At 39.9% G+C, this 144179-nt stretch overlaps 5 protein-coding genes across 6 annotated transcripts; 3 read left to right on the top strand and 2 right to left on the bottom strand.

Moving 5' to 3' along the window:
- Positions 1–26562: 26562 nt before the first annotated feature.
- adamts15b (ADAM metallopeptidase with thrombospondin type 1 motif, 15b) lies at positions 26563–42410 on the bottom strand. Its single transcript, XM_072692224.1, has 9 exons — positions 42345–42410; positions 38694–39992; positions 36998–37130; positions 35674–35841; positions 34668–34951; positions 34017–34194; positions 31983–32158; positions 31327–31502; positions 26563–29962 (listed from the first exon to the last, which is right to left on the bottom strand). Exons 2-9 carry the CDS (start codon positions 39633–39635, stop codon positions 29191–29193), a joined length of 2829 nt encoding a protein of 942 aa, XP_072548325.1. The 5' UTR covers positions 39636–39992; positions 42345–42410; the 3' UTR covers positions 26563–29190.
- LOC140565954 (A disintegrin and metalloproteinase with thrombospondin motifs 8) lies at positions 42381–55067 on the top strand. The gene is made up of 9 exons (XM_072692222.1): positions 42381–43568; positions 44712–44951; positions 45747–45879; positions 46814–46981; positions 47568–47860; positions 48504–48690; positions 49584–49756; positions 49893–50068; positions 51496–55067. Exons 1-9 carry the CDS (start codon positions 42576–42578, stop codon positions 52262–52264), a joined length of 3132 nt encoding a protein of 1043 aa, XP_072548323.1. The 5' UTR covers positions 42381–42575; the 3' UTR covers positions 52265–55067.
- Positions 55068–67402: 12335 nt separating this feature from the next.
- pou2af2 (POU class 2 homeobox associating factor 2) lies at positions 67403–80564 on the top strand. 2 transcript variants are annotated; one of them, XM_072691233.1, is made up of 5 exons: positions 67403–67524; positions 69726–69826; positions 78432–78471; positions 79179–79375; positions 80141–80564. In XM_072691233.1, the coding sequence occupies exons 1-5, from the start codon at positions 67515–67517 to the stop codon at positions 80540–80542; spliced, it is 750 nt and encodes a 249-aa protein (XP_072547334.1). In that variant the 5' UTR covers positions 67403–67514; the 3' UTR covers positions 80543–80564. The 2 variants fall into 2 exon arrangements, with proteins under 2 accessions (XP_072547334.1, XP_072547333.1); XM_072691232.1 differs by having other exon boundaries at positions 79074–79375.
- Positions 80565–85591: 5027 nt separating this feature from the next.
- Positions 85592–88464, top strand: linc.pou2af1 (lnc RNA pou2af1; the record flags this gene model as incomplete). The annotated part of the gene is made up of 5 exons (XM_072691799.1): positions 85592–85691; positions 85853–85944; positions 86226–86274; positions 86898–87124; positions 87920–88464. Coding segments are annotated over 5 exons (792 nt in total), but the record flags the coding sequence as incomplete, so codon positions are not given.
- A 13777-nt stretch (positions 88465–102241) lies between these two features.
- LOC140565351 (POU domain class 2-associating factor 1) lies at positions 102242–117295 on the bottom strand. The gene is made up of 5 exons (XM_072691231.1): positions 117207–117295; positions 108607–108722; positions 105564–105606; positions 103249–103532; positions 102242–103154 (listed from the first exon to the last, which is right to left on the bottom strand). The coding sequence occupies exons 1-5, from the start codon at positions 117220–117222 to the stop codon at positions 102819–102821; spliced, it is 795 nt and encodes a 264-aa protein (XP_072547332.1). The 5' UTR covers positions 117223–117295; the 3' UTR covers positions 102242–102818.
- Positions 117296–144179: the final 26884 nt, after the last annotated feature.

Genomic DNA, 144179 nt, shown 5'->3' with positions numbered 1-144179 from the left:
CAATCATTTAACAAAATAATGACGATTTTGCAGTGAAAACAAATGCATATCTACGAAGATGGGATGAACTGACGCAATTCACACTGGTAACATGTTGGTAACAATAATTTTAATGTGCCTGTAGAGGTCAAAAGGAAGATTGATGGCATCATATGTGACTCACTTACTTTCATAGCAATGTTATGTAATGGATGTTCCATTGACTCATTGGATTGGCAGTAGAGTATATTGGTGATTTCTGCAGTGAAAGGATTTTAGCTTGGAGGACATAGATGTTTTCCTCACCGGCCTATGCTGAGGAATTCCTTACGACACAATTAGCATGGTTAATTCATTCCATATTTGAAACTGAACAGTTCATCCTTAATCTGTCTTAGTTACAGGGTGGAAATGAAATATTTATACTGTGTTATGATGTACTTCGGTACTATACCTCACTATTTATTAGGAAATTGTGTACTGTTCCATGACTATTAATAAAATCGAATGTTTTTTTTTTATTGTAACATTATTTTCAAGAGAAAAAAACATCTATTTATTACTATTATTTATTAATTTTGTGTTTCTATTAAAACATTTTTAAAACATTGACTAAAGAAAAACAACACTAGGTAATGACAAGAAACATTGTGAGAGTCGGTGAGATCACCAACATAGCAGAAATCACCATCCACCATTGAAAAAAAAAGACTTTCCACAGAAGCAAAAATCTGATGGCCATATTGGAATTTTCTCCAATGTTTTATAAACCGACGAGCCAAAAATTAACCTCTACCAAAGTGGTGGAAAAGCCAATGTGTGGAAAAAGAAAGGATCTGCTCATGAGCCAAAACATCCAAGCTTATCTGTCAAGCAAGGTGGAGGTAGTGTCATGGTTTGGGCTTGCATGGCTGCTTTTGGAACTGGCTCATTACTGGAATATTCTGTCTGCCCGTAGACAGAAAACTGCATCCAATCTAATTGGGAGGAACTTCGTCCTTTAATCTGTAACCCACAAAACACCGACAACACACAGAAAGGCCATAATCAAGGGAAAAACAGGGATTTGAACATGTTTTATAATGTTACTGTGGAACAGTCTGGTAAAAGCACCACTAAAGAAGAAGGAAGCAGTTTGGTGATGTCAGTTGCTGGTGGCTGGTGTTGGTTTGATTTAAAAGAAACCTGTGTTGAACACCGCATCACGCTTAAACACAGCTGAGAACTTCAGGCATGTCAGTGTGTATCACATTGCTTTGCATGGATACTGAAGCGATGCAGGGTTAGCCAGCAGAGAGGAAGCAAAAAAGAACAGCCGTAGAAAATGGCCATGAGAACCATGAGGTGCCTGAGTCTCATCTGTGTGCCAATGTCTGTCAGACTGTGAGATCAGAGAGAAGCTTCAGATTATGACTTTGACTACCAGAGCAGAGGGTGATTCTTTACAAAGAAAGGGTTTCATGCATCACAAAGGACAGGATGTTGAATATCGGTTTGGGATATGAAGAAATCCAGATGTTAAAGCAACAGAGGAAAGCGTAGGCATCGTTTCAGCCGCAATCTGCTTACTTCCAAAAACCTGTCCTACCCTCTGTCCCATCCTCTCTCCCGGACTTCTGCTTCACCACTCCAGTGCTGTTTTTCATAATAGAAATGAAACCCCTGGCATATGTTTTGGCCGTACCCGTCTGCTCAGCGCACACATACTGTTTAGTCTTCAAAACACATGTTGGAACAACAGTAATGCAAAGTAATGTAAAATAGCTGAAGCCAACCATTTCCTGTAAAGCTTCATCCTTAAAAGTCCTGAAACTGATGTTGTCAATTAAATGACATAAACTGTCACAAAAAAAAAACATGATGATATGATAAGATACAGCTAATTCACAGCTAATTCAACACAGCTAGCTATGGTAAGTCAACACCAATGCACAATGTTGTTAATACGTTGCAACATTGTACTGATATGTTGTGATATCATATGATATTATGCATATCATATATTATCATATCATGTTCATATGGCATGGCTACAGAGTAAGCCCACACAGTATATGTGCTATGATATTCAGTTTAGATGAATGCAGTTTTGACTTCATACCTCTGCTAAAACAAATCAGCTTTTGCTGGACTATGATGGTCAAGGTATTTAAAAAGCTGGTCATTCAAGGAAAAACATACTCTATGCTTGTAAGCTAACTGGTTAACTAGCTCTTGGCCAGCATAGTGAGTGTAGCATTTGCTTAAGGACCCTGACTAGCTTGATCTGGCCCTGCTGTTTTTCTCTGAAGGGGCTAGACCAGTTTAGTTGACCACACATTTTTTGTGTATTTGTGTATTATTTGTGTATCAGCCCCTTTTTTGGGGGCTGCTATGTTTCTGTCTGAGCAACTAAAGTAAAAAGTTAAAATAAAAACATGATTATTACATGATTATCAAAAGTTAAAGAAGTGTCTAAGTGTCTATGTGTGGGCTGTTTTTTCACCTTTAACGTTATGCCTTTGGTGTTATTTTCTTTAGCACTTTATATCAGGGTGATAATAATAATGTTTAGGCCCTGATCTATATACTGTATATATATATTATTCATTGTTACACCTCTCAGTCCATTAGGGCATACAGCCCTAGTTTCTGAACTATTTCTAGCTACTATATCTAGCTGATGTTTTTAGTTAGCGCTCCGGCCTAAGCTATTTGAAGCGAATTTGAAGCAGAATGCTAACTGCATTTCCGTTACATCAGCTACTGCACTTGTCCGCATACTGACTAGCATCGCATTGATAAATGGGGAGGGAGAGGGAACTTTCTTTGAGGAATTAGCCAGCAATGTGTTTTTTAGCTTAGAGCTAGCCATGATGCTAAGGCTAGGCTATGTCTTTATGGATTTAGGGTGTGTCAATATGTCTTTTCTATCGTAACGACAGGAAAAGTATGCCTTGTGGCGGTTTTGGGTGTAACCTGCAATAAACCAATCAGCGTGTCACTTCTTTAAGAGGCAGGCATTCCCTTTAAGAGGCTGGTGCGGTCTGATTTTGGCATATTGCTTTTTCAATGGCGCATCACGCTTGGTCTGGGAAGGCTTGCTGAAGCTGTGGAGCGTCTTGTCTCTAGAATAGTGTTGTTTAGTTTCTGTTTATTGTTGATATGAAAGTTTGCATACCTGCCAACTGGTGGGGTCTATGCGCGTTGGGCACGCGCCTGTGTTGACAATTCACTGCAATTAGCAATGGATGTCTGACTGCTGATGTCTGCCTAGGTTGTTTTCAGTCAGTGGAGCTCCTGTGTTTTTGTTGCCAAGAATGCAATATGCCAGAAATTTACCTGAACACACCTCATTTCGAGACCACCATGCCTATCAGCGTAGATATATTCGCAAGCACCATTTCTATTTAAATGACACAGGTAGAAGGCCTGAAAATAGACTGTTGGTGGGGTGCAGGATAGCAACGAACATTGTGACTTGAAGGTCCCTTTAGGTTTTGATTAACCTCTTCATCCAGTGTTGTCTCTTCTCCACCCTGCATCTCATATATTGCACTCGACTCAACAATAAATCTTACATTTATTCCTTGGGACATTTGGAAGTCATTGTTTGTAGTCTCTAGCTCTGACTATAGCTTCCATGTATTCCTTTGTGTATTTCCATAGAAACTGTCCAAAAGCACAGCATACTCCTAAAGCATTCACAGAGGGAGTCCTTCTGTAAGTAAATATTGTTTGAGACTTTAGGGATTATGGACCTGACAGATACTTCAGGGATGTGTCAGCTGTGGAAACAGTCTATCCCTCAGTCCCCAGTGGACAAATCCGAACAGTCAGGTTGATTGGGCTCATTTGGTTGGTGCTTCTGCTGTATGCTCACTCTTTTGTTCTCACTCGGACTGTTTGAAATCAAAGCCTGTTTTTTTTCCTGCCTCCCAGCCTGCTGGGTCTCGTTCCTCTGCACTTCAGGGACCTTTCTGTTTACCGAGTGCAGAGGAATGTTCAAGGTAGCCGTTGGACTCAATCTCTCATCCTGGGTGTCAGCTTCTTTTGACTTGTAAGGATTACCTGTGCCCCAGGGAATGCTTGCCTTCCTCTTGCTCACCTAGCCCACGACAGTAAAAATGTACTCACCTTGACAAACGACTTTAGTTCAAATCTGAATCAATGCCATGAGCTTCAGCGTGAAACTTGGGAGGTTGAATGTTGGTGTTTCTGCGTCTCAGCTGTTTGCAATAAAACCTGATAGTGGTGTTCTCCCATGCTGCTCGTGATCTGAATCGTTATTTAACTGCTGTTTGGTGGTGAGGTAGCCACATTCGAATTTACACTGACTCGTTTAGCTGAGACTTTTGCCTTTTTCATTAACCAGGTGCAAGGACAGTCCCCCTGGAGCAACCTGGGGTTCGGTTAAGTGCCTCGCTCAAGTGCTCACTGGTATTAGTCATTAGACGTGATCAAACCACTGAGCCTCAGTCAATGTCTATCACCACTCATGATTCCTCTTGAGTTCTGCAAGGATGTCTGTATTGTTATGGGTGGCCATTTGAATTGGACTGGAATTGGACTGGACATATTGTCATGGAATGTTATGGAGGATATGGCAACCTTGCGGCACTCTTAAAGATAGTGTTTCCCAGATGGTTGCTAGCTTGAAGGTATAGTTCTTTAAATAAACTTCGGTTGATTTCGATTCCTTAAACTTTAAAAAGCTTCATCTTATTTACAGAAGAACCGTTGAATCAGGCAAATGGGTCTTCAAGCGACCACAAGTGATTCTTCTATGGCACTGTTTCCCAGCCCTGGCCCTGGGGTACCTCCAGCCTTGCACATTTGACCATTTTCCCTGCTTCCAACACACCCGGTCCAACTATTCAACTAATTCACAATGCTATCCTAACAATTTCTTCCTTCTAAAGTGGGTGTGTTAGAGCTTTTTAAAGAACTAATGAAAATGGTGCAATGAAAATGGTACTGCAGGAATAAGATTGCAAGGAACTTGTGTTTGGTGGCCATGGTTGCCAATCCTTCAGTTCAGGATGGGTGAGTTAATTCATTTATGGACGTATGGTCATTGCATACTAAACAAACCAACTACCTCACTGAAGCCGTATTAGGCTAAGTTGCTGTTCAACATGTTGACGGTGGTCAAGCAGCTTCAAAGAACGAGAACATCACAAGAACAGCAATGACTATCCAAGCAGTTGTGGTCTGAACGAGCATTTACAAGCGTTTGATAGATTTAGAAAAGCGCCACAGCATACACTTAAGCGAAACCACAAACCACAAATGTGGATCTTGGGACAATATCGAACTCTGCAGCTGCAGTGCTAAATCCTGCTTCTGGTGATCTACCACTCTGAAGAGTTAAGGTCCAACACACCTGGCTCTAATGTTCAAATCCTTCTGTAGGCCTTCATTACCTGATGTTTAGTAGATTAGGGGTTTGAGCTGAAATCTGCAGGGTGGTAGATTACCAGAACCAGGATTGGGCATCCCTGCTCCAAAATGTGCAGGGCAGGACCACGATTGAGAAGAACTGGTTTTCTGGCAGGGATGTCCACTCTTACCGCAATACCACATTTCAAACAACCAGGAGAACACGTATACTAGTACTCTATTAGGTCCCAGCCTTTAAATGATTGATTAGTTGAGCTCCTGCTTTGCAAGAAGAACAACCTACAACTATACTAGTCCCTTTGTGGATAAGATCAGCACCCCTAATCTATGCCCCTGCTCCAATGAACACTTTTGGAACCTTTTTGTAAGAGCCCAGTGTACCGCCCAGCACTTACTCTTTAAGATGAGCCTTACTGATTACTTTTCTAGTGCTTACCTGGAAAGGATCAGTCAGATTTGATTAGCCTGGCAGTTTGGAGACACTGTTGGGTTATGCTCTTACCCACTCATTTAAATTAAGGAGGTAAAAAACATTCCCTCATCTTTAATCATTAGGCTTTGATCTGGATATTGTAGTAATGTTTTTGGGCCATTTCTACTGGCCCATTCATCCTAAAATCTTGATACAGCATAAGGCTTGGCAGTGGTTTTAAAAAGAATGCGTCAAAAATTCAAACCAGAAAGGAATGGAGTTATGAGGTGCTCTTATGACAGCGATGTTACAAAGTACATCATTGCATCTATTCTTGCTCTGGCTGGTGCTATTATCTTTGCACCCTTGTATACATACTTGGTTAGTTAGACGCTCTGCAAGATGTTGGATGAAGTGCACCTGCTGCCACAAGGAGAAACAGTGTTATTTTTTTTTACGATGGTGTGCCTTGTAAGTTCCATTCCCTGTAGGAGTGTCCCTTTCCACAGTCAGGTTAAAAACAGCAAATACTCTGATCTGGTTTCAGAACATGAGTGGAATTCACCAAAAGACTGCTGGCAGACATGGAGCACAGCGAGCGTGGTTGTTGTTGTAGTTGCTGTAGTTGTAGTGCTTTGGATATAATCTGTACGTGCAGAAGTTGTGCCGTGACACCTGCACAAATATGACCTTAATGTTAGCCAAAGGCCACCTGCCTTAAAACTAACATGCATTAAAAACAATCTGTGTAGCACTGTGTTACATCATTTTACACACAGCTCTTAATGAACACTGCTGAGAGCGGTTTGGCCAAATGTAAAGGATTTTAGACGATGCGTGTTTGGTTTAAGGAGTCAATAGGTCTGTATAGAGGCTGTACAGAGCAGAGAGAGAGAGAGAGAGAGAGAGAGAGATCCTTTTTACTTTCATGGGTGCCATTTTTTTTTTTTTGTGAAAACAGACACAAGGGTACCGACAGTTGTGGATTTGGAGTAACAGGCTGTGCCATACCATATGGCAGACAATCCAGTTTTCTATACAGTATTACTGTATTGCTCTCTACAGCTGGCCTGGACCGACACTCGTCATGTGGTAGCGGCTCCTGATCAGCCTAAAATCTCCCTCTGAAACTCCTGAGTCCTGAAACTTACCGTCACACACTGAAGCCGAACCTTAGACCCGAAAGGGTGCGAAGCTCAGGATTGGTGTGTGTGTGTGTGTTTGTGTTTGTGTGTGTGGGAGAGAGCACCATGGTTACAGATAAACTAAAAGAGACCTGTTATGATGTCCAGGTGTGTTTCCTTTAACCATCAGTATAAATGATACCTCAGAAGACTTATTACAGGGGAGATGTACTAAAAGCTTCAACACTGGACGGTAAACAGTGTCATTGCTACCTGAAGATACCGGGTTGTAAAGTAGCTCAAGATGAATGGTCTCGGTGATATTACGTAAACACTTGCTAAACACCTGAAGTTGTCATTGTTTTTTATAAAGAGAACAAGTGCTTACCTTCTTTTTCTGTGTGTTTGATATGGAAAAACAGAAAAAAACACCTTTATGTGCCTTAAAATTACCCTGGACTTGGACCCTTAGACTAGAGCTATTAGAGTAATGAAGGATACTGTGTTGTATTGTATTTGTAAGTCAAAATCAGTATCTGAATCAGATTTACTGGCCAAGGAATTTGTTCTGGCTGTTAGTGTCTCTCTAGTGTTAACAATATACAGCTACTCTACATATCATTTACAGACTATACACAATATTCAGAGAACAATAGTGTACACAGTATATACACAGTATGGGCGAATAGCAGAGTATTATGGTCTCCTTATTGACTTGTGTTTAGTAATGTCTAAAGCTTAGAGGTATCTTTGAACTATTAGTCTATTCTCACTAGCTGAGGTTTTTCTTGGATAAATAGCAAAGCACTTGTGTAAGTCACTCTGGATAAGAGTGTCTGCTAAATGCCTTAAATGTAAATGTAAATATATATAGACTATACAAGGTGTGCTTTACAGTGATATTCATAGAATAGCAGTATGCAACAGTATACAGTATATAGATGTAAATATGTGTAAAATGGCTTTTCCAAGAATGGGTTTGATTCAAGTCCAAGAAACCAGGTTTCTACCTCAGTTGTAAGATCACTGGGCCTTATTCACCAATATCTTCCCTAAAAATGTTTAGGAAGATGTTTTGTTCTTGAATAAAAAAGTCCCAGCTAAAACTCAGCAAATAGATTTGTGATGTGTTTCTAAACCGCAGAAATGTTCACAGCTTTGCTCTTATAATAATAGATCCCATTGTCCTCATAAATAGAACAAATCCCATGTAAGAAAACGCTGGTAAATGCCAGAATCTTTGTAAAAATAGCAAAGAAATGTCTTGTTGAATAAAGCCCAATGTTGCTGTCATTGTAAAACCACCTGTCTTCTTCTTCTTTAAACACTGTTTCATGATGAATTATCCAGGAGAAAAAGACCTAAATTCATTCATTCGTCTTCTTCTTGGTCAGGGTTGCAGTGAGAAACAAGGCAAGAATACCCCCTTGACAAGTCACCAGTCCATTTCCTAGATAGCATTCACACCTAGGGGGCAATTTAGCAGAGGCAATTCACCTACCATGTGGTTTTGGAAGGTAGGAGGAAACCAGAGCACTCAGTTAAAAACCCACACAGTGAGAACACAGTGAAATCCTCACAGACCGACTGAGGATTGAACCCACAACCCCAGGTTCCTAGAACTGTACATTTGTGCCTTTAGACCAAGATGACTTGTAATGAAATATCCTGCCATGCTCAGGCGTTTACCTTCTCATATAAAGTTGCCTTTTGAGTTTTTCTTATGATGAAAGCACTATAGAGACAGAAGTATTGGGACACATCTCTTCATCATTGAACTCCTGTGTTGCTTCCTTCAGTCCCATTGCCACAGGTGTATACAATCAAGCACCTAGCTATGCAGTCTGCCTTTAGACACATTCGTGAAAGAATGGGTGGCTCTCAAGAGCTCACTGAATTCCAGTTGCAACAAGTCAGCCGGTGAAATTTCTTCCCTCCTAGATATTCCACCATCAACAAGTGGAAGCATTTAGGAACCACAGCAACTCGTAAAAACACATAAAGTCACAAAATTGAGAGGATTAACTCCCTATTAATGCGTATAGGTTTAGAATGGGATGTCAAAAAAGCTCATGTAAGCGTAATGTGTAAGTGTCCCAATACTTTTTTACTTATGTACGGTAGATCTGGGCATTCTGGAATTTGTCAGATTCATCCCAAATCACTGGGCCATCTGTGCTGTGTGTAATGATCACTGATCACACCAAATCTACAGACAACCAAGTCAGTTTTCTTAAAATGCTCTATAATTTACCACACCTTCTTTACTGCTGCCTACAGAGCTATAGTTGTTGAGGTTTTCTCCTCCACGCATTTCCCAGCACAGTCCCACAAGACGTCAATGCTGTTTAAACCTGGTGATTGTGTTGCCATGACATCACTTTCAAACACACCCAAAACTTTGCAAATTCAGAATCGCTAGTCTCTTACTTCTGCATTCTGACAGATTACATTACAGAATGGTTTTAATCCAGACATGGGTTCTGACCACTTTCAAAGATTTTATCCATCAGTGTATATCTGACGCCATACAGATTTATGACCGTATCCACCCATATTGTGTAATGGGGGCAGATTTGGACTCTCTCTGGAGATGCTGAGTCATAAATGTTCTTCTGGTGCTTCAGTCCGAACAGCTGCTGATGGAGTGGTGTGTAAGGCTCTTATCTTTGTCCTGAGAAGGAAGCTGCACTACATATGTTGTATGTTCACTTCTGACTCTTGACCCTTTGAAAACTAAAGAAACTTTAGCTCCTGTTCTGGGATTTGGCTGGAATCTAGTTGCGCAAATGCGAAATGTAGTCCTTGTTTTTTTTGGGTTTGAGCTCTCTCAAAACAACAGCTTTCGTAATGATTCTTGACTTGAATGTACAGTTTTATGAAAATAGCTGACAAGACAATTGTTTACCATTTTAGAAGAGGAGGTCAGCAGTTCCAGATCAAATGTTCTCAAATGAACTGTCCGAATAATGTCCTTCAGAAAGCGTGTGGAGTCCAGCTGAACCTGGAGTGATGTTGAACTCTAGGAAAGTTAGAGTTTTAATAGAAGCTTTCAGTACAACTCTCAAGGTCATCATTACTCCAGGTTCATCATAGCCCTCTTAAAAGATGTGAGGCCTTGAAAAGTCGTTTTACGCTCAATTAATGTCCATTGAAAATTTCCGTAGGGGTCCTAAAGTGCTTTCAGACGTTTGTTATTGGAACCTGTTATTTTTTTTAAATCTATGGACACATATTAGTGCCTAGAAATCATATAGTTCACTTCCTAAAAATGTTGGCCTCGCAGACCTGTTTTTTCATTCTAATGAATGAAGAATGTCATTAAGTTTTAGGAAGCTTCTCTGTTTAATGGCTTGTGTCGAGCTGCTAAATGGATGAACTGACTGGAACAAGTCTTTATACTTCTGCTTGTTTTCAGCTTAAGTTTAAATGGTTCTCAACTAATTGGTTTTTGGCTGTTAGGGATCTGTTATAGATTGTTGATGTCTTTCCCAATGACTGCATCTGGGCTTCTGAGAAGGGATGTCAGGGGAGTGTATTGCAGGAAGTTGGAGAGTCATATTGCTAGTCTCTCTGCATCTGAGCAAGTGTAAGTGATGGATCTGATAGTTCAGATGTTTTAAGGCTTATTTTTATCTTTTTCTGAAGGATGTAGCTGGAGTTGGTGGATATATACATTTTGTAAATGTAAAGATATATTGTTAAGGGGGAAAAACCTTTTTATATTTTATGTACCCTTTACATGATATGTAACTATACCCTTTCTATAAAGGGTCATTACCCTCACTTCTTATTTAGCAAGGACTTGTTCTTTAATTAACCATCAATTGAAAAAAGTTGGTTTCCTGGTGATCCACCAACCTGGAGAGTTCGAATCCAACACACCTGTATTTAACATTTTGATGCTCCTGAAGGCCTTTCTTACCTGGATCAGACTTGTTGGATTAGGGCAGGAAATAAACTCTGCAGGTTGGGAGATCACTGGGCTCTGAGACTGGACACTCCATTCTAAGGCAATAATAATAATAATAATAATAATAATAATAATAAATTAAGAGACTAGATGTTGGTTAACCCCTTAAAAAGCCTTTGGCCCATCGAGGAGCTGCTCCACTGTAGCTCTATGGTGAACAGCATTCTTTAGTTTTGAACCAGATCCTTTAGAACTCAATATTCTTCTTCTTGCAGTTGAAGTATATTCTACTGTACTTAAACCCTTAAACCCATTTTGCTTCATCTGATTGCACCGTCATGTACGGTTACATGCAATACATGCAATAAAAAACAGCAAAGGCCAACACAGAACAACGGAAATCAAGCTTTAATTAAGGCCCTGTCCACACGTATTGAAAACATAGGTTTTTCTCTCCAATCCACACAAGAATGCAAAAATAGCCCTAAATGCTTTTGTGATAGAGCCAGCCCAGCAAGGGCCACTAACACTTGACAAAGTTTAATGTCAAATTCCTAAAGAAGCAAGTGTAACGGCCAAACCAGACCAAAATACACAGCAAAGCTAAAGCACATTTTCTAGATCTTTTAGGTATTCTAACCTAAAAATGTGTTGTGGAAACAGCAGGACTCCATAACTAAGAGTTATGAGTTACAAGAGTTACACACACACCTGATCAGGCAGAGAAGTGGAGTTTCTGCAGCTTTTTAGCCAAATGTAAGCACAGGACATGAAAGCTCAGCGAACGTTTTTGCTAGAAGAATGTAATGCTACGTCACCATTACCATTACGTCACCAGCTTCTAACCCTAGTCTTTAAAAGACCTTTACTTATATGCCTATTACACTTCTTTCAGATGCTGACATTTAAATTTTTCCCTTTGTCCTCTCTGCCGCCACCAGATTGGCTCTGCTTGGTTGCCCAGGAGGTTCGCACAAATTGCAGGATCTGCAAGGATCCAGATGTTACAAGACCTGGGCCGACAAGAGGTCCAACATCACAGACATTATTTTACAAAAATTGTTGCCATCAAATTGTTAATACTTTTATACCCTTGCCTCTGGAGTCTTGGGTAGAAATTTGGGCATGGTAACATCGTGATTTTCAGACTTCCAGAGTTCTTATGCTACACAGTTAGCAAACTAGCACGATAAAGATTTAACTCAAACGCAGTTGATATTATGGCTCCAATAGCAAGTGGTTGTTCAGAGGGAATTGGAAGGACACTCTTGCAACGTCAATTCAGGCTAGTTAGATCATTCTCAATAATGCTGCAGCCACTGAATTATAGTATTCGCCGTGCTTAATATCAGGGCTATCATATTTGCTTTTAGGGCTCAGTAGATTACAAAGGCACGACTGAACTTATTCATCTATACTGATGGAGACTGCAACAGATACTACAAAGCAGCAGCAATTTAAAAATAGTCTGTGAGAAATGTTTGATCTGATGAGAGATATAGATCATATAGATATGGACCTATAACTCGAAGCGGGCCCATACCTCGACAGCTGCGTGAATGTGAAGACAGTGGTTTTCCTCTGTTTCTCCGCCAATACAAACACGGGTAGAATATTAAAGTCTGAACAGCTGGACCTAGATCAACATGACTGCCATTTCAAACTGTGCAATGAAGGTCAGGTTGCCTCGTAACGCTCATTAAACATACATAGACTAATACCTAAATCTCTACTGCAATAGGAAGACTTTGGGGTTTATTCTTCAAGCTGTATTATGATTTGTCCATGAGTATGGAACCAGGCCCTCTGTAGTGATCAATCAATGATCTGTGTCTGAAATATAAGACAAGACTACCATATTTACCATTAGTGTTGGACACCAATGGAATTGGACACTTCCACCTACTCATCCCGGCAGTGAACACCAGTGAAGCACACATGGTGACTGTGAGCACACATGCCCGGAGTAGTGGGCAGCCATTGCTGAGGTTCCCGGGGAGCAGAGAGGATGAAGAGCCTTGCTCAAGAGCCCAACAGTGGCAGTTTGCCAAGCCAATCTCCAACTAGGCAATGAACGATTTTGGACACCTCTGACAGCTCACTGCTTTATGTCAGCGATGAATTATGGGTATTCCATGTCTGCTGGTTTACATCTTAAAATTCTGCATTACATTTTTGGACACCACAAAAAATTGTCAAAACCCCAAAGTGGTGCACTGAATTTACCCACATTTTTAGCATGAAAATCACAGAGGAACTTAAATGATTCATAATTACTAAAAAGTATTTTTGATTACCAGAGTGCTGCTAGGTAGCATAGATTAGCTGTTATCAAATGTTAGCTATGGGGGGATCATTTGAGCAAGGCACAGGTCAGATAGCAGCTGTTAGCTAGATAGCATTTCACTGGACAATTAGTATTTCCACAGTACTTCTACTGTAGAGCTAATTGATTACAGTGCACAATATAATTGAAGTAAAAGCTGAAGTCAAACACACAAGACCACGAGCACAAAGCTAGGTTTGGAGAAAATAAATAAATATAAAAAATATAAAGCAAAGCACAACAACAACAAAATCTTAACCCAGCTTTGAAGCATGATGGCGGGAGCATCACAAGTCTGGAGCTGCCTGGATCCTACTGAGGTTCTTTTCTTACAATTTGTGTCTCTGAATTTACTTTTTTTGTCCATTTTGTCACCTATAGCTCTAGCCAAATGTATAGAGTATCTGGTATTTTTAATTGTAGAGTAAAAAAGTGAGTGAAAATGTACTTGCAAGATTTTAAAATGAACCCCCTTAATGCAGAAAAGCTTATTAAACACGAAGGTGTATTGTTTAGTAAATACAGGGACTTCTGTACAAACTGGAACAACACTTTGGGCCACCGGCGGCCCATGTGCTGTTTTAGGGGTTAAGATCAAGATAAAAAAACAAAACAAAAAACTCTCAACCATGTTGAAATATACAGTGTAAGGAAACAGCATTGACCTGTTGATGACCTGTGTTTACAGATCCACACAGTACCTGGACAAGCACAGATTTCCTATAATGCAGTTATACAGGACAGTACAGCATTGCACTACAATACTAACTACAGTACCATCAGAACACAACAGTGCACAAACTTGAGCCCAACAATGAGCCCAATGAATTTCTTCACAGTATTCCTTCAGTCAGTAAGAGCGCTTCTCACTGGCACGGATAGAGCTGCTGTTTCAACATGTTGGACTGATGATTTGAGACAGCTGAGCTTCCTTGTCACTGATTCGCTCTGCAGTATTTGTATAAAAAGCAGGGGATTCCAGGCAATAAAATAAGCGGAAGATAAGAATATATCATCTAGACAACAAGTAGTCGAATGGGTTTCCGAGGGATAAGTGGAGCTTGGTTCTGTCTGGTGGTGCTGACAGCCACTTCAGGCAACAACTAAACAACTGAAAAAGCCAACTCACACTACAAAAACTGGACATTCATGCTTTTTTATTTAGCTTTAGCTTTATTGTTTTTATAAAAAACACATGAATACAGATATTTTAGGCATTTTCTCTCTCTCCAGTGCTGTACACACCACTGAAATAACACTCAGTTCACAGTTCAGTTCAGTCGTAGGTTTACTTGCAGTAAAAAATAACCTGCGGTTTTTGTGTAATGATCACTGATACATATCACAATAACAGACAACTAAGTGTATGATTTTATAAAGTTAGGCTATCCTTTGGTCTCTGTGTCCCATATTTCCTTTGCTTTCTGTTCATAGACCTCCTTTGATGGATTGACTCGTTCTGCTCCACACATTTCCCAACACAGTCTCACATGTTTTCAAAGGTATGTAGTTAAATCTGGTGACTGTGAACTTGGCCTGAACATCACTTCATGATGAGCGTTAAGGCAAGTATCACTTACAGGTTCTCCACCCAAAAAAATGATAGCTCCTTCAAACTTGTAGCACCACCTTGCAAAAACAGTGGCTAGCAGAAGTAGGAACCCCGGCCACGTAAACCTTCCTGGTATGAAGCTAAAATAGATTTCTTCATTTTTCACATAATGTTCTAAAACATGCTTGGTCACACAGGCAAGTTCTGAGTGTGCAGAAACACACATACACACAAAATTGAGTATTTTTTTATGGTTTAAAATAAGGCTCAGCCAATTAGAATAAAAAGAGAGATTTAGATTGAGGAGAGGTCATTGTGCTGCTGTCAGGATTTAAAGGAATTATCAACTCAAGTAAATGTTAGTTTGAGCAAAGTGCTGGGACTCACTTTAATACCTGAAAGCTTTTTCTTTCTTTACTACAAGCTTTACAGTGAATTTAAACTATTCCAGTAACTATTTGTTACTGCTTGTTCACTAAATATTTGATATATTTGATTTTATATTTATATAAATTTTTTATTATATTTTCCTATTTGTTGTATTTTTGTATTGTATTTCATTTAAGGTTCTTTCCCCACAATTCCCCCCTCTTATTTTAACAATTGTGGTACATTAGAGGTGTTGTACATTGGTCACTAATATGCTTGATCTCATTTCTAATATGCTTGATCTCCTCAAGCTGATCGGTGTGCAGTTGATGGTTTCCCAGACGATTATTGCTAAAATAGGGCCAAATGTTTCTTCTTTTAGTTTATTTATCTTGGGGAATGCACTTAGTTTATTTATTTATATATTTTTACATTTCCCCCCACAATTTCGGACTGCAAATTACTCATCCCGTACGTCATTTCCGCCACACCAGTGAGCGTGGACTTGCACACGCCCCCTCCGACACGTCATCACCGTGTCATGCAGCTCCGATGCAACATCACCGGGCAACTAACGCTCCTGGAGGGAAACGCCGCAAACCCTTCAACGCACCAGTCTGCAAATGCCAGTGACACCAGTGGCAGCCTTGGCTGCTGATGGCTAGCAGCAGGACCGGGATTCGAACCAGCGATCCTCTGATCATAGTACATGGCCATACTAAGTTTGCTCAGCTGCAATGAAAATGCGGGTTACCCTCAGTGTATTACAGGGTACAAATATAGGCTGCTTGATTGATTGACAATATTGTCTTCCATTTGACTCACTTTTGGGAAAACATCTGTTTGTAGATTGTATTTAATGTAAGCTTTTATTCATGTGGAAATAATAATAAGTAATAATAAGTCTTTTTGTTTTAGTTTGTTATGTTTATACATTAATTTCCATCACAGTACAGGACATCAGGTCTTGCATGATCGTTCATTGTAAATTTTATGTTCTCAGCATGGCTTGCTAAAACACCCCCTCAGACATATGAGCTCAGTGTCGGAACAATAAATTCAAACCATTTCTGGGTTGTGTCTGAAATATGGCTCTAAATGGAGTTTGAATGAGCTCAGTGATGCACGGTAAAAGTACATTGGTGTGATTGAGCTCTTGCCACAGCACTGCACACACTTTCATAAATGCGTGCCACACAGGTTCCTTTTGTATGGGCTCTGCGAGCCCCTCAGTTTTTATTGCTCTGCTGGGCCAGAATATTACACTCACAGCCCTCCCCATAGGACCTGGTGCAGAAGCAGTACATAAAACACTATGGGGCTAACGTGCCACCATATCAGTTGAACTGTTGTGCTTGCGATAGAAGAAAGTGAGCCCATAAGTCCTGGAGGCCATTACCTCATACTCTTCTGACAGAGCGATGACACGATTCAGAAAGTGAACACAAGGAAGACCGTTTTTCCAGGAGACACCTGACACAGGTGGCAATGATGTTTTCCCTTTTCCCTTTTCGTTTCTCGTTACCTGTTGAATTATGATAGGTGTCTGGCATTTGTGGACTGGTTTGGTTTGGGCATGCAAAACCAGTCAAAATACCTGACTTTTTTACCTGCTAATGAACCTGCGTTTGAGTTTGTCTAGTTGTTCTACGCTCTTAGAAACAAAGGTGCCGAATGAAGTTATTTGGAGTGATGCTGGGCACAACTTGGTTCCATAAAGAACATTTCAATGGCTGATTCTGTAATTAAGATTTTCATGGTATGGTGACAGTGAAGTACCACAGCACTTTTTATACAGACGTACGTCCAAGCTAACCAGTCTGCTGACTTCAGTTTTCTGTTCCTCTGGTATAAAATCATCTGCAGGTCTCATGAATAGTTTAAAGGAATGCTAACCAACCCTCCTCCTGGAGATCTAGGGCTTAAATGTCCACAAATTTAGCCTAGCTGGCTTTCATCAGGGTCAGAACCAGCATCATGTAATCCCCATAGGTCTATATAAAGCCATGCTGTTGAAGATCAGTCACGTAGTCTACCAATGAAGAGACCATTGATCTACACCAATCTATAGAATGGATAATAAATAATAATTGATTAGAAACATTAGAAATAGGAGAGAAATGGAGTGTTTCTTTAGCCCAGCAGAAGTCAAAGCACTTAGGGGCTGTTTAATGGACAAGAATGAAGCCCAATCCTGGACTACACAGCTTTCTGAATGGAGATTTGTAGTAGATGCTGAATGTATCTATCCAGATGAACTCCAGCTTGGAGAATTGGAGCCAAGGTCTGATGAAAGGTATATTTCCAGGAGCAGGGTTGGTAACTGCAGGTATAGAAGTATATGGTTTTAACATGTACCCAAACACTGTGTTCAGTCATCTTCAGTTCAGGTCACTCCTCAAGAAGTTCTCAAACTTGTACCTATGGTTATTTTAGCAATCAGCCACTGAAAGGTTCTCGTGCAACCATGCAAAATTAGTCCTTTTGCATTGCCCCGAATAACACCTGCATGCATGACTGTATTTGCTTAATGTGTTACTAATTGTCCACTGTCAAAAACCCTTAAGAGGTTCTTTGATGCTTATCACAGGGAAGGACTGTTACTGAGCCATGGCCAAGTCCAGTGCGGTGTGTATCCCACAGACCCCTTAATTGGACTCTTGTGGACAGCATTGTTGAGATGACTTGAAGGGTGAAAACCACTGAAAATTTCATTACTTTCATCCAGCCACGGTAGAGTAAGTGTCCAGCAAATTGCTTAGGCTCTGCCAACTTTCCTTTTTTTTTGATAAAGAATCTTCCTGAGCCAGGGACTGTATGGCAAGTGGGGAGAGAAGGGCAATCAGTCTACTGCGAACCTGCCATGCAGACAGATTCACAGCAAATGAAGATTAAGCCCATGCTGTCTCCCCTCACAGACCCTGCTTCAGAGTAACAGGAAGGAATCAGGAACCCTGACAATAGCTGCGATCCAGCTATGGAGCAGCTGTCACTTGTATTTGGGACTACCCTGCAAATGCATCACAATGTGTCGTATAGTTATTATGCGCTGTGTGTGTAATTAACTTCATGTTGTACGTCACATAATTATGTCCTTGTTGCTTTCAAGTGTAGAAGGACCAGAGCAAGCATCAGTGAAGAGTGTCTGAAGCATCAAAGCATTGGCATTGCCTGTGGATTCCTGGCATCCATTCCTCCATCACATAAGATAACAGAAGGCAGGATTGTTGTGTAAGGGCAAGCAAGCGTTGAAATTGTGTGAAGGCGAGTAGGCTGCAGAAGCGGTAATTGTTCTTGCTGATCTTTAGCTTGCAGACTGGGCTGTCGATGATATTGCTCCTCTGACTGATAACTCCTTTGTACAAAAGAATTTAGGTCAACAGTTCATTCAGTCCTGGAAAAAGAAAAAAAACTATTCCATTTAGTCCCTTTTAAGGGATACACCTCTAGTTTTTGCATCACATTCAGCTGTGATTTTCTAGTCCTAGATATATCACTGTATCACTATACAAGCAGTAGCCGAGCCAGCATTCAGTAAATCGATAAAAATGGAAACCAGTGGCAGCAGCTCAGTGCCAGGACTCTTTATTGAAGAAGTCACTTTTACTGTCAACTGCTATACACACAAGATAAAACACGTCAATGTCTGTTACAAGCTTTAAAATGGCCGGGTTTAATCCAGAACGGCTCCAGAAGTAACATTATCTTGTTATTTTGACATTTTGGCCTAAAGGCCTTGGTATAAAGCCCTGAACACACTGAATGTGACGATCCACGATCCAGATTCATAATGAATTCACATCACTGTGGACCTGTCTCTCCATTATCCTTTCACCACTAACCTGCACTGTTTCCTCTTTCAGAAACCAGGCAGCTGTTGAAGCTATTGGTGGCATCATATATAGGCTTGGGCGGTATAATGGTAATACGGTATACTGTGGTATCAGAGATGAGATGATGTGAGATGTTTCTGATGTGAATTGCTGTTCTGTGTCTATCTAGTACATGGCCAAACATGCTTTAATTACCCCGGTGCATTTAAAAGAGACACAGGTTGGGGGAGCTGTGAGAGCTCATTGATGCCATGCTTAGTTTAGTGATGCTAGGTAGGACAAGCAAACCTGGATGAGCCAGGCTACTCAATCTGAGTACCTGAAAAAAGTGGAAAAGACTCCTGAGACCATTGACTTGACTTTGTGCTCCCAGATATGAGGCTTTATCCTCTAAACAGTTGAGATCTGAGCATTGGTTAGCTGGAACACGGCCTGTGCTGTGGTGTTTAGCCTGATAGCTAACTTATCCAAGCCTCAATTTTGACGGTTTAACATATATTGAATGATTTAAAACTGTGCAGGTTGGGTGGAAGTCACATAAAGGTAAGACCACCCATGGTAAGACAGCATACCACAGCAATACCATTATTAAAAAAGGGGATAACACCCACCCCTAATCACATTACACATTATTTAAAATAAGTTCTGATATGACAAACAGCCAATACATAGACAGGCAGCCAAATGACCATTGCAGTCCATTCCGAAGGCCGGTTATTGATGCCTGGAAGGCATGCAGCTATAAATGGTCTTATAGGTGCTTCCACTAAAAGAGACTCACTCCTCCGACCTGTACTGTCCGAATGTGAAGTGCAGATGCACGGACTACACCCTAGTTAAGATCTATTACACTGCACCAAGCTATCCTTGGCGCTTCTTTAAAGGCACTGAGGCTTGTAGCTTCTCTGGCTTACTGCCACTGCCAAGTATGCCAAGCAGTCTAAGGAGTCAACCTCTGGTACCTAGACAACTGTTAACATGCCATGCTGTTCCCTTTTAGCCTAAGCTGTAGATTTAATCAAAAGCAGTCAGCATGTGTGTGTGTGTGTGAGGTAGTTACAGGGTTACATTTGGAGTCATCCCTTTACCTAAAATGGGACAATTCAATCAATGCCATAAGGCCACATTTGTTGTTAAGTGCCAGAAAGAAGCCCAGTACAGCTGCTAAGGCTACCACTCCTTATAACACTCTGTGTATAAGGAAAGCTAATCCCACTGAGAGCCTTTTCAGATGGGCACTGTCAGCTGTCTGGGATCAGCAATCAGGGCGTAGCTAGCATCAAAGAAGGACACTGTTCTATCAGGACCTTGACCTGAAGCATATGAGACGTCACCACCCAGAACAGACAGTGAGCCTGAGTGTGTTCACGCTGAAGTGTCCTGAGCAGCTACCTTACCCCTTCTCTTCCCTTCGTCCAGGAAATGCCAGACCATAATTCCCACTGCTGATGCCCCTCGTTAAGGAACTACGGCAGCTCAGACTCACAAGGGACTGCCTAAATTATTGTGAATGTTGAAACCATCCAGATGTTGTTGTGATTGCTGGCTCAGAAACAAACGGTGGACTGTAAATTAGCTTGTGAGTCTGTTCGACATTCAAGAATCAATGTAAGCTCCGCATACCTGCTCATGGGAATTGCTCTGATTGGTGTGCAGGTAATTAGTGGAGTCCAGTGCAGTGCTCAGTCATTGATTAGGGCTTCTAAACGGTGTGCTAGATAAAGTGCACATACAGGTTGTACAGAATGTGTACCTAGGTGCGTTACATTTGGGTGCCCACTTTTTTGTTCATGTGCGGATACAAGCATATCTTACCAAGTGGATTTCACTGTAGGTGGTCTCCTGCTGGTCTCTTAGGTGCTTCCACTCTGGTGACCTCAGTAGAGACCACAGTGGTTGTGGAAGATTCCTGGAACTTATGTCCTCATTACATACATTAGTAGGACACTCAGGACACTACTATTGAGCCCCTTTCCTTGTGACTCTGTTGGCATTTGTACTTTGTGCTGCTTCTGGCAGGTATATGGTAGTCATGTAACCACAATTAGATTGGTAACTCGATTGGATTGTATCAAGTTTGAAGGAAAGAATAAATTCAAAACAGGAACGAATGAAAAATATGACTTGTGCTTAGCATAATTCGATTTTACACTTCACTTACGCTTGATTTCTGGGAATGTTGCTTTCAGTGACAACAAACCAATGACAAATTCCTTGTTATTTCTGGAATAAAGCATGCCTGTGTCACTGTTTCCCAAGAATCAGTGATTTGAAGGGATCAGAAAGGGAGCCTGAGGAAAACATGATTCACAAAGACCTCCTAACTAGCCTAGAACTAGCATGTGGCTGTTTATGCACAGTGTGGCTTTACTCATTTGTGGGTATGTTTGGATCGGCAGTATATCTAGAGGTAGAAAGAATGAAGCATATGCTGAAAAGAACGTCCTGCCTACAATGAAGCATAGCGGTGGCTCAGTGAAGCTGTGGGGCTGGAAACCTGCAGCATGTGAAGACAAAGATGATTTTAATCAAGTATCAGGAAATCCACAGAGTGGATGAAGCTTGGGCGTCATTGGACCGTGCAACAGGACAATTATCCCAAACATACCTCGAAGTCCACCAAGGCTTCAGAAGAAGGCCTGGAAGATTTTTTGAGTGGCCGTCACAGTCGCCTGACTTAAACCCCATAGAAAATCTAGGAGAAAAAGGAGGCTGTAGCAGCAAACCTAAGAATATTAGTGCACTGGAGGCCACTGGCCATGAGGAAAGGGCTAAGATTCCTCAGGAACGCTGCCAGAAGCTGGTGTCACGTTTTGCATAACAGCAACAGGATTGTCCTGAAGGGGTTGAATCATTCTGAGACTGCAGTCGTCATTAAAAGTGGAATTTTGTGTTGAATTTGGAGAAAACACTTCTATCAGTTGTGGTGGGTTATTTAAATTGTTCTTGTTTGATTGGCTGAAATGGGAGGTTGAATAATTTTGATTGCAACCATATTACCCTTTTATAAAAAAACACAATCCTGAAAATTATGCTAAATAAATGGCTATAGACTCTTTTATATAATATGATCACAATAATTACCCATAAACAGGCCATGTTTTTTGAAAAACTGTCACTGATGCTTCTACAAGATTTGTTCAACGTGGCAATATGCTTCGTCTTCAGAGTCAGTCAAGATGTTACCAGATAAGTTGCCTTTATTTATTTCCCTTATTCACTCTAGGGATTTGTGGGAAAACCTTCGGGTCCCTATTATGCACAAATAAATAAATCACTGACTGCAGACCACAGAGGTTGACCAGGCTTCTTAGATATTTACTCAGATGTAATGGCCATGAGGTCCTTACCTGCTGGGCTTCTGTTCTAAACATGTCTTTGAGACGTCTGCCTGCGCCAACTCAAACCCTTCTTCTTGGGGAGTCCATAGGCCTTCATTATTATGTGAGACCCTTCGACCAGAGTTGACCCTTCTTACTGAGCTCACTGTCTGTTACTCTAAGCCCGACCCCTTGAACGACCCTTCAGAAAGCTCTACCTCACGTGGTGCCACCACACACACTAAAGAGGATCGTCTTTCTTCTCTGCCATCTCTAAAACTATGGAAAGCTGCCTTCACGCTTGGCTTTTGAATTCCGCGGTGGTCCAATACAAAGAATTACTGGATAACAAAGAGTTGAAAACTGACAATGGGGCAACATCACCCGCCCGCTGTCTCGGAGGGAACCGAAGACAAGGCCGTGTGATAGGCTTTGATTTCAGTAAAGCACTGATGCAATATGTGATAGTTAGTTAATGTCTAATAGTAGAGGAAACCGTCCCAGACAAATGCATGGTAAATGTAGCATTAACGTTTTATGTAGTTGAAGGGTTTTAAGTGGAACATGCTTTGGGCCGTCTCCTTGTGTTCTCATAGCAACCTCTGCAAATTCACAGCAGTCAGACAGATATTTCTAAAGATTTGCCATGATCATGGACGCTGCCAGACATTTTGGGCATTCAGTCATAGGCAGTAGTTTTTTGTACCATGAAAGTTGTTTGACTACTGAGTGGTGCATAAAATTACGGAATTCATTAAATTACAGAATTCATTAATTCCTACATTATCCTAATCATATGCCGATTGCTTGGCCAATCACTTTGAGGCCTATAAATTACTCACTGTGAGCCATTCTTTGTTCACAAATTGCATAAAAAGAAGCAGTTTAACTCTAAATATTCTAAAATTATAATCAAATATTAAAATTCTTACACAATACATCTGTTACAGATGTATTGTCCAACTACACAGTTGCCAGATGGTTGGGGCCTTTAACTCTACAACTTATCTAAATTTTGGCCAGCTATTGAAGCCCACTTGTATGCCCTTCTGGTAGCATTACCCTCCGCAACGCTGATCATATAGATTTTCATGGGTATTTGCAGGGCTGAACAGTGGGATAGGTCAGTTCAAGGGTACAATAGATCCAAAGCCCCGAAAAATATTTCGACAGCAGGGTTAAAAAGGCCCAGTGACTGCTGTTTGAAAAGGAGAGCAGCCATTTCCTTTACAAAGGGTGAAATGTGGGGAAGCACCTCTTCTAGGTCTTTGTGAAGCTGGTATGGGAATGAGAGACCTCCTGGTTATAAGTGGATAATCTCCATCTAAACTTTACCTCAAGAGTTTTGTTCCACAGCTTTAACAGTTAAGCTCTTTAAATAGTCTAATACTGATGAGACTTCGTTGGGCAGACTCACTACATTTGTGGACACATTAGTGTCTGTCCTGCAGATGATAAGTAATAGACTCTTGTTCCCCATCTTGAAGCCATAAGCTCATCCTGCAAGTGGTATTTACTAGTAGCAGGCATGATCTAATGGAAACCTTTCTTCTAAAGCGGAATGATAGAATATTATAAGTGGAAAAGTGTTCTGGCTTTGGCCGTACCCTTGAATGACACTGCATTCTTATAATTTTCAGGATTCCTCGAGCATACCGTGCACTTCTACACAGATGGTCTGTGTTTTAAGCATGCATCTTGTATTCTTATCAAAAGCTGAATATTCTGAATACTCCTGGAGTATTCGTCATTTGGTTGCAGGCAAATGTATGAAATTATGCTAATATGCTAGTGTGTGTTCACAGATTTCAAATAATTAATAGAAAGCTGAGAATTTACAGCCTTTTCACACTCAAAGCATTACTAGGATAGACCGGTCTACCTCAATCACAGCAACTCCATCATGCTGTGCTAATCACTCTCCTTTTAGAAAATGAGTGTGAGCATGTATTTCAAAGACTCTGCAGCTTGGTTGAGAGCTGGGAGGATTGCTTGTTAGCTAGCTCGTTAATAAGTACCAGCTGGTTGCAGATAATCTAAGCTGTTTTTGGATGGTCAGGGTGGTCACCAGGCAAAAGCAGGTGTGTAAACTGGTTTTCATGTTTTCGTTTGTTTTGATAGATCAGCTAGTCAACCAGTCAAACCCCAGTCATACTGCTGGTCAAGCTGATCATACTGCTGGACCTTTGAGTCCATGCTGGTGAACCAGCTTGGTCATACTGGTTATGTTGGTCGACCACCTTGGTCATGTTGGTCAGCAAACGTGATCATACTGGCTGACTGGTTTGGTCAGGTTGGTCGTGTTATGGGAGACCAGATGAACCATTCAAATCAAATGAAAACCAGTACCAGTTTGACCAACTTGAACTGACCAGGCTTTTGAATTAGCAGGGATGTTACCTGCATGATAATGCATTAACATTAAACTAGTCCATTGATCAGTCAACTGGAACTGGCCAATCCTGGTTGAACCTGCTGCCTCGAACGTAACTGTAGACTATAACACTGTGTGTATAAGAGAGAGAGAGAGAGAAAAGTGGTATCCATATTTGGCAAAAAGTTAGTTCTACATAACAATGTCTTAAAATGGTCCTAATTAAATTTAAGACCAGACTGGCCCAAACCTGGACATCTTAAGTCAGTTAATGCTCACTAGGCAAGTTATTATTAAATATCTAACAATAAAAAGTATAAATATGACCAGTTATACAAAACTTTGAAGTTGAAATATACGTCCACATTTTAATGCACTTGAACATGCATGATTTGAAGGCATTTCACTTCAGCCATCATTAGCTTCGAGTTGGCTGGACAAGTGGTCCAACAGGCTTAGACTCTTGACCTCTCACAGCGGAGCTCTCACAGCCAATTCATAATCGGTGAACTACCCTCCATATAATCCCTGTCAGAGGGAGACTCTATTTGTTATGAAAGCATTGAGCTGGGAATGGTTTGCCCACCACCTGGCATTTTAATAGAAAGATGATGTGGAGAGCTTCCAAAGATAGCTATTTATTACCATGGCTCATTATTGTAGCACTTTTATCAGTAGCCAGAGCCAGTATACCTTAAGTAATGTAGTGAGTAATTTATTGAGTTGCAATGACTGGTGTCCAAATTGTGCTTCTGAAGTTTAGCATCGGCGCTACCTGGAAAACATTGTTAGCAAACACTAGGGACCCTAGTGGGATGGAAAAAAGTACGTCTTGTGCATCTCAAAGTCTTTTAAACCAATCAGCGTGTCACTCGCCATTCCCTTTAAGAGCCAGGCGCAGTCTGACATTGGCGGACTGCTATTTCAATGGTGCAAAGCGGGGGTGTACGCACACTGGGCACACGCCTGTGTTGACAAGTCACTGCCAAGATTGCAATGAATGTCTGACTGTTGACGTCTGCCTAGGTTTTTACAGTCAGTGGCTCACATGTGTTCTCCGTTGCCAGGACAGCAATATGACAGAAATTCACCTGAACACACCTCATTCGCTCAGCTTCTCTGAGGAAGACTGATTATTCAGACTGTTTATGCGACGCACTTTGCTGTTGCACAGTAATGATCTAACACACATAACGAGGTGTCCGAAATTACTCACTGCCTTCTGGAACTCCTGTGGTCATTAATAATAGTGCCCTATATATGATCTGGATTTTTGCATGTAGGGGACAGTGAATAGGGCACAGTCTTGGACACAGCTTAACACAGGCTTATTACACACTAAGGTGTATTACTCAGTAACTACAGGTACTTCTGTACAAATCGGTGGGGATATTCTCTGGTAATAGAAGCTTGTAAAAACACTTTCAGCCTGCTGGAATGGCTGAAATGACATAGGCTTAACAACATAAGGATTAAAAGACAGTATTCAGTGTGTCAGTGTATATATATATATATATATATGTAGAAGCATGCATTCAGTCACAGTGCTCATTCATATGCCTTCGAGCTCACACGAACAGCTCATAGTGCAGAGTGCGGAGGCCCAAGTGGAGGCAAATGTGCAGTGAGACAGATGAAATTGCAGGAGAGGGCCTAGCTCTCCCAGACAATAGAGGAGGATTATAAGGCACGAGGTAGTGGGGCTGTGGCTGTTTTTCTAGGAGAGGCAAAACGGTTGCATCAGCAGAATTCCAGTGCGACTAAATGCAGTGGAAGCACTGGTAACGCTCTGCACTGTGTGTCGCAGAGCTCAGTGAACATGGCATTATCTGTGATGCTTGGAGATGAATGCAGGAACACAGCGAGACATATTAAAGGGTTGCAATCTAAATGGACAATGGTCGTTTTGGTTGGAAAGTTGGTTGGAAAGCAAAAACCTTGGGTTTTAGACAGTGTCACTTTCACTCATTCATTATACGTCAGTGTTTACTTGTGTTTATTTATGCACAGTTAGATGAATGTATACACAGTATACAAAAAATAAACAGTAATAAAATAAGTGCCTTCTGCTGCATTAAGATCAAAAAATGAACAAACAAATCCTTAAATCGAGTCAGCTTTCAGGACAGATACTCCAACAGCAATAACAGATGTATAAGTGTTGTCTACACTAGACACAATACATCTTCTCATGTACAGCAGGGAATAGATCTAGTACACACACACACACACAAGGACACTGTTTAATCGCCTTGTATGGGGGAACATGGTGATTCAGCATGGTGGCAGTCATCGCATTTGCAGCTACTGCGAGCTTCTGCGTCATATGGGGTCATACCATCTAATTAGCTAACTAAATGAAAATACAGCATTTAGCATATTTGATGATAACTGGTCTTATTATTGGAGCACATGGCAAGCAAATGGGTTCCATATTCCAAAAAATAAGCAAAAAATGGGCCTGGATCACTTTAAAAATATGTGTAAAGAATCAAAAGCTACAAACACCAACTTTTAGGCCAGTTTTACTACACTGGAAACAACAAACCACTGTCGCTGGTTTTCACACACACGTATCCGTGTGAATATTAATATTATAGTCCTCAGGGGGTAAATACTTTTGTGGCCGTCTGTTTGGTTAATCGTAATTACGTAACATATTTGTCTCCAGCACTAGCCTAATGGGCGCCACAGAGGATTAAAGCTATTATCTCAGTTTCCTCCAAGAGGCGAGCATAATATCTCTGCTGTGAATCTACAGTCCACAGGCATACTGTTAATCGACTAAGCTGGTGCTGTTTGTCTTCACACACAGCAATTATTCAAAAACAATGGTTTTGAAATGCTCTATAGCACCAGGATGTGTTGTGATGTTCCAGTAAACTTAAATGCGATCCCAATACGTCCTGCTATATTTACAAGGATTGGAAAATGCTTAGAAAAAATGTCAAAAAAAAAACAAATAATAATAATATGCAGTTACACGTAAACAGGTATAACTAAATATCACCATGTATACCTAAAGGTACCTTAAGTTCCTTTAAAAAGTACCTCGAGTACCTTTCTTCTGTAGTGCAAGAGCCATGCAGCCCTATATTTTGCATACCCCTTTCTTCACATTTAATTCCTGGTGTTAGTGTGGATTCAAATGATATATATATATATTTTGTAAATCAGATGCCTTCATTTATTCACCCAACAAAGACACTGTGTAGTGTGTAATAAGAATGCCTTTTCTGTCTCTTATTCACTCAGATTTGTGATCTTGTACTGTAGTTCAGTGTTTTTTTGGGGGGGGGGGTTGAGGTAGGCTGTTTGTGACTTCAACTCATCACATACTGCATGTACTACAGTGCAGATGTCAGAGAGCAGCCTTCATTGAAGCCATTTCCAGTCAAAACAGATGTTAAGTTTGAGTCACTTTTCAGGAGATATTAAAGATATTAAATGAAATATAATCCACTCGCATAAGGAAGGGAAAATCAAAGGGAAATAAGAAAAAATAATGTTCCTAAAAAACGGCTAATATATACCAAGAAAATAGGACCCCTTAACAACCGTGCAAGAGCTGGTAGACCACCAAAACTGCCCTTATCACATAAACTAGCAATGCTCCCCACACTAGGAGAGTGAAAATACATGTAAAGCCAGCCATCTCCTCATCTTTTCAAACTGCTGCCGATGCAGCATCGTCAGACAGCCGACACACTCGGAGAGAAGTAGCTCCACCGCACCAGCTAACAGATGCCTTTGCGTCTGGCCACCGTCGCTTTAAGAGTGATAAGGAGAGAATCCTCATTCTCTCTAGGACTCTAGGCAATGATGGCAAAGCGGCATGGCTCAGGATTCGAACTTGTGACCCCTGGACCATGGTGGTAGCGCAACAGACCGCTGAGCCACAGAGACCGCATTGAGCAATTCTACATATTAACAGTGCCCCCTTATGGAGAATTTTCTGACTGCTAAACATGAGGGAATTCATGAGTGAGTGTGTGTCTGCCTGCCTGCATATGTGTGTATGAATCTCTCCATGATGAGAGAAAAAAAGAACAATTGATCAAATCAAAAACTGCAGAAGCTGCTACTGTTCTCAGAACAATGGACTGACTGTCCAACAGTGGGACCACCCGACTCCTGTCCAGACCTCAACATCATTGGACCTCATTATTTGAACATTGAAAGAAAGTATGCTTACTGTCTAGAACTGAACTTTGGAGATGTGAGGTGGTAAAAGGTGGACACACTGAATACTGAAATATCTGATCCTGCATTTAGTTGTTTTCTGCTTTTTTCGTGATAATTAAAAATGATTCAATTGTATCCAATGGTCATTTTGACTGGAAATGAAAGAAAGAAGGGAGGTCTCTGACCTTTGCACAGCACTGTATGATACCAAACCTTGTACCTCTGCCTTTCTAATCACATCTATCTGCAGTCTCAGTTGTCACTTTGCTCCTGTCACAAAGGTGAGGCACCATGAGACACATAAGAAACAACAAAGGAAAGGAAATTAAGAACAAGATTCTTTCAACTGGAAACAAAAATGGTCCCATAGAATGACTGCTAGTCAGCATCTGAAGAAGTCCTAACAAGTCCTATCAAGTCTCTAGCAGGTTTGAACAGTGCAGAAATCTAGCTCCTGGGGCTTCTGCTTGCCAGAGCAATGATCTCTGGGAAGGTGCAATCCTGACTGGGTGATGCAGCGCAGAGGCCGTCTCTTGAAGCCTTTCCCACAGCTTTTCGAGCAAGCTGACCACTCGCCCATGCTCCACATGGGGCAAGGGTCGCCACACACCTTGATGGTGCTGGGCCTTTGGGAGCTGTCACAGTAAGTGACGGCTTTTCCATTAGAATCCAGACATTGGACAAGTCTTTTCTGGAAGCCGCTCCCACAGCTCACAGAGCACTTCTCCCAGTCACTGGTCACCCACTTATAGGAGGGCTTCTGATAGGATGGCTTCTTTAGCTCCACCTTATTGGAGTCTTCAAGGATGCTGTTCTGGGCATGGTTCCTTTCCTCCTTCCTCAGGATCTTCTCCTCCTTCTTGTCTTTGGTCAGGTAGTAGGAGTAACGCACGCGAGGAGGTGTCATTTTGCCCACAGACAGCACCTCCACTGTAAGGGGCTCCTGCAGAGGTCTTGTGGCCTGCAATGTCTCCACGGATGAAGAGGTTCCACTGTAGCGCAGCAGGCTGCCTTTCACAATGATGTCTTTCTCCACAGCAGATACCACATAGTTCCCATTGAGGAGATATTTGCCATGGATGTTCTTGACGGCTAAATAGTTGTCGTCATTGACCAAACCCCGGTAACCGCGTTGCCTGATGTCCATGTTAGAGGCTCCTACTGGTATGGTGACCACGAAGTTATACCCATGTCTGAAAAACAACAGCACAGACGTCATATTAAACCCAGTTCATTTTAAGGCCACATGGTCAGTGTGAACTAGTTTTACAAACTAGTCCAGTTTTAGACCCCAATTTATCCAATCAACAGGCACCACATGCATGTTTTTGTCCACCAATCAGTGGAATTCTTCATTTGGCACTAAGTAAACTAAAAAAACTTTATATTTGGGGGTTGTATAAACTGTGTTTCCTCAATTTCTATTTTAGCAATACACATCTTAAAAAATACTGCTTAATCCTCAAAGACTGAAGCATATACTTTGTTGACTGAGTACATTTTTTCCTTTTTAAATTGTTGCAAAGAAGCTTTTGATCATTCAAAGCATAACATTTCATGTTTTTAATGGTGCAATATTGCACAGAGGGTTTTTAAAAAATGTCAAAGTGTTTTTTAAACAAATGCAATTTTATGTGGTATTTGATCCATAACACAGAAACATGTGTATAGATACTACACTACTCTATAACTAAGCAGTACATTAATTTAATACTTTAGTATTTATTTGTAAGATTATTAATATCAGAAGACATTTTAAAAAGCCTACACAAAACTATTTCCTGAATTCCCTGCACCAAAAAAATCAGCTCATGAACACATAATGGATACCAACATATATTTGATAATTGATAATGACCTCATATGCTGAATTAGGCATTTAGGGGTGAAAATAGTCTACAAGATTGGGTCCAAGTTGGGTCCTTTGGTTATAATGGAGAAAATGGGGCCAATATTGTCAATATTGCTAATTAAAGGTGAACATTAAGGATTGTTAGGGATTATAAAATTTGCTTGAAAACACAGGGTGTCAGTTGGAGACCCTGGTTTGTTAAATTTAGAGTATGATTTTGCTTTTGCTATGATACAGTTTAGTAGGTGGGCTGTTTTTGGGACATGTAGTCAATAGTAGACATAAACAGAGTGCCTTAACCTCTTAAACTGGAAACCACTGCTTTCTTCCTCTGTTGGTATAAGTATAATAACAACTCAGCGAGTTTTCATTGCTTTGAATATACTTACCGATTAATAATAATAATAAAAAAGTCACAAAGCATTATGGGTTTAACAACTGCCACAACTCTCTGAGGGTTAAGTACAGTGATAAAGTACAGTTACTCAAGTATTTACACTCCTGCTAAACACCCTGGCCCAATAAATGACTGTGAAACCTGCGTGTGTCTTGTGAAACCATTATCCCAATTCTTTAAAACTGCTTCCTACAGCTTTCTCCACCTCAACTGTCTCGTTTTGCCTTGCCTTGTTGGTGACTGTGAGTTGTTATTTAGATGGACCCTGACCCTCAATGTCCTCAATGACACCTCAGAGTGGAACTTACATGGGTTTAGTGAAGACTCCCGAGACCTTTCTGCAGTGCTGGTTGTCTCCTCCACACACTCCGCACTTGTCAAACTTTTGGCTGGAGCTCAGCCTGCCATCACACCCAGCCTTGATACACTTCCCTTGAACACAGACCGCCGAGGTGTCAGGGGAACAGAGTGTTCCATCCACAACCTGTTTACACAGACAGAACACTTTTGTCACTGCGCTCTGCGTCTCAGCTCTAACGGCTAATGGATTTACCCCTAACAAAGACCACTCCCGGCGAAATGATTACACAGCAAAGGTGTTAAATTATACAAAACTTTCTCAACATGCCATACCAACTACTGAACCACGGGGCAAGGTAAAGGCTATATCAAAGCAGCAGAGAGTGAGAGCGTCAGCCTGTAATTGGTTGATTCTGAGCCGGCTGTGTAAACACTTAAGATTGATACGCTACAGCTGTATATGATCGCGACTGCTCTCTCTTCTCCTCTCCCCTTCCACTTCAGCTTTGACATGACCAGCAATCCTGCTCCCTCTCACTCTACACATCCATATCTGACAGAGATAGGCCCCAGCCATTACTCATCAGACTCACTCATGCTTTCTGAAACAGAGCATATATTATTCTGGACGTGGAGAACATGTGGAGATTGTGGGTTTCCGCACCTTCGGAGCCAGTACGTAAAAGTATCCCGTGCCGTTGGCCCTGCAGATGAGCTTGCATCTGTCCTTTGGGGAAACTCCAGAGTATTTAGGGACCCAAACCACAGAAGAGCCGAGCCTGTTGGTGTTCAGGGTGAAGCCGTTGAAGGCCTCGCACTGCTCCTCGCGGAAGGTTTTTCCTGCAACGGCAGTACAGCATTAGCACACTGTGTACAGCCACTCAAGACCATGTCACATCACATACATATCACTGCTGTCCGGTGAAAAGCCCGTATCTCCGTTTTTGTCTGTTTTTAGTTTTCTCCATGGTTTGAACCCTGTAGCTGCTCTGTACACTGTGTCGATAATTCTGGGTGAATGGACCAATAGAAATGCTCAAAATTAAAAAAAATAATCTCTTATTTTACATTGACTTCCATTCAAGTTCAGAACATTTTTGCCTTCTCCTGTAAAGTTCAGGAAATAGGAAATACAGGTTTGTCCTGGACAGCGAAGATGTACAGTCATGACCCCTGCAGAACATTGTTGCAATTACAAATGCTTTGGCATCCACATGTTTATTTCTTTTGTTCACATTGAAGAAAGAAGATCAAATCTGATCTGATTCCACTCAGATCTCTAGAAAAGCTCTGGACATGTGCTGGCACCCTCAACTCAATATTTGGTAGCACACCCACTGAAATCGGTCTCTTCCTCTAACCATGAATGAGTTTCTTACACCTTTCTACTGGAACTTTAGACCACTCTTCCTTTGCCAATTGCTCCAGATGTCTCAGATTTGAACAGTGCTTTCTCCCATCTGCTGCTTGGTGATCTTTCCACAGGAGTTGACAGTGGACACGGCAGCGTTAAGATCTCTGGAAATGGACTTGTAGCCTTGGGATTGTCCATACGGTTCTTTACTCTATGCTCAGTCAACCTTCTTCCATTTAAACTGGTGAATCCTGTGATTTCTATATTACCAACTCCTGTTTATCTCCGCAAATACATACAAATGAGCCACCAAATGATTGAAATTTAAGTAATTTCTTACAATTTTAAAAAATTTACCATAACTGTGTCCAGCCAATTTGCGGAGTTGATGTCAGATTTCACTTTTTCATTCTTATTTGTATGTTTTTATATATATATATAATTTATAGCAGCAGCAGGTATACAATCCTGAAGTCATGGAGGCCTGCAGCCCCCCCCAGGAAGCTCAGATTCCATATCCCTGTTAAAATGCTATTAAGTAACAGAATGAGCTACAGAATATGTGATGGCAAATTATTTTATTTATTTTATTTTATTTTATTTTATTATTAAATTTATTACAGATGGGCAGTGCTGCACTTTAACCCTTTAAACAGACTAGGGCCCACCAGCAGGCCAAAAGTGTTACTGCACATTTCTATTACCAGAGAATAGCCCCACTAGTTTTTACAGAAGTCCCTGTAGTTACTGAATAATACACATTAGTGTGTAAGAAGCCTTTCTGCCTTAGGGGTTAAAATTCTAAATTCAACCTATGCTGCTGAACAGGACATTTGCCAGCATTTTAAAAAATAGCACTTGCTATGAACATACGTTTGTAGTTAAAAGACAGATAGGTCCGTTCCTGTCGTGCATGGTTTTAGTCCAGTGCAGTTTGTTCTACCTGCTCAAGCACACCAACTAAACCTGGTTACTAACTGAACCACATGCTTAAAATAAGGATGCTACGAAGGGTTATTTGAGTGATGCCATAGATGAACCATTTTTGGTTCCATAAAGATCTAATTTTGCCAAAGGATGAAAAAATATGAAAACGTATAAATTGCTTAAAAAAACCTTTATATTCACTTACTAAAAAGTTCTTCTATGGCATTGTTCAGAGAACCCTTAGTAGCACCTTTATTTTTAACAGTACATATGATTTTAAGCAGGACGATCAAACCATAGCCACACCAAACTACTGGTACTAGACTAAGGCACTCCGGTACCAGAACTGTACACACCTGATGTGCAAATTACTGTGCCTTCAAAAATGTTATATATATTAAAATGGAGAAAGCTTACCTGAACGTTTACATGGCTCCAGATTGCAGGACTGATACTTAACACGCAGGCCTTGGCAGTATTTGCCTCCATTTTCTGGAACAGGGTTGTTGCAGTCTCTCTTGGCCAGCTGAACTCCTCCCCCACATGTTCGAGAGCACAATCCATAAGCCCCCCATTTACCCCACTGGCCATCTACCTGTGAAAAAAACTATGTTCAGAGCCAAGATCCAATGTTTTTTACATATTCATTAGTTCATCTTCTTATTCGCTTCTTTTCCTGGTCAGGGTGATGGTGGGTGCCCGGCATATTTGGGTGCAATGCCATTGGTACAGGATGCCAGTCCATCACAGGTAAGCACAGATATCCATTCACTCAGACACTCAAACATAGGGGCAATCAATCTGCTCTATGCAAGCAGATAGCCTGTCATAGGATACCAGGATCCTATGAAACAGAAGAATTCATGCCTGTCTAAAATCCGCTCTGTAGTCCATGAAAGATTGCTCTTGGATCTGAAGTGTTTCTCATAAATTGTATGTATTTGATGTAGCATGAAAAATGACAAGCATTTATTTGAAAGTCGAAAGCCAAGAGGACACATTGAGTGCGCATTTGAATGCCATGGTATCATCAATCAAGCCATAATAGCACATTCTGTGTGATCTCACCTTGGCTTTAGTAGTGTTTCTCCTATCTGTGCATGCCCCTCTGTAGCATATCTTGTTGTTGCCACAGCTGGTGCCGTCCGCCCAGGGGAAATGACGAGTCTGGCACACCAGCTGCCCCCTGGCTTGTCCTGTGCACCACAGCTTGGAACAGGCCTGCATGTAAGGGCAGGGCTTAGATCCGGTGCCAAAGGCCAGCTCACACTGGCGGCTAAGGCTGTAAGTAAATCCTGGAGGGTCCTCAGGTAAGGCAAGCAGCTTCTGTGGCTGGTCCAGTAGACAGTCGCCTAATGGAGAAAGACCAGTACTGTGTTAATACTCAGCATTAAGGTAATTCCTTGTATATGTATGGGTCACCAATTATTTTTAGCAGACTTTTTCTTTTATTTTATGGAATATTTTAGAATAACAATTTGAATGAGCTCCCTGATCATTTGGCTTCCATTTTTGATATGTATGTGGTGGTACACACTCTTTATTGTTTCAAAAGAGTGTGAATTAGCTGCTCCTTCCTGGCATTAAAAAGAAAGAAAGGTGTGCAGAACTAATAATTTCCTCATGTGGTTTGTTTATAACCAGCAGGGATTCAATAGCACCTGCTCTGAGGTGGTCCTGCAAAGTGTGCCTATATGGTAAGTGGAGCTGTAGAAAAAAGGAGGTGGTGCTAATGTTATGGAAGATGATCGATGTATATGTTTTTATTGAATTGACAATACATCATAACTCTCTACACCCCTCTTCAGCACTACCCTTCTACCACTGTACACCTCTGTGTGGTGCGCTACATTAAGGTGGTCTTTCTATAAAGCCTTCTTTGTTAGCTTTGTTGTGAATACAGTTGTCACCATGTAAGCCTCAGGCCATTCATGATGCCCTCTGCTCTGAGCAACCATGCTGATGATGCCAGACTGCACTGTGTGGTCCCTCTTCTTTTAGTGAGAGAGTGGGAGGTGTGTTATGACAGCTGGCGTGTTATCAAAGGGCCGCGATACTGTACGGCAGGACCAACCGTGGCCGCTGTCCAGGAAGTCAGTGACGATGGCGGCACTGCAGGCAGACCAGGGACTGCTGCGGTCAATCTGGATGAGGGTAGGTGACATCATGTGGTTGTCCTTCAGTTTCCCAAACACCTCCTCACAGGCCTTCACGTTGTCATGAGGCATATTGAGGACGTGGCCTGGACAAAATACGGGAAACACGACATCATCATTTAACTGCAGATTGTATGGCACTTCCACAGCATGGAGTTTGCATTCATAGGGAGCATATAGATGTTAACATGTGGCAGTTCATTCCCATCTGCTTCCCTTTAGATTTCTGCTTCCACAGCAACTGAGAAATGGTTCAAAGCGCTTGATAGCTTGATAGCAGCTGTCACTGTTTTCAGCATTAATAACAAGTTCTTGACAGCGCGTGCTTCGAGTCTTCAAATGAGACTCGGTTTGAGCGACAGTGATCGTATGGGATCAAAGCAGTGGAAGAAAGAGTTCAAGAATGGAGACCACCAACCTGATAGACTGTAATTGAACTGCACCACACGCAAGAGCTCTGAAAACTCAGGGGTTCAGTTCAGAGGATTCAGGGAGATCAAGTCTGCAGCTAATATTGGAGCCACAGTTATTTTACGAGTGCATGACATACAGTATACTCCTGTAAAGCTTGTAAAATATTAGGGGAGATATTATTTGCTCATATTTTGGGTGACCAACCTATTGAATGAGGCCATTGCTGAGGCTAATTATGTTGTTTTTGCTTTGTGTATATATATATATATATATATATATATATATATATATATATATATATTCTTACATAGCAAAAACAAAATTTCCACCTTGGTAATAGCTTGGTAATATATACATATGTATATGTCACAAAGTAGCTTTACAGAAACAGTAATCAGTAAGGGGACAGCTGATCAACAAAACCCCCCCGTGAGCGAGCCAGAGGCGACAGTGGCATGGAAGAACTCCCTTTGAGCTGGAGGAAGAAACCTTGGGAGGAACCAAGGCTTACAAGGGGGGACCCATCCTCCTCTGGTCAGAACTATTTATAAATTATTAATAAGTCACTGTACCACCACATAAGACTGTTCTACTGCTCGGGTGTGCTAATATAATCCTAATATAAAATAATTCATACAGTCATAGTAGAGATAATAACAATGATGAAAAGAATAACAGGTAATGGTGGTAAACAGACAATTTGAGTCCATGTAAATGTTAACATAGTCATTAGCATAGGCAGATAGCAGTGGCACTAGAACGTTCCATCCTCGTCCATCCTAACGCCCAAAAAGGGTCTCCCACAAGGTAGTATAGGAATATGTTTACCTAGCTCATGTGCTGTAGTGAAGGCAGAAGGTAGGCCATCATCCTCAATGACTGAACAGCTTCTCTTAGGGTCGCACATGGTCCCCACATCAGCCATGCCCAGAGTGTCACAGGTGGTAGCTCCACACAAGTCCTAGCGGAATCAACAAATAAAAAGCATGGTTTGTAAGCAGTGGTCTAATGCAGGGGAGGCAATACCAAGCAATTGAGTAATCCACTGATTTCCCCCCAATTTCTTTCAATTACAGTACACGCCCACTATCTAGGACTCCCCCATCACATTATGCAGGAAGGGCGGAGGCTAGTATGTGATCTCTCCGCTATTACAACATCATTGGGCGGCTGAGCTCTCTTGGAGGAAAACACACTCACTGCCGGTTCTGTTACAGATGCTAACAGACACCCACACTGACTGGCAGCACACCGAGGGATTGGGGTTTCATGAAGTATGGCCACCTTTTCAACCCAGAGAAAGTGAGGCCAGTTCTGCTCTCTTGGACTCCATGGATGGCTGTGGCATTGCTGGGTACTGCACCCTTAGACAGCTGGGCCACTCAGGAAAGCTAGTGATTATTTTGACTCCTTGAGGGTAAATTAAAAATTATACAAAAGATATATATATAAAATTGTATAAAAATATGAAAATACAATGTAACAAGACATGCATTTAAATATTCATCAGGCTCTAGGCTCTTCCTACTGGAAGAGTTACGTAATGAAGACTGTACGTAAGCAGTAACATGACATGCATATAATATTGATCAACACACTTTCAGTCAGTGGGAATTTTATTGTCTGGACAAATAATGAGAAGTGCAGGACTGCAGTGACCAGCAAGGGTGGCCAAGAATGTCTATAAAGAGCTGTAGTTAAAACACAGATGGAAACATAGACCACCTGTTGCCCCAATGAATAAAGCACTGGTACTATGGATGTGTTTAAGGACTCTCCTTCAGAAGAAATGATGATGAAATGATGCCAGTTGGGTGGTGCAGAGATGATGGCGGAAATGTTCACTTAGAGCTTTCTTGTACTTGAAGGACATAAGAAAGGATGAAGGCTACAGTTCTGATCTTGAGCTTCAGCATAATAATTAACATGGCAGTCCATCAAGCAGTCTGTTGCGTTGTATTTGCATAATGCAGATTATTTTGATTATAAATGAACATCACATCATGGTTTAATGAAGCAGACAAGTCAGCAGGGTTTTCCATTTGTTTGAAAACAATGTCAGACGTTTCAGTGTCTTCAGAGAGACTCTTCAGACGTCTGGAGCTCATCACCAGAACTGGGAACAATTTGGACTCTGTCAGTTTCTCTAGAACTTCACGCTTCACACCAAATCACTCTCAGTGACTCTCATTACATCCTAACCATTAAGCTGTGCAGGAATGTTGGTGGAATTTTCCTCCAACTAAATGAAGGGACAGACCCTCACAAATGCCTGGGCTTACATGCCTTTCCTGAAGGTGTGACTCCCATAAAGTGGACTTGAACCCTTGACCTCTTGATTTATAGGCCCAGCCACCTTGCTAGCACCTTTTAAAGAGCCCTGTCCCATCAGTGTCAGTTATTTTTTATTTTTTTGCTCAATAATTGTTTCTTTTTATTTTTCACTGTTATTAATACTTCCTCCAGATGTTACTTTCTCCAGTTAACAGCTGTGAAGAGCCACTCGTCCGCTACCCCTCCTTACCTGCTTGGTAAATAATATAGCAGTGTCCCAGTACTCGGGGTGTTTGTCGTTAACCTTGTTGAGCTTCTTCTGCCAGGTGCAGAAGTTCCTCAGCGTCAGAGCTGCATTGCCAGAGATCTTGGGACCCTTCTCTGGCTCAGTGATCACCATGAACTTGACCACCACGATGTTGATAAAGTTTAGGGTGCTGGGGTGCTTGTACAGCTTGGCAGCCACCGACATCAGCGTCAGAAGGTACTGTTTCAGGCCGTCGCCGTGGAACTTGGCCATGGAGTCATCTGCGACCACCAGGACCTCAACATACCTGGGGAGAGATGCAAACCTTTTAGACCTGGTCATGCCTCTAAGCATGGTTTCGGTCAGGTTCTTCGCCGCCAGGTGCGTGTACTTCTCCAGGGACTCTGCCATACTGTGCTCAGGGGCTGATGCCACCCCACACCAGCTGGAGGTCGATTTGTGGGGACTGTCGGTGCCATGTATTTGCTGTATGACGTGAGTCATTTCTGGGCTTGAGGGGGACCCTTGAGCCGTATGGTTGCCTCGGGGCTGGAACAGGTACTGCATCCCCTTGTAGAAGAAAGCCCCCCGCGCCCCTCCGCACAGACTGAGAGCTGCATAGGAGGAAGAGTCCGAGTTCACGTCTCCAGAGTAGAAGCACCGTGTCAGCTCAGAGACGGAGGAAGCTGTGAGCGACGGATGACTTTCATAGGTGGCATCAGGTCTCACAAAACTGGAGTCCGGGAAGACGTTCAGGTAGAAATCCTGTTTGAAGGCGCTTATTTTCACCACAACGCCGCGTGGTTGCGCCTCCCCGCTCGCACTGGAGTCGCGTCCGTGGTCAAGTTGCACAGGTTGACAGAAATCGATTTCCATACAGAAGTATGAATGAGAACAGAGCAGGACGTTAAAAAGAAAGCATACAGACTGGGGGAACATGGACATTGTTGATGCTGCAAAGAGATATCCGATAGAAAAATTAAAATCAAAATAATAATTAAAAAAATAAATAATAAAAAGTGGATCCTTCAGAAAAGATGTGCTGCCCTTAATTAAAGTAGTCGTTTATTTTCCGGTGAAAGTCCACTCATACTCCATGCTGTCCGCGCTGGGAGACTCGCCTCGCCTCTCCTCGCCTCTGCTCGGTCACTCTTACTCTTTTGCGTCACATGTAAACATTGCGGCTCCGAAGCGGAGCGGCTGGGAGGCGCAGGAGAGCGCTGATTGGACGTTCTCACGTTTTCGCCGCAGCCAATTAACGCCCGCAGGTCTGCCCTAACATATGACCGAGATGTAGCTCATCTGTCAGAGAGAGAGAGAGAGAGAGAGAGAGAGAGAGAGAGAGAGAGAGAGACTAGATTGCGACTAGCTCATAATGGACACGAAAAAAAACGAAATAAATTATATCTACGTTTTTTTTGTTCAACAAAAATCATAAAAGCCAAACAAGTGAAAAAGCAAAAGTGTGTAAATATTACAAATTTAATAAATATTTAATACATTAAAGAAAATACAAAAATATAGAGAGAGAATATTACAAATAAAATATGTAAAGAATTATAAACGCAAAACGCGCGCGCGTAGGGTCCAGATGTCCTCAGGATGAAACGGTCTTGACGATCCCTCGTCGTGGGATGCTGTGTGTGTGTGTGTGTGTGTGTGTACTGAGACAGCAATACACGTACTGAATTTAGTATAAAGTGAACCGAACTCAAGAAAACACAGTAATTCAGAGTTGCCCACCCTGCCATCTTCAAAGCTCTAATGCAAGTTTCTTACGGTTTTCACACAAAAACAAAAATATATATAACTAAAAAAAAATAAATAAATAAATAAATTAATACATATATATATATTTCATGATATATGGATCAATAAAAATGCTCCAGAAAATGTTTACATTTGCCTTAAATAAACTTGGAGGTTCCTCAATTTGAAACTGCAAAGTTTTATGAAACTCTTAAGGTGCTTTAAATATCCTTCAAGATTTTTTTTTTTTTTTTTAGAAGAAAACGGTCCTTTGAATGTTCATCAAAGCACCTTAAGAGGTTCCTCACCAGTTTCAAACTGAAGAACCTCCAAATGTTCCTCAATGAGCTTATGCTTTTAACAGTGCACTATAACGCAACAATGCAGCTCATTAGAGGCAACTCGTGTTTTGTTTTCATTTTGGAGATACAAGGTTTTTGCATGGCAGCAACGGTACATGCTTCATTCGTTACGAATCGACTGGCTGAGGGCATCATTAAAGGTCCTGAATTGGGGCGGCTTCGTCTGTTTCTGTATTTTTTCGCCCCCTCGTGTTCGACTTAACATATCTAAACTGAGTTTAAGAATTGCTTAAATATGCTTAATATCAAAATTAGACAGTAAAAATGAAACATTAAACCGTGACATGAACCATTTTACTAGTTAAATAATGAATGAATTATAAATTCAAAATAATGAAATAAGGGAGCCATAAATTGACTATGTCTGCGGCCAAATATTACATTACGTCTACAAATATTAGACAGACTGCAATACCTATTAGAAGGGCATTAATTAGAAAATATGGCGTTGTTTTGGACTCTTTACGGTCTAAAACAAAATACAACAGTCGCCCGAAGTGTTTCACTGAACCCGGTATCAAACACCATAACGCCACCTTGTGGAGATGACGGCGCATTGCATATTTCGCTTGTTCTGCCAGTTAAAATCTCCAAAGCGTAAATACAAATTTCCTACAAGTCGCCCTACACTACAAGTGATTCCTACAAGTCACTTAAGGGTAATGGTTTAGCTAATGGCTTTATATATCGCAATGACTGTTTTTATTTGTTTTTATATGTTTTTACTTATTCTATTGCACCATTCATCATGCAATTTGCACACAGTGTACTAAGCTACACTGTCTAAGACACAAGTCTAAGACCTTTGAGGAACTTTTGGAGGTTCTTCAGGTTGAAACTGTTGAGGAACCTTGAAGGAACCGTTTTTCTTTCGTTTCAAAATGAAAAATCTTTCTTGAAGGTTCCTCAAAGCATCTTAAGAGGTTCCTCCACAGGTTTAGTGGTGCTCCTGTTGGGTCTGCTGAGGGTGGGCTTCTCTCAGCAAAGGTTTGAAGCTGAATGGAGGAGGACGGGTGTCCAAGCGGTGTGAGGAACACCCACTATTCATTTACCCACAGTTTAAACCCGGGCAGTAGCTTCATATCTCTAAACATGAAGCTTTATCGTATCAAATCGGGGGACTTTTCAGCCTCAGGCGCATCTGAGCCTTTTCTTGGATGATGAAGTGTTCCTCCACATTTTTAAATTAAAAAATATTTTATTTCAGCCCCAAAAAGAGCCCCAATACACCCCAGTTTCATCCTCCAAGCTGTGGACGGTGCCTCTGCTCTCATTTTCTTCTAAAGAACTTCTGCTAACCAACAATGGACTCGAGCAGGACTCTACCACCTCTGGAGAGGAGCAACTTCTTGACAGACTAATAAAAGAGCCCTCTCCATGTGAAACCGCGGCCTGCAATAGGGAAATACCCCCGGCTTCTATTGGACAAGCCTGATCTGGGCGTTTTTTCGTGAAATGCGAGTGGGAGGAGAGAACCTCGCAGCGCTGCATCTCAAAAATAGCTCCTCAGCAGCGTCTGAGAGGAGGCTGAAAGTATAAATACCCGCGCCTTCGGTCCACAGGCAGAAGAAGTGCGGACAGCCTGAGCGGGCGTCCTCTGTAGCTTTAGCTAAGCCTGTGTGTGGACGAAGCTGTAGCCTGAAGCTTTATGATGAAGGCAGGTGCTGGATAATCAGTGTCTTTATATATATATATATAACTGCTGTCACACAGCTGTGTAGTTCAGGAGCAGCCAGCAACACTTCTCTCATTTAACATCTCACTGTCGGCTGAAATGCGACCGTGCCTGGGTTGCGTGGTGCTCCTGCTGGGTCTGCTGATGGTGGGCTTCTCCCAGCAGCGGCTCGATGCTGAGGACTTCGCGGAAGGGGTTGAGGAGGTTGTACCTGTTCGGCTGAATGGAGGTGGACGGGTGTCCAAGCGCAGTGAGGAGCACCCACGGTTCAGCCTCACGGCTTTCGGCAGGACGTTTACCCTCAGTCTGAACCCGGACAGTAGCTTCATATCTCCAGACATGAAGCTTTATCGAATCAAGGCCGTGGACCTTTCAGCCTCGGGCGCCTCTGAGGGGCGAGAGAGGGTGAGGAGGCAGGTGGCCGGCGGGATCTTCACACGCCCTCACAGAGCCGTGAACACAAGCAGGGAGAGCGGAGAGGAGCTCAGAGGCTGCTTCTTCACTGGCACGGTGGACTCCAGCCCGGACTCCGTGGTGGCCGTCAGCCTCTGTCACGGCATGCTGGGGTCCTTCGTTTCAGGGGGAGAGGAGTTTCAGATTGAACCCGAGCGCTTCGGCTCAGGGAGCTCCACTGAGCAGCTGCACATCATCAGGAGGAGAAACTTCACCAAAACGCTTCTGGGCGCGAAGAGTTCCTCCGGACAAGCAGAGGATGGGCACTACACAGCACCCTGTCCAGTTAAAGAGGAAAGAGAGGCCACAGGGGGTGCGGAGGAGAGCCAGGGTAGATTAAGCGGTGTAGGTGGTGTAGAGGGTACACTCACAGACAGAATGGGGGGTAGAGAGGGTACATTTAGAGAGAGTACAGAGACTAGCCATGGGGCATTGAGAGAGAATATGGGGGGTAGACAGGTCACGAGGGGTGTAGAGGGCACACTTACAGAGGATAGCCTAGACATTGGTACAGGTATAGAGAGAAAGGTCAGTGATGGGACCACCAGGCGCAGGCGCTTTGTATCCGCGCCAAGATTTATTGAAACTCTGGTGGTCGCAGATGCCTCCATGTCCAGATTCTATGGAGACGGGATAAAGGCAAGTGGTGTTTTTTTTGGGAACGAAAAGACACACATACACAGCTGTATTATTGAATAATAAATAATACAATAATAGTAATGTGTTCAATGTGCTCATATGACGGCTAGATTACCCTATAATTTACTGTTTATCTGACGTCACAAAACTTATTTACATATCTTGTTTTTTTTTTTTTTTTTGTTGCTTAGCCCATCTCATTCATATTTCTCAGGAGTGTTGTAGCCTGTTTTTAAAATCAGGCACAGAAAAGAGCTGGTATATTTTATATTCAATTTAAATGTGTAAAAATTAGCTTTACCTTTAGCCAAAAAAACAAACAAACAAACAAACAAAAAAACAACAGACAAAATGGAGGAAATTGAGCCTTTTAGAAAAGCTTTACTTCTGGTTTGTTCATTCTAGTCATGAGGTTCCCCTGTGCTTGCCCAGTGTTCAGTAAAATTCACACCCAGAAGTCTTTGTTTTATGTGAATTTTTAATAGGAAAGGAAAGCCTTCAGTTATTTTCTGATTGGCTCCATGTGTCAGTCTTTGTTGTCGAAGTTCATAGTAAGACATTGACAAGTCATTCCATTGTCTAAGCAAACGTGCTACAACAACATCACGTGTTTTTGCCTGATACATTAGGGGTGTTTATGGTCTAGGGGTGTGGGTTTCAAGGCATTTCTTGCAAGAATAAATTTTGCGCTGGGTTTTGCAGGGTATTGGCAGAAACCTAAATACATGCTTCATCTGGACAGAGCAAAATAGCAACGCCATTTTTGTGTGGTTACGCTCTCCACATTGTGCATTTCCAGCATTTTCAGATTTGAAACTGTTAAAGAAGCATTAAAAAGACCCGATACGCACAGGGTTGTCCACAGGACAGTTGTCCCCAGCTTCAGTCCAATGGTCGATGCCTGTTGCATGTTTAGAAGAGACTGCATTCATAGTGTAATAAATGCAGCTGATCACTGTGTCTACAGGCGGCTTAGTCTGAGAACTCTGTACTTTGTCCTGAAATAGCCATCATGGTCTCATCATGATGTCAGTGAAGCAGCTAATACCCTGCAGTACAATGGCTCCGTAGCACATGTTTTTTATTAGGTTTTTAAGCTCAGCTGTCAAAGAGTCATGTGTATGGTTTGTCTCCCTCCAACAGCACTACATCTTGACCTTGGTGTCAGTGGCCGCTCAGCTTTACAAACATCCCAGCATCAAGAACTCTGTGAACATCGTGATCGTGAAGGTGCTGATTGTGGAAGATGAAGAAGTTGGGCCGGCGCTTTCCAGCAATGGGGGCTTGGCACTGCGCAATTTCTGCTCCTGGCAACAGCTGTTCAATCCATCCAGCCAGAGGCATCCTGAGCATTTTGACACTGCTGTGCTATTCACTAGAGAGGTAAGAGGCCAGACTCTTTCGGGTCCAGGGCTCTTTAAAGGGATGGTTCAGCCCAAAATGTAAATGCGTACCCTTGATAGACAAACATATTTACAAAATTCAGGCTTCAGGATGTCTGGAACTGCTGTTTATGGCTGCTGCCTCTTGTTGGAGTTGGGTTCTACAGTGTCCATTTGTGATTACCGAACAATTTGACATGTGTTGAGGCAGGATGCTAACCGGTGACTGTAGGCTTCTGTTACTTGTGAGCTACATTAGCCTCATAACAAGTGCAAAACATAAAGAAGCAAAGATCAGACACTACACATGTCTCAGCTGATCGACTGTGGCACAATTAACCTCAGTTTCATAGGCCCTGAAATTGAACCCTGTGGGACACCAGAAGGTTTCCTTAACCAAACAGTTCTAAATATACATAACCGACAATAATTCCTGCACTAGGAAAGCCATAGGCTTTAAGGAGCTCTCTATGGAGACCCGCCACTGTGTAGGTCCTGTATAGCTTAATTCAGAAACTGTACCCACCTCAGATATGATTTGAATCATGTGTGGCTTTATCTGCGCGGCGTCTGAGGGGCTGGGCGAGGGGTGGAAAAGATTTGGGGTATGTTGTTAGGACTCATTTCAGATACCGCACTGTTAAACGTTGTCACTTGAGATGTCTGCTGCCTGCCAGAAGTATTTATTTGCCTCGCTTTATTGTGGAAACACTGACAAAAATGTTGCTCTCTCTTCATTATGAGGAGAACGGAAAGTGCTTAAGAGATTCTCTTTTGCGTTCCTTTCTTACACCAGGATATCTGCGGCCATCAGAGCTGTGACACGCTGGGCGTTGCAGATGTGGGGACTATGTGTGACCCTAAAAGGAGCTGCTCTGTCATTGAAGACTCTGGACTGCAGGCAGCCTTCACAATAGCCCACGAACTAGGTGTGCATATCTACAGTGCATATTGATGTTTTTACCTTCATGGCTAATGCAGGCATCTAGCATGTTGGGGAAAAATGTACGTACTTAGCATATCGATAATACATGTTACAGCACTTGAGCACAATTAATTAGGCCGGAAATTAAATTCGAATAAGTTTATTAGTAGTAATTTGCAATTGACTTACTCACAAGTAACTCCATTGAATCTGCAGACATGCATTCCTACTGCTTGCAGGCCTACTGTTTAAGAGCAACTTTTGCTTCTACTGCTGATGCAGAAATATAAAGATGGGATGGTTGGTTGAGATGAAAAATGCTCAGATGCGGTTTTACAAGCCTATTTACAACCTGGTTATTCTGCTGTTGGGCTTGTGAAAAAGAGCTCTGCTTTTACGGGCTGGCTTATGTCACTGTGGTAGCTCACAGGAGCCTGTAGCATTGCTTTGTTGTTAGCACTGTAACAGGAACAGTTATTTTTTGCTATTAATCCTGAGTCTATAGGATCAATGTCCTCTCAGTGTCCTCTCAACGCAGCGTGCAGTTAGCTAGCTTAAAAGCCTAACACAGTACCTATCCACTTCCCTGTGTTTGGCTTTCTCGCATGGTTCCCCTTCTTATGTCCGGTTTGTGTCAGAGGGAGGAGATGTTGGAGGGTCGGCTACATTTGGCGTTCAGAGTAGCCCAGTACTCATTTGATTCCATGACTTTAGCTTCCTAGCTCGCCAAGTTTGAGCTGCCATTTCTGCGAACACTGGCATTGGAAGAACTGTGGTCACGAGGCCTGCTTCACGTAGCAACCTAATCGAACACTGGGTGTATATCAATTATAGGTTGAAAATGATTGACACCTGACAGATCAATAAATTTGAATCATATTTAAACTGATATTTGATGATGTGTTTACAGTCGTGGTGATATCTTTGTTATTATGCAGGCCATGTGCTGAGCATGCCTCATGATGACTCCAAGAACTGCGAGAGGCACTTCGAACGGATGTCTCAGAACCACGTTATGGCTCCTATATTCAACGGCTTCAATAAAACATCTCCCTGGTCTCCGTGCAGTGCTTTCTACATCACTGAATTCTTTGACAATGGTCATGGTAAGTACCTGGCACAACTGTGCACTATAGTAGTACTAGTGAACTTTCTCTGCAGGCTTGTTAAGTAGTTTGAATTCCTAGTCCATATTCCATGGCAGTTGCTGTTGCTTTCTATTTACTGTATAAGAGGGGGTTTTCTGGGAATGACATTACATTCCCAGCAATGTAATGTACAGGGGATACCCTCCCTTCCTTTCCGAGGAATATATTACTGTATCTGTGACACAGTAGGGAAAACAAAACCAGCTATTGTAGATCTGTCAATTGGTGATTCATAGAGTTCCCTTCCTTTGAGTCACTCAGAACCTATTCCCCTTCTCCCACGCAAAAGCATACGCCTCTGTAGTAACCATTGCTGTAAAGTATTTCCCACTTTTAACTACTGTAGCATTTGTGGTGGGCTGTGGCCCATCTCCCCCACGTGGCACTGGCGCTCATTTGGAGTTCTCCTCTCCGCTCACTCGCCCAGATGTGCATTCCTGCAGGTTTCCCTAAATGTCAGCCAGGGGAGCCAAACGTTCCTACTGTTACACAACACTCGGCCATCTAGATTTACCGCTCTTTCTGTCTCTGGGCTTAATAACAGGAGACTGCCTACTGGATGCTCCTGAGAAGACGCTGCCCTTGCCCACTGAGTTGCCTGGCCTGAGTTACAGCCTGGACCGCCAGTGCCAGCAGGTCTTTGGCGAGGGGTTCTCATACTGCCACAACAGCTCAGTTGCCGAAGCGTGCAGCCAGCTGTGGTGCCAACAGGATGGCCAGTCTGTTTGTACCACCAGAAATGGAAGCCTACCCTGGGTCGATGGCACAAACTGTGGCCCTGACAGGACCTGCCTGGACGGTGTGTGCACTGCTACGGAGGAGGTCATGAAACCAAAGGTAAAATGTATTTCATGTACTTTCAGTGTCTGTATCAATACAATAAATTAATATAGAAAACATATTTAAAGACATTTGGCTGATGTAGATGATCACAAGGATGCGGGGAAAATATAAGTTAACCAGTCATATTACAGCATGCTTTCCCTTCCCCTCCCAACAAGCCCACCTATAATCAAGTGGAAACATTAGTGATTACCTCCTCACAGGCTCAAATGTGAGTGCGGTGTAGCATATTCGGTAACAAACCTGCCTTCCCCGACCTCGCCATCCAATGAAATCTCAATAGATATGATCATACCCTGCCCACATGTAACTTTTTTAATGGCTATACTATAGTAAATAGTACTATAGTACTATAGATACAACTACAGAGGCCCATATTCTACAGTTTTTCTCCTGAGGTCCATTCATACACTCCAAATAAATGGATATCTGTCAATGTTTTTGTAATTCTTCCATGATGAGCCCTTTAGGTTTTCCACTATGGGCCCTTCCTTTGTTTTATGTTATGTTTTTGAAAAGACCCCAAACTAAAGTGACCACACCTTAGTTGGACCCTGCAGAAGGCTTCAGTGTATCATTTTTGTATATCACACAGGCTTGTATGTGGGAGCATAACTCTTGTTCTGTGTGGTTGCAGGTGTCAGTGGATGGAGGCTGGGGCAAATGGGGGCCATGGCAGCAGTGCTCCAGATCATGTGGAGGAGGAGTAATGTTCTCCTTGAGAGAGTGTGATCAACCGGCTCCTCAGAATGGGGGGAGCTACTGCGAGGGGCAGAGAGTTCAGTATCAGTCCTGCAATACACAGGCCTGTGAAAGCAACCATGGTATGTTACAGTCTACATTTTACAGAACAATGTGTTTTTAAATCGTGGGCCTTAAGTTGCACTGTAGCACTTCTGAACAGATCTGTAAGAACATGTTGCACTTGATGCAATCAAAAATGCAATAAAACCCAAGTGTAAAAAGGTGTTACAAATAGAGTATATGGGGAGCTACTGCGAATAGTTTTGTTTATGTATATATATATATATATATATATATATATATATATGCATTTCCATTTAAGGCCTTTAGTAGACACTCTTATTCAGAGCGACTTACTAAAGCTTCACTGTTTACTCAGAAAATACCTTTAGTTTGTATAGACTAGGATTTAAAAGATACCTCTAAGCTTAGACACTACTAAACACTGAGTATGGAAACCATAATACTCAGCACTGCACTTTGCCCAAGTACTCTTGGAAGAGGTGGGTCTTCAGTCTGGATTTGAAGACAGCGAGCGTTGGACTCTGCTGTTCGGACACCCAGGGGAAGCTTGTTCCACCACTTCAGTGCCAGGACAGAAAAAAGCCTGGATGCTTGTCTTCAGTGGATCTTAAAGGATGGCGGGTCAAGCGGAGTTGTACTTAAAGCTCGAAAGGGCTGGACCACTCTTGGCTATGTAGGCCGGCATCCAGGAGGAGACCAGGAGTGTGAAGTAACACCTTATTACACTATTAAGTTTAATTCCATTTTTGACCAAATGCGCAGTGGAGTTATTACATTATTGGTTAATTACACAGTATTAAGAGCTACATAATTTTGTGAAAGATTACAAAATCTATATGTTGCACTTGTAATAGTACAGCAGTTGATTTCATGCAGCCCAAACTGCTTCTAACTTTCCTGGCCCAGATCACCAGCAAATAATAAAAAGAAAACTCTTCATTGATTACAGGGAAAAGCTTCCGAGAAGAACAGTGTGAAAAGTACAACAACCCCAATCACTTTGATATTCATGGAAACATCAAACAGTGGATACCGAAATATGCTGGAGTATCTCCCCGGGACAGGTGTAAGCTCTTTTGCAGAGCGAAAGGCAGCAGTGAGTTCAGAGTGTTTGAAGCCAAGGTAAATCCAGAACACATAAGCATCAATTAAATGTTCCTGGTAATTGGAGTTCATAGCTGTTTATAGATTAGCTAAATAACCTTCTGACGATTGGAAAGCAGGCATAATGTTGAAACGAAGTATCATGTAACCTTAGGTAATTGATGGAACAACATGCGGCCCAGATACCACATCGATCTGCGTCCAAGGCCAGTGCGTCAAAGCTGGCTGTGATCTAGAGATTGGCTCTAACAAGAAGTTCGACAAGTGTGGCGTGTGTGGTGGGGATGGACTTAGCTGCAGGAAGATATCGGGATCATTCAACAAAGTCATGTAAGCCTGTTTACAATTAACCTCAATAACATTATAGTTATTATTCATCTTATTCATCAAAGCTCAGACTTGTATCATGTCTGAGTGCAAATTTAAGCCTAATATTTGAACAACCTGAAAAATGATTAATGGTGAATGATTGAGGAATTAAAATCAGGGTCATATCATCATCACTGATATTACTAACAAGTTGGGATGGTGAGCCAATGCCGATATACAGTAGTTTTAATATACATACGGTGGCATGCAATAGTTTGGGCACCCCTAGTCAAAATTACTGTTACTGTAAATACTTAAGTGAGCAGAAGATTAACTGATCTCCAAAAAACAAAAAGTTAGAGATGAAACATTAACATTAACAATAAGTTTATTATTTTTGTTTGGTACATTTAAAGCTAAAAAAGGAAAGGAGCACCATGCACAAGTTTGGGTGCCAAGAGACTTAAGCTTTCAGATAACTTTTACCAAGCTCTTAACTAGCAGACCAAGTGTTTTCAGGTAGCTGATCCTTCGGTTCTTAATGTAACTAAGAAATGGCGGTTAGCAATATAGGTGTAGGTTACATTCAGGTCTGGAAAACCAGGAAGATTCCTTAGACTCTGCAGTGGTGGTGCACTGCTCTACTGTGCAGCAACACCTGCACAAATATGACCTTTATGGAAAAAAAGCACCAGAGGAAAACCTTTCCTGTATCCTCACCACAAAATTAGAAGTATCAGCATCAGACATATATAATGATCTAACTGTATATATCTAAACAAGCCTGATGCAATTTTGAAAAACCTTCCAGCTGAACAACTCGGAGAAAAGGGTGCATAATATCATGGAGAGAATTCCTCTCCAACTGTTGCATGAGGCACATTTCACTGGTAGAGGGATGAATAGATTACATTAAGTGGCAGCAAATTCTGGAAGCAAACATCTCAATAAAGCAAATGAAGAGAGAACAGCTTCTATAGCAGGATAATGATCGTAAACACACCTCAAAACCACAATGGACAACCTCAAAAGGCGTGAGCTGAAGGTTTTGCCATGGCTCTCACAGTCCCACAAATGAAACATTATTAAGAAAAATGAATATACCTCATAAGAACAGTGCATGCAGGATAACCCAAGAATCTCACATCACTAGAAGCCTTCTGTGAGAAAGAATGGGCGGAAATCCCCAGATAAGACCTGAAATACTTAGTTATTCACAGTAACAGATATTTTGACCAGGTAGCACAAACATTTGCAGTATGTACACATTGGGGCCCGTCTGTGATAAATGAGATCCATAAGGAACTTTTTTCCACACTACTGACTCTGATATAGATATGATCAGAAATTGCCATGTTGTGTTCCATCCTCTGGACACTGAAATATGTGCTCAAATCCAGGACCTACATGTTCAGCTGCTTCATAATTGAACCTCTTTCTGTTTTCAGCCAAGGATATAGTGATATCGTAACCATCCCAATAGGAGCCACCAATATTGACATCAAGCAACGTAGCAACGGAGGTGTGAAACATGACGGCAGCTACCTTGCTGTGAAGCGAGCAGACGGCGAGTATATACTCAACGGCAACTACTCAGTGTCCACCGTAGAGCAGGACATTCCAGCTCGCGGAGCCGTGCTCAAGTACAGCGGCTCGGCCACCACCATGGAGAGGATCCAGAGCTTCCGTCAACTTCAGGAAGCTGTCGTCATACAGCTGCTCGCCACCGCTGGAGAGGCCAACCCACCGAAGGTGAAATACACATTCTTCATCCCTAAAGGGGTCTCTTTCAACAAACCCAAAGAGAGGAGCACTTCTGTCCACTTGATTCATCCTTTCGGCGTTCCACAGTGGGTGTTAGGCGAGTGGGCCGAGTGCTCCAAAAGCTGCGGCTCCGGGTGGTCTCGGAGAACCGTGGAGTGCAAGGATAATGCCGGCTTCTACTCAAACCACTGCGACAAAGACCTCAAGCCCACAGATATCAGGCCTTGCGCAGACCTGCCGTGCCCAATATGGCAAATAGGACCTTGGTCTTCATGTTCCCGAACGTGTGGTCATGGAGAGCGCCGGCGCAGCGTGCTCTGCATTGATTACACTGGGAATACCATCGCAAAAGAAAAGTGTGATCCTTCTAAACAACCCATGTCAGTATCTGAAGAGTGTATATATCAGGATTGTGTGGAACTTCCAAACAATGGGCATGCTATGGCCAAATAGGTGGCAAAATGGTTAGGCAGTTGTACAACAACCTACGGGCCACCCTGAAGTAAAGCAGGAGAAGATTAGTCTTAGGATGAAGACATAAACTGGTTCCTGTATGAAAGAAATCTCATATTTCTGAGTGCTGTTTCCAACACCTATTTATAACCACTACTTTTTTTCAGTAGTGATCTACCTCAACAGGGATAGCATATTCTATCAGCATCCGTCCAACTGTTTTGGATTCCCATGGAGTGAAGCTCTTGGACTTAAGCTGCCAAACAATCCACTCCTCCTAATCCCTTTTCCACACATTTGATTTCTTGCAGTTCCAGGTGCTACTGTACTTGGGACGAAGATTAGGTAACTCCATGCCATCGTCTCTAAGCTTGTTTTAATGAAGATCGTTACGTAATTCTCAGTATTTATAGATAAACTTATTGCTATATAAATCTTTTATTAAGATTTATTTATAATGTTTGAAACAGTACTGCGCAAAAGTCAAAAGCCACCTTGCAATTATTTCAGCTCTGGTCAAAACAGCCATTAAGCCATTAAATATGTTTTAAAAATTAGCATAATTAAACACAGACGTCTCAACCACTGAACGTAATATCAGATATTTTAGTGTTAAGTGTACACCCTTGGTGTGTCACATTTTTTTCCACACCTCCAAAGGTTCCGGCTTAGAAGTTGGACCATTTTCTGCTTATTGCCATTTAAGTCTTCCCAACACATTCAATGACACATTCAAGTTTTGACTCTAGGATGGTCAGTCCATTATTTTCTAGAAACACTTTTCATTGTTCTCACCACATTTTTTCAGACCCACAGTACAGAGTCGTCTTCTCACAGTGGAAGGATGGACTCAAACATCTGGTGTATGCTTTTTTCAGATTGCAAGCGAGAGCAGAGCTAGATGAAAGCTTTAAGTGTTGTTCATGTGATGGAGGGCGGTTCTGGTGGTCTACAAGGCCTTGCACAGTTGCTAAAGGTCCCAACTTCTCTGTTTCCAGTTTTGGAAACTCCTCTTTTTTCTGCTTCTTTTCTTTGACTATTTTTTTTTCTTTTGGGGAAAAAAGAAATATATATATATATATATATATATATATATATATATATATATATATATATATATATATTAGCAATATGTTTATTAGTTTTTCCAACACATTACATCAAAATTACATAAAACATGCATGGATTTGTACAAATCAAACCCCCCCCCCCAAAAAAAATATATATATATACAAACGCTCACAGAGCAAGTCCAGAATAGAGAAAGGAAAACAACACAGCAATAAATTGAATTACAAATAAATAAATAAAAATAATAAATTAATAAATAAATACATAAATCAAATAAAAAATATTACTTATGTAGTTCTGGATTCTGGATTGAGACAAGAAAATCTCCCCAGTATTTCACAAACAGCTTGTTTTTTTTCTGTACAGTAAATAATATTTTCTCGGGGGCTTAGCTTGGAAGGTAGGGCTGGGCGATATGGTAAAAATACTATATCACGGTTTTTAAAGACATAACTACTACTCAGATCCTCTCCTGTACTAAATACAAATATTAATACTCAACAACTGCTGCACTTCATCTCATTAAACCAGTCTAATTACACTGTCTGTAATGAAACCTGCAGCTGATCAGTGTTTATTAAGCACTAACAGTCTCCTCCATATGCTTAGAGAAGCACATTGTGAATCAAAATTACAAACTTTAGCACAATATGATAAAATATCATCATATTGCCCAGCTCTACAGGAAGGAGTGCTATAATAATAAATAAATCTAAGGTTATGGTAACACAGACTCTCCACGTTGGTGACCTCTGCAATAGCATCCAAAACTGCCTACCAACATCCCTCCAGATCAGGGCAGGACCACAGCATATGTAATAGATGAGTTCCAACCCCAACTTTACATCTGGGATAGTATCTTGAACAGTCATTAATCATGTAATATAACCTTCCAGGAGTTACGAGATGATTCTCGTATATTTTATGTCTCAAATGACATTTTATCTGAAAAGGTGGTCTCTGATTTTTGCACAGTACTTCTTGATTATAGGGAAAATGTTCTGTTATTGAGTCAAGGTGCTAATCATTTCTTTTACTAGTTAATGGACGAGAATTGTGTTGTGTTATTACATGTAATATGAAGCAAACTGATCAACAGATCCTTTGAGTTTTGAACAGTGTGCTTTTATTTACTGTAGTTTCTGTTTTTGTTTGCGCCAATGCAGAAAACTTCAGTGTTAAATGTCATATTACAGCTAGCAATATGATTACTGTGTACAGCTACTCCAGTTTCTGCAGCTATTGGGTATATGCATTTCTGACTACCTAGAAGGTCTAGCATTAAGAGATATATCCCAAAGGAAAGATTTGTAGCCCATTAGATGATTGAGACTTGCTCTACAAATAGAGAAAGGCAGATGGACAGCAGAGTCGGTAGGGCTTTCCTACTTTTCCTCTGTTTCGTAGTTGTTAATGTTAAGCTGTAGTACTTTAGTGTATATGAGATATGGTGCACCTGCATCATTACCAATAGAGCAGATACGACTGACTCTTTAAAAAGCGTGCCTTTAATCAATGACGTAATATGACTTAAAGCTTGTCTGATTGTTCCAGGTGTGTATATGACATGTATTGAATGTACATTACAGCAAATAAGGCGAAGTGCATTATCCCTTCAGTGAAGGACTATGCTGGTTATGTTATTGTACAAGAGCTTCTTCATAGAGCTATTTATTTTTTTAAGGTTTCTATTTTTTAGAACACAAAATAAAAAAAACACTAAAAAGTTTCAGATGCTGCTGTCGTAAGGATCGTTTCTCTTCACCAGTGAACCTTTGTGAAGCTTTTCATTTATCCTGAAACTTGTGCGAAAGCTTGTGTGTGATGGAAAATCTCTTGCCTCTGAGGAGACACATAGCTGAGAAGCAGCTGTGCTTCATCCTGTACTGGGCTAAGCGCTTGGCTCTCGGCAAAATGCATCTGCAACAACTGTTATATAAGCTGTCATGTTATTTTATATCTCGCTCTCTTCTTATCTTAAAACGTCTCTTTTTCAAACAATCCCAGCTCTCAGCGCACAGTGAAGCAATGCTTGGGAGATGGAACACTCTTTAAAACACAGGACACCACTCCGTGATTGTTTTCCAGTCGAGGGGAAAGCGTTTCTGGCAGCCAAGGTTGGCCTGACTTCGGCAACTTCTTCTAGTTCTAAGACATATCAGTGTGTGTGTGTGTGTGTCCAGACCCTGCTTTAGGTAAATGTATGACATGCAGATGTGTGTTTAAATGTATGTATATCATTTGGATTGTTGTCATCTCTGCTCATTCTGGCAGTCAGTCTTCTGGCATTCTGTCTTAAAGATAATAAACCAATCCTCTGCATTAACTAAGGCATTAGCAGTAGCTCTTCCTGCTATATTATGCAGCAAATGTTGCACGATTGGACAAGCTGTAGCTTTAGTTAGTAATAAAATCATCTGAACTTGATAAAATGTAGCCAATAGCTTAGACTGTGCTTAATAAACCCCACCCCTACAATGCAAAACTGTATTTACCTTGGCATAGTCGAATAATCTGTGGATCATCCGTTCCGATAGCATTTACCATCTATTCTCTCGATTATCTTCTTCCTTGAAAACAAGCTAAACTACCTGGAGCTAAAACATTTCCTAAGGAAAAGTACACCGGCTTATCTTTTTACCCAGTAACCAAATTTCTTAACCAGTAACCAAATTCTGAGAAGCAAGGCAAGGCTAAAAGCTAACTCATTACCATTTAATCTCTCTATCATCTTCCTCTTTGAAAACAAGCTAAACTTCCGCCGCTGAACTGGAGCTAAAAACACTTCCGAAGGCGAAGTGTTGCACCAGTTTATTTTTTAACCAGTAACTAAATTTAGAGAAGCGAGTAGGGGCAAGGCTTAAGGCTAACCAGTTTAGCTTTTACCATCCATCATCTGTTTCCTTGAAACCAGGCTGAACTACCACAGCTGAACTAGAGGAGCTAAAAACACTTCAGAAGGGAAAGTGTAGCTTATTTTTTAACTAGTAATTAAATTCCTAGAAGCAAGTGGGGGCAAGGCTAAAAGCTAACCCATTGGCTTTTACCATATATTCTCTCGATCATCTTCTTCCTCGAAAACAAGCTAAACAACCTCAGCTAAACTGGAGCTAAAAACATTTCCGAAGGAAAAGTACACCATCTTATTTTTTATTTTTTACTAACCAATAACCAAATTTCTTAACCGGTAACCAAATTCTGAGAAGCGAGCTGGGGGCAAAGCTAAAAGCTAACCTGTTACCATTTACTCTCTCTATCATCTTCCACTTTAATTCCATTTTAATCCCATAGAAGCAATCAGAACATGCTGTTTATATGATCAAGACAACCATATTCACCATTAGTGTCGGACTCAGATGGAATGTGGCCTCCGCCTTTAACCCATCCATGTGGTGAAGACACACACATACACACTAGTTGTCAAACACACACAGTGACAGTGAGCACGCATGCCCGGGGAGGTGTGCAGTAAGGTGCCTTGCTCAAGGGCCCAACAGTGGCAGCTTGCCGAGCCCAGGTATTGAACCCACAACCCTGTCATCAATAGACGTAAAACATTTCAGCTTGAATTATCAGCAGGAATGACTGAAACAAAAGATTAGGAGAAATGAGCAATTGGGGCTAGACTTTAGCAATGACTACAGATCTCTCACCTGTTTAGTCTCGACTGCTGTGTCCATCCTCCGCTGACGTCACGCCAAAGATGCTTGTTTTGCCTGGTGCCATGTGAACAGTGTGGTAATGAAAAACATGCCATGTTAAAACAGCAGGGCTGCTCTTACTTAACAGCTGGAATGGAAGCCTCCAGAATTGTGCTGTACTCTAAAGCTTAGGCCTGACCTTTATAAAATTCTGTTTTACACATCACAGTGTTTCATTAATTTCCGTCTTTGCCTTCTGGAGTTCCCTTGGTGAAAACCGAGCAGTGTGTTCAGCAGATTGCTGCGGTGGCTGTAATTCAGTGAGCGTGAGTGAACAGGAGAGCCACTGGCGCATACTAGCTAATCAGCTATGCTACATGGCTTTGTTATTATCTAGTCATTATTCTAGAGAGGTTCCAGACCAGTTTGGCATGAGGAACAATGTAGGCCTATTTTGGCCTTTTGTCTTTACCGAAAGATTCAGTGCTCTCATTCGGGAGGGGTCATCCCACAGACAATTATTTGGACACTGTCTCCACTATTTTAGAAAAGGACAAAAACTGTTGACCCAAAACACACTTGTTATAACAGTTGGGGATTAACTATTTACTCACTAACATGCACTTTTTTGAATGATTTGAATTTTCAAATGATAATACAACATTTGGACTGCTTTGTGATTGGTCACTTAAGGTTTAAAAACTCACACATAAGCAGTGACCACACACACCCAGAACAGTTGGCAACCAGCTTAGTGCCTAGGCTGCAGGTAAGGATTACATGCCTTACTTCAAGGACACCTCAGTTGTAACTGTTGTGCTGGTCCATCCGTGCCCTCCACTTCCTGCCAGTTGAGGGTATTGAACCAGCGACCACTTCTCTAACCTTTAGGCCATGGCTGCCCACTTCTCTAACCTTTAGGCCATGGCTGCCCACTTCTCTAACCTTCAGCACGATTTATAATGGAAGCCAAAGGTCGGAGTGGTTTGGTTCAGTGGATGTTCTGTTCATTTATGAAGTGTTCCTGTGGTACAAAAACATCCTTTGAAAGATTCATTAGGGGAACTTTACTGGAGCGATCACTCCAAAGACCCCTCGGATGTCCTTACATCTTAACCCTTAGAGCCCCCCATGAGGTTGCCTTGTTGTGCAGGTTTTAGTTAATTGGTTGATTGAGAGATTTGGCCAAATGTATTGGACTTCTGAGTGCTGAAGGGTTTCTCTACAACTTGTAGCTGCCAAATGACGCATCCAGAAGGGAACAGCAGTATGTAAAATGCCCAGTCCTGCTGAATTTCCTGCAATTTTTAGGACCTATCTAGTATCTGCAGGTGAGTATATATATATATATATATATATACACCTATATCTTCCTGGCATTTTTGTTACATTTGTTCTCAGACTTATGTTGTATTTTTAAAGCACAAAATTGTTCACAGCTATAATGATGGATCCCATTGTCCTTGAAAATCCAACAAATCCTAAATATGAAAACATTGCTGAATGCCAGGACCTTCATGAAAACCAGTGTATAATGTTGGTAAATTAGCCCATTTGTCTTGAAAGCTGCATGTATGGGCTCAGAGTTTTCCCCAGACCTTGAGGGGGAACCTGAGCTTATACAATGGGTGTACCATCATTACATGTGTGAACATATTATTATTTTTTCCCTCATTTCCATCATTACAAAGTGTGTTATGCAAGATGTATGTAAATGTGCCCAGTGTCTAGTTCAGATTCTGCAGATTATGTAGACATGCAACACTTACAAATGTGTGTGTGTGTGTTCACTGTGAGCCTAAATATGAAGGTAGCAAAATGCACCCAAGCATGGTTTGGATCTCTAAATGTTAAATCATGTCCATAAAGCTCCTGAATTTCTAGTGAAACAGAGAATAGTAGAGCATTTCACATTTTCTGTGCAACAAGTTTAGTCAAGGTTAGTTACTCACAAGTGTTGCCTAAAGAAGCCTCCATGGTAAGAAACGTAACCACTGCCGGCAAGAGGGATGGCAGTGTGGAATCTGCATCTGAGCTGTTCTTGGGTTTCAGTACAAAAAAAGGCTGTGACTTAAACATCCAATCCCAACCTGGAGTATTTTCCATTCTTCCACAGCAGACACTTTCCATGGCATCACTGGCAATCATGGAAAATTCAACCCGATACAACTGACATTAAAAATCTCAACACCTGTGAGATTTTCCAGTTCTGCTCTGCTCAAGAATACGCAACAAATGGTTTTAGCAATTTTGCTATGCCTCTGCTTATGGCTATTGTACAAATGACCAGGTTTACTAGATGTGTGACTGACAAACACAGCACTGTTTCATTTCACTTGCATCAACATATTCTCTAGTAGTAAAATGTGTGGAATGAAAAGAGGCACTGTACTCCAGTGTGAGTTGAGTTAATCGTTCAAATAAAACTGGAATGGATGGTTGGGTGTGTCTGAAAGTCCAGACCTGGCCAACTCCACAGCATGGCTGTGGTCTCCTGCAAGCGCTGATGATTATTTTGGTTCCAGAACGCTCACTTGAGGTGTTTAAGGGATGATTTAAGAGCATGGGCAAACTATTTACAAGGGTGTTTTTATATACAAAATTACCTAAATGCAGAATGGAGCTTACTATTGGAAACTGTAAAAGTATTTGCATCTTCCTGCTTTCCTCAGTAAAACAAGCAATTCTGTTTTCCTGAAGAATTCATTTGCCTGCTGAATTCTTGACTGCTATCTCTATTATATAGGTAACTTATTGTTTACTATATGTAAGTATTATATAGAAAATTATATAAGAATTATTATTATTATTATTATTTTGGATTATATAAGTATTATATAGGAATCTTATGAACAATACATACGTTTCCTGTATATACACGTATCATTTAGAAAATTATTTAGAATCCTAGTTTCCTATATATTCATATTATGTAGGAGATTTTATAGGAATTATATATGATTAATACATAGGTATATGTATGATATATATATATATATATATATGATAAATGATATAGGGAGCAATATATAAGTTTCCATATATACATATTATATAAGAAATATATACAAATGATATACAAATTCCAGCTTCCATTTTTTCCCAAAAAAATGTGCTGTTGGGCCGTTAAAGCTTTTCTGAAAATAAAGATCCAGTGAAAAATGAAATGTGTCAATCATGAGAGATTTCGAAGGCATCTGCAAACTGTAGGGTTCAACCGTTTGTAGGCACCTGCTCATTCAACTTCTTCTGGAATCAAGAGTATCATTGTATGTGTCATTGTCATTGTATTTTGTCTTGTCTTATCCTCTACTGTTCTGAGAAGCCTTTAAACTACATGTTAAAGTATTGCGGTGAGGATTTGATTGCATTCCACCACAAAAGTACAAATTAGAAACTGATTTTGGATTATTAGTCTCGGATGGAGCTCAATCCAAGAGCTCCATTCTTAAAAAGAATGAATGCACTGGCTATCTCAGTAGTCAACAATAAAGAGATGTCTTAATGAAGTTAAATACAGAGGGGTTACATCAAGATGCAAACCACTGTTAACACTCAGGCACAAATTCTGCCCAGTTCTGGAGCAAGATTCTTTGGACAGATGAAACTACAAATGAACTTGACTATGGAAACGGGTTTGTGATCTGAAACATATAACATCATCTGTCAAAGGTAGTGGAGGTACTATTATGGCTGCCAAAGGAACTGGATCATTGGTGTGAACTGATGATATGACAGCTGACAGACGTAACAGGATGAATTCTGAAATATATATAGAGCTATACTTTCTAACATCTAAATGTTATAAAACCTTTTTTAAGCATTTGCTAGTACAGATATCTCGAGGATTAACTAAGAGCTTAGAGGTTTGTTACCTCAATGTGAGATTTTCGTAAAAGTAAAGTTATGGCTGCTATTTAGCATATCTTTTGATTATCTCCCACACTTAGTGTGCTAGGAATGAATGCTATTTAATGTGGTAAACACATCTTTTGATTATGTCTTACACTTTGGGTATAACTTTTAAATCTTATCCTAACCTTGATCAAGGTTTAAAAATGATGCTAGCATGGATATCCCAAGGACTGATTAAAAGCTTAGAGGTTTGTTGCTCTTTCTCACTTAGGGTGCTAGAAATGACTCTAGGGCATGTTATCCTAAGCTTTATCAACTCCTGGATGTTTTAAAAGTAAGCTTTAATTGTGCTCAGTTATGGCTGCTATCTGATGTGAAAGCGGTAACTATTATTAATATTAATTCTTATACTTTTAAAGAGCTTTTTAAGGCTTTCATCTTTCTTTATGCCTGTGTATGTTTTTCTGTTTATGTAAAACACTTTAAATTGCTACTGTAAATGAAAGGTGCTATACAAATAAAATTGCCTTGCCCAAACCTTGTAGGATTGTAGAATGGATAATGACCCTGCAAACGACCTGTTTCAAAGGCAGCTTGAACAGACTGTACTGTAGATGTTGGTGTTTAGGTGCTTGAGGTCTGAGATAGTTACTGTAATAAAGCTGTCTAGAAGTCTGCTCAAGCAAGCTGGTATTTATCTGTTCACACCACTTGTGAGAGGCAAGGCTAGAATCTGAGAGTCAGCTGATCCTGGATCTGTGTAAGACTCAAAGGTTGAGCTAAAGCAGGAACGCAGAAACTGCACTGGCTGCAAATATGGAAGTTTCCTCACGTCCACTGCTTACGTAACAGCAGAATGGTTCAGAGGAGGCAGCCCAGGCCTGGATCTCGTTCAGCTTTTGGTATCTCCCCTTTCCATCCTCCATTCCCTCGAGAGAATAATTTGCAATGATGTCATAATGGACATGATGAGTGGACTTTCCAAACATAAGCAAAAGGACAGGGGGCAGGGGCATACATTTCTGAGACAGAGCACTGTGTGAAGGTATTCAACCTCCCTGAAGGTTACTGATGATACACACATTTCATACTGTAAGCTCATATGCCTTAAGTCCATTTCATATCCTGTAGATGACTGTACAGAGTCCAAAAGTCTGAGGCCACAAGTGAAAATGCTTCTTTTTTTGCATTATTTCATTAAATACATTTTGGTTTAATTACCAGTGATTTCAGAAAACACATTTAATTAAAAGGTAGAATCTTAACCATTTATTTTTATTACAGCAAGCTTCTGAAAATAGGCTTCAATGGAAAAGATAACCATAAAAACGCATCCACATTTTTAGTGCAGTGCTATTAACGTGGCCATCCTGCTAAAAAATCCAGCTCAAGACCAAGTTTCAGATGCTTTCAGATTGTGGGTCAAAGCTGGTCTTTAATGGTCAGGTTAAAAAGTTGGTCATCCAGGTGAAAACATAGCCTATGCTGGTAATGCTGGTTAACCAGTTCAGCTCTTGACAAGCATGGCCCTTGTTTTTCAATTGAGCTTGACGTGCTAGATTGTCTATCAAGCGTGACCATCTTTACCAAGGCTTGTCAGGCTGGTCATGTTCGTCAATCAGAGTGGTAATGCTGGTCAACCAAGTTTGGTCATGCTGGTCGAACAGCTTGGACACACTGGTTGACTAGCTTGGTGAGGTCTGTCATGCTGGTGAAACCAGCTAAACTGTCAGGCGAAAACATACCCTTTGTGCGTGTCAAGAGCTAATCCAGTCAACCAGCTTAACCAGATTGGACTGGAATATTTACCTAAAAGTAATAATAATGCAGATCATTGAATATTTCTTATATTTCTTATATAAGATAATCTCTCTATAAATCTAAAGGCTTGGGAGAAACTTCTTCACATCTTTCCACTGGAGTGGTTGAACAGCAAAAAGATCTAAAGTCTACAGCTGTCCAGATCTCGAGCCAATCACAAAGCAGCACTATTAGGAACTTGTGATCCACAAGCATCATACAAACAGCTTGAACAGCGTGGAGTAAATCTGCCAGGAACAGTGAGAAAAGCTGATGAAAACATACCTAGTTTTTGAACTAGTCTTAAGGGGTTAAATGTATTATGCAAGAACATTTTTTTTAAAGATCTGACGACAAATAATGACATAATGACATACTGGTTTGCAATAAAAATACTAACTGGAACAATAAATGTCACTTGTAATCCAGACAAATCTGCTGTGAGAGCCCAAGGCCATCGGCAGGGCTCCTTCCCTAACAAGGGACACCTGCACTGAATTAGGAGGAGCACACTTGGAAAACTAAGGCTCTCGTGCCAGTTAAGACAGTATGTGGTCTGAAAAGAGAACCTTTGCTAGTAGGCTTATCAGACCAAGCCAAAATAGTGGGACTCGTGAGAATAGGCTGTTTTTTTAGATTGGTTCATTTTGCTTTCATTAAGGCATTTTCATGTATATGCATTTTTATTTTTTACATTGTACAATACCTCAGAGTTTTAAATAAATAATTCAACTTTAATTTCAGGGGTTTAACCAAAATAGTGCACCAACCATTTAGCAATTACAGCCATGTTTACATAGTTTCACAGGCTCTAACATGTGTATAATTGTACAGTTGTTGTACAATTACACTTACAATTAGAAATATAGGTTTTATTTTTAATACTTGGATGCAACGCCAAGGACATCAACCTGAGTTTCATTTGTCCCTTGAGATGCTTTGTCAAGCCTTTACTGCAGCAGCCTTTAGATGCTAATTGTTTTTGGGATTTTCCCTACTGGGAAGGTGACTTTCACTGTATGCTTAGGGTCATCCTTTCAGTTTTGCAGGATCGGACTGAATCTGGACTAAACATATGACTCTATACACTTCAGAATTCATTCTGCTTCTTCTATCAGCAGTCACATTTTCAATAAACACCAGTGACCCAGCTCCATTGGCAGCCAGACATGCCTATGCCATAACAGTGCCTCCACCCTGTTTGACAGATGAAGTAATATGCTTCAGATCTAAATGCTTCCTTTCCTTCTGCATACTGAAGTTCATCTTGAAGTTCAACCGGGCAGGCTTTTTAGTTTCACTGTTTATTCTGACCCTTCAGGTCCAGTGGTTAACAGTGATTTTTTCATCTTGAAGTAAACTGTCTGTATTTACATGCATGAAGGTTGTAGACTTTTGTAACCCATCTCATTAACTTGACTAGACGTTGAGAGGGCTTTTCTTCCCCAAGGAAAGAATTCTGCAATCATACGCTTATACAATATCATTTTAATCACGTAATGAGGGAACAGGCCACACATGGCCGTTGAACTGCTTGGTAGGCCTTGATTGTCCTATTAGTTTTGTACCCGGAAGTCCACACTTCAGTTGTGCCTTGATTACTTCATTCTACAGGAGGTCTACAGAGGCAAACTTTCAAAAATTATGTTACCATCCAAATACTTATAACAAGGTTTCTGTGCATCGTAAGCATGAAGCAACAGAAAGCAGCTGCCATTAAGCTAGAGAGCAGAAATGATCAGGAGTTGTTGGATAGATGGAAAATGTTCAATATTGTTCAAGAGTGGATTACATCCCTTGAATATGAAAAAATTAAAAACAAACAGATGCGAAATCTAAATTGATTTACAGCAGTTCACTAACATAACAACGTGCTGACCACCTAGGTTCCCACCCCTCGTCCCTCCCAGTCAGCAGATCATTGCACAACACAGATAAAGACACACTATTAAAAAATGCAACCAAAAGTACTTTGCTAGAGCAGTGTTTTTCAACCCTGGTAAAAGTGGCACACTGCCCTGCATATTGTAGTGTTTACCATGCTCCCAACACACCTGACCTGATCAACCTGATCAGGTGTGGGTTACATCAGGCACAGTACTAAAATGTCCAGGGTAGTGTGCTTCCAGGACCACGGTTGGGAAACACTGTGCTAGAGGAATATCACTCCTCTGAACGGAGGAGTGGAATGTGCACAGGCCGTACCCTGTTGATAAGGAGATGAGTGCGGAGACTCAAACAGTGAGACAGGGGGAGGAGATCACACTGTAGTTCACCATTCAGCACATCCCAGAGTCAAATTTCCAAGAAAAGCCTGTTGTTTATTTTTTCCATGTTGTCATGGCATCTCTGTAAAGTCTCTGAAATCCTCCCTCCTCTGCTGATTTTGAACAAATAACAGTAGCATTCATTTTCTTATGACCTTTTTCAGAATATTGGCAACCCAATCCACCCGCTATCACTGAGCTATCAACCCTATCCTGTCCTAGTAGTTTCACAGAGCTGAAAATGATGGGGGGAAAAGTGGCAAGAAGCCAATCTGCTGGTGTCATCCTGGAGTCCTCCACTAGAGGACAGTATTGGCATTGATAAAAAACTTCTGAACTGTAGGTCACTGGCCGTGGCCTGGAACACACAAGACTATGCACTACACTAACGATCGCACTGCTAATGGTGGTGTAGTAGCATTTTGAACACTGTAAATCATGGCTTTACTTTCCATATGGATCTTGATCCATCTATTTTTTTGTTATTCTGGGTTTATTTAGGAGGGAAACAGCCATTAGTGTCATGTAATATGAACGTAATTGGGACATTTTTAATAATTGAATAATATTTAGTAATAAGAATAAGAATAATAATTTCAGTGAGTTTCAGTGCAAAACTAAATGTTTTAGGTTGAAGGTATTAGGTGATCAGAGAAAATCATATAAAGCTTTTTATTATTAGGCAGCAAGTGAACAGTCAGTTCTTAATGTTGTTGTATATTGAAGCAGGAAAGGTCGGTGTAAGGATCTGAGCCGCTCTGACGAGGACCAGATTGTGGCGTTTAGACGACTGGATGAGAGCATCTCCAAAACAGCAGGTCTTGTGGGGTGTCCCTGGTATGCAGTGGTCAGCAGTAGGTCCAAAAGTGCATCAAGGAAGGATGCAATCTATGGACTTCACTCACTTCACCACTTACTAAAAGGATGTGCTGCTAACGTCTTGGTTCCAGATAGCACAGAACACTTTCAAAGGTCTTGTGGAGTCCATGTCTTGTTGGGTCAGAGCTGTTCTTGCTGTGGCACAAGGTGGACCTACATGATTTTATGGCTAAGTGGTGTGTATGCATACATAGCGTAACTATTTCCAAAGCTCTTTCAATTAAGTTAAATGAAATCAGGTGGGCTCCCACAACATCCTTACCTCAGCAAGTGGCTGAATATGTACAAAGAGATATTCTTTGGTTAATTCTTGGGCACATGATTTATTTCTTATACAAATTAAAAACAAACTGTATGTACAGCAATTTTTCTGATCAGTATTTATTTACTGAAAACACTAGGACATTAGAATAACATTAGAATAAAAACAAACCGTCACTGTCCAATGAAACTCATGTATCTCCAGAATGAGAAGACAAAACTGTTCTGAACTCTGAATGGAAGTTAATGTAAAATAAGAAAGTACTCAAAGAAATTTAGAGCATTTCTATTGGTCCATTCATCCAGAATCATTTACACAATTTACAGAATCAGCTACAGGGTTAAACCATGGAGAAAACTGAAAACGGACAGAAACGGAGATACATTGGACAGCAACAAATGATACAAATACACTATACATTGGGATTTGATGCATGTGCATCATCATAACCATTTCCAAAGCTCTGTTGGAGGAAGGCCAGTATTCACAGTTCCCATTCAATACATAGTTTATCTAATCAATCCTTCATTGAAGGAAATCAGGTGAGCTGCTCCATACAGTGGCTGGAATTCTGTTTTCAACCCAACCTGTGTTTTTCTAACATGTTCTAAACTTCTTATCCGTAATTTTATTGACTGCTCACTACTGTATATTTGTGGTATTCTAGTGTTGTTTGGTGTTTTGACTGGTATAAACATACTTTCTGCCTTGGGCCAGTTTGTACAGAAGTCTTAGTGTGTAATAAGCCTTTACCTTTACTACAGATTTGCCCTTGGGAGGAAATGTATATTTATGTGTTGTGCATCTTTTATCACTGGCATGAAAAGGCGTTTTTAAATTGATTAGTTTGCACTTTTTCAGGCAGATAGCTTAACCACAATGTTGGCTTCAGTAAGTCACACTCAATTACTGAAAAGCTAGCCAAGAGGATTGCATTAACAGTGTGACTGAGTAGGCCTTCAATATATATCCAGCCTATGAAACGTAAGACCTTAAGCACAAACTGGAAGCTACAGTTTACTAAGCTGCCATCCTCCAATTAAAAGAAGCTTAAATGCCACTCCTGTTCATGTTCCCCTATGATTCTGTCTTCTGCAGAAGACACTTATGGGAACTTACCTGTTGATCTTTCTGAAAGCCACCCCTCTTAAAGGCAATAGGATAAACAACAGGAGGATTTAGCGGAGATGCTGCCATGGCGTTCGTGATCTCTCGTCTCTAATCTAGAACGTAGATGCAAATATCGGAAAAACGTCCTGACAGTAATTTGCATTTAAACAAATGCATGATGGTCACTTCAAAAGCCACCTACCCATTCAGCGCTGGTGGAAAAGTTTCTTCTAGGCTTGGCAGCATATCATGTCTTTGGTATAATGATCAAATTCAGTTGGAGTTTTGGAGTAGGCACTGCCTTTTTGCTGGAATAGAGGACTGGCCTTCAAACTTTCCCAAAGCAACCTGAAACACCTGAAGCAATGGAGGCTGGTAAGATCAGGCTTATAATAACCTACAAAAACCCTTGCTATGGATGAGCTATGGCAATACTGTGGTTATACTAATAGGTAGGACTGATATATATTAGATACTGAATAGCCGAGTCAGTATTGGTCTTGCAGTTTTGAGATGTGTTGTTTTATCAATGTATTGCACTGCAGCTTTCTGAAGTGAAGGGCCTCTATGTGGGCCCACATTTAATTCCTCAATTTTATAGCTACATACTTTACATATTAGTGTGATAATAGTTATGCACATAAAAAAAATGAATAATTGCTATTTGTGATGATTCCATAGAAGAACCACTGTTGGTTCCCTGAAGATTCTTTCAGTGGAGGGTTCTTTAAAGCTGTGTGTCTCCAAGTGGTCCTCAAGCGTGGTCCAGCAAAAATGTGGACTATGTAGCGGCTCCTCGCGACAGCTTTGAAGAACCATTTTTGTTCTTCAATGGTTTTAAGTGTGAAGAACCTTTCAAAACATCCACATAATGTTTCTGTTCTGGCAAGAACCCTTAAATTGAAATAGGACCTTCACAATGACATGAAAGTAGAAAGTTGAAAGTTCTTTCAGCTTTTGAAAGTTTCTTCAGACTCACATATCTCTTTTACAAACCTCATTCTTTAGGGAACCAAACGTGGTTCTTCAGTGGCATTGCTTAAAGAACACTGCATTGAAGAACACAGTCTGTAAATTGAATCAGGTGGAATTTAAAACATCATCAAGGTTTTGGTGTTTTTCATGACTGGCTACACTAAAAACATAGATTCCTGCCTTAGTGTCGTGGTGCCCCTCATCTTTCTCCTGCAGCTCATTCATAAATCTGGGGTCTTTTACATAATGCTACTATGGCTTTTGCATGCAATTTCCTATCTCAGAAAACTTTAAATTGCAAATATGCCACTTCATTTACAAGGACAGGCGCTACCCAGGAATGTTATATGTAGTGATTCATTAAGCAGATTCCACATAATTGCAAAAGATTATACAGAAGAATACAAAACATTCAGCATATGTCATATTTTGTTCTTGCCATTGCACTGATCCTCTTCACCTTCATTTAAAATGCACTCTAATGACTCAAGCTTTGAGGCCATTATTATCTGTAATATTATGGGCAGGTACTGAGTTATGGGTCTTAAATGGTTGGGTTTGCTTTGAATCGAATCAGGCGCGATTTCCTGACTGTGACCAATTCACCCCTTATGACTGGAGGCATTATAAAATGTGGCTGCCTAAAAATATGATATTAAATGCCAATCATGTTAAATCATGTCAACTGAGAATCGTTACCAAAAAGCATAGTATCACATTAGTACACTTTATGTTTAATTAGTAACCCAGACAGCAGTGTTCATTATTAGGTCATTAATATTAGAGAAATAAATTAAAGGATTAATTATAGTTCAGTGACGTTTCTGACCTGTCTAAAATGTAATCTACTGTTCAGATATTCTTGCCGTCTTAAGTTCACTTCTTTAGTTTTGCACTGATCACTGTCTAACAAATCTCTTTTACCCAGACAGATGTCCATTCATTTTTACCCATATTAGCCTTGCAGCTCCATTAAAAAAGGCACATTTTAAATAAACACAAATAGGCCAATAGGCTAAAGACTGTATGGGTGGCACAGAGATTTGTTACATTGTCCATATAGCTCCAGTTGGTTTATTTAATTATTGGTGGTCCAAAGTTTCATTATTTTCTGGTCACTACATACATACTGAAGCCATTCAGTGTTCCTTCAATCTAATAAGCCTGCTTATTATTCAGTTAGCAATTATAATATCTTATTAGTTATTACTACTACTATTCTAATGGATAATGAATTGTTCAGTAAGTTCTATGAAATGACCTGTATGAAATGTCAAACCAAAACCTTGTATCTATGAATGGTAACTTTTGATGTTAATATAATGTAAAGTTGATGTAAAGAATTCTTAAAGTCAAGTTTTGTCAAGTTATTTTAGACCCTTTTTGTGACCCCCTTCTATCATGAAATGTACCCGCAAAGGTTGACAGGAATGACAGTGATGATATGTCACTTATGATATGATATGATATGATGATATGTGACTTATGATATGGAGGAGATTGGGGTGATTGAAGAGCTGTTTAGACTGTTGTGTTAAGGCAGTAAGTAGTACAATATTACATATTCCAGTATTCCAGTGTCTTTACTTTACTTTCCCCAGAGTATTCCAAACGAGTGTATCAGGGGGTCAGGGTCAAGCACACCGTCAAGGACCTGCTGGCAGAAAAAAGGTTGAGACAGACAAATGGGCCTCGCTTCACTGTAAGTCTGTAACACCTCATCTAACCATTTTACATTACATTTACATTTATGGCATTTAGCAGATGCCCTTATCCAGAGCAACCTACAGAGGTGGGACAGTGTAGTGTTAGGAGTCTTGCCCAAGCACTCTTATTGGTGTAGCGCAGCACAGTCACCCAGACCGGGAATCGAACCCCAGTCTCCCACATGGTGTTTTAGCTCAGTGGTGTTATCTGTTGCACCACACCAACCAACCACTAACCCTGTCCATTAGGCTCAACCGAAATTCAGCCCCGGCCCCAAATCATTGTTCCCAATGTGCTAGCTTCAGCCCCATTCACTCTGTCACTCTGCTCTCCTTTCATGCATGCAAACAGACTGTTGAAAACAGTCAGTATAGCTATCTGGTAACACTGCGCATGGCTTTGCACTTTATTTACCCATCAGCTTATCGTTTTATTCCAACAATTCTTCAGTCTTTGGTCTCTGATGGAAGCCTTTTACTTTACTGTTCTTTTCTGTTTTCCGTGTGGTCACATAAAGCCTGTCGGCAAATACCTGCACATTAGCAGCGAGCAGCTGAAAGGATCCCAGCAAATGAACATGGATTCACAATGAACACACAGCAACAATAACCACAATGCCCGTGGCATAGAGCACCAACCGCAGGAGGCTGCAGCGAGTAAAGCTGCCGTTTTGGTGTGTAGTCTGCCTATGCAAAGTTACTGTCTCGCACACCTGCCCAATAGCATTGCTCTTCCTGCTGACCACAGACAAGTCGTCCATTGTTGTCGCAGACGAGCCAAAATAAGGCTTTTAGCCTTCTTGCTCTGCTCGCAGCAAGAGCCTTTAATGGCTAAGTCCTCTGCATGGTTTCTCACGAGATTGCCTTTTGTTTTTGTTGCCATCTTGGGCAATAAAATTCATGAAGTGTGAGGAGAAGAAGACCAACATACATGCTCAAAAAGTAGACTACAGTGTGTAGGGCTCTGCAAGGTAAATGTGTTGCATGAGCTTGAATGCATGTTTGTTCACTGGCTTTGTATTCTATAGTAAATAAGTGGAAAGAGATGGCAAGAGTTTTAAAAAATGCATTTAATTATTTGACTTAAGTGGAATTCCAAGGATTTTTACATAATTCAGTGGCTGGAATGTGCAACGTCTTTCAGAGTGGTTTTGTGTATAGCCAGATTTCTGTTACAGTGGTGTATTTTTTAAGGTTTATGATGGTAAAATCATAAAAAAACATATCCATGTGGGGCCTGTGCAGGTAGCCCAACTGAGAACCAGAAGGTTCCACATTGACCCCACCTATAGATTCCCTTTCAGGGTCAGTAATGGGACCAGGAGAGGTTAAACATGGGCCTCATCTGGGTTGAACACTGCATACAGGGCCTAGATGGGACCCATATGAGATTAAGGTGGGCTGTAACGACTGAGCCCATCTGGAAAGCCCAACTGGGTCCAGGTAAAAACGCATGTAAAAACCCAGTCAGAGCCCATGACCGTGACATGAGTGTGTTGGCTGGGATAGTGAAATTAAATATTTTTAAAAATACTGAACCTTATCTCAAATACAAACACTTATCTAAATACCACAGTAAAACCATTATTAGACAATGCTGACAAAAACTGATAAGAAGTTTAGAACAGTTGGAAAATCACAGGTTGGTTTGAAAACTCCAAAGTCACTGAAAATTCCAGCCACTGTACGGAGCAGCTCACCTGATTTACTTTAATGAAGGATTGATTAGATAAACTAGGTATTGAATGGGAACTGTAAATACTGGCCTTCCTCCAGCAGAGCTTTGGGAATGGTTAGGATTGCACATGCATTAAATCCCAAGTGCTGTTTCATGTAATAGCTTGTGTGAGTAAGCTTGTTAAGATGTCTGCTTCTCATCAACACCACTGTAAACAATTCTGCATGAAGAGAATATTTCACACCAAAGCACTCCTAATGACTTCCATTTCATCTTAGACATTTTATTGTGCAGAAATGTAGAAAAACATGTTTTTAACTGGAAGCAGCGTTGTGCAAGAACTGATGTTTGCTGCTCCTGGGCTCCCCCTAGAGGTAAGGAGCATAACTCACTTTTACTGTAATACATTTGGCACACATTTAGTACTTGTTACACAATGCAAACTAGAAGCAGAGCTAATAGGATTCCAAATTAGCTTTTGCCTGAACATATTGTTTGCTCCATGTGTTCACAATATATAGTTTTCAAAATTGACCAGTGTGTCCTTGTTGAGTAAAACTCAGCATCATTGGTTCCTAATATTGTATATTTGCATACTCTTTTTGGCTAACCACCCAGCCTTTGTGTTGTTGGCTGTATAACTGAGTCTCCATGTGCATGGCTCCAGTTTTCCAAATAGTTGCACATAAACTATACTATACTGTTTTTTTATTGGCAACACTCGCTACATGTATCTCACATAAAAATAAAAGCAATTAAAAAAACATTTTAAATAAAATTCAGCGTTTCATTTTGGGTGTAAGTGGTAGTCCCCCACCCCCTATGTCCATGTTTTTCAACTTCAGTTAGGTTAGACTGCTGAAATTCTACCTGAATATTGCATATTGCATTATCTAAAAGACCTGTGTTGTACCATTTTTTTTTCTTTGAAAGCCACTGTGTGATTTTTGCTCTAGATCTATTTTCTAACTTCTCTTTATGCCTTGGAATTAAACTGCCTGTGTTTGTGGCTCTGCCTTTAGGATGGAGATATGTAAATAGAATCTCTTCTATTTGGCTGTCCTATTGTGTTTTGTTCAAAAAGCAGCTAAAACATTCCTTGTACATTCAGTCTGAAAAGGCAGGGCTAACGTACTGTAGGCAGAACAGGTGAAATATATATCCCTGCTGTCCAATGAAAACCATGTTTCTCCATTTTTGGCTGTTTTTAGTTTTCTCCCTGGTTTGAACCCTGTAGCTGCTTCTGTACACTGTGTCAATAGGTCTGGATGAATGGACCAGTAGAAATGTTCTAAATGACTTGGAATAAACTATTATTTTACATTAATGTTAGTTTGCCATGATTTACAATTGTTCACTGTTTGATTACAATTTGATTGAAATTGAAATTAAAATGATCTCAAAAGGGGCAATTGAAACCAGTCCTGAAGGGTTGGATTACATACTACATAGTTTTTGTACTCAAATACATTTAAATACATTTGATTTTACTGCTCAAGCACACATGATAAATCACTCACTGGTTAATTACTAGGTTTAGAGGATATGTCAGAGCAGGATAATCAGCAAACTGTACTGGACTCTGACCCTCACTACCCACCCTTGATCTAAAAAGACTTCAATTTAATATTTTTACTCTGACTTCCATTGAACATTAAGAAGTTTTACAGCTCACAACAAAGCTTGAATGTTTTTATTTATGCATTTATTTCCCAGCAGGGCTAAACTCCTGTAGTCTCTGAAAGTAATGGTATGTACATGAGTGAGGGACAGAATCACACATTTGAAAAAAACAATAGTAAAGGGAAATGTTATTTTACATGATATGAGCAAAAACACACCATACACAACAAATTTAGTACGGTTGACTCAACCCTTAAGACATTAAATGTAACCCTCACAGCATTCATTTAACACTGGCATATGTGCTGCGTAAAAACATCATTAAGTCTCATTTAATGTAGCAGTTTAGGCACAATGATTTCACTGCACAAGAACCCTGAAGTAGGTGTCAGTCTTTGTGAATACACAGGGAGGATCACTGTGGGTATAGAAATACAACAATACCCAAAGAGAAGAAAAGCTATTGAGGGAAAATCAAGTAAAGCAAGGGCAACTAACGCAAAGGCTGCTTTAGTTTCAGGTGTTCTTTTTAAGGTCTTTTGCCTTTGTCTCTGAAAGAGAGGAGCCATCTGCAGGCAGCAATCTCAGGCATCAGCTTTCAGGTCTAAACATGAAGCAAAAACAAAGGGACACACTAGCCAGAGTTTCTGCCTAAAAATAGCTACAGCAGAAGACCTCTCTTACATAATCCTTGCTGGACATATATAGTTCCAGACTACATTACATGTCCATTATTATTTCCTAATTATTTTTCCCACTCCCCTCAGTTTTATATATTAATCCGGAGAGGATTTGAGAGCATTCAGCCACAAGAACATTAGGTCTGGAACTTAGTATGGTATGATATGGTAAATGACTGAAGGCCATCTCCAAGGTAAAGGATAGGGCTTTCATTCATTCAGAGGATACAGTCTCACTGATCCACAAACCAATGCTAGGGTTTTATACCCTTTTAGCCAAGACTTTGCACTAGGCTTATGTGCAGCTGCTCCAAATTGTCCCATTCTATTGGCAGTGCTTTTCTATGGAGATTATAGTGTTAAGCTATGTGCAAGCGAACCCCTGTATATAGACTATAGTACTGTGCAAATGTTTCGGGCACCTGCAAAAGGTTTATTTGGATAGTAGGTGTTTATTTGCTCAGGAAAATGCCAGTATTGGAAAAAACAAAAATGATATTAATACAAAAAGTAGTGATTTTATGTATTTTATTGTTTGTTTAAACACACAGCTGCTATCTTTCTATCCCTCTTAATCAGGTGAGCAGCTGGTGGATTTGAGTTAGTCTATGTGATAGCATGGGGACCTTCAAGGATAAATCTGTGACTCAAACAAACTTAGTTCATCTACCTGGCTACAGCATCCTTGCAACTTTTTGAAAACAATATATTTTTTCCCTGTTTGTTTGATTATATTTTCCATGATGTGAATCTGGCAGTTGTTCTTTACATTGTGTCAAAAAAACATCATAAAGAACCAAAAGAAATACTGCAAAATGACATGGACCAAAACACTTTGCATTTACTTCTTTGGGTTTTACTCTAAGGTAAAGATGTTCTTTTTTTGTTCTCCTGTAAAGTAGCAATTTTAAAAATGCAAGATTTTTTTAGTAGTCTGTTTATAATTACAGTAATCCTAAGGTGACATTAATGCAGAGTTTGATTTGGGCTTCAGTTACACACTGCAGCAATTGTGTCCCAACATGAAATAAAGGTGCTACAAAAGGTTCTTTGAGTAATGCCATAGGAGAACCACTTTTGGTTCCATGAAGCATGTTTGCAATTAACATATGTTCTTTTCCTTGTCTAAAGAGAAAGTAAACATCTAAAGTAGATCTGAGCATTGTATTAATGAAAGATCACTGCTTTCTGGATTGTTCTCTAAAACCCCACTTCAACACGAGCACTTAACTGTTGGAAGTTCTGGCCACAAATGAGCGAAGCATGAGGTCCCTTTCTACTCAGGCAGACAGAATAAAGCTTTCTACCTTGTAGGACAGCTTTAAACTAAATAGTGTGTTCTTAAACTTTTTTGAAGTGAACATTATTCAGCTGAGACTGAGCTTAGTCTGGCCAGGAAGTACCCCCCTCTTTTGTCTTCGGCTGCATATATCTTCAAACATTCACAGACTGCATTCAGGTACCTGGTCAATCTTGCTCTTTCAGGCCTGTCAGATATCTTGAGCTTCTTTCTCTTTTTCTCGTTGTTTGTATTTAGTAACTGTTACTGGTTTTCGGATGAACCAGGTTTTGATAGACCTGGTAAGATCTTTGGCCTTCTGAACTGCTTTTGAATAAGCTATACTGGCAGTAATTTGCCCTCAAGTGTATACTACGTATAGGTAGGTCTCTTTACTCTGTAATTTACAATTTCACTCTGTATATGATGTTTTTTAATGGTCTTAGCTGAATTGCTGTACTAGATTACAGCAGCAGCAGCACCTCCCCTAGGTTCTTGCAGACCTAGCACATGCACTTCTAATGTAGAAATAATGGCACAGCTGAAAAATGAAAACAAAAAAAATAATGTGTTAATAATTGATAAATTGACAAAATACAATTTTGGTTAATTTGGTCTGAATGTAATGCATCATCAGGGGTGAGGTGAATTGGGGAATGTGTACCAATCTCTGCTGGGTAAAATCTTCATGGAAAAGGATTTTGGCAAATGAGAAATGAGAAAAGTACTACCCACTGAACTGTGGAGGTAATTAAGTTGTTTTTGAGAGCTTTTTTGTGACTTTTTTGTAAACTGATAAACTAATTGATCTTTCCGACACCATTAGGTTTAATACTGTTCAATTCCTGTTTTAAAAATGCACTGAGCCCAAGCCACTATTGAGCAAAGCCAAAGTAAAATGAAGAGGAACGAAGACTCTTCCTGTCTCTTCCTAAGAATTTTACTGAATTTGTTCTTGAGAAAAGTCCAAACAAGAAGCCTGCGTCAAATTCATGATGCGCTTTTAAACTGCAAAATTGTTGCCGTGTTCTTATAATGATGTATCCCATCGTATTGAAAGCAAGATTTCTTTGAGGACTAATTTGCCTTACAACAAAATGTTTAAAAAGTACATATTTGATCTTGGTGTAGATTCACATTTGATGTTTTGTCAAAACACATAAAGAATATGGAAAACAGGATGAAAAGGACAAATAATATTGCTTTAAAACTTGACATTAAAAAAATACATTTAAAAATTTTAAAAGCTTTAAAATTTTAATGAAAGAAATCATTTCTTTGATTTTTTTATATTTTACATGTTTACATGAGACTAATTAGGGATTGAATATGTTGAGCTCATTTTAATATTTGGATTGTATGGATCTATTTTTTTATTGGATTTTTACTTGTTGGAACCCCATTTTTGGTTCATTTTCTACCCACATGATGATGCTATCATTAATGATCATTAATTTGATGCTACCATTTACAAACCACTGCTAATGCAATGTCATCATAGCCTGAATGACATCACCTGAATTGTGCAATTGGGCAATTGGGCAATCTGATAATTATATGGACAATCAGGGTAAAGATAGTTTAAATAGCTGTGCCACTCTGGAGCCCCAAACTTACAATAAAGCCAAACATTGGGCGTGTTTAAAAAGTGTTTACATTTATGTTTGAATTTCACAGAAAATTCACAAAAAGCCAAATCCCCATGTTTAACATGTTAAACTGTCTCATTTGTGGTCTTGACCTTGATACTAAGCTATGAGATCAAGGGTCTTTACCGCCAGCTCTGTCCATCACTCTATTTCTCTTCCTCAGCACTATCTAAAGCCCCCTTTCAGGTGCACAACTTACCTCTGAGTTCATTAGCTTTAACAACCTGATTTTCATACCCTGCCTTCAGAGACCCACTGAACCATAGATAGGTCATATAGGGAAGTCTTGGGATGGGCAAATGACATTCAAATCCATGCCTCAAAATTTGCTTGCCCAGCAGCCAGTGTTGCGTCGATATCAACTCTTTTATGTTTGTAATATGCAAACAGTGGAGAAGCTCTCTGCCTTTAGTTCAGTCTCCTGTACTCTGCTCCATTGACTTATATTGTAGCAGTCTCTTAATTAACAAGTTCATTAACACAGACATAAGATGTTATTTATTATTTATTATTAGCTATTAAAGAAAGAAAATGTTAAGTCGAGATTCAAAGGATAACCACATAATTTTAAGACTTTTTATAGTGCTATTACTAATATTACTTTTATATTTGTATTATTTCTGTTTGCAGCATATTATTTATTTTTCCCCACTGGATTTGGTTAGCCTACTGTAGATTACATATACACTACTAATTTGTTATCTGGAAACTCAGTATGCAGGTTTACATTTAGGCACAGGCTTAGGTTAGGTTAGGTTTTGGGCTTGGGTTGAGGTTATACTCTAAAAAATAAAGATGCATCAAGCAATGCCATGGTTCTTTTGTCTCCATAAAGAGCCATGTTTATAACAGAGACATGGGGCGTGAAGGTTCTTCATACTCAACTTCAAGCTACCTTTACCAATGTCTGAACCTAAATCTAAACCTGCACTGGGGATAGGATCAAGTTTACAGTTAGAAAATTAAGATAGATTTCTTACAGAAGAAAATTAAGATAAATTTAATAGACATTTGGCTAAATCTAAATAAAACATTTACATGCTGCACAGTAAAAACTTTTACTTTACTATTTGTACTTAAGTTTGGTATTACCCTTTTAAATTGGTGTTATTTTTATTATTATTGCCTTTTGTTCTTGTTTTTCTACATTATATGGAGGTTAAATACTTTTTAAAGATCTTTTTCTCAGTTTTGCTATATTACATACAGTATTACAATATATTATTCTTTGTTTGAAAGACTTGTAAAATCACAGCACATCATTTTAGGAAGCAGCTGAAACTGACTTTTTAAGAATTATTACTTAGTTTTTTTCTTTGTTTAAAAGACTTTAAAAACATTAGCACATGTCTATTTATATTATTTATATTGTTATCCTATCACTGAACTAAGAGTCTCGATTGGAGTCTGATATCCTTCTTCATTGTAAACCACATCTTTAAAGGCCATATGAGCTACAATAGCATTTGCATTTTGCAGTTTCCATCCCATGCAGGATTATCTCCCCATAACATTACGCTCAGGATTCTGGAAGGATAAGGATATACATTTTTGATAAAGTACATACATGTTTTTACAAACATTCACCAGAGTAAATGTTAAAAGCCTGACTAGTGACTATATACTTTACATTTGTGAGAAATGTTTGAGATGAAACTAACAAAGGAACTAATCATAGTTTCTTGTTTTTAGGGGGTGTCAACTCCTCAGAGTCCATTTGCCCAAATGACAGGTGAGACCGGACTTTTAAACTCACTAATTCATAGTGGAATCATGCTGTTAGTGGATGTGTGCAATTCTTTTATGAGCAAATTGCACAAAGTATTTGTGTAATTGTTGTGGCAATCATTTATGCATATACATGTAAAAAGGTCCTTGAGGTCACTGCCTTGGATATACATATAGTTTTAGTTCTAGGGCATCCCTGATAGTGGACCTTTACCTTATAAGTAAGCTCTTTTAATTCTGAACAGGTTCTTCACAATCACACATTCACAAAAACAATTCTTCAAGAACTATCTATTATAGAATGTTTCACATGAGGTTCTTTAAACTTTGAGTTTTTCACAGTCACATTATTTACTAAATGATTCTATATGGAACCAAAAGTGGTTATTCTATGGCGGAGACGTCAAACTGGGTTCCTTCTGGGCTACAGCTCTGCAGAAATCAGTGCTTTCCACCAGTTCAATTCAGAAAGACCTTACAAATGATAAGCTGAATCAAGAAGGAGCACTCAAATCTGTAGGATTTTGACCTTTAACATTATAACCTTTAGAACTGTAATGTGTCCATTACAATTAAAAATAAATGCAAAAATCATTCTCTGTTCAGGCTCCCATATGCTTCCGGGATACTACAGCATGAGAAGACCGTTTCTTTCTGAAGCTGAGCTTTGCCCTCCAAGTAAACAGTTCTCCACTGACGTCTACTCCTCAGCACTGACGGGGAAGTCCGTCTCATGTGACACAACATCTACATCTGGCTACTCATCCCTCATAGACAGTTACTACCCGGAGACTTTCAGTGACTACCGCAGTGCTGCCCTGTCCAGTGGAGGGAGTACTATCTTCTCATCTTCTGCGTTGTCCACTCTGCTGCCGCCCTTTCCTGGGGATACTTCCCATTTTGTATTGGTAAGGCTCTTTGTAAAGTCTGTGGATCTTTGAACCACTGACCAAGTTATTCCTCTTTATCTTACACTCCTAATTCAAGGTTCCTCAAAGGTTCTTGGCTTGGATGTAAGTTTTTGGAAGACCCTCTGGATGGTGGGGAACATTACATTTTGTGAAGATTCTGTACAGTTTAGTTTAAATTCTTCATGATCACAAATTACAGAAAGGATAGTTCGTCTAGGTACAGATACATTAGACGAATATGTTGTTGCTGTTTATCATTTGAACTCTAATCATTGACTCTACCTAACACTGACGCATTTCAATTTTGTGGTCACTGAGAAATATTGAAATATTTAGTAGTATGATCATTTTGTTGCCATCTTCTTAGTTCTTTTCAAATGGCAGCTAGATTTCTTAAAATTAAAAGTGCAAATCATGTGGCGAATAAACTTTTTTTTGCACTAATTCCTCATGAGGATACCACAGTCTCAACTCCCTATCTAAATGTACTTCTTCTTTTCCTAATCCAGCAATTCTTTCACAGGCTAGATAAAAAAATGGTAGTTACTTCTTCAAGTTCTCTAAATTAAGCACCGTCATCTTTACATGCATACCAGCACTCAGTTCTCAAATGTTCATGACCTTCTTTAGAACAAAGAGATGCAATCAGCATGGTACTACAGGCTAAACTGTCACTTTCTCTTGTGATAAGATCTTGACACTCGTCCTGTCTCGGGAAAAACTCACGTTAAAGAATCTGAAGCTTGTTTGTGTGTCCTGCAGAGGGATTCCTGGGAGCAGGCTGGGACGGAGGCGGTGGAGGGTTTGTGCGGGGATGGCCTGGCTCCCGCGCCGATGGCCATGCCTGCGACCAGCTCCCTGGCCGGCTCGGAGCCGTCCAGCCCCAGCCAGTACCGTTCGTCCTCCAGGAACTCCAACATGCCACAGTTCTACTCCCTGCACACCCTGGATGACGTTCAGTATCCCTCTTCTTTCCAGTCCACAGCCGGTACCTTCACATGCCCACCATACATGACTGCATCCAGTGAGTCTGCAGCAAAAATGCCAGCCCTGTCCACAGAAGAGACTGAAAATGACCCTCCAGCCCTGAATGAAACAATCCCATGGGCCAAGGAGGACACCAGTTCCACCTGGTCACAGTACGAAATGAGAAGAGCTTTCTGATACACTTCTGACCCTTTGGAAAGGATGTGAACGCTGTCTTCATGTCAAAGATCAGAGGATCATGCCCTTTTTAATCAGACAAATGCATTCTCTTACTGAACTGAGGTTTAGTCTAGGAGAGACATAAACATTTTAATTTAACTTTACTATTAGTTGCAGGTTTTGTTGCAAATGGCATAGCCCTTTATTTATAACTGACACTTTTAAACATAAAAGTTCCTAAATGGTTCTTGGTTTAGATGAACAGTTCTTAGGAAAAATGTTACTTTATATAGAACCTGTACATCATATGGAGATTCTGTAAACTTCTGTAAAAACTCTCCACAGTTCTGATTTACAAGCATAGTTTCTCAAAGGAAATCGCAATTGGTTCTGCTCTGACATGGATTCAAAGAACCATTTTGGCACTTGTATTTATTTTATATATATTATTGATATCAAGATAACTAGGTTGTACTTTCCATCTACTGTGGCTTTTTTCCTGTCGTAAACAGAAACATTTTAATGTAATTAAATACATGTCACATGACATGTACACATATTTATGTGTTTATGTTTTATATGCTTGAATAAGGCGTTCATTTTCACACTAGTGAAGGGCAAATTAGTCCAAGAGGTTGTGATGGAGCTATGGCAATGTGTCTACATTACAAATAAAAAAGAAAACTACAAAAAAACTACTGTTTTTATATGTTTTTTTTTCAGTACAATCCTTGATCTTATTTTCTTAACAGTAAAATGACTTGAATATATGGTGAATCATTTCACCGGGATGCACAATATTTTACTGTAAATGTATATTTACAATTTGAAAGCTTGCAGTGGAATTAAAAACAATGTAACTGGTTCTATTCAATCAAGTTTTTATCATTTCTTTATTCGACAAATGCCTTAAATGAATCAATGTTAAGTAAAATGCTAGTGTAGATGAACAAAATCAATATTTTACATGTACTCAAATCTTAAAAACACCAGTAAGCTTCAGAGTGTGTCTAGTAAGTTCTACTTACTAGAGTATTTAAAGTGGCATCACCTTTACCTATGCTCCAATATACTTGTGGGTTGTTTTTTTGGCCTTAGTTACTTGTCAGATATTAACTCTTCTTTTGAGTTCATTTTTATTATGTTGGTTTACTGTTTTATAATCAGTCATGCCTCTTTAGAAGTTGATCAATTGTATTAGACCACGGATACTTAAAAAAAAGGAAAGAATTGTGCCAGCACATTTCAGTCACTGAGTTGGTAGGTACTGTATGCATGTTCCACTTCTGTAAATTAAAGGACTTAATAACTAGACCTGCTACTTTTCTAAAACATATACGTCAGTCATTGTTTTACAACGCTTTAACCTGAGTCTGTATTAAGGGAACAGTGGTGTGTGTCATGTAACACGTTTAGACCACATGATGGCGACACAACGCCAGAACACTTGCAGATCAGTCAAAAGTATTAAAAAGTCTTACAAGAACCATTAAAAAGAAAGCCATTAGACAAAGCTTTAATTAATATTTCTCCGTATGTCTTTTACTGTGTGCAGCATCTGAAAGATGGTGACAGAGGGACAAACATACTAGATCTGTCAAGTCCCGATTAAATGTTCAAGAACTAGAACAGTTTTACTGGATCCGCTCTAACTGAGAGTTTTCCCAAAGGTGGGATGTTGAGATGACTTGCTCTGAGCTCTTAACGAGCAAAGGTTATGTTCATCTCTAGTTATAACCTAATAAGTCTATGTACATATTTCAGTGTCACGCAAAAAAAAACTTGCATTATAAAAATTTTACAGGAGAAAGACAAAAAAAATCCTTTGAACTTTCTATAGAATTAAACGTAAAACATTTTGTTACATTTTATTGGTTCATTCTTCATGATTTTGACACAACGTAAATAATAACTGGTAGATTCAAACCATGTACATAATACAAGTTTTTGCGTGACAGTGCCGATATAACGCAATTCTTTAGCCACCCCCGGTGTCCATAAGTTAACGAATCCTCTTAAATATAAAACTTCTAAACTCAAATTCACATTCAGACTAATACTATTTATATTATTTTTGGAATTTAAAAGATTAGATTAAAAAATAAATAACAATAAAACGCATTGAACGCGCTAATTACGTTTGCCATTACTTTTTAATATGTTGAAGTAAGTCTCTGCAGAGGATCTGAAATTATCCAACATCCATAATTTAACCAGGGATGCCCAAATCTTTGCACAAGACTGAATTGTATACAAAATTACAAATCACACAAATATTTATTTTTCACATTTAAATAAAAGAATTAATGAAACTAGGAAAAATCTTAATGTGGTGCTGCTTTGTTTTATAAAAGTTGATTTCTATTTTCACGACCTACGACCTATTTTTGATCCTGTGCGACATATGAAGCATTTATTTATTAGTTAAATAATAGTAATAATAATAAATGATTAGTTAAATAATAATTTGTCATTATGATCTTTATTATTATGATCTATTTCTTTCTTACAGTGCAACATACAGCTAGTTGTAGGGCATTAAAGTAAATACTGCTCGTTTACTTCTCCATAGAGCAAAACAGGACGCACTAAAACAATTCCTGTCTCTTTTTTTTTTAACCAAAACTATTATCAGACTTATTATTTGTATGAATTTGTTGAAAAGGACGTAATTAGATTGTTAGTACTAGAACATACAAAAATACTCCTGGTCACCTGTGAGCCAGTCTGCAAAGAATAAGAACTTAAGCCTAAGAACTTAAGAAGCCTTTGAACAAAACCTCAGAAAATGATCACAGGTTATGTTCTAAATCTGAAATAAAGTTCAGTGTTAAACTGTGCTGGTGTTTAATGTGCTTGGTGCGTGGTTATCACACTGGACAGCGCATGGCACAATCACCTGGGAGCAGAGCTCGAGCTCCAAGTGCTCTCCTGGCAAAAATGGCTGCTACTATATGCCACGCCCACCATTCCTATATTTCAGAAAAAGTGATTAAAATAGGCCTCAGATCGTCATAAGTATGGATTTTTAAGACGGCTACCCACTGTAGAATGTATGTGTGATGTAAAAAGTGGTGACAAATGTCATTTGGTAGTCCCAGTTTAGTGTAAGGTGGAAACAGAGCTTCATAGGAAGACTCTAACCACCAATATCAAAAGGATGGTAAAATATTAAAATATATTTTTGTTTTTTGGTCAAAGTGTGAAATAGCATGATATTCTATTATAGGGAGTGTTGTTGTATGCATTCTAAATGCGAATTTCACTAAGATATAAGTATTTTAGCGAAGTCTTTGAATATTCAAATTGAAAGTATCGCGCAATCAAATCATTGTCAAATCATGGAGTTCTTGGGGATTTAAATAGTAGGGATGAGAGCAGAAAAACTCAAACTAATACTTCCCCAGCTATATTACTATATTATTGTATATGGTGAGAGTGTTTGGAGAGTTCTTTGTTGAGACTTTGGGATACTTTTGTGAATAATTCGTTCTTGCCCATATAACAGAGCCAAGAACAGGCGTTTGGGCTGCTTCCCTGAACTTCATCTTCTTCTTTACGCCAAAAATGTCTGGTAAGTACGTTTTCTTTTCCTTTTTCTCTTCATTTCGTATGACTTCTCCGTATCTTGAGGGAAACCTGAAAGACATGAAGAAAGAGATTAATTATAAACGGTGGCATTAAATGAGCAATTTCACAGTTCAAACACAAGGAAAACTGCAGTTTGGCTCTGACAGACGGGCAGATGTAGAAAGCAGGCGCTTGCTTTATGTTTTAAACCTCAAATGCAATATTCAAATCTCTGTGTTTGATTTTAACTAAGTTTTAAATGGTGTTTAGACTGTTATGGTGATGGCACATTGGCTGAGGGCAGCTCTTTGAAGAGGGACGTTTATTTTACACCGATTTATTCGTCTTTTATTTGTTCATTTTCGTGTGCAATTAGGATTACCGTGAAGGTTACAGTACTCAAATAAGAGGCTTGATTCAGTCGTTTTAGTTTTTTTTTTTTTTATATAGCTCAAGGGAATTTGATGAACACCAGCCAGCCTTTTGAGGATGTAGAATGAATCTGGCGTGGTCTGAATATTCCCAGCGTCAACATTTCCAGTCTAGATCATCTGAGGTCTCTGTGAATTCTATGAAAATTGACCAGATCTGTTCGGACTGTGACCCGAAACTATTACACGTCTTCCCAACCCAACTGCCTGCCTCTACGGGCTCAGCCATGGCGTGGCGTTGTTCTTACTGCAGCCATTTTCTCTTGAATTACTTTCATCGTGTGAAATTTTAGACACATTTTCAAGTATCAGGAAGACGCCCACTTAATTTTGACTCGGATGAATTTTGACCACGCAACCAATGAAAAAACATGGATCGACTTCTTTTTTAACACTGTTCCCATAGCTCTAACCCTTTACAAAAAAAAAAAACCCCAAACAAAAAAAAAAAAACACCCAAAACATCTGGGCTGCTTTTACGCTTTCCAACGTCAATACGATTTCCCTCCAAAAAAAAAAAAAAAAAACGTAAAAAAAAAACAATCCGTAAAGAACTTTCTCTTCAAATTTAGCTTTTAAAACCCGTTTCATTCAAGGTTTAATCTCCAAAAGTGGGGGTTTGTCAGTCGATCAAGGGGCTCATTTATAACCGTACATAAGTTTTATACTCTACAGCAGACAGACGAATGAATCAGCAGAGCTTCAGTTTTCAGTTTTCAGTTGCATTTACTTTCATGTCTCGCATTCACCGCGTTAATAAGAGTGTGTTATTCTACTTACTCGTGATATTTGAAAAGATTCACACGCGGTTTTCCATTTCTCCTGCTCTCCGTATCGCTGCTTTCCCCTCTTATTTCCTGGGTGGCTGCAGCGCTTTCGCTAAACCTACAGATCGGTGCGCAATCCAGTCCTTAAGCCTATCGCCTATATTTTTTAGATTGGCTATATATTTTTCTATTTCTTCCCTAGTAAACTAAGTTCTTATAAAATAGTGTTTGCTCCGGCGGCTCTTTGTGGGCTTGGGGAAGGAGTCTCCATTGTCCATTGTAATGCGAAAGTAACTCGTTCACTGCCGGCTCAGCTCAGCAGGAGACTTTCTCAGGGAGCTGCTGTTTCTAAAGAGCTGAAAAAAGCTAAGCTGTGGGCTGATTCTCTTTGTTTTGATGGTGGGTTTCACAGTATTCTGTTTTCTTATGTCTCTGCTTACATATATATATATATATATAAAGAGAGAGATAGAGAGAGAAATAGAAAGAGGGAGAGAGTACACAAATGCACATTGATATTTATATATATATATAATTATATCATTCTGTGCCCTGTTCAGACAAACCTAAAGTGTACCAGGGGGTGCGGGTGAAGACCACTGTCAAGGAGCTGCTTCAGAAGCGCAGAGCACTACAGGCTGCAGAATCGAGGGTAAGTAGTGTGTTTAGGAGAATACGGCAGTGTATTACATCCTTCACTTCTTATGCATATAATGTATAACATGACCTAGTACTAGCTGCAGACAGTTCTGCTCTTGTCCCACTGAGTGAGAACTTCACCATCATTTTTTGTAATTTATTCACATTAGCATTTATATTATTTATATTTTATTAACATACAGGTTGACAAGTTAAAGAGGCTAACTGTAAGCCCTTCTCTCTCTCTCTCTCTCTCTTCACTTGCCCCGCCCTCCATGAATACTCTCGGTCAAGAAATCACAAGCTGTGCCCTCTCCCGATTCCTGTCTCGCAACGCTGCCTGGTAGGTGTCTCACACCATTCCCACATCCCCACACAGCCTGATTAGCGTGTGAAGCTCAGTTGCTTGTACCCATGCATACAAGTCCTTACATCTGAAAGTATTCGAAACACACCCTTTACCTTTCACTTTACACGGTTCTAATGCGTTGCGCGTGAACAAGTCAATGTGCAACTGTGCAGATGCAACCTGGTATATTCACGTGCAACAGACTAGCACATCGAATCAAGTTTTTTTCATTTTAATGCATTTTCTATTCTATTAATATGCAGCCTTATCCTACATCAGCATACTGCCCTATCCTCCTGCCCTTCATCAGCATACTGTCGATCAAAAACTCTTAGGAGCAGATCTGATCACAAATCTTAAAAAGCAAAATCTGCACACTTACACCAGCTCCATCATGAAATCAGTTTCATCGATCAGCACGCAACACCTCTGGACCCCCAAAAAGGAACTAAAAACATACTATACAAGGTTCCCTACATTCTGAATGGGCTCCTTTTTATAAACATCTATTCAAATGTGATTTAGCTGTTGGCTGTCGCTGCAGTGACATCATCTCATGTCTTTCCAATAATTTAAACGCCCTCCAGTGCTAAGCTATGCTCTCTTCAACTTTCCAGCAGCCCATGGAGATGCTTTTCCTGCCAGCTCGGCGCCAGACACCTACTTCCAGCCTCGGCAGTTTGTTGACAATGGGCACATCTCGATGGAGGACGCGTTTGATCACCAGTTCTTGATGAACGTGATGCCTTCCGAGGGTTTGAACGCCAGCAGCACGGTGTGCAGCCCTGCTGCATGGATGGATGGATACATCCCTGCATGCACGGAGTACTACAACAACACCTTAGTGCGTATGAGTTCTTCAACTATACAGCAAAAATCGATCTGTTGTTTCAGCTTTAGAAACAGTAGAGCAGATACAGGTGTTATCAAGACTTACAGCTTTGAATTAACTCCAGCAGAACTAACTAAAGCTCAGCTGAATGGAAATGCCACACTGGGGATCTTCAGCTGCGACATATCCTATGGGACACACCATATAATGCTGACTCACTAAGGGCTTGAAATAATAAATCTTTTTGTCTAAATAAAATGAGAACTTTATGATTTATATTGGTCCATAATATCTAAATCTATTTTTAAGTCAGATGGTGCATTCAGATTCCATTTAACCTCAAGCAGGACAACGAACAACACTTGATTACAATTTTGTTGGATTTTTAAGTTGTTGATTTATGGCCATGGACATTTTGCTCCTCAAGTTCTTCTACATATTTCTAAAACTAACTTTTTATACATCTGGCACTTATTTCTAAGACGTCAAGGTTATGATGAGCTTGTTCCCTGAGGAACTCTCTTTAGATGACGCCTCAGCCAAATTACTACGAATTTACTGGATTTTAATTTTTTATTATTTTTTTATTTATGGTCTGACCCTTTTCACACACTCATAAAACACACTATTTCTACAAAGGCTTTGCTCCACTGTTAACACCTTTTTGATTCCTTTGGCGCATTTATTTCATTTATTTATTTGTATTTAAGACTTTGAGCTTGAGCTTGTTTCTTATTGAACTTTTTTTTAGATGTTGCCTCCACCGAATCTCTTTTGTAACTTAACCTTCATCTCTTTTCTTTCCAGGCCCCTAGCTCGCCAACACACTCCTTCAACCTGTCCAGTTCAGTAGATTACTGCAGCTACTCCCCCCCTGAGTCTCACTCCTCATCTTCCTCGTGCTACAGCTCTCCATCGCGTCTGGATCTGAGGTCCAGTTTTGCTCCAGAGAGTTGCCACTACCAGCAGCACTGTGACCTGCAGCACTACTACAGCCACTGGCCCGCCTTGCACGATGCTGGAACAGCCTCAGAATACACAGCTTACAGCTCCTCAGACTGTTTTTACCCAAGCTTTGGTGAAGACCTCTACTGCAGGAGGGAATCCAGCGCTGAGCTGTGTTACCTATAAGAGCACTTTTCAAGTCCAATTGACTGTTTGTACAGTGTCATGAAACAATCTCCAGGTTTTACTTTTAGGTATTTTAAAGCAAAACACACAACTCATCATTTTAGACACGTGCCATAAATAAGATTACGCCATCGGGTTTAGAGAAATGTAAGCCTTTTTTAATATCAGTGACGAACAAAATTGTTGTTTTTTCATCACAATAAAATTAATATTTTTTCGTATTGCGGTGATGTGATTATCCTTTAATCGACTTTAACCTACCAGATGACAGGGTGTTAATGACTGTCCTATTTTCTTAGAGCTTAATGACTCGCCTTTTTTTCATTGAAAATCACTTATTTACATGCAAATTCGCAGATCTGCCATCCCTGACTGCAGACTGCCGACATTCCAAATACACTCCTAAAAATAAAGGTGATACCCAAGGTTCTTTGGGCGATGTCACTAAAGAGCCACCATGCTTATAATAGAGAGCTGAGATTAAAGAACCTGTGGAAGTCTAAAAGAACCGTCTCTAGATATGAAAGGCTCTTTACCAAATTAGCTCTTTATAGCCATATTTAATACATATTTGAGTTGCTGAGATTTCTGCAATATCGGTGTGATAATAAAGAAAGAATTAAAATAATTATTAAATAAAGTTCTTTTTTTAACCGATGCTATATATAAATTAAATACGCTGAAATCATTCTAAAAAAATGAAAAAGAATCAGACTCATGTTTCTGCTCCCTGGTGGATTAACCGTGAACTGCATGCACCAGGATTTCATATTTCTAAATGTGAAATAACACGAATAAAATCTTAAAGGCAACTCTATATAAAGAGTCTATATAACGAATTAAACAATTCTGCGTGCTATATATTTTAGTTGTTAAGAATGGCTAAGTTATACATTTCTGATGTATCAAATAGGTGTTAAGGCTTTATTGGTTAAGGCTTTAAAGGGTTAAAAATGTAGGTGACGGTTTGACACGAAGTAAAATCCCTAGTGTTGAACGAAAACGCTGTTTGTTTTAGCGCAGCTGGCCACGAATGAACACTGTAAGACGTCAATCGTCACTTGGGATTTTTGCTGTACAGTGCAAACATCTTGCATGGAAAACAAGTCTAGCATCTGTCCAGTCCTAGTGTCTTCTGAAGGCTCAGAAGATCTGCCATCCTGGATGAGGGCAGTGAGCTAGTGTTGAATTTAGCCCGGCGATGAACAAACGCAACCTGCACCTGCACATACTTTGAGCTGTATGAGTATTTTGGCAGAATAGGTAGAGTTGTGGGGCTCAGTGTAATATGTTTGCATGGGGTCTAAAATCCCTGGCAGCGCCCCTGCCTGCGGGCTTTACCTTAACACCAGGGATTTTCCCATTGACTCTGCTTCTGAACATATATCGCCAAATCCATGTAGAGGCACTGTTATTTAAACACACCCACAAGGAAACACTTTCCCCCACTTTGATACTGAAGGCGGGACGTCAGGCTTTAGCACAGACATTAAATGGGTCATTGAACGGTGTACATATTAACCAAAGTGGAAGACAATGTTTTACTATAAAACAAAGGGGTGTGTCCCGTGTCCTAGACCTGAGGAGGGACATGTACCTTAAGGCTGCTGTAGAACGCATTGGAAATTCCCCTGTGCTCCGCTTGTCTGCTTGATCTGTCTTGATCACCTTCTCTCAAAATTGGCTCTCTGTAGTTATAGGTAATATATATATATATATATATATATATATATATATATATATATATATATATATATATATATATGCAGATATGCAAGCAGAATACCACAAGACCAATATGATCCAAAGAAAGAAAAGAAGGCATGTAATATGCTGCTCAAGTTCATGGGACATGCATTAGCATCAATATTCAATGCATTAAACTAGTAACAAATACTAATAAAGAACAATCTCAATAATACTGTTAATGCTGTTAACATACATTGACATTCAACATTATTATAATTTGAGGGCAGTCAGGTCAACATGAGGAGCACTGCCAGGGATTTTGGGGCGCTATGAAAATATATTACACTGGGCCCCACCACCCCACTGCCCCAACCCTGAAAATGTAGCATAGAACTCTACCAATTCTGTCAAAATACTCAAACAAATAGAGACAAACAAACAAGACAAATACATAACTGTTGTAAATTATTACACATTACACCTTCACTGATAATGTTTGACAACAGAAGTGTAAAAAACAGTTAGCATGTTAGTCTCCTGGTGTAAAGACACAGGTTTGTGGAATATTTGGAAAATAAATTTCTCTGCTGGAACAAATAGCATATACCAGCATGGCTGCTCACCAGCAAAACCAGCATCATTTATGTTTTGGATGCTGTTATGCTGGACATTCTGGCATCCTGGGGTGACCAGCTAAACCAGCACCAGACCAAAAGAAGTAAGGCAGGAGTCAAATCAGGCCATGCAGATGGCTCTGGATGTTTACATACAAACCAGAACAATAAAGAAAACATTTTAAATGAAATATTCTGTGAATGATGAACTTAATAATTTAATACTGAAACTAAAAAAGCGAATGTATTTTAGGGCCTCTGTCTGTCACAGACAGATTATTATTTTTACTCTAATTGCACCATTTGTTACATAAACTCTGAAAACTTCAATGTCCCTTTTAATGCTATAATTGTTCCCACAATGAAAAATAACAACTGTATGTTATTTTGCTGTAATATATGTAATTACCGTACCAAGTCAGTAATTTGTGTAATTTTCTTCTTTCTATTTGGCTATAGCTCATGTGATATACAACCATAATTTGTGATTATGTGGCATTTCATAGATAGAATAATTCAATTATCTATAAAAAAATAAAAGTAGTAAAGTAGTGAATTATTTTAATTATAATTTGATTTATTAAAATGGTATTAAAAGTATCCTCACTTGCTTAAATATAGCAGTTTTCTCTGAACAGTTATACAGAAAATAAAAGCAACTGCAAATACTTTTTCACACTCGCATACCAAGTTACTAACTAATTAAAACCAAGAGTTTTCCTTTCCTTTTTGATTTTTTAGTAAAATATCATCTCATTAAGGCATCTAAGAGAAGACCCCAGATGGCAAATCCCAGTTTTCTTTAACTCTGTGTTAAATTAACGTCTACAAGTTAAATTTTATTTAGTTGAACTTTGTCTGGGTTTGTTGAATGAGTTAATTTTTACACTGATTTTACTTTGTACTCTTTAACCACATAAGGTATAAGGACAGTGATGCCTGTTCATAATCCTCAGTTCAATGAACATGCTTCTCTCTGGTGCTCCTGAACATTATTGCATTTTGTTGAAACATGCATTTAACTTTCCCTGCATTACTGCCCCCTTTAGTTTCACCCTGTTTGGCTTTCCCCTTGACTTGCGCAGCTAACAGCTAGCATAATATAAACCCAGTTTAATAATCTGGAGCTTTATAAAGGTTTCATATAATTCCCATGTACCAAAGGCTGACAATTGAGCTTATTATGAAGTGAGTAAAGGCCATTAGTTTGTTTTCCCAAAACATGTGACAAGAATCTAAAATGGCGTGAGTACAGTTGAAGTAAGTGCAGGTGAAGTCACCGATGAAAGAGATAGATAATATCTGCTACGTCTGACAGATTGGGGGACTGGTGACTTGTCACCTGAAGTACTCGTTTCTGCAGATAACAGGGCTTTAAAGAAGATGTTTGTCTCGTCAAGTGACCAAAAAAAGATGATTTCTCTGATTCTTTCAAGAAGAAAACAGCAGGTTTACGGGTTGGCCTGTGCTGCAACCCTGTAGAAACTTGTTCTTTTTCATACTTAGATTAGACATTTTACACTTATCATCATTTGCAATTCTTAAAAAGAGGCACGTTTAACAGAAGGTTACTTTCTCAAGGTATTAACAACTTTAAAATGTGACAATTGTAGCTTGTTGTGAGTTTCCTGCAATTTAACTAATTAAGGTCAGATTTTTTTTAACTGCTTAGTCCGCCAGGGGAACTTCCAAACACCATGTCTGCTGTTATGGGTATTATGAATAGGAGGTATTTAGGATGTGTGACACTGCCATAAATTAGTTCCTCATTCTGGAGAGAATGTGCCAAGATCGAAGAGATATGCAGTGGTGACACTAGTGAAAACAGAGGTAGGTTCAGCTGCACATGAAGTCAGTGGGGAGTACTGGTCTGGGACACAGTGGTGTACAATTAGCCACCCTATAGACAACCATACACAGAAATAACCATGTAACCACAATAGTTTGTTTCATATCTCTTCATAACTCTGATTCTAGAGAGCTAGCCAGGGTGTGACTGTTTTTCTCATACCAATTGAAATTATAATGGTACAGATGTTATCAGTCTTGCATGTTGAAAGAAAGAGACTGTTAGAAAGGGATACTTATCCATATTAGTTTACAAGAGGATAAGCTTCAACACGAAGTCATAAACTTAGAGTAACGGTTAGGTGTGGGGCAGTTCAGGTATTTAGGTGTGGAGCAGTTTTCCCAAAATGAGGGGTCAATTGTGTCACTAGCCTTGGGGCAAGCTGAGCCAATGACTCAAGGTAAGACAACCTACCCCAGTTAAATTCAAATTTACATTACAATACTTAGAATCAGGAATTATGAAAGGTTGCTCATTATATCCTGATCTCCTCAATGAATTGCTATCACAAAGCTGACCAGTTCTATATGTATTAAACGGATCTAAAGGTGTTGTAGTACACTACTGGTAACCATTAAGCCAATTTTTAAGCCAAGTTTTAAACCCTAATGATTTTAGTTGTTTTAAAAGGGTCAACAAAATGCAATGAAACTAAATTTTAATATGTCTAACCATAAGGCTAATAACTCATTGCATATTATTAAGTGTAGTATTTCACTGGCCAGTTTATAGAACATTTACACACAATTAGGCAAAGCTAATACTGCATGAACCCTATTTAATGTTTTGTTAATTACAGTTTAATCCTTTGTTATTTGTTCATTGTTTGTTTCTACAGCCTGTCAAAAAAGTATTTGTGGGACATGTCAACCAATCTCTTGGCAAAGAGAAAGAGAGAGAGAGAGGGCAAGCCACAGCATGTGTTTTCTTTGCTTGCAGCTATTGCATTTCTTATCCAATGTTACATTTTTCTCACAGCCTTTTGCCAGAATGGATTGACCTGCCTGAATCTGTTGGGTGTGCACTGGGAAGAGTAAACTTTTTTTACTTTTTTTTTTTTTTTTTTTTTTTTTTTTAGTCCTGACATACGACCTACATTCATTACTCTTCCCTTTAAACCTGTGTTCATTTTTATTGGCCATAAGACAAAATTGTTTTGGATTCAATGGAAATGTTTGATAACGAAGAGACTAATGGGATAGTCAACGTGGGAGTCAACTAGTCAACTCCTCCGAAAGCCAAAAAAGCTTTAATCCAATCTCAACAATACCTTTGAACAAGAGAGAGGGTTGCCGAACCTCAGGTCTGGTCAACACATCAGAAACGACTGGCTTTGTTTACCAGAATGTAGCAGGTTTCTCAGATCAGACAAATATTCTTTATTTTTCACCCATACAAATTAAAAGCAAAGTAAATAATGTCTATGTGCTGGGAATGTGCCCCTATACAACTCATTATGTTGGTCAAACATGTACAGTCATAAGGGAAAAAAACAAAGTACACCCTCTTTGAATTCTATGGTTTCACACATCAGGATATAATAAAGACATCTGTTCCTTAGGTTAGGTAAGTTAGGCCCTTGGATTAGGTAAATACAACCTCAGATGAACAACACACAACAGATTCTACAGAGTCATTATTTATTTAACAAAAATGAAGCCAAAATGAAAAAGCCATGTGTGAAAAATGAAGTCCACCTCCTGAATCAATAGCTTGTATAACCACCTTTGGCGGCAATGATTTGAAGTCATCGTTTTCTTACTTTATCAGTCAGCATTATGGTTCTGGAGGAATTTTGCCCCACTCTTCTTTACAAAGTTGCTTCAGTTCATTGAAGTTTGTGGTCATTTGTTTTCTTGTGGGCTGTTCATATGCAACTCATATGCTGGGGTTAAAACCAGCCTACAACGACTTAATGTGATGACAGTACAGTTGTACTTACATATATATGATTATACTAAATTATAAAATGTTAATTAAAATACAGGAACATACACTATACTAAAAACTTTGCTCTCAAAACACCACCATTCTTTATAGAATGGACTCCACAAGATGTTTTTCTACCACATCCTAAAGGTCTTCTATTGGATTCAGATCCCGTAACTGGAAATGGCCCTGAAGAACACTTAACGCATTGCCATGTTCATGAGTTCATGTTCAACCAGTTCGAGACAATCTTTACTTTCTGACACGGTACATTCTCATGCTAGAGGAAGCCATTAGAAGATGGGAAATTTGTGGCAATGAAGGGATGCACATGGTCAGCAACAAACCGTTAAATAGGCTGAGGCATTCAAGCAATGATTGATTTCTCACACTATAACACCACCTCCTCCAGCTTGGACCGTTGACACGCTGCAGCTTGGATCCATGGAATCATGCTGTTGGTGCCAAAACAGCCTATAGAACAACCTCTACTCAATAAATCTGAGGCAACAATTTGCAATCAGTTTGTTTGGGTAGAGTTTGGCCCATATTTTGAGTAAATATAACCTAGGTTGAACAGCTATGATGCACTAAAGAAATGTGAAAAGGTACAATTATTTTTAAATACATTACACACACATTTGCTTAAAAAGGTGAGCGTCATTAACGTGATTGTCAGTAGGCAATTAAATTTACTTAATATTTATTATTAATCAACCAATAACTAAAAAAAAAGAATAACTAACCGGAACTTATTCGGAAAAGGAAAGCTTTACTTAAAAATGTTGTCTTAAAAATGTATTATTAATAACTTCAGCAAAGCTCCAGCAAATAAAAACACATCTAGAAAAAATTTCACCTGGACAGCAGTATATTTTGCCCTTATTACAGAACATAATAGTCCTTCTACTAGCTGTAATTACATTACATGGCCAGACTATTTTAGATTGAATTATTTTGAATTATATTATATTATAATGTATTGTAGTACTAAACCAACATAGAGTCATACTTAGCAGCAAAGGAAACAGCAACTTGCTTTTATGGCCTACAACACAAAGGCCAAACAGTCAACCACTACATAAAATACAACTGAATACCTGAGAGAAAGTGGTCTTGGTGAAACAATTACACACTGAGGGAGCACATACCCAATATGCAAATAAATTATGTCAGGAGCCAGTAGGAAAAATGTGAGAGTTGAGAAAGATATTGTTGAGAAATGTCAAAATGAGAGAAATTAGTAAAACTAATGTCAGTGTGCTTTGTTAAGCCTCCATTCACCAATTTATTACTGCTGATTCAACTCACACATACACAGTATTTAGCTTTTGCATGTTTTATATAATGTGCATAAAGATATAGTAATATTTGTATGTCTTTATACTGCTGTAAATTAGGTTGCAGTGTGGATTCTACCCAAAACTATCCAGTGCAGCTGATTGCTAAATAATTTAATGTAAATGTTAAACAAATAACTATTTTTATTATATTTACTGACCCCATAAAACATTTTTTTACAGGGTGCCATCTGTATGCAGAAATCGAGATTCATTAGTCCAGGCTATGCTTTTCCAATATTCAGCTACCCAGTTCTGGTGTGCCTGTGATCACTGCAGCCTCAGCTTTCTGTTCTTGGCTGACAGAAGTGGAACTCTTCTGCTGCTGTAGCCCATCTGCCCAAATGCAGCAATGTAAACATTCAAGTAACAAAACAGATCAGCTTGCATTTTCCAGTGTGTAAATACCCTTATTTATTTCATCCGGTTGCAATCACAATCCTGAAATCTGGAGATGCTGCAACTCCCTCAGCACCCACACATCCCACCTTACCTGTCCTCATGTAAGGTCAGCAGCTGGGTTTTCCCCTCTGTCTCTTTAAACCAGACAGTCTGGTTTATTTTCTCTTGGAAAAGAGAGAAGCCTTGCTTGATTTTAATAAGACTTAAGTGCACCAATTCAGCTGCACATGCACTGTTGCTGCATGTCTTTTAATTGTACGTTTTGATGTCATTTGCACGTCTCGATTGGCACTGTTTCTCTGATTGTCAAGCTTCTTTCTGGAATTTAGCTTTTGAGTTTCAGGCATGTACAAACATATTGGCATCCCTGCACTTCGTTCAGAAAATGCACTACTTCTTCCAGACAGTTGTTGCCATTGCAATTACAAACACACAACTAGACAAAATTATAGGCAGCTCAACATGTTGTTGTACACCCTTTGGGAACCATAACTGAAATAAAGCTCTTTCTTTAACCATGAATGAGTTTCTTTCGCATTCCTACTGGAGTTTAGGGCCACTCTTAACTCTCAGGTTTTGAGCTCTCAGGTTTTGAGCTCTCCAGAGCTGTTCTACAGGATTTGAGATTAGGACTCATTGCTGGCCACTTTAGAACTCTTTTGTACTTTTTTACTTAAACCATTTCTGGGTGCTTTTTGAAGTGTGCATTGGTTCCTGCTGTAAGACAGACCATTACCTCTGACAGATACCCATCTTTCTGGCACTGGGACCTACATTTCTTTTCTTTGCATGCTCCAGAATTCTGTTATAGTCTTCATAACGCCATGCACACAGTCAAAGCATCCAGTGCCAGGAGCAGCAGAACAACCTCAACACCTATTTAAAACTCCACTGTGTTTGACTGTAGGGACATATATATATACTGGCTCTGCGGGTATTTATAGATCTGAAGGAATGGTATGGAGCTGAGAGACAATATGGTGAGGCCCATGGGTTAGACTTGAAAAGGAGAACATCTTAATTTGGCCTAATTTGGTGAAGCCATACATGAACTGAACAAATATAGTATGTGACGGTTGATTTACACCCCTCGTGGAGTTAGACAGTGACATCCTATATATGGAAATAGTGCAACAACGCATGACCTGTAGAAGGGTATAAAATGTGAGGTTTTCCTCTGTCTGGAGAGAAAGCAGAGGGGCACCGGGAATTGGCAGGCTCTCTCCACACTGTACTTTTGATTAAAATGTTTCAACATTGCAACTGAAAGACGGTGGTCACGAGTCTCCTTTCAAGAAGGAAAGGACAAAGCAAACTAAAGAGAAATAAATGTGTAAGAAGTGGTGCATTTTCTGAAAGAAGTGCCAACATTTTTGCCATAACTGTACATGTTCTGGACAAAGACATTTAATAATAATAGGGTTGCCTGGACTGAAGCACTTTTGCTAAAATTGCCATGCTTTAAAGTGATAAGAAGAATGAAACCATATCAACTTAACCATCCTGCACCTGTGTTACACTTTATCTTCAAACGGCTGGGAGAGGTTTCACTGTTTAGTTGAAGGGATTTTTACACGACGGACGTGGAGTTTCACAATACTCTTATCAGATGAATATTCAGTCAAATGTGAAAAACATCTTTGGATGCATTTAACTTTAATGTAGACTTTAAGCCCACTTTCTCCCTGACAGAGCTAATCCCAAAGATCATTTTACACTAAAACATGTGACAAAAGTTTGACTTTAGCTGACATGTTTGCCTAAAGCAACCCATATTTAACTACTGTAAGGTCTAAGCACCTTTCTTGATGACAGAACGGATCACAAACAAGATCTCTTAAATCATCACCATATTCTAAAATCACTTGTATCGCATCTCACTGGAAACCATAAAGGCACTTATGAGATCATTAGATCACCTCAATATGAATGAAATTACTCTATAATTTAGGGTATTCTGCTGGCAGACTTCTGGGTCATGAACTTCCCATAACTCCAACATAATCCAACATAATCCTATGCCTTTGCACGAGATCTTTTCAGGTGTGAGGCATCAATGTGGTTGATGTGTCATACATCTTTTAATATCTCTCAAACACACTGCCAGTTCATCCCGTTGGAGTGAATGTGGTTTTATATAGACACCCCAGGTCTTAGGACCACTTGCGTGTTACAGGTAGTTTTCAACAGGGTTCGCTGATTAAGCTTGTTCTTTGAAACCCCTTAAACAGAGCTTATATTCTAAGAGATTTTACACAATGCTTTAAATCCTTAGCTCTTTGATGCCCTTATCCCATGAGTGAGTGTTCCAGATCCCGGACCTCTCAGGCATTGCCTTTCACTCTCAGTATTTGGCAGGCACATTGGGTTCCTCCCTTTTAGACTATGCATTTGTGCAGACTTGCCTGGATCATGTTGGGCATGCACTTTGGGGAACCTGGAGCTCTGAAGACACAACTTGGCAGTGCCTGTGATTACAGGGAGAAATTTTGGCAATGCCACATACACATGTAGGAAGGATCTTTTCTCCTCCAAATAATGATCATCTGAAAACTGGAGTGTTATTATCTATCACAATCTAAATGAACTCATTTAGAAGACACCTGAGGTCACGTTCTACTTCCAAAGTCATCCAGTCATCTTCTACACTCTACATTTTTTAGAAAGATCCTAAATAAGCACCATTTCTGTCTCCCTAAAGAAACATTTAGCAGGCCAAACGTGTTATTACAAACCTCTATTACTAAAGAATAGCCCCACCAGTTTGTACTGAAGTCCCTGTAGTTACTGAATAATAGTGTAATAAGCCTTGCTGTGTTAAGGGGTTAATAGATGATTCTTTAAAGAACTATTTTTGTAAATGAAATGTAAAAAAATAATGTACATAATGTATACCAGTTACAGATTGGGAATTTTACTTTGAAGAGTGTATGTAACAGTTTGAGTGAAGCAGGTCATGTTGGTAAAGCCCAGATTCTACGGTTTAGGATAACATATAAAGGATAAAATGTAAGCAAGATTTCAGTAACCCAGTGTGATCTGACAAACAGTATATGATTAAACAGTTCCCTGAATTTGCACAATCATGAATGTATCTTTTATAAAGTTAACTTGTGGGTGTTGAATCAAGATAGGTACAGATTAACAAGGTACAGCTTCCAATAAAGTGCTTAAGAATAAATTCCTCATTCTGTGGGATGGCATGGACTTTGAACCTGTGGTTGGTCTACTGCAGTTAAAAATTGATTGTATTTCTCAGCTGTTAGGAAACAAAACTGGCCACTGCTTTAGCTGAAAGCATTGGCTCAACTGTCAGGCAAAAGAGTAGAGAGTAGAGCATTTCTTCTATAGAAGCAAAAATGTAAGAATGTTTGGTAACACCTGGAAATATGTTTTTATATTCAACGCTACATTTAACACATTCCTAAGTCCTTCATCTCAACAGTATAGGCATATGAATATAAATATAGCTCTATGTGTCTTGAACAATGACCTTTACAAGAGAAAGTTTATTGGGTCTTTTAAAGGTTCTTCACACTCACACATCTCTTTGATAAACTTGGTTCTTTACGGAATCAAAATTGGTTCTTCTATGGAATCACCCAAAGAGGCATTTGTAGCACCTTTATTTTCAGGAGTGTATTGTTCATCAGACATATCCTCTTCATTTTAAGAAAGAAGACAAGTTTGTTGAGGTTTTGCTGATTTTGCTGAACATTTCACTCTGAAATATTTGTTCTGACATTTTAATCATTTTGTTTGCTTTGCTTGATCGACTTGATAAAATAGTCATTCAAACTTTAGATAATTACAACATAACCAGATGCAATCACTCAAGTTAGCCAACCGCAACACTTTTGACAGGATTATGAGTTGAATTGTCCTCAGAGAACAGGCTTTGATTGTGTGTTGATATAATAGGGCAAGTCAGTACAATGTTTAGCTCACTATTCAAAGCAAAGGTGAGACTACCACCATGCAGTCTGTAAGACAAAGACTGCTATTTGTCTTGTGTTAGATCATCCATTCATAATAAAGAATTCAGATTCAGCCCATCCGTGTTGTTTTGACCTTTGTTCTCAATCAACTCAAGCTGTTAGTCGAACAGAGCCTTTCTGCAAGTGACGTTTCTCAAGGATAACCCTGCCTGGGCTGGCAAACCGTGCTTGGCACTCACGGGCAACATTTCTTACATGTTCTATGTCAGATTTTATGAGAGTTGTTGAAAAAAAATTGCTTTACACATACAAGGAAAAGGATCCAAAAAGATAGCAAAGGCTGTGAATGCTGCTAGAGAGACAGTTGGAAGCACCGCCTACCTGGACGTGGCAAAAAGAGGGAGCTCTCACCAGCTGCCACCAGATTTCCTTGGAAGCAGGTGGTCACAAACCTGCAAGTGACATTAAAAGTGGCAGCAGGCACTGAAGGTTCAATTTGCACAGCACGGCACATACTAAATGCTGAACATTTTAATGCCCAAACTCCCAGATATACGCCTCCACTGACCCAAACACACTAGAGCTACAGACATTTTGGGATTCTGATCTGTGGAGCAATGAAAAAAAACTGGACTGTTTTAGGCCTATGGATCAGCGATGTGTCCGGTGGAGGAAGAATGAAGCATACATTAAAAAGAACACCTTGTCTACAGTAAGCACCATGTGCCCAAGTAGGCACCATGATGGTCTGGAGCTGCTTTGGTTTCTCTGGCACTGGAAACCTGGAGGGTAAAATGGTTTAAATCAAGTATCAGGAAATCCCAGGAAAACATCATGCCTTCTGTTAGGGAGCTGAAACTTGCTCATCATTGGATCTTCCAAAAGGACAATGATTCGAGCATAAGTAAAAGTCCGCCAAGGCTAAGTTTTAGAGTGGCCATCGCAGTCGCATGATTCGAACCCCATATCAAATAATTGGTGGGATTCAAAGAGGGTGGTTGCAGCACATAAACTTAAGAATATCAGTGAACTGGAGGACATTGCCCATGAGGACTGGGCCAAGATTCCTCAGGAACACTGCCAGAAGCTGGTGTCTGGCTATGCATCACATGTGCAGCTGGTCATAACAGCAAAAGGGTGCTCTACTAAGTACAAAAGACGCTTGTCATGAAGGAGTTGAATAATTCTGAGACTACAGCCGTCATTAAAAGTGGTATTTAGGTGTAGTGAATTTGGAGAAATCATTTGTTATGAATTATTAGTTATTACCTGTGTTGAACGATTTAAATGGTTCTTGTTTAATTAGTTTTTTTTGCAAACAGCTCAATATTTATTTTGCTAACTAAGCTGGCATGTTAATATAGGTCTTTAGTTGTAACATTTTACAACAGTTTTGCTGTACCTAGATACCAATGAAAACATAACTGTCACAATTTTCCATTTAGTGTTCCAGAAATGTAACCCTCTTGTGGCCAAAACAAATTGTGTTGAATGAAATAAGACAAAAAAGGATGGGTTTTAAAAAAGGGACTGTTATCTCTATTATATCATTGCTAGTACAAAAAAAGACACTTTCTCTTGCTTGGGTTTAGGTACTCTACAGTTGAAATTAGTCACAGTAGATCAGGTGCAGACTACAAGGCCAGAAAAGTGTTGTGAAAACAAAGAAACACTTCAGCCCCCAGGTAAGACAGGGGCAAGATAGGAGATAAAATTCACTGGCTTCCCCACCCCCACCCATAAAAGCGTTTTTTTTTTTTTTTTTTTTTTTTCTGGAATCCTCACAGGACACGAGAGTCCCTGAGGGTCCTGGTGAAAAAACAAATCTTCTCGCACAGGACAAGACACAAGGAGGGAAATGTTTGACAGTACAGGGTAGTGAGGGGAATCTAATGGACGGTGGGCTTTCCAGGCTTCAGAGCAGGCAGAGCACAGATAATGAAATGGTTCTTCCACCCTCTTCTTTTAGCTCATCTGAGCTTTTTACTCACTTACTGAATCCGTTTGACATCTCTTGCACACTGGAACCAGGAAAATCACTGTCTCTGACACATAATACTTTGTGTTTACAAAACATTCTTGTGTCTTTTTTCGCTGCAGAACAACAGAATTGAACCCTGCCACATCCCAAAAAAGGCTTCACCTTCACAACAATGTTGTACAGGATTTGAACTTTATATTTACAGAAAGAAAAGAAAAACATAAAGAAAAGAAAACATATAGATAATACATGCATGTGAAATAAATGATGTTTAATCACTACTTTACAGGCATTCTAAAATAAAAATCGTTAAACAAATCGCTGCTGTCCAATGAAAAACATGTATGTCCATTTTAGTCCATTTTTAGTTTCCTCCGTGGTTTGAACCCTGTAGCTGCTTCTGTACACTGTGTGAATTATTCTGGATGAATGGACCAATAGAAATGCTCTAAATTACTTTAGTACTTAACTTATTTTACATTGACTTCTATTCAAAGTTTAGAACATTTTTGCCTTCTTTGGTAAAGTCACCATTTTGGAGATACATGTTTTTCATTTGACAGTGATGAGATACTGCAGTTTTTAGTGTGAGAACAGATAAAGTGGGAAATATATATGATGTAATATATCGTAGCTGTCATGCAAAAATTTCTATTTTTGCCATTTTCACTTTTTGACACACTGTAAATTTGGCAGCTGCTCATTAAGTCTGACAGCAATGATACATTATTAATGTTGACATTATTCTACAAATTCGATCCTCAATAATAAGCCGTGCGATTTCTAACTAAGGATGAAGCCTAGAGTTTAAAAAAGCTTAAGACAGAAGCATCCTAAATGTCTTGTGTAAACAGGGAAGGACTGCAAGCATAGGACTCCTTTTGATCCTCCTCCTCCTCCTCCAGAAGTTTCTCCAAAGCTAGGGTGCCCTCTGAAGCCGAAGTTGGCTCCACCTGCTGGGGCTCTGGTTCGGGCATAGAAGCCGGTACAGGGGGCACAGGGGGCACGGGTAAGGGCAGAAGCTGGGGAGCGCTAAGGGGTTGCGGGCAGGGAGGGCGCTGCATGACTGGACCGGTGAACGTGGACAAGGGCTGGGCCCAGGGAATGTATGCCAGTGAGCTGTCAGGAACGTCCCCCTGAGGCAGAGCTGAGCTGGAGGGGCTTATGGTCTGAAACCGAGAAAGATGAGACAGAGATATAGCCTTCAGTTGTAGACTTCAGAGGCATTTCTAGAAACGGGTTCTTTGTCAGATTATGGCTTACCCCGAGGTTGGTGAACAGAGGCGTGTGTGTTAGAGTCAGCATGGAGGATGGGCCCACCACCGTGTAGCTGGGACACATAGGCTGGACGTACATGTCGGTGGTGAGGGAGGGGAGTGTGGGGATGCCTGGATCATGGTGGAGATACTCCGGAGGAGCCCAGTGACCCAGTGGTTGGAAAGTGGCTGAGCTGCTTGGCTGGGTGACCCAGCCTGGGCACAGGGCTCCAACGTCCACTGTCGTCTCATTCAGGGCACTCTGGTTCGTCCCCGGGAGACAAGAAGACCCTTCCGAGATGAATCATAGCATAGCATAAGAAACATACATGTATGTTTCCATGGATACCAAAAAATACTGTCCCATCAATCAAGGTGGGCGGAACTTTAGAAAAACCTCTATGGAGCGTAGCTTCGACCCGCAGTTCATAATACAGAGATGACACCCTCTACAACATGACCACATGACGTTCATGGTGTGTTAGCCTATAGTGGATTTTGTAATCACCATGGCGGCGTTCCCAATGGTTGGATGACATACTTGTGAAATGCATTCTGGGTATTGTAGTGAGAAAAGACCAAAAATATACAAATATGTGTATGTGCAAATGTGTGCAATCACCCAACCTTCATGCATGCATTTACACATGCACACATTTGCATATGTATGTATTTATTGTATTTATTGTTGTTGTACCTATTGTCTGTGCACCCTGTCTTGTGTAATGTCTATTTTTCTTGCACTATTGCATTATGTCCTATTATTATTGAATAGAATTGTTAGAATATTTTCAAATTAGGTAAAGAATCCAAAAAATGCATTTTCTATTTCATTTACTTTATGAAAATACACATAAAATACATGTTCTTTGTATTTCCATACAATATGTTTTAAAGTATTACATTTTGTATTAAACTTTAGTGTGTTAATTAAAAATACATGTACTGCTAAACTAACAAAAGCACCAAAGCCGGCCCAAGGCATACCTGAATTATGCGGCTGCTAAGGGCTCCAATGTCACCAGGGGGCCCCCAAGAGCAGCAAGATATCATGCTAAAAATATAGATTTTTAAAATAACATAATAATAATAATACAAAATGGCATCATGCAGGTAAAATTACTTTTTATATTAATTTAATATAATGTAAATTTAATTTAAGGCTTGGGACGGCACTGAAAAGCACATTTAATAGTCATGTCATCTGAAGTGTATAGTTTAACAGTATATTTTAAATAAATGCAGTACACTTCCTTTAATATCTTCACATATTGATGTATACATAAGTAAATATATATTTAATAATCATATTATTATATATTTAAGTGTTTTACAAAAAAGTATTTCTAAGGTTTGTTTGTATGCTTTACTACTTAGGAAGTGCACCTGGATCAATGGATCTCACTTACATACTAAAGCATGTACATTAAACTTTCTTGTAATGTAAACTGACTTCAATTTGAATGAAATATGGTGATCTGTATGGTCTCGTGGCATCATCTATTTGCATACTAGGTGTGTCTTTCCCCACTCATTCACCATCAAGGTGTAGGCATCCCCCCAAGGCTACCCTCCCCTATGTGTTCACCTATAATCTGTGTTGTGGTACACTTGTCTGGTCTCAATGGTGAAGGCTGTAAGAGCAAGTTACCACTTTCTTTGCAGCTGAGTGTGACTTTATGTTGGCTGAATGCAACAGTGACCCCTCATGCACTAATGTAGAATTATGCTATTAGCCCTTGTGAAGATGGTAATTGTTAATGTCAGTTATTAAAAGTAACATAAGGCCTTCAAAACTTCATACAAACTCAGCTTAAATACTCAATATAAATATGCTTAAGTGGCCATAAGTTGTTCCAAAATAATACATAGTATTACATAGCAAAATGATGTCTAATACTATATATAATACTATAATATAATAATACATAGTATATACACACTTTTAGAATGGTAAAAGAGTATTTTTCATATTAGATATACTTTAAAAATGTACACCTAAATACATTTTTCTTTTTAGTTTTTAGTTTTTATTTCTCCATTGTTTGAACCCTGTGGCTGATCTTCACACTGTGCAAATACTTCTGGATGAATAGGCCAATAGAAATGCTTCAGACTACTTAGAATGGTCTCTTATTTTAAGTTAACGTCCATTTAAAGTTCAGAACATTTTTGCCTTCTCCTGTAAAGTCACCATTTTGGAGATGTTTTTTTAATTGGACAGTGAGAATATAAACATGGGAATTCTGTAAAACCACTTTAATTGTTTAAGAGTGTCGCACTGGGGTTACCGCAATCAACTTGGTTTAGTATATTACTTACCGACATGTGCATATGATGGCAACGAGTTGTTGGGAACCACCACCTGTTGAAGATAGCATTAGAAGGAACAATCGTCAAAGAACAATCTTTTACATCAACTTACAGTATATAAACAAATGAGCTAACACACGCCTGACCAGTTCTGAATACTCACAGTAAACGCTTTTTGAGAACAAGGAAACTAGAATAGTGGGACACCCTCTACCTGGCCTAACATCACAAATGGTAAATTATGGTTGTCTCTTGTGGTCTTGTTGTCTCTCTTGTTGTCATTGCTCTACATGAAGCAAATGGAGGCTGGAGTTTCGTGGAGGTTTAGCTTCCTGGAAACTAATAACAATCTCCAGCAAAACCTGGAGTGTTTGTCAGAGGTCCATGAGTATAGGCTATGTTTATATTAGAACCACGACTAGTCCCAATTCTTGGTTGATGAGGTAATAAAACTTAAGCACCCTACAGGTGCACATGTCTATGATGGTTGGCTGTTATAAGCTACAGTGGGTGGAAGGTGGAAAACAGCAGAGCCACAGAAACATCAGCAGGAAATATACACTCCGCAGGCTCTTTTTAGCATACGTACTGTACAGTTATGCAGAAAAAAAGACTACCTTACCTTCTAAGGTCAGTTTGAAAAAAAGTTTAGGCACTATTGCTTGAAAATGTAAATTAACTGATGCAAGCATTTCTTGCACTATGAAGAATTCTGCAGGGTTCTGAGAAGGGGGTGGGGGTTTGGGACAGTGCTCCCATTTATATTAGACTCTGACTCCACTTATAAGAGGCGGTTTAACACTCATTTTCATTTTTGAGCTTTTACGAGTTTCAATAATAGTCGTTTGGTCACCCTAGGGCAAGAGACACTTTTTGTTGTTAGTTTAAATTGTTAGGTAGTAAACACAGACTCTGTAGCTATTCAAAATACACATCAAATACAGTATTTTTAGTAAATCCTAATGCAGTTACTTTGTCTTTCATAACATAAAAAAATCACAAATCAAAATAATCAGTGTATTCTGTGCAAAAGATTGGACAACCTAAGCATTGCAAAGGCTCAGATGTTTCTTCAGGTCTCAGACCTTGAGTTTAGGAATACATTCTCTGCCTCTGAATCTTGTGCTAACGTTCATCAGATATGGGCTTTTCTAAGCAACTGTCTAAAGATCTGGAAATAGCCCGTGAAAGGATAGCTAAGTATTTTTAGCTTGCAGTTTCTACAGTGCAGACTGTTGTTAAGAAATTGCAGCTCATGGGAACTGTGGAGGTCAAGAAGAGATCTGCAAGACCAATAAGATGTTTAGAGAGAACTGCTTGTATGCTGGTAAGAAGAGCAAATCAAATCCCCTAAATGACTCCCAAGAACCTGCAGCAAAGTTTTGCTGCGTCAAGACAGTGGTCCTCTGTTTTACCTTGCAGCATTGCTTGCACAATACTTGTCTTCATGGAAGAGTTACAAGAAGGAAACAATCTGCAAAAGTTCATTTGGAGAAAAAAGGGAGTGCATTCCATTAACACCTTGCCACCTTGCCAACTGTGAGGCAATGTTATGTTTTGGGGTCGTGTTGCTGCCAGTGATTTTGCAGTATTGCACAAGTGGAGGGGAGAATGCATTCCACCATATACAAGCAAATCGAGCAAATGAAAAGGTTAAGGCTGAAGAGAGGATGACTTTTACAACAGGATAATGAACCAAAACACCTTAAAACCAACAACGATTACTGAAGACACAGAAGCTAAAGCTCGTAAAGATTTGAAAGGGCCCTCACAGTTCGCTGACCTACATCATCACAGAATAGACCTTAAACAAGCCTCTGAAAAGAAGGGTGGGAAAAAAAATCTCAACTACAAGAATTGAAGGACATGTAGCGTGGTTTAATGTTTAACGGTAGTCTTAGTCTGTTCATGTGTTTTAGAGTTTTAATGTTAGTCAAGGTATTTTTTAGTGCTTTCAAAAGTGGGGTGACAATTGTATACATCCTACCACATGATGCCATCAGCACTGGGGTGGCCAAGGCAAGTATGTGCATCCACAACATGAACTATAACAGTATCTTTTCACCACTGCCGTCTCACAATATCCTCCTTTAAAAGCAGACTTTCTCACAGAACATCGAAACTATTTTATCTCGCATGCTGGAACCTAGGATGTCAACATTCTTGCTCTCATGTTCTCAGTGCTATTGCCCAATACTCTTGGCCATGTCCCGAGGGATTTTGCCCTTTTAAAACGTGCTGATGTCTTCTTGCTGGTGAATAGTCGGCTGTTGGCAGAAGCACAAATCTCTTGCATAAGGAACAATCCGAATGCTGAAAGCGGATCAATCCCAGATGAGCTGGGAAGCAGGCTGGTGCTGACAGTACCGAAAGGGAGCTCTCAGCTCTCGCTTTTTATATGAACCTGAGAGGGCTGGTATCAAGCACCAGGTTGGAAAATATTTATGTTTTCACGTGTTGTCAAGTGTAATTATGAGGTTGGTAGGCAAGCTCCTTTGGCAAGGCCACTGAGTGATTTGCATAGGCCGATGCCCTGCAGCAACATGGGGGAATGGTTTAACTGTCATGGAAAAACACCTGGATTATATAAGGACAAAATCCCCTTGGTGTTTGGCTGGTTTGTCGGCTGCCTTCCTCTATTAGTCCTCCACCAAACAGAGCCAGTGTCCAGCCGGGACTCAAACAGGGCATGTCCCAGAGTGTTCAAACACATGCGAAAATGGTCCTTTGTGCATGTGACTTCTTTAAGCATTGCAGATAATGCAGTCAATCTGACACTAAACAAACATCCATTCTTTATCATTTGAAAGTAGTCTAATCCCTGGATTAGGCCTATTCTCTTTCATATCTTAAAATGGTCTTTTGCTGTACTTTCATTAATGATAGGAGAGCAGGCAATCTGATAAGGCATTAAAACATGTAGGGACCTGCAGTCATAGAACATAAAAGAAAAAGGGCTAGAAGGCATAATGAAAACTGTATGTGTGCATATGCGTGGGTGAGTTTGCGTGTGAATGTATATGCGTGTGTGTGTGTATGGTCATTTTCTCACTGCTGTCGGGGGCACAGTCTTGGTTGTATTTCCTCTCTTCCTGCGCAGGAGCTCTTTGACAGGGTCTTTGACTCTGACACCCTGGTATGGTTTAGACGCAGCCTGCTCTGACAGTGCTGTGGACAAATACAAACACACACAGACACACACACACACACACACACATGGTTCAATTCACCACGGTTTCAGAAGATCTTCTAATTCTAAAACCTTAAAACCCTTGGACTGCAAGATCATATTTTTACAGGGTGCTCCAAAAATACCCTAGTGGTTCCCAGTTCAAGCTCTGGACAGTCTATGCTCTTGCACACTGTACATTTACTCTTCTCTAATGCCCTAAGCCTTCTACAATCCCTGACCTGGTCACCAACTGCAAATCCTTTGTGCTCTGGACGTGCTGGAGGGGCAGAATTGCAAATCCTTTGCTGTAAAGGAAGGATGTATATACAAACTTTGGAAAAGTTATAGGCGCCTGTGAAAAGTATGCACAAAAAGCTGTTCATCTGGGCAGTGCATGTGTCTTTGTTCAATAAAGCATCAATATTAGAATGTATGCAGTAAAAGATTAATATAAAAAGTAGCGATTTATGCCACTGTATTCATTTAACAATTTCCAATAGTATGCCCATGGGAGTATTATTTATAGATTAAATCAAAAGGCTATTTCATTATGTTAAATCAGGTGAGCTGGTGATGAAATTTGGTGGAACCTGGGGCTGGATCAAATAATTTCTTCTTAGATTAGCTTTTGTTTCTTAACTTCATATTTGAGATATTTAAGACATCTTACTTTTTTGAGAATTTCATTTAAGAATGCTGGACCTCAATATCTTCCTAAGCATTTTCTTAAATGTGTTCTTTGGGAAGCTTTTGTAAACCCAACTTTGTTCCTCAGACTAACTCACAAAAATGAGTCTCTGAAAGCATTGCCAGTGAGATATTAAGTTTGATAGGGTTAAAGGGGAATTCCGCTTTTCATTTGGAGCAGTTTCATGGAAAATGCATACTTCTAGAAATCCTTACAGAATCTGATTCCTTTGCAATAGTGGTGATAGAAGCCAGGGGTCACAGAGGTCAAATGTGTTTGTTGTTTTCTTTAACATCATTTACATTATTTAATAGCATTAACATTCTTTAAGCAGCGGTTAGCATATATTATGGATTATGATAGCATGTGTTTTTACAAAGAATTACTACTAAATAATTTGGAGCATTATTATCTCATTTACAGAAATAATTCTTTTACTTTATTTTAAACCTGCACTGTGCGTTATTCTGCAATGGCAGAAGAGAAATTGTAGAAATTGTAGTCAGGATAGTGAGGAGGGTTAGTCTGACCTGCTGTTAGAAGTTTTAGAGGTTTGTCAGAATGTAATGTGTTCACATAAATAAAAAAACTGCCTTGGTTCATTTGAGCAAGCTTCGCTTCATCATCCTGTACTTGGATATCTATAAGATTGTGTTCTGAGCTTCTTAACTAATTTTGAAAATTTTAACATCACATTGCAGGCAAGACATTGTACGACTTGTCAAGTCCTCCCACTGGACATAATGAAATATTGGTTACCGAGCCAGGCAGCAACAACACCACTGATAAGGAAATTCTAAAGTGACTGTGCAGGAGACGCTGTGTGTACATTGGGTGGTTGCTTTGTGATTAATAAAACTTGAGAGCAAATATAAAAGCAGATTTTTCTTTCTTTGAAAAAAAAAACACAGAAGCATTAATGAAAAGGACTTTCCGTTCTTTGTTCATTCACAACATGAGACATTAGGCGGCACCTATAATCAGCATTCATATTTAATCAAGAAGGAATTCTTGGTAATGATTTAAATTGCAATCACTCCATGAGTCACTGTTTGTGAACTCTACTGTTTGAACATTATTTCTGGCAGTAGTAAAAGTCTCTCTTTCCCACCCTTAGGAAGAATCTCAGTGGGTCAATATTGGCCGCCCTGAACAATCATGTATTGCTGTCAGAACAGGAACTTTAGTGTTCTCATGAGGGGCGATATATATATATATATATATATATATATATATATATATATATATATATATATATATAGGAGTGGGGGGTTCTAAACAACTGCAGGTCCCAAGATCATCAGTTCAAACTACTGTACATAAGAGCAAGTTGTTGAAAAGTATAACCACTTTGCCATGGTCTGGAAGAAGACCCAAACTGTCACTCACAGCTAGGAGAAAATTGGTTCAGGTGGCAAAAAACAGTCAAGCAAGTTTTACACTGCAATGGTCTGAGAGGCTGCCATCCAAGAAAAGAAAGCCCCTGCTGCTAAATCAACACCTTCAAGCTCTACTAAAGTTTGAGCTGACCACATGGACAAAGAAAAAAAACACATATATGTTTGGAGGAGTAAAGGGGAGGCATTCAACAACAGGAACACTGTACCGACTGTTAAACATGGTGGTGGTAGCATCATCAGCTCTGGAACTGTTTTGCTGTACATTGGACAAAGTGAATATAATAAGGAAAAAGAGGACTACCATAGAAATGAAACTTTTTTTTGGAACATGATTTGGTGTTCAGGACAATTATGATGAACACACAGGTGATTGTGGACTGGATAATGCATGCTAACATGCTAAACTAAGCTGTTGGAATGGATTTGAAGTATTGACCTCTGTGGACTGTACTTAAAAGTGGAGGGAGCAGCTGCATCACTGTCGGGCATTGTGGACAACCCCACCAATCCCTCATTCAGTCCCAGAAATCCGAGCAATCACTGCCAGACTTTGCAATAGCTCCTCAGATGTCTCAAACAAACTCACATGCACATACTTTCAATTAACTCATCCACATCTCTATCAACGCTCCCACCATGTGCCTACTTGCACATCGATCAGACTACTTGCTGCTAATTACTGTATTACACAAGAGCTGCTTTCTTTAACCTCAGTAAATGCTGTGCTCACCTATGCGTTTAGGTATATGTCATAGCACGCTACATACCTCTGCACCTAAGCCCCACCACACACATTCAGTACTGAGCGCTGTGTCAGCAGTGCACTGTCCCATCTTTATAATGTCTCTAATGTCTGTTGTTTTTGTGCTATTTCGTGTATTGTTCTGATTCCATGTTTGAACATTATTATTATTGTTTGATCTTTATCTATCTGTACTGTGGTGTTTCTGTTCCTTGTTGCACCATGATGGTCCTGGAGGTGGTGATGGTCCATTCACTATGTATTTGTACTCAGATGGAATAAAATAAATAAAAGCCTCTTGATTCTTTACTTGACTTGATTTGAAAAGTCTGGCCTATGCCAGGACACCAACACATTTAATTAAACTCCACCATTGACCCCAAAAAGTCCAATTACCAACCGGAATTCTGCCAGAAGCTTGTTGTTTCTTAAAAAAAGGGACATTTAACCAAATATTAAGTGCTGCTTGTATAATGCTGGCCACGTGTTTACACTGTGTTGATGTGTCAGACCACCAAAATAGTTACATTTGTGCAGGAAATTCTTGTTTTTTTGCTCTTGAAGATGTATGTTGCAACTCATTCTGCCCTGGAAACAGAACAAAATGACTAAAAAGTGATTACTGACAATACTGACAGTCATGCCCGTTATGAGTGTATGTAAACATCCGACCAGAAGTGTATGTGAAAATGTTCGCTTAACCACTTACAAACCACTCCTGAAGGCAGGCAAGTGTTTTTTGAATGCATTACTTTGGTATGGTTAATCCAGTGCCTTAATAAGTGATCAGGTGAGCGACTGGTGGATTTGAACAAATTCCACAATTACTAAAGAGACACAGACAAATTATTGCCTGTTGACAATGTGTTTCCATGGTAAAATGAGATTTATACAATATATGTAAACAACAACTGGCTTTATATTTTATAATTTCATCATTTTGATGTCTGGGCTGGTCAGTCCACTATTCTGAGAACATCAGATCTGAATTGAGGTGCTTGATTTTCACCTCTCTCTCAAACATTAAACCTATTGTGTATCTGATGGGGCAGTTTTTGTGGTCTACCGGTCTTGCAAGTTGCTAGAGTAGTTGTGTTGCAGGTGTGTTTCAAGTCTTTTTTACTGAATCATTACACTTGATTTATGTATTGCCCCAGTTAAGGCATTGCATTCTGCTTCAAATGAACAGCTCCTTAATTTCCCACTGATAAACTACTGTTCAAGTCTTTTTCTCTGACAGCACTACAATATTAGTCCAAGCGTCAATTTTTTGAATGAAATTGTTCTCTTTGAGACTCTTCAAAAGTTAGATTATCCTGACTTGGTGAGAAAAGCCTACTTTATCTCTATATAAATCAGCTAAATGATCTGATGCAACAAATTCTTTGATACATTACTGAACCCTTCAGATGTGGCCTATGTAAATCCTTGATGCCCTGCAGGAAAATTGAGGTGGTAATTGAACCACTACAGTTTCGTCTTGCCCGATAAAATAAAATCTGAATAAGATCAAAGTGGATTTCCTAACATTGCCCCTCAAGTGGTTATCAGTATATATATTACTTGTCTGGTAACCAACTGCACATCCACTAAACAAACTAGAAATGCAGTGGCTAATATTGCTACTTCAGAAGGGCTAATATTGCTACTTCACATTACTTCACAATTGCCTACTGTAAGTTTCCTTCTGTTAAGTATTTATTTATTTATGTATTTCATTTATTAGGATATTTGCAAGACATTCAGACAAAATACACCAACTAAACAGTAAAAAACAGTTCATGCTGTTATTGTACCTTGATTGTTGTCCACTACAGTTTGTTCATAATACAGGCAGTTGTTCTGGAACTACCGATGTTACCCTCTCATGAAATGTAATCAATCATGATGATGATTATAGTGTACTGTCATGTTTCCCAGCCCTAAAACAGCTCATACTCTTTTCTGTCAAAGCAGCATTTTCAGTTGTGAAGGAACAAAGACAAATATCCTCTACTCCTGGCATGACACTGCTAGAGGACTAAAAGTCTTATTGTTCAATGTCCTACATGGGAGCAGCACCTTTCAACCTCCTTAGGCCCTCAGTCAATTATGTTATTTTGACTCTAAGGATAAAACATGAGAAATTTGTCATTTTATTATTTATTATTATTGAACAGAAAATACATAAAAGGTTAAACCCAATAAAACTGTGATGGAAATATAATTGTTAATGGTTACAATTCCATAGAATTAAATTAATAATAAATGCAATTTAATTAATAAACATAAACATGTATTACATATGTCTTTCCATTGGTTTTGTGATTTCTTTTTTCTGCTCATAATTTATGTAGGGCTGTGTACTAGAAACAGTCAATTAACTTTCACATGATTTATTTCCAACCCCTGTTTTTGTTCCTCTGTTCTGATTGGATGCCCTATATAGCCCTATCAAAAGCAATTAGGGCTGAAACACTCAAAATATACACTGTAGAACTAATATTCTGGTATATTGAGATGTTGTTTTTGGAGACCTCAAAATAAGTTTATTGTTTTTGTATTATATTATTTAAATCTATCAAATATTTTGTCCATGTCTTTAAATTGCACATTGCCATATTTTAAGCATTTATTTTTATCATCTAAAATATATTTCCCCAGTGTTGACTGAGAGTGAAGGGTGCACTTTAAAAATGTAATAGCTTTTACATACAACATCAAACTCTTAATTTAAAACATCTTGTTTTTCTATGATATGGCAACTTTAAGTAACAAATACATCATACAGTTAAATACATCTTCTTAGAGCCTTTTTAAAAAAGGTTTAGTGTCTGCCTTTTATAAAAGCATTATTACAAAAAATAAAGTTTCTAAAAAAAACGCTTCTAAGTGATACCTCAGAAGAACAAAAATGGATTCTCTAAACCTCTAAACCTTTTAATTGGTCTTCCTATAAAGACAAATTTTTGTTAATGAGATGTTCACGTGTGAAGACATAACCTGTAGCAACCTGATCCAAGACCTGTTGAGAAACCCAGCATGCTGTGAGCACATTATGAGATGGAAAGCTGTGGTTTAAAGTTTGGAGTTCAAGCTAAGAAACACACCAAACCAAATACTTCTTGAACTGGCGGTGTATATTTTGTTGTCAAAAAAACAGTTGTCAGCTTTTACATTGCATGTCTGTCTTGTGTCAGATTTGTGACACATGCATAATATATTTCAGCCAGAGTGCTGTTAATAAAGAGCTTTCTCTGGAGCAAAAATGGAACATACATCAAGTATTTGGAAGCAGAAAAAATATATGTTTGCCACCACAGTGGATTCAAGATGAAATACTCCAGATAAGTAATGTTGATGTGTAGACTTTCAGCTTTAATTCAAGGAGTTTAACATAAATGTTACACTAACAGTTTAGGAATATCAGCCATTTTTCAGTTATATTTCTCTCATTATTTCTTGAGAAATTGAGGAACTAGAGTTCCCAAGTGCTGAATCTACACTTAGTAGCTGTTTCTATATGCAGTCCAAACAGATATTAATGCAAGTGAAGGAGCACATCAATGGGATGAAAAATAAATAAATAGCAGAACCTTTTGCAGTGTACAAAAAGAAGATATGTACTGGTGAGAAACACCAAAAATCCTGGATGACCTTGAAAGACAACTAAAGTAGATGATCACAGAATTCTTTCCTTGGCAAAAAAAAAAAAAGTTAAGTCAAGAGCACTTTCAAGAACGTAGGTGTATCATTGTCAAAGTCTACAACAAAGAGTGGCCTTCATGAAGTAAAAAAGAGGGTTAAGTTCAAGATCCAAACCACTGGTAACACGTAAGAACAGAAAGGTTAGTGCAGACTGATGAAAAAAGCTTGCTCTGTTTTGGAACAAGATTTTGGACAGATAAAAGCAGGATTAACTGGAGGATGGAGAAGAAGAACATTGTACATCATCTGCCAAACATGATGGAGGTAGTGTATTTGGTGTACAGAGGCAAAATTACAAAAAAATGTGCCAATGTCCAAATACTTATTGACTTTAATGTGTACTCTACTGTAGTTAAAAATATAAGTGACTTAGTAAAACCTTTAATGTGACATAAATACGCAAGGAACTAGATCTTAAACTGAGAGCTCAATGCAGATTCTCTATGCATGTAAAAATCAGTCCCAATTCCACATTCCTAGGCTTCCTTCCCTTGAATGTAAGCTGGCTAAGGTAACATTCTGTAGAAAACGTGGCAAAATTAAACGTGCTATCGCATCCATCACTGTCTTAATAGGTGTTGCGTGAGACAAGACTACTGTTTATCTCTCTCTCTAATGAAGCTGAAGGAATTTGTCATGTTTGACCTGCAGTTGATTGGCCTAATAGTCCAAAAAAAAGGTATAAACAATTTCTACAACTAACATCATATCATCATATTTTTCCACCTCCCACATCTTCACCCCAGGACTGGACTACATTACTATGACAACACTGGGAAATCACAGTTGTACAGAACTGCCTAGGAAATCATGAAAAAAAAATAGACTTGTTGTTCTGAAGCCAGTCGACCAACGAACCAATAAGCAAGCAAGCAAATAAACAAACTTCATTTGTAGTTATGAATCAACAGCAGCAGTGAGTAACTTCAGTCTGGCTACACAGTACAAGCTCGGCAGGATTTCAGGGGTTCAAAAAGAGGAAGCTTTGCAGCTGTGGAGGCTTCTTTTTTTATGCAGGACAGGAGCAATTGTGCTGTTTTGCATACAAAGATTAAGCCACCACCCCTCCATCCCCCACATGGGACTGACTGGTAGAATGTTTTTTTTAAACTTCCAGAGAATGTGAGGTCTCCCAAACGATAAACTCATTGCTGTACACAGTTTTATTAACCCTACAACAATAAAACACTGTACACTGTTGAGGCGGATAAATTCAGCCAAACTGAATAACCACTTCCACAATTGCAAATGGTTAATAATTACTTCTGAAAAGAAACTAATAATCACCCTGGCCATCTGGATGCCGTAAAAACAACCAATAAACTGACTATGGGTGATGGAATGTGCATGTCATTAACAAAGTAAAAGTCACGTCTGCATACTGAGTTAAGCTGGCTACATTAGTTCAGTGTTTAACTGATAATATACATGAAAACCCCAAACCCAGCAAGCGCCATCAGAGCCCTATTGTTACCATATGTCTAACCAGCCACGTAGCCTGCAGGACCAGGACCATAGCATGGAAATTAAGCACATTAATACTTTTATTTGCGCAGTGGACAGAGTCTGCTGTAAGCTCTCTGAGTCTCTGACATTAAATACATATACAAATGTCTACCCCAATCACTGCCCCTTCATCATGTGAGCCCACATCATTTTTGGTAAAAGACAGGAGTTGTGCAGTGTGTTAACACAATACCCACACTGCAAATTCCAGTGAGAATTTTGAAGAGTGGCTTAATGCACTTGGGTCGATCTCAATCATATATGGATAAGCACTTACTGTTAAAATAGGAACCTAGCTAGCTCAGCTCTGTTTATATACTTCAGACAATATTGTTTAAATTATGTTAAATGCATAATGCAATGGATAAAACTTGTAAATAAAATGGATTAAAAATGTATATATATTTTTTTCTTTTCAAATACACTGTATATATGCAATTAATTAAATTGTACTTACATTTTCCCATGTGCATACTCTGATTTACAAAAAAAAAGATATAGGTTATTGCTTAAGCATTCAGACTGCTTTTTTTATAAATGCCCTTGTTCGCCTCCAATTTGAACATCGATCGCTTGAGTGAGCTGCCTTATAAAAGCAACAGCAATGCAGTTTCAAGTGATGTCACCACGATGCAGAACCACCAGTTTCCCGCTTAATTTAAATGTCACTTGTTGGCTTTTTAGAGTGCTGAGGTCTTTGCCTTATTAAGCACAAGCCAGCATTTAAACCAACCTCAAACATTCTAATGACTGCAGTAAAGACCTATTTCTCAATTTGGAGAAGGACACAGCACCAACAACTCAGTGTCTTTGGGTACATTAAATACTGTGCTTTAGGAACGTATAGAACACTCAGGGAATTTGAGCTGCGTCCCGTTTAGAACCAGCTTTAAAGCAGTTCGTATCTTGATGAGTGGTTTAAATGAGAAGTGAGGACAGTAGTAAAGCTGGGAAATCCCGTGCTTATTGGTGCCATGGCGCCACTGGAGCAAGTCCCAGCTGTACACTACTAACAGGACACGTGCTAGAGCGCCCAGCTACAGCATTATCAAACTGATATCAAACTAAACAAACATCAACGTGTACATCAATATCAAACTGTCAGAGTGTTAGTCTGTCAAAAATGCTCAGACTCATCTGTGTCAAAGTACTGATCCAAATGTCCAAAAGTACTCATCCATCCAGTAGGTGCACTTGGTCCATTCTGCTGAAAAGGGTACTTGCACAACCAGCTCTGAATTGCTGGCCACCACTAAAAGTTGCCTCTAAGCAAAGATGTCTGGCTTAAAATAACATGTTTAATGTGTCCAGTACAACTTCAGCACAACTTATAGATTTTAAATAATCAGCAGGAAGTCACAAAGCTGGGAAACAAATGAAGGCATTTACAGACATTGCTGTAAAATCAAGAACTGGGTTTGTATAAACAACCAGAATGCCTCATTGATAATGATAAATTCTCTAGTCTAAATTCTTGTTCTTTGCAAAATACTCAAATGATTAAAGAAAGCATCTAAAAATATGCATCCCCTACAACAGCTTTACCATTAAAACCACTGACAGGTGATGTTAATAACATTTGTTATCTCATTACAGTGTCACCTGTCAAGGGGTGAGATATATTAGGCAGCAAGTGAACTGTCAGTTTTTGAAGTTTATGTGTTTGAAGCAGGACAAATGGACAAGCATAAGGATCTGAGTCACTTGACTGGGTCAGTGTGTTTTTAAGATAGCAGGTCTTCTGGCGTATTCCCGGTATGCAATGGTACTCTAGGGAAAGACAACCATTACACCATACTGTTGTAAATAAAATGTGTATTAAAATAGCCTGGGATTCCAAACCTTTGAACAGTATTTTAGTGTGTTTAGAGGAGATTCGAATCTGGTGGCCAAATTACGTTTGTGAGAGTTTTCGAACCCAGACGAAACTGTTAGGCTAGCCGATTTATCAGTGTCGAAAAGGAAGCACCTGCTCACATTTTAAGGTTCACTGACCATCCGAGCTCTTGAATTCACCACGTTTCCTTTCCCAGCTCTTCTTGATTTTTATTTAGCAGCGACAAACAAACAGGGCACGGCTTAAAAGGAGCAAAATAACAGTCGACCAGTAGACACCAAGACATGCCTAATACAATGCACCAACAAAGCATCTTTAGTAGGACACTTTTGACTTAATTGTTACACAGGCTATGATGTCACAATTGATCATAGTCATTTCCATGCCAATGAACCGTTGTCCAGTAATGAGCCTGCTGGTTACGTTAGCTGTCTATTTCCAGTGACTACTGCGAAATCAGCAGAAAAAAAAACAAGAAAGTCAAGAAATACAGAACTTACTGTAATCTATCAGTGCATGAAAGAACAGCCTTCCCCCCCAGCCATTGAAATCTACTACAGTACTAAACAACTCATGCATTTGAACATTGTCTAATGCAAACTACAGCGGTGGCACGATGCAAAGAGGCAATTTCCATAGGCCTCAGTGGACAAAAGCCAAAGTAATTCAACAAAGTGCAGCTACAGCTAACTTGGCCACAATGCTAATTGTAATATAGTCTTGTATTCCCTTCAGAGCAGCGTCCAGTGCATTGTCCCACTGCTCTGTAATATCCCACGAGATCAATAAGATCAAGCATCCAATAACCCCCACTCGACCTCTTGACCTCACCTTGAGTTGTACGTCATCATAAAACCATTACTTTCCAGGTTTCCACCTGGAGCAACAAGTGAGGAGTGTCACCTTGTGAAGAAAAAAGAGAGTTCCTAGATACATGTGCTCACATGTAGGTGGCCCACCGTGCGGGAACACCGTTTATACTGCAGAGGTGTGCTCAAAGTGAGGATTTCACATTCTGCAGCCTGAAGCTGCATCTGACCGTGTTCTGACAGAGCTAAGTGGCTAAGCGTTAAAAAGACATTAACCAATGACCCCCCCCCCCCCCCCAAGCCCCTTTAGGGTACTCTAGGAGATGAGTCTTGGCCATTCACGGTTGTAGGTGGAATCTTGCAGCAGAAGCAGGTCCAGTTATCAGCAGCAGGGTTGGGTAGATTACTTAAGACATGTAATCTACACTGTTTATGTATTACATAATAGAGATTTGACCACATCGTCTTGAAACGTCTTGCGCATTTTGAACAAATCCGGATTACGTTTTGATTATATCTGACCTAACTTTGCTTTATCTGTCTTCAAATACTGTACTCACTGACTCATTTTCACACTTGGTTTATTGAAATATTATGAATTGTGGATTTTTAAATGCAATTCTTAAAAGCCTCTAGTGCCTTTAGTGTTAATCTTCAGTTATAGTCAAGTCAAGTTTATATGTATAGCGCCTTTTACAGCTGTTGTTGTCACAAAGCAGCTTTACATCATCAGTAGTTAGTAAAAGACAGAAAAAAAAGAAAAATAAATAACATTAAAACACATGAAAAGTCTAAGACCCCCAGTGAGCAAGCCAATGGTGACAGTGTCAAGAAAAAACTCCCTCAGAGCTGGAGGAAGAAACCTTGGGAGGAACCAAGACTCACAAGGGGGACCCATCCTCCTCTGGTCAGAACTATTTATAAATTATTGACAAAAGTTACCAAACCATCTATACTGTTGAACTGCTCTGATATATATATATATATATATATATTTGGAAAGAAAAGAAAGGACACATCCTTTCAATAATCCAAAGATGCCATTTTCTGCTAACGTCTAGGCTGAGTTATGATTAAATGAATCTGTTCATCTAAGGCAATCTAAAGCAATTATCACGTGGTGCTTGTCTGTGAATCATTCCTCACTTCTTTTCATGGGTTTTTAATGATTGATTTAATTTTAGCTATAAATTGAACTTTTCAGACACAACAGAAACATACACTGACTCTCTTCAACCACAAGCAACCACTTTCTTACAGTTTGGTTTGCTCATTATAAGCATTATTTTTTACTAATAATGCTTATAATGAGCAAACCAAAAAAAAGCACAAACCTAACACTGCCTAAAAAAATGAAATAGCAACAAAAGCTGGCTAAAAGTACTGCACCCGTCAGTGTTTACTGGTGTGTGACTGTGCATGAAAATGAGGAAGAATTCACTCCTGTGCACTAAAAGTCAAGGTCCATGTTTTCATGCCGCACTGTAAATGCACAAAACTAGGCCAGATGCACTTCAGGTTGAACTTTGGAGATAAGGGTGATTTAAGGACAGTCTTAATTGTTGGAATTCCCTGCCCCTTCCTCCATTATGACCTCCTTAACAGCTGCTTTTCTCATAGGACTGCTATCAGAATATCCACATGTCCACATTTCTATAGGAGCATCAGAAAACGTCAGATTCTTCAGCCCCTCCACCCCACCTTGCTCCAACAATTAAACATAACTGACCCTTGTCACGCATGTGTTGCAGTTTATGGGCGCCCTAGGAATCAATACACTGGTCAATAGCTCTCTTTAGTCACAGAGCCTGGTATCGTATTAGCGGTTTTATGTAGTGATGAGAACACAGCATCGCTACTGTTCAGCTCAGAGGAAAGATTACACTTTATTTATGATGAAATATGGATTAAATCTCTCTCACACACACAGCTGCTTCTGTCTTAATCCAGCCCAGTGACTGATCATATATACTGTGTCTGGACATTAGAGTGTGAGAGACATGAGAGACTTAGTGGCAATACAACATCACCAAATGTACTACATCACCACTGAATGACAGCAATGTTAAAAAGAACGTAGCATTAAAAACGGTAAAATATACCTCAACATTAATATCAATAACATTAGTCATCATCTCTTACTGTAAAAAGTTGAGCCAGAGGCAGCAGGAAAATTTGAAACAGGTTTTAGTCAGTTTATGCAGGCCTCAACTTCTCTCTGCATACACTGAGCTGAAGATGTTAGCGTTCTGACACCACCACCAAAAACAAGTCATCACAAAAAGTCCTTGGTATCTTCCGCTGGCTGGTGAGTAGCATTCTTGTTCCCAGTGGTAATGCCAGAATTTTTCAGAGCTTCACTGAAGAACATGCTACAATCATCCTAATGTAAAAACAGTATGAGAGACGAACGCTACCAGCCTTTCTCCTGACTGACAGAAATTTAGTTTGCAAGACTATCAGCACTCAGATCTTTTATGGGGTTTAACCCTTGTAGGCTTTTTACATCCTACTAAGGCCTTTTACAAGATCTTCTAAGTTCAACAAACAGACTCCTTTAACCCCTTAAACAGCCTAGGGACTGACGGCAGCCTGAAAGTGTTACTACAGACTTATATTACCAAGGAATAGCCCCACCAGTTTGTACAAGTCCCTGTAGTTCCTGAATAGTTTGCCTTAGTGTGTAATAAGCCTTTCTGCGTTAAGGGGTTAATCATAATTAATAGCCTAGACGTTAGTAGAAAAAGGCATCTTTGGACCCAAAATTACCTGTTTTAGATGAAATCTCCTGATATCTGAATGTCAAAATTGGACAGAATTGGACAGTAAAAGTCAAACATTAGTGTGAACATTTTTCAAGTAAACAATGTGTCACAAAGTTCTTAAAGTAAGGGAATGTGATTGGTGAGAGGGAAGCTCATTATCGGAAATTCAACTGGTCCACGTTATGTAATACGTTGTGCAATTTTACTTGCTTTTTTCGAAAATTAAAAAAAACACGCTTGACGTAGCATGTCAGTGCTTTTAAAACAACCAACTTGACAATCAACAAAGTCTAGGCAGTCTTTGTTTTGATTTATTAACTAAACTAAACTTGGCTTCAATTCACTGTTTGTCACAAAATTTACATATATCCACCTAATCAGCCTACAGATGATTAGCCCCGCCCATTCACACTGAAGTTATTAGGAATGATGTTACATCCCCAACTGCTTTTAAAATAAGGTCAATACAGGGCAGCCAATCAGAACAGAGGTCATTTACATAGATCAACAACGTAAAAATATGGGCCCAATGGGACAGCTCGTTTTTTCTTATTATGAGAAAGAGCAGAGCAGTTAGCAATAGGCTAAAGGCCACGGCTTGGACTTTGTGTTGTGTTAACAACCTGAAACTGAGAACCCTCCGCTTTGTCAATTTCACCTCCAACTACGGTCTGCCTTGAGGCCAAGCTGAAGCATAATACTTCACCAAACATGCTGGACCTTCAAGAAGAATAAACACCCATGAGTAGAGTGGGAACTGCAGTGTTAGCAGTAGAAATCTTCCCTATGGCTTGTTAGCACTACAAATCCTTATCGTCAGAGCACACCCTCACACATATTCACATTTAAACAAACAAGCATTGTGGCTAAGAGAAGGACTAAGAGAACGGCTAGCCCACTGCCAACACTGTTACAAGTAACAGCAAGTTCACGTTCTTTAAACATGCCCGTATTTATTGTGTACAGGATGTTGAGAAGTGCTGGGGAGGACAGCTGAGCTCGTTGAACACTGCAAAATCACCGGGGTAGAGCCAAGAGTCCAATCATGTTCTTTTACTGAAATATTTGATGTATTACAAATAAAAACTGCGACATGAACAGTAACAGTTACCAAACTGAGCCGCAACTTGTGCATGCATGCCGCATTGCCTGTTTCACAATCCGTTCCGCCCCAAATCTCGCCCAATCTTCCTGATCATCACTCTCTTCACAAGCTCAATGTCAGACAGCTAGTCAGTAGTCAGTGAAGGCCGAAATCTGAACCAATGGAGTCTGAGTCATGACTAGGGCTGTGTCCTGCTACATGTGAAAACCCAGATCACTGTATTGAGCACTGTTATAGGAAACAGAGTTGGTCTTTTAACCAAATAATGCAATGAATTATGATGATTTTTCTAATTGATTGAATAGAAAAAAAGCACACGACCCTTGTTGTGTATGTTGTACCAATCACATGAAGATATTCAGCGATTCAACATAAAGAATTCCTTGCATTTGCTCTTTGTTAACTATCAGAGGGAGTCAACTAAGTAATTTAGAAGGAACCAAATTCACACACACATCAGATTTTTCACCGATTTTCTCCCCAATTTGCGCCGCCAATTACCCAACCCGTACATACTCTCCCCCCGAGGCCCCCGGCACTAGTGAGGGCGGAACAACGCAGTCATTTTCCAAACTGGCGCCAATGCAACATCACCGGGCAACCAACCCCGCCTGCAGGGAAGCGCTGCATACCCGGCTCCAACGCACCAGCCTGCAGACAGCCAGCACCGCGGCGAAACGCTGTGAGGAGAGAGCGCCATCTACTCACCCTGGAGAGAGCAAAGATGATGAAGGTGTGGCGCAACAGATAACACCACTAACTGCCAGTGAGCTACTACTTGACTGGGGTTCAATTCCCGGTCTGGGTGACCTATGCTGCGTTACACCAACACGAGTCCTTGGGCAAGACTCTTAACACTAGGTTGGCCCACCTCTGTAATACGAGTAACCTTGTAAGTCACTCTGGATAAGAGCGTCAGCTAAATATAATAATGGCATAAATATAAATGTAAAGGGTGAGGAACCAGTTGTGCTCTTTCGGGGCCTTGGCTGCCGATGGCTAGCAGCATGACCTAATTGCAGCCTATGTTTTAATCAGTAAATATTGTGGAAAGTTCACTTTCTTGATTCACAATTGCTATAAAATAAAAAGGTGAACATTTGGTGAATGATGAAATTTGCGTGGTAGTGTGGATGTTGAGAGTTTGGTGCCCACAGTTGCAGGGTAGTAATGCTGCAGAAAGTCAAACTTCAGAGGCGTGTGATCAATAAGCTTTATTGGAATGTAAATGTGGGGCTTAGTCGGGAAGTTTTCTTGAGTCTCTGTCATGGACACAGTCTTCATACTAGACTACAGACGTCTGCTGTGTCACACTTTCCAGATGCCGCAATTTATCTGGATAGAAAAAGGAGTAACGAGGCTATTTTTAAAATGTAAGTACAGAGTAAAAAGTTCAGATAATTGGGTGAAAATGTGAGGAGTAGAAGTAAAACGTCAGCTGAAACATAATTACTCCATTAAAGTATAGATAACCAACATTTCTACTTCATTACTTGACACCTCTGGCACGAGTACGAGAGAGAGAGCGAGGGCAATAGTGCAAGAGGGAGCGAGAAGCCAAGATCCACAGTAATTATTACTCATATTTATGTATTTCTGACAGATGTATTTCCGCTTGCTTGCTTGGCTCTTCATGCGGAAGTGAAATCTGAATGTGAGCCGAACACCAGAAACACTGTTAATGCCAGATGTAAACAGGCTCGTAAGTGTGGCTCATGAGTGTGACTCATATACCATCAGTCTTCTCTTCCCTTTTCTTCATCGACTGAAAAAAAAAACAAGTATATCCGACATTCCGATCTTTTCCATCTTATTTTAGCGTGTGAAATCATGATGGATCAGACGGGGTTGTGTACATTTTAATGCTTAATTTACTACAGACTGTAGCAGCTGCTTCACCTGGTACACTAAGTGAAACAAACTGTAACTTAAACAACCTGGATTAGCCAAATGCACCCCCCCCCCTTGTACCAAACTAGTTACTGAACCGTGAGGTCCAAACTGTGGCATGAACCGAACCGTGACTTACGTGTGCAGTTATACCCCCATCAGTAACTACAAGACCCCAGGTAGGAGAACACAGGCTTGGATGCTGACTTCTCTGTGAACTCTAGCCACTGTATGGGTTTGTTCAGCTCCACCAGCAGCAGCTCACCTGATTTACTGTAATGAAGGCCTGATTAGATACTGGATGGTGACTGTAAATACTGGTCTTTGGAAATGACCGGGCTAACAGGCTCCCACAACAAATCACAAAGCGCTTGTTTATGCTTGTATTAATACGTTTCATGTCTGGATCGTGTCTGAATACACTTTGGCCGAATTCCAGTGTTACCAGTGCGGCCAGATAAGATCCGCATACAAAGCAAAACAACACATTCTGACGTTTCCATTGTACTTCCCATAACGGCTACACTTTCCTTGACCCCCGCTTTATAACACTTTTTTAAAAAGGAGTCAGGACAGGTGGGAAGGAATCGTGCCTGGTTTTTCAATAGAGAATAGAGTCTTTTTTGTGAAAAACCAGGCATTCAACTACATTTGGTGAAAAGTGTAACTGCATATGGATAAACACAACGCATTCCATCTGCATTTGTGTGGTATACGGTCAATATTTATTGCTTTTTTTTATTGATTTCTTGTCTTTATTTATACATAATCTAATATTATTGGGCACTGTGTTATATATCACATGGTCGTGGAGTTGATACCCAGGTCCACTAAGGTGCCACTGTTGATCCCTTAAACAGTGATCCTGAAGTGTTTAAGTATACACACAAAAAAACTTTTTGATTTTACATATAATTTTATCCAGATATTTTCTGGCTGGTTCCGAGATCGCAAGGCCTGGGATGTCTCAGTGTACAAATTTAGCTACAGTATTTTCTTCTTCTTTTTCACAGTCCCGTTACTGTCAAGCTAAACCGTTTTTCACTGTTTGATATCATGTGAATCTGGCAGTCTGTCTTTACATTGTGTCCAGATTTCCTGATGAACGGACCAATAGAACTGCTCCAAAATTACTCAGAATCAAACTTTTTTTTTTCATTGACTTACATTGAAAGTGAAGAAGGGGCATATCTCTCTGTAAAGTGTGAAAAGTTAGAAAATTTCAGAGATATAAGGTTTATATGTGACAGCAATTATATATAAAATAGTGTTTATAACCTGCACAGTTGGGAAATAAATTAAAAGGGGCCTCTTCACCCACTATTGGGGAAGAAGCCTCCCTATCTGGGGTAATGAAGCCCCTAAAATCATAATTTCCATTTTTTATAGGATGTAAAGTTGTCTTTGCATTTTCTTTTAGAAATTGTATTACTACACTAATTGTATATTTTAATTAAATGAAATGAAGGCCTCTGTTAAAGGGTTGCTGGTTTTACTTTGTCACAGTAAGCTCCAACATACACAGTACAATAAAATGAAAACATTAAAAAAATGTTTATTGTAATTCAGCTAGCATGCAGCACTAATACTAGAGGAGAATTACAGTCAAATCCATTCTGCTCTACCACAAACCCCCCAAAAATCATATATCTGTAACATCTTGTGCACAACTAAATGAAAATGCACAGATATCTAATCTAATTCCAAACCAGAGTCATCTCACCATCAAGAAGTTCAAGAGGTTCAGAGGTTAAAAGCCAATATGAGACTGTTAGTTGACATGGTTGTGACATTGAGCGCCCCCTACTGGTTCTTCCAGGCCCAAAACTCCTGCATATGCTCATCACTGTAGAGAGCTCCCTGTAGTTTGACCAGACCTCAGATCTCCATCGGTTCTCACAGTGAGGAGCAGTACACAGTGTTTGATGTAGCGGTGTGGGACTAATTGTACTGAACACTAGCCTGTGTGGTTTACTCAGCAATAGTTTCCTTGATTTTGCCTTTTGCCCTGCTTCCCATTTTTTCTCCAATAAAGAACAAGCAATACCTTAATCTAAGGGGTTAAAGAAAATGAATGAATGTGTCAAAGGGTGTGGTGTTCCTCAGATATGAGACAATATCACAGATCTGAGCAATTTCAGGGTGATTAAGAACGCAATCATGTTTCAAAGTAAACCACACCTTAAACTGGCATCTTTCCTGAACTGACACTTCTAACTGTGCAGTTTGAGGTTGTACTGCTACACAGGCATCAGTAAAGCTGGTTATGTTAGAATTCACACATTCACAGTAATACTTTGGTGTTCAGTAAATGTCTGTGTTGATTCTAGCACCTGTTTTTTTTTTTTGTTTTGTTTTGTTTTTTTAACTAATTTTATGTGCTCCAACACGTTGCACAATGCTCTAAAGGGACTTTTTTGGACTTAAAGTAAGACAGACTTCCTCTTTCTGTGGCAGAACAACGGTTGGCATGGTGCCAGGGATTTTTTCTTTCCCTTATGCTTATCTAGGTTAAACAACAGCTTTGAACTAAACCATGTACCCCATACCCCCCCCCCAACCACCACCTTTCAAAGACATGGCCTACTACAGGGCTAGGGTTTTTATACTGATCATTATGGTTGTCCATAGAAGCCACAGCTACCAGAGCAAAGGAGCTTGTTAAAGTGTCGTTAATCTGTTTCTGCTGGAACTTCAACTGAAAGGTTTTGGGTTGTCAAACATTGGGAGACATGGAACTCTAAGTACACACCAAAAGAGTTACAATACATTAAACATTTTTGTGGGAAAAAACGCAAATGTTTTCAGAGGAATTTCCTCAGAAAGCATAGTGTCTGAATAAAGTATCAAATGTCCAGTGTTTAGTGTCCCTGTGAGGAGACTCACTTTCAGTTTATCTGCGGAGCCTTAGACGTTCACCATCCAAGTAAGCCAAAACACATTCAATAATTGTGAGGTCAGGACTCCAGGTTGGTCACTCTGGGTTGCTCAGCTGTTCTGAGAACACCAGCAGGTTCAGCAGTTTGTTTGGATGGAATCTTCTTCTTTTTGGTTGGTTTGCTTTTCTTAGTAAGAGCTCCTTGATCAGCTCCACATGCTTTCAGACCCACAGTGTTGACTCATCTTTTCACAGTAAAAAAAAAAGGAAGGAAAGGCAGAAACACCTATGGATGTTTTTAGATCTGAAGCGAGAGTGGAGCTTGATTTTCTGGTGGGAGCAGTTTTGGGTGCTCTGTCAGGTCTTTGTATGGTTCTTGAGTTTTTCTTATATTTTTGAACTATTTTTGAACATCAGTTTTGAAAACTCCTGTTTTTGTCACTCATTTTCATTTGAAGTTTTTCTTCCTCATACAAGTGTATTATTTTATATCTAATCTCAGATAATCTTAAAAAAAATGAAGAGCCTACTGGCCATTTTGATGAACGGTGGTCTCTGGCTTTGGCACAGTTCTGGAAAATTTCTAAACTCCCAAACTTTTACAGTTTTTTTGTTGCTTAAACACATTTCTTATAATTATGCCTCATCATTTTCCAAACCTCTAAACATAAACATCCATAGCTCGTCACCCAATTCCCCAATCTTCCTGTGGTGGCTAACTGTGGTGAAGCTATGCTTGCTTAAGTGAACACTACTGAATGCTAATGTTTACTAAACGACAACATGGTGTAGGTTAGGCTAAGGACAGTTTAGGTTTAGGTGTAGATTAAGGTGTTGATTAGGGTTAGTTTTTCACTGGTTACAGTAACTTTGGGTTTGACAAGTCAACACTCGTCATTTTCTCTGAACATAGAAATGGGTTGTTTTATAAGATGATAACAACCAACCAATGTGGACGTCTTCACTAAGCGATCAGGCTGCAACATTTCTAACTACTTCATTGTGCAGAAATTCTGGGACAAAATGGTGGAACCCCTATTTAGATCTGATTGAGAAGACACAAATAACCTTGTTGAGTGTTTACCAACAGTTTTCTCTGGTGGATGGCTGACTCAAGGAACCGTGTTGGTTGGGTTACTTAAGAAGCAACATCATAGAATAATCACTTTTGGTTTGTTTTATAATCTTAATAATACAGTTAAAAAACTATCTTTGTTAAGGAGATGTGCAAGTGTGAAAAACTGAATAAGTCTTGGCCCCCTATCACACACCCTGCGCAAGGTGCATTGCGATGCTTATTGCCATCTTACACCCCGCCAACAGTCTATGTTCACACTTTCTGGCTGCGTTGTTTAAGTAGTAACAATGCTTGTGAGTATATCTACGCCGATGTGCGTGATGGTCTGGAAATTAGGTGTGATCAGGTCAGTTTCTGGCAAATTGCTGTCTTGGCAACAGAAAACACAGGTGCACCACTGACTGAAAACAGCCTAGGCAGACGTCAGCAGTCAGACGTTGGTTGCTATCTTGGCAGTGAATTGTCAACACAGGTGTGTGCAGCCCAACGCATGTACACCCCCGCTTTGCACCAGTGAAATAGCAATCTGCCAAATTCAGACCGCACCTGGCTCTTAAAGGGAATGGCAAGTGGCACGCTGATTGGTTTATTGCACGTTGTGCCCAAAACACACCCATGAGGCCATATTTGGTGCACAGTGCACGGTTGGTGGTTCGCCAAAAGATCGCTAAAATAGGGACCTTGTTCTATTTCAGAGAAATATTTTTCTAGAACAGTCATACAAGCTCAATTTAAAGGATTCATTGGCCATCCATTACAGTAGTCTCGCTTTCTTGCTTATTTGTTGCTGAGCTCAGCACTTTCTTTTTCTTTTCCCGGACTTTCATCCAGGGACTTGCTCAGCCTCAACCCCACAGCTCACATAAGCAGCATTTGGTGGCTTAATTAGGCAAAAATGAAGAGTTTTATGTTTGAGTTTCAACAAATTGAACCAATTGAACAGAATCATTTATCCAAACAGTGGAATAGTGTATATAGTTTAGGAAAATAGATGTGCTTTTTAAAAAATGTTGTTTTTAGTTCAAACTTATAATGTTTAAGGAATCGAGAAACACTGTAACTGTCAGTGTCATTTTCATTGATCAATGTTTTTCAGATACAAAATGTATGGGCTCTTTACTCACTTCAAGAAACATTACTCTATCTGAACATCGGTTTCGAAATAGGAACATCATGTCTGTGTGCCCTGAGGTATACCTAAATGTCATCACAAATATCCTACATGGTGATACTCCATCAGGCCTGTACTTGCGCTCTTTGCACTTCAAGACTTCACTCTCATCATCAGTCTGTCAGTGCACATGCTGTATGAGGTTACGGTTAGGGGAGCAGATCTTCACACGCTGTCCTCTTGTACACCCTACATTCTTAGGAATAAAGGTCCCACAAGTACCTTTGCAGAACAGCCGTAGGAGCAATTTCAGGTTCCTTCAAGAAGGATAGTTATTTTCCTGTTTGCTTGTTTTCTATTACTATTTCAACCATTAAATGTAAGAATCAGGGGAGAATCACTGTGTAAATGAAGCCATATCGTTTACTACAGTTCTCTTTCTAATGTTTCTAATGCTAATGGAGATTAAGGATAATGGTAAATGAAAAAGATCCACTGCAACATGAGCTCACACAGAAAGGTCCATATAGGTTGACTGTTTCAGTCAAAAAATATGACCTATTTTGTTGTTGTTTTTTTACTCATCCACTGGTAGCGCTGTTGAGCAAAATACACACAAACACCCCACAAATACAACCCGTCTGTAATGTGATTGAAGAAGAATGGAAAAAACAGCACTGAGAGATTAGAGCTGTGTTCTAAAGCCTAGCTTCAGCTGAGGTACGGCGGGTTCTCGGTAGGACTATCTATGAAACAACTCCTTTTTAGCAGCCTATTGGTCACACAAATGGAACAGTCCAAACAGGCTGCGTAGTGACAGCCCCAAAAATGACCCGCCTCTTACAACCTGTGTGCTTTTCCTTTTCTTCACAAAAATGTATTATAATTACAATTATTTAAAATAATTAAATAAATAATAATATAAAAACCAAAGAACTGTGGAGGAAGGCTTTGTTTTCCGACATTTCCAGGGGGCTGTTTTTTCCTTTTTCCCCACGTTGTATGTGCGCAGAGAACTGTGGGTAATCAAGGGCAGGGAAGGATACATCAGTAGCGTCCTTCAAATTGCTCCGAACATAGCAGTGCATTTCTGGGATGTATATGAAGGGCCTTCATATTGGAATAGCCTTCTATGGCGTGACGGCTTAGGTTTAGGTGTAGACGGCTACAGACACTCGTTGTTTCCTCTAAACATAGCAATAGTTTTTATAATTTTATAAGATGAATCCTCCTTTTCATTAGATGTGGAAAACACAAATAACCTTGTCAAGTGTTCACTAATAGTTTTCTCTAGTGGATGGCTGACTAAATGAACCATGTTGGATGGGTTACTCAAAAAATGATATCATAGAAGAACTTCACTTGTGCTTTCATTTATAATCTTTCAATTAATTTAAAGAACCATTTTTGGAAAGAAGACACGCAAGTCTAAAGAACAGAGTACGTTTTAGGAACCTGAATTTAAAGGTTCATTGGCCGTCCATTGCTGTAGTCTCACTTACTTTCTTTTTTCATGACGTCCCAAACCTATGGCTCATATAAGCAGCATTTGCTGACTTAATCCGTTTGGAATTATGAGTGACTCAGCAGTGAAAGTATGATCAAAAATACAGACCAGGTTAAAGTGAGATCCCATTATCCCCATTATTAATTCACAAAGGTGTTGCTGTCTACCTAATTTGGAGCCACTTTCTTGTACAGTCATATTCCTGTATTCCTTCTTATAAGTCTTATCCCACCTGGTCTGTATTGTCGCAAATATAGACTCACCATGCACCATATAGACTCACTAAGCAGTGAATTTCCTGCACTACCATATTCCAAAAGTCTTCTTACTGGATTCAGATCCGGTGACTGAGCCGGCAATGAAGACCATGACCACCATAAAGGGATGCACATGGTCAGCAGCAGTTGGTATGAATGGCTGCAAAGTATGTCTAAAAACCCTTCTGCTAAACTGCATATATAGGGGGCAGTGGTGGCTCAGCGGTTAGAGCGCCGGGATATCGATAACAGGGTTGTGGGTTCGATTCCCGGGCTCGGCAAGCTGCCACTGTTGGGCCCTTGAGCAAGGCCCTTTACCCTCTCTGCTCCCCGGGCGCTGGAGTTGGCTGCCCACCGCTTTGGGTGTGTGTGTGTACTCACTGCCCCTAACACGTGTGTGTGTGTGAGTGTGTTCACTACCAGATGGGTTAAATGCGGAGGACACATTTCGCTGTACAGTCCACACTGTACAGTGACGAATACGTGCACCTTTACCTTTATATATAGTCCTGAACTGCAGACATTGAGTCTAGTCCTTAAGTGCACATATTGAGTCTAGTCCTGAAATGCACATTTTGAGTCTAGTCCTGAACTACACATATTGAGTCTAGTGCTAAACTGCACAGTTTGAGTCTCATGCTGAACTGCACATTTTGAGTCTAGTCCTGAAGTGCACATATTGAGTATAGTCCTGAAGTGCACATTTGAGTCTAGTCCTGAACTGCACATTTTGAGTCTAGTCTTAAACTTCACATTTCTGGTCTGTTTCTGGAGAGCACATTTTTGCTCTGTGTTAGAGACTGGTAGAAAGTCTGCTCTTGAAGTACACATTTTAAGCCTGGTGTTGAAGTGCACAGCTTGGGCCGGGTCATATAGCACATTTTGAGGCTGGTTAAATAGTTTAAATTGGGTTTTTTTAGCTAAAATGATTTGTACTGTGTGAATTTCAATATAGTTTCTCAACTATCTATTACTCATGCTTATTACTCATGCATGCAAACAGTCTGCAATCTACCTAATGGCGAGGGGTCTCTATACATAAGTCTTCACTGTGCAAAATACCCTGTTTTTTCTTTTTTTGCCTAGTTAGCCTAGTTAATCTCTTTTGCCTAGTTACAGTTCCTAAGCTGCAATGGGGAACAATAGTGTGTAACTGGGTGAATGGGTTTGCTGCAGTGTCATCGTGTGACAGGCCAGTGCTTCAGCTTTAGTTACACTAAAAACTGAAACTGAAATGTTTCACCTTTAGGGGAAAATTAGTCCAAGATAAAACTATACAAATAGCTTTTTCCTGAATTCATATTTTGGTATTTACTAGATAAATAAACATTACATGTTCTTAAAGTTTCTTTATAGGGACCATCCGCAATTTTGATTCTCAGGCCTTAGGATTTTGGGCCAGGAACCTCTATATTTTGCATCTTGCATGCACATGAACTTGGCCAGTAAGGTCAATCTGCTACTGATTGTGGTAGAATCAATGGTCCTCTGTGAGTAGGTCATCTGGAACGCTAACTGTGCTTATTATGGTTCATCAGCATGTGCTGTACATATCACTTGCCAACATCAGTCAAGAAAGTTAAGAACAGCAAAACCTGCTTTGTAAGCACTTCTGTGGCATTGGGTGAGATTACTCAATGGCTAGAGCATGCACCAGGGAAAACAGGGAGAAGGAAGTTATTTGCTCTGGGCAATTGTTTTTTTTTTTTCTTGAACTTCACGATGGGATTCCAGGTAAAAGGCCATATCAATCCATCAGTCAGTCATGTTGCCACCTCTTGACCCTGAGAAGCATGATTTTTTGATGCATTTTCCAAACAGTGTTTTGAAAAGCTTTTCATGCTCAAGGATTCCTGTATGAGGGCAATGTCAATTTTTTCTGCACGGCGCCTGTGCTGTAACCTGTGCGGCAGCTGCAAGCGCAGGCACGTCCAGCCTGTACCCGTGAATCATAGCCCACTCCAAAAATGCATGACTAGAGCTGTCAGCGCAAGGCTGTGTTTGTTTTCACAATAGCAAGTCGTCAACAGATAATAGTCGTCCTTCAGATAAAAAATGATTTGTCCTAAACCTCGAGAGTTTCTTTTTTTTCTACAGCGTCATCGCTCATTAATCCCGAACATGCAGCAGTGTACCCCCCACCGCACCCCACCCCTCAGGCACATTTAGTTAATCTTTAGGAGCTCATATTTTAGCACTCATCAGACCTGTTCAACCGTTTCTAGCTAAAGTGATTACATTTCGGGGGAATTCAGAGACCAGGATCTTAACTCGAATCCCAAGGAATGAACTAAGGAACACACTGTGACTTGAGCAGTGGGCTGAGCCCTGGCAGCATCTCAGAGTTGACACTGAGCATGTGCACAAAGCACAGGGACAGTGCACTGAAGATATCGATTAATGGTCCAGTACTGAAGTGCACACTTTAAGACTATATATGAGGTACACTTTCTAGAGCTGGTCCTGAAGGAGGTATTTTGACTAGACTATAATCAAAATGTGCACTTTAGGACCAGGTTTAAAATGTGGACTTCAGGATTAAACTAGAAGTGCACATTCAGTCTAGTCTATAAGTGAACATTTTAAGGCTGGTCTTGAAGTGCTCAATTAAAACCTGGTCCTTAAGTTCAAAGTTTGAGTCTGGTATTGAAGTGCACATTGTGAGTCTAATGCCGAAGTGCACATTATGAGTCTAGTCTAGAAGTGAATATTTTAAGGCTCGTCTTGAATAGTACAGTTTTATAATAGCACATTCAGTAGGCGTGGTCTTGAAGTGCACATTATGGGTCTAGTCTTGAAGTGCACATTATGGGTCTAGTCTTGAAGTGCACATTATGAGTCTAGTCTTGAAGTGCACATCTTGAGGCTGATACTGAAGTGCACATCTTGAGGCTGATCCTGAAGTGCACATCTTGAGGCTGATCCTGAAGTGCACATTATGAGTCTAGTCTAGTTTTTTCAACAAATCAAACACACTTGTAATTTCCGTAGAACTTAAAGCCTACACTTCACGTATGAGGGAGGGAAGTATGAGGGAGGGAAGTATGAGGGAGGGAAGTAAGGATGAGGATAAGGGCCTTTGACTACATTATTAATTTATTTTTAACTTATTTATAAAAATAAGTATTTTGGCAAAATTATTAGAGTTGTGGGGGGTTCCAGTGTAACATTTTTTTAATGAGGCTGATCTAAAATCCCTGTCTTAGGCCACCCAACATCTAGCAACTTGGTTAGGTGGTCCTTAGGTGTTCCTCTGGGATCCTCTGGGATCTTTTGGTTTATGATAAAATGTTAACCCACAAAAGTCAGCAAAGTGATGAAAATACAAACTAACATTTAAATAACATTAAAGCAGCGTTATAGGAGAATTGGAGTATTTTTAGATCTTGGGCTCCCCCTACAGTTAGGAAGTGTAATTTGCTCTTTGTGCCACTTCTAAAGGACTTAACACTTCTGGACTTTTATGGCATACAGAACCGTGTGAAATGTGTGAACAGTGGAGCATCAATATGCTTTTGTTATGAAGTTGTTATTTTAAGGAAAAATATTACATAACGTTGCTTTAAATATTGAGATAAAAAGTAGACATACTTAACAGATATACTTCACTACCATTACAATGTGAAAAAGCCAAGAAACTCAGACCAGAATCTGAAATCCTGACCAAATCTTTAACCTGACCTTAAACCCTTTCTCTCCATTCTCCTGAAGTGATGCTGTGGCACTGTGCAGTATTTTACAGTCATACTGACATCTAGTGTTATAGCAATGCACTGGCAGCTTTCAGCTCACGAAAAAAAGATCTGCAAGCTGCTAAGAAACTTTCTTATTAACAGACTGACACCAAAATGTGACATCTAACCTCTAGATTTTGGTTGCTGGATGGTCAGCATGGTCATGATGGGGATGCCTGTCAACAAGCTTGGTCCTGCTAGTTGATACTAGTTATCAACAGTGTTTCACTGATGGTGGTGAGTGTGTTTCACTGATGATGGCAAGTGTTTCACTGATGATGGCGAGTGTGTTTCACTGATGATGGCGAGAGTTTCACTGTGTGTGTGTGTGTGTGTGTGTGTGTGTGTAAGAGAATGAGAGTTAGTTATGGGATTTAATCCATATTTACCCCTAACCACTAACCACTAACACAACACTAGCCTCTGTAAAGAGAGAGACCTACGGGGGAAGTTGGGGCCAAACCTTGTAAGATTATTAATTTGCGTAAAAAAAACAAACACATTTAAGCATGCAAATTAATCATGCTTTTAATGCTGAAAGCACTCATATTTTTGTAAATTAAAATATTAATAATATGAAGCAAATTTTATTTGTCACATTTTTATTATGTAATTTAAAAACACCAGTTTTTTTTTTCAATCTTAGCTTCTTCATTGCTGGTGTGTTTAAATATAAAAAATGTGATATTATATGATATGATCTGATATGATATTATATTTCTACGTTTATGTCTTTTACCTCCCCTTGTTATATGTATATCTGTACCAGGAACAGAGTCTGTCTATATAGTGATATATACTGGTGGACCAGTTAAACCATCAGACTCAAATGGAAACATAGTCAACTTAACTGACTCAGTCAGTGTATTTGTTCAATACATGTGTTTCATAAGTGTGCATGATAATGGCGAGTGTTTCACTGATGATGGTGAGTGCGTTTCACTGATGATGGCGAGTGTGTTTCACTGATGATGCGAGAGTTTCACTGATGATGGCGAGTGTTTCACTGATGGTGGCGAGAGTGTTTCACTGATGATGGCGAGTGTGTTTCACTTATGATGGTGAGTGTGTTTCACTGATGATGGCGAGTGTGTTTCACTGATGATGGCGAGAGTTTCACTGATGATGGCGAGAGTTTCACTGATGATGGCGAGTGTTTCACTGATGATGGCGAGTGTATTTCACTGATGATGGTGAGTGTGTTTCACTGATGATGGCGAATGTGTTTTACTGATGACGGCGAGTGTGTTTCACTGATGATGGTGAGTGTTTCACTGATGATGGCGAGAGTTTCACTGATGATGGCGAATGTGTTTTACTGATGACGGCGAGTGTGTTTCACTGATGATGGTGAGTGTTTCACTGATGATGGCGAGAGTTTCACTGATGATGGTGAGTGTTTCACTGATGATGGCGAGTGTTTTTCACTGATGATGGCAAGAGTTTCACTGATGATGGCGAGAGTTTCACTGATGATGGCGAGTGTTTCACTGATGATGGTGAGTGTTTTTCACTGATGATGGCGAGTGTGTTTCACTGATGATGGCAAGAATTTCACTGATGATGGCGAGTGTGTTTCACTGATGATGGCGAGTGTTTCACTGATGATGGTGAGTGTGTTTCACTGATGATGGCGAGTGTTTCACTGATGATGGTGAGTGTTTCACTGATGATGGTGAGTGTGTTTCACTGATGATGGCGAGAGTTTCACTGATGATGGCGAGTGTTTCACTGATGATGGCGAGTGTGCTTTACTGATGATGGTGAGTGTGTTTCACTGATGATGGCGAATGTGTTTTACTGATGACGGCGAGTGTGTTTCACTGATGATGGTGAGTGTTTCACTGATGATGGCGAGAGTTTTACTGATGATGGCGAGTGTTTCACTAAAGATGGCGAGTGTTTCACTGATGATGGCGAGTGTGTTTCACTGATGATGGCAAGAGTTTCACTGATGATGGCGAGTGTGTTTCACTGATGATGGCGAGTGTTTCACTGATGATGGTGAGTGTTTTTCACTGATGATGGCGAGTGTGTTTCACTGATGATGGCAAGAATTTCACTGATGATGGCGAGTGTGTTTCACTGATGATGGCGAGTGTTTCACTGATAATAGTGAGTGTGTTTCACTGATGATGGCGAGAGTTTCACTGATGATGGCGAGTGTTTCACTGATGATGGCGAGTGTTTCACTGATAATGGTGAGTGTGTTTCACTGATGATGGCAAGAGTTTCACTGATGATGGCGAGTGTTTTTCACTGATGATGGCGAGTGTGTTTCACTGATGACGGTGAGTGTGTTTCACTGATGATGGTGAGTGTGTTTCACTGATGATGGCGAGTGTTTCACTGATGATGGTGAGTGTTTTTCACTGATGATGGCGAGTGTGTTTCACTGATGATGGCGAGTGTTTCACTGATGATGGTGAGTGTGTTTCACTGATGATGGTGAGTGTTTCACTGATGATGGCGAGAGTTTCACTGATGATGGCGAGTGTTTCACTGATGATGGCGAGTGTTTTTCACTGATGATGGCGAGTGTGTTTCACTGATGATGGCAAGAGTTTCACTGATGATGGCGAGTGTGTTTCACTGATGATGGCGAGTGTTTTACTGATGATGGTGAGTGTTTTTCACTGATGATGGCGAGTGTGTTTCACTGATGATGGCAAGAGTTTCACTGATGATGGCGAGTGTGTTTCACTGATGATGGCGAGTGTTTCACTGATGATGGTGAGTGTGTTTCACTGATGATGGCGAGTGTTTCACTGATGATGGTGAGTGTGTTTCACTGATGATGGCGTGTATGTGTCACTGGCCAGTGTGGGTTTATCACGCGTGTTTCATTGATACGCCAGTGCTGCGTGGTAGCTTAGTTACACTGCCATCTAGTGTTACAGTAGTGCACTGCGACAATCAAGCGATTAAAACATTTCATTGCGTTTAATCACAATATTCTTTGATTAATGATGATTAAATATAAAGATAAAATGTTTTATGTGTGGTATACCTAATCAACTGTCTAAAGGATTCTTTTTCTTGTAGTGTCTGTTAGTGTAGTTTAGAGAACTTTAGCCCTAATTTAGTCATTGGGCTGGATTAAGCTGAGAGCTGAGAGAGGATCAGCTGTGTGTGTGTGTGTGTGTGTGTGTGTGTGTGTGTGTGTGTGTGTGTAAGAGAATGAGAGTTAGTTATGGGATTTAATCCATATTTACCCCTAACCACTAACCACTAACACAACACTAGCCTCTGTAAAGAGAGAGACCTACGGGGGAAGTTGGGGCCAAACCTTGTAAGATTATTAATTTGCGTAAAAAAAACAAACACATTTAAGCATGCAAATTAATCATGTTTTAATGCTGAATGCACTCATATTTTTGTAAATGGATAATCTAAATATTAATAATATGAAGCAAATTTTATTTGTCACATTTTTATTATGTAATTTAAAAGCACCAGGTTTTTTTTCAATCTTAGCTTCTTCATTGCTGGTGTGTTTAAATATAAAAAATGTGATATTATGTGATATGATCTGATATGATATTATATTTCTACGTTTATGTCTTTTACCTTCCCTTGTTATATGTATATCTGTACCAGGAACAGAGTCTGAAAGCTGCGCTTGTCTTTCAGATGTAATGTCACATGGCCACCACTGGATGTCACTGTTTGACTTATTTAGTCAGCAATGGGCTCAGTTCAGGTCTCATAAAAAGCTGGTGAAACACTCCAGGTTAACAGAGGAGAGGAAGAGAAGACAACTGTGTGATCCGTAATTGTAAGTTCCATGGTACACTGCACTCATTTTCATAACACCACGCCAAATCAGGTGGGTGTTGACATGAGAAGACTGCCCTAGGCAACAGCCTTCCCACAAGTGATGTTTCCCAAGAAGCTGCTGATACAGGGCACACCCACAACATATCTACTAATGCCAATCATTCTAGAATGAAGCCTGTAATGATCATTAAGAGGAGTAGAGCTGTTATGTGGTGCCACGTGGTCTTATTTTAATACAAGAAACTAATCTGGGGACATTGCTCATTTAGGGGAAGGTTGCTATCCCACACCCCCTTCAGGTCTACGTAATATAAATAATATTAGGATTATCAGAATGAATAGACTTGAGTGTCTAAATCTTTAGACATCAGTTTTTAAAGATTTTACACTGAATCAGTTCTCAGGATTGCTTAAATATTTTGTAACATGCTTAGCCTGGGTTCTTCCCCCTCTGTTCCCATACAGTTTGTTCCCATCTGCAGGTTAGAACTTCCATACCTTTTGACAATGGGGCACTGAGCCCTTGCTGAGATCTGAACTGAGCTCTTCTCACACTTGAGCAGGAGGGGGGGTACATGCGTCGGGCTGCACACGCCTGTGTTGACAAGTCACTGCCAAGATAGCAAGGAACGTCTGACTGTTGACGTCTGCCTAGGTTGTTTTCAGTCTGTGGAGCTCCTGTGTTTTCTGTTGCCAAGACAGCTATACACCAGAAATTCACCTGAACACCACTCATTTCGAGACCACCATGCCCATCGGCATCGAGTACCTTATAGTCGCAAGTACCTTTTCTATTTAAACAACACAGGACTGAAAATAGGCTGCTGGCAGGGTGTAAGATAGCAACAATGTAAGATAGGGCCCTTAATCTCTTCCAATATGACTGTTGGCTATTGGACCATCTCTCAGAGACATGCCATTCATTCTTTAGTAAGTTAACTAACCAAAACTGCCTGACCAACGAAAAAAAAGTTGACCTTATGACCTGGAAATGTGGGCGTCTGGTTGCAAATGTATGAAATAAGTTCATCAATACCATTGCCTTAAAAAACCTACAGACCGCCGGCGGGCCAATAGCGTTATTCTCGTTACCTCTATTAAAGAAGAATTGCCCCACCAGCTTGTACAGAAGTCCGAACTGATGTAATAAGCCTTGGAGTGTTAAATGCACTGGTTTTAATATAGACTTAATATAACATTTTATTCATTTGCAACCCTTTGGCACATTTATAATGTAAAATCAACATCCTTTAAAAAAAAAGCTATTAAAAGCTATTAAAACATAGAGAGCATTTGCAGTAAAGCAGTAGTAGATACTTTATTGGATCCTAATAATAGTAAAGACCAACCTCTTCATGCTTGACCATCACTTCCTTTATCCTTCAGCAGTTCTTACCAGTTACACCAGCTTCACGTCATTACCTCTGAACTGTTAATACAGCATCTGTACCTCCAGTAGCATTTTTTGTAGCATTTTGCTAAAGTGGCACTTGTTCTTATTAAAAGGTTTGATGCTCGCCTGCGGGAAAGGGCTGTTTGAGTGTACCTCGGAAGAAAATGAAAATGTTTGTAAAGTAAATGTGTGAAGAACCATCACTTAATGAAAAGGTTCTTTACCAGTTTTTAAAGTCTCTCACCTTTTGAATGAACAGGGTTGTAATTTCCATTCTTTCACACCTTTTTTTTTACTCATTACGTGATTCAGTCAACTGCTGCTGACCACCTCCACCCCCTCATGTAGGGTGGTATTTCAAAAGTCTTGCAGTGTATGAGGTGTCAACTTTCTAGTAATCGGACAAATGGTTCACATTCTCCGCCATGTTCCTTTTGAGGGGCAATAGCTGTGCGTTTAGTACTAGTTGAATAGTCCTGAATAAAAACGGGAGAGAGGTCTAGAAGAACCAGTTTGCAGGATTTGCGTAAAAACAGTTGCTGGCAGAAATGGGAACATGCCCAGCAAGCATTTCTATTCCAAATGACTTAGTGATCATTTTACCCTCGAATTTCAACTTCAAACTTCAAGTTTTCTCATGGTCGCATTACACCAGTTAAACAACGTGCCACGACTGGAGCTACCACCGACCACTTGCTTTAAGGCCACGCGACTTTGCGCTGCCCTTATCCTCTAAAAGTGTGTCATTTGAGTATCATGAGCATGAGAACACTGCCTAGGCTGTAGTCTGTACATTTAGCCTGTTCAGTTAAAGAGCTTCTGGAATTACAAACTGTATCTATCTTTTCAGAGTTGAATAATGAGAGGTTATGTGAGGTATGTGGAACTGTCGTACCATGAACCTCAAACCCTGTTGTCTCGTAATTGAAAAGAAAATCCAGCGTGTAAACGGGTCCAATTCCAAAACACTAGAAATGTTATCTAACAGCCTGGACTCTTTTTCTTACCTACCAAAATGTACATACACCCAACCCCCAACAAAAGCCCTAGACAAAGCTGCTGAAACAGTAAAACACCATGGCAACTTTGGCTGAATATGGTGTTGTGGATGCTTGTAACACTGGAGAGCAGTAGAAAATGGGTTGCTACATGAACCAGGACCTAGCTTTTTTTTCCTGTCCAAGTGTCCGCAGAAGAGGAGTCCAAACTTGACGCACATGATATAGCGAAAGCCAGGGAAGCAGGGAAACAGGGATCCATTCCAGACTAAAATAGCTAGCCAGGGCTGGAGGAAGTTACAATCTCTTCTGCTTGCTAGCAACAAATCAGGCAGCAGCATTGTCTGGTAAAACTGTGGAGTAATTACAGTGTGCAGGGCTACAACCAAGCTATGCCGGTTCTATGAGCTGTCATAGGCTGTACACTGCCAATAAAAGCAGAACCTTTGTAGAAAAAGCCTCAGTTTTATTCAGAGACAAAATAACAGGGTTGTAAATGGGCTTGTAAAACCGCACCTGAGCATTTTATAACCCCGACCATATTCACTTACTACTTATACATCAAAGAACAGCTTAACTCAATAAATGCATTCCAACATCTTTAATAAATCTCTCACACTCAGACACCCAGACAATGCATCGCACTACATACTACCTCACTACATCACTGGACTCTTTGCACATTTATTGCGCATAAATTGCACATCGCGTTTTTGCACAGACCTGTAATAGCTGCAATAGTAGAGTAGCGCAATAATCTGTGCTGCACACTACTGTCCTTAACATGGTATGTCCCAACACAGTTTATTGCCCAACCCTACTACTGTCCCACTACTGTGTACTACTGTCTCTGTCCTATTTATTAACACTTTCTAGTCTGAACTCTGTCTCGCCTGCACTGTCTGCTTTGGGTTGTACTGTCTGTCTGCACTGTGTTGTGTGTTGCACCAATGGTTCTGGCGGTCACTGTGTACTCTGTTTATAGTTGAAATGACCATAAAGCCATTTCACTTGGCTTGGCTTTACAGAACCCTTTGCTTTTTGGCTTCCTGTCAGTCCAACACCCGTTGCTTGACCTTCCCTCTCAGACGAAAGCTTCATTGTCTGACTGTGCAGTATTGCATTTGCTGTTTTCCTCACTTTCATCACTTTATGTCCTTCACATTATATGAGTTCACTGCCATCTTCTCAAAGTGGCGACTTAACAAAGGGAATTCCAGTTATGACGTCAAGCTCCAACCTTAGGTATATGTTGAATTTTGGTTTGGTATATTTGTTAGAATTGTAATTCGTCAGACACAAGGAAAATTCAATACACAGTCCTTTGCTTAGACTGTACTGACCAATAGATGCTTGAGCTCTGCCAGTAATGAAACCTGGAGGTTTATATGTTAATATTTTGATATATATATATATATATATATATATATATATATATATTTTTTTTTTTTTTTTTTTAAATGGCCTCTCAAAAACCACATAGAGAGCTGGACAGTTTAAGTTTAGGACGTTTTCCTTCCACACATGCCCAGATACCAGGCATAAACATGTTTTTCATACATATTACATGCTAGATATATCCTCAAAATATATACTAAATATAGTTAAATATCCTACACTGCAAAAATGCAAGTGCAAATGTTTGCGTAGTCAAAACTTCTGCTACTGTAAATAACGTAAAAACATGGCCTGATTTCCAAAGGGCATCAACTTTAGATTACAAATGTCTTTAATATTTTAAACCAGATTGCTTTAAAAGTTTCAAAACAACAAAATAGGAAAACGGCCTGAAGCAAAGCCCTGCATGGTCAGAACTTCCCCTTTGGCAAATATCATCGTTTTTAGAGTCTTTCAGTTCTGGTTTGGGGGGTTTTCTCCCATTCTTCTGGGCTAAGGTCTTCTAGTTCTGTGAGATTCCTGGTATGTCTTTCATGCACTGCAGTTTTCAGGCCTATCCACTGACTTTCTATGATGTTTAGGCTGGGGGACTGTGAGGGCCAAGGGGGTTCATTGTGGGTTTTGAGGCCTGGTTACGAGCATTATCCTGCTGTTGAACCCGTCCTCTTTTCATTTTCAGCTTATTTCCAAATTGTGTGATGTTTGCCTTCAGAATTTGCTAGGATTTCATGGAATCCATTCTTTCTTCTACCAGTGAAATGGTCCATGTTCCACTGGCTGCAACACAATATGGCTGACCCACCCCTGTGCTTGTACCTTTTTTCTCCAAGCAATCCTTTCATTGTGGCCAAAACGTTCTGGCTTGATTTCCTCAGTCCACAGGACAATGC

The sequence above is a fragment of the Salminus brasiliensis genome, chromosome 11 (genome assembly GCF_030463535.1).
Source record: "Salminus brasiliensis chromosome 11, fSalBra1.hap2, whole genome shotgun sequence".
Taxonomy (NCBI): domain Eukaryota; kingdom Metazoa; phylum Chordata; class Actinopteri; order Characiformes; family Bryconidae; genus Salminus; species Salminus brasiliensis.
Note: the sequence above shows the minus strand (reverse complement) of the source record. Positions and strands in the feature narration are given on the sequence as shown.

Bases quoted from the DNA above. Each gene is read 5' to 3' on its own strand.
- adamts15b (XM_072692224.1), bottom strand. From the start codon at position 39,635: ATGTCCATGTTCCCCCAGTCTGTATGCTTTCTTTTTAACGTCCTGCTC. The intron at 35,842-36,997 runs GTAAACATATTC...TATTTTGTCCAG, and splicing joins CACTACAGCACATGAGCTAG to GCCACGTCCTCAATATGCCT. The intron at 34,952-35,673 runs GTTGGTCCTGCC...TTTCTCCATTAG, and splicing joins CTTCCTGGACAGCGGCCACG to GCGACTGTCTACTGGACCAG.
- LOC140565954 (XM_072692222.1), top strand. From the start codon at position 42,576: ATGCGACCGTGCCTGGGTTGCGTGGTGCTCCTGCTGGGTCTGCTGATG. The intron at 44,952-45,746 runs GTAAGAGGCCAG...TTCTTACACCAG, and splicing joins CTGTGCTATTCACTAGAGAG to GATATCTGCGGCCATCAGAG. The intron at 47,861-48,503 runs GTAAAATGTATT...GTGTGGTTGCAG, and splicing joins AGGAGGTCATGAAACCAAAG to GTGTCAGTGGATGGAGGCTG.
- pou2af2 (XM_072691232.1), top strand. The intron at 78,472-79,073 runs GTGAGACCGGAC...TTCTCTGTTCAG, and splicing joins TCCATTTGCCCAAATGACAG to GCTCCCATATGCTTCCGGGA. The intron at 79,376-80,140 runs GTAAGGCTCTTT...TGTGTCCTGCAG, and splicing joins ATACTTCCCATTTTGTATTG to AGGGATTCCTGGGAGCAGGC.
- LOC140565351 (XM_072691231.1), bottom strand. The intron at 105,607-108,606 runs GTGAGAAAATGA...TATCTTCAACAG, and splicing joins AGACTGTGCCCCCGACAGCA to GTGGTGGTTCCCAACAACTC. The intron at 103,155-103,248 runs GTAAGCCATAAT...TCTCGGTTTCAG, and splicing joins CTCTGTTCACCAACCTCGGG to ACCATAAGCCCCTCCAGCTC.